This window comes from Amblyomma maculatum, chromosome 2 (assembly GCF_055883805.1).
Source record: "Amblyomma maculatum isolate TAMU_Amacu chromosome 2, ASM5588380v1, whole genome shotgun sequence".
Lineage (NCBI taxonomy): Eukaryota > Metazoa > Arthropoda > Arachnida > Ixodida > Ixodidae > Amblyomma > Amblyomma maculatum.
In genome coordinates this window covers 56,589,746-56,733,924 of record NC_139345.1, presented here as the reverse complement: position 1 = coordinate 56,733,924, position 144,179 = coordinate 56,589,746, and the positions used below count along the sequence as shown (strand labels likewise).

General features: G+C 44.3%; 1 protein-coding gene across 1 annotated transcript; it reads left to right on the top strand.

Moving 5' to 3' along the window:
* The first annotated feature begins 23,647 nt into the window (after window positions 1-23,647).
* On the top strand, window positions 23,648-90,001 carry LOC146198705 (oxytocin receptor-like). The gene is made up of 2 exons (XM_084592633.1): window positions 23,648-24,671; window positions 89,736-90,001. The coding sequence occupies exons 1-2, from the start codon at window positions 23,648-23,650 to the stop codon at window positions 89,999-90,001; spliced, it is 1,290 nt and encodes a 429-aa protein (XP_084448759.1).
* The last annotated feature ends 54,178 nt before the right edge of the window (window positions 90,002-144,179 follow it).

Genomic DNA, 144,179 nt, shown 5'->3' with positions numbered 1-144,179 from the left:
CCGTAGCTAGAGTATGCATCCACGATCTGGGACCCCGTTCAACTTAACCTAACCAACTCCAATGAACTTGTTCAAAACCATGCTGTTCGACTCATCTATTCAAATTATTTGTACTCTGTTAGTGTTATTTCGCTCGAAAATAAAGCATGCCTACCTAACCTTCAGAAACTCCGTACTGTTGAAAGACTATTTTTGTATAAATAATGTATCAACTTTGTTCTGCCCACACAAACCACCATATATAAGGCCGTTCACTTACATCCTGCTTTCACCGTTACACCTTTCACTCGTTCTTTGCAAAAACGGCTCCTGACTGGGACAGTCTTCTCATATTGCCATCCTTCACACAAACCAGGACCATTTCATGAAATCATCGAGTCAGTATTTTATTGACAGCCAACCCCTCATGTAAAGCCCTCATCCACAGGCCCTTGAAGTATCCCCTACGGCATCACGGCAGTGAAATTGTAAAGACGTGAAATGTGAAATGTGTAGTTTATTGAAAAGTTGGCTAATTATATTAGGTTTTATGATGCAAAAGCGACCAAGGCTATGCTGTGTCTGTATTGAAAAGATGCGCTGAGGGAGAATTAGCTTCGATGGGACCACTACACTTTAGCCTTTGCCTGCTTGTAGCTAGGCGGCGTTCTACTACTGCCTTTCTGAATTCGTATTCGTTATGTAGTTTACAGCGTCTTCTAGCTATTACATCCTAAGTATTATTGAATAGTAGTTTAGAAAGAAAATAAAATAAAAGAATGGAAATGTTATCTTTATTTGGTAACCCTAAACCTTTGCGATTTCAAGTTACGCTGGTGAAGTGTGGACCTTTACTTGAGGACCAATCCTCTCGCACGCCAGGGAGCTTAGTTAACTTACGTCGCTGTTTTTTATGGTAATAGCGGTAGCGTTACGACCGATTACCAAGTTTTCTTTGCAAAGTGGTGACACGTGTTTGCGCACGTGCATGCGTACAAGTATGCGAGCGCGCGTGCGTGCTTGTTGGAACCGCATGCTGAAGAAACACTTGAGGTTGTCGTCATTCTGGACCGTACCGCGTCTCTTCGTCACGTTCGCACTTATATTGTAGATGTGCTGACAAAAGGAAACGAAAATAATTAAAGGACTATATTGTACTTTGTTCATTTGTTTTCAATTCTGGACGCTATTAGAATATTTCGTCATTTGCTGTCTAGATTCGTCGTCTCGCCTTTTTATTTTATGTGGCACTGTAAGTTGATCGCATCAGGTTTGACCGCGCTGTGCGAAGAAAAAAATTTCACCCTCTTTTGACAGTGCGCAGCTGCATTTGTGCCAACCAATCTTGCTACACTGAAGTCGCGTATCTAATTTAAAATGGGAAATCACTCTTTTAAGTGACGAAGATATGCCGCAATAAGAAGGAGAGCAAAATATACGCTTCAACGCACGGCCACATACACGACGGGTTTCTCCGCTTACGTGGGACGACGGCCGTTTGACGACCGTTAAAAGACGTCCCTCTAATGAAGTCAACATTTAAATTCTATTAGGACGAAATAGTAACTCAGCCGAAAGTCGGGTAGCCGTAACTTATGAAAGCGCGAAAACTATTGCAGATGCGGGTGCGAAGACACCACCAGTCGAATTGATGGATAGTCAGCACAGCAGCGAGGATGGCGCCACCTTCACGATGAGCTCGTGAGGCAGAGAAATGGGGAAAGTAGCGGAGGAGGAAAAAATGAGATGTCACTGCTTTACAAAGTTTGAAGGGCTTGAATACTATGAGACGTTTGGCGTCTACACCGAGTACTCTGGCGCAACAGAATAACTGGCACAGGCCACGAGTCTTTTCGGCTGGGAATTGTCAAGCCCTCACTCTTGCTACTCTCCTGGCACGCCGCCAACTTTCGGTGATTGCGTACTGTCATGTATTTAGGCAGTATCATTTGTGAAGCACAAACCTCTACGCAGCGAGGCAGTCATGAAAAGCCACGTCGGCGAGCACAATCATGTCTTTCGACCTGACAGAGCAGATTGCTGCGCGAAGCAGTTCTCACTTATTCCCTGTCCTGTCCTTTGGCCTCAGCTCCCTCCTTAGATGTCACCTGAAAACGGCCATCCGTCGTACTACGTAACCCATGTATAGCCATCGTAGAAATATGCATCGATCATGCCACTTGTACAGAAACGGAGTCCATTAATTTTTGCACAGTACCTAGCTTTAAAACAAAAACCCTGTCTTTGCTTTTAATATGGTGCTCCACGTTGACAATTTACTTTCGAATAGTTTTACTCCATGGAAGGTAAAAAGAAAGAGTCAAACTGCTCACTGAAGAGCCTACAGTCGCCCACCGCTTCTGGGAAATGAACCCGACACCGCACGCGGAAAATATTGCTTCCCAACTGCAGTAAAAGCGCCGGCTTCTCTGCGTCATCTTCGTGATCCGGCGAATAGTAGTTTACAGCATTTTATTTCCATTCGCACAGCATGCGAGCACTATCAACAACCAGCGCGAATAGCAGAGCGTATTCGGCAGTTCAGCCATGAAGAAAAAAAAATCCGAATGATTCAAGGAGAGGTTATGAACTCAAAACAGATCCTAAGGTAAACTATACTGTCGGATGGACTAAACCCTAACTTCTGCAAAGCCACTGGTTTTAATTAGCGAGCTATCGGAGGGGCCTGTGCTCACCCACGTTCTTGCCCTCTTAGAATAAGCCGCCATAGTGACACCATATTTTATATATATGTTTTTATTTTACTGTGAAGATATTGTTTCACTTAGGCGCCACGAAGGACGTTTTTCTGTAAAGACAATGATATAATACGTTGGGAAAACAAAGGGAGGGGAGGGGGGAGCTATACAAAAAGCACTCTTCATGGTGAAAAGAGAGCGGCAGAGAGAAGAGAAATGTCGAGGGGATCCACGGTAAGTAGGTAAAACCGATACAGGACCCGCGACCCGGAAGTAAGGTCTTAGAATTGGCGCTAGAAACAAGTAAAGCGGACAAGAAATAAAGCTCAGGACTGGCGTAAAGCGAGGAGTCGTTCTTTCGATTTTGCTGCGTATTCATTCTCCGCCGAAGTCCACCATTTCAGCCGGACGGTATCAGCCACGCGCAGACACTCGTGCCGGTTATGAAACGGCAAGCGAAACGGGGTTGAAGCAGAAATCATGAATATATTTCGGATATTATTCAGGCCACGGGAGGAAAGGAGAGAAGGGAAGGTCCCTACTTCATGTCCACTTTGAAGAGCCGGATCCTTTTTGCTGAGCTTTAGACCGCAATTTAGAGTCCGCGAAAGCTCCACTCCATTAAACGGAGATGAAAGCTCGTTTAATGTGAGTCGATTGTAAGGAGAGCAAACGAATTTCGTATTTGAGCCCGATTCGCTATTGTAACATCTAAATTACTTAGCACGCGAGGGGAATTAAGAGTAGAAAATATCAACAGAGATAAATGAATAGGACATGCGTAAGAACAGAGCCTGTTCAAGTCGTTGGAAAAAGGAGAAAATGAACCAGTTTATTCGGCAAATTTCACAGTCATATTAGATACCATAAAATTAGTTGTAGCGCGCTTCTATACCTGTTAGTTCATCTCTTTCGCATCGAGAGAGCGTATGCTTGAAAGACCTCGTCCATTTGGAAGACTTCGTACCTGCTGAATTACTTGACTGCGGAGCAGGCATTAAAGAAGGCGCCATTTCCCCTGGCCATTTGAATTAAGGCCATTAAGACGTACGCGTTTATTATTGTTACGGCGACGCCACATTTGCAGATTCACCGGATAAGAAAAGACATCGACCCTGCTTGCATGAACAGGGGGTGTGCTTCATAGCGCATTCGATAAATCGTGTCGCCTACTAATCACAGATACTAATGCAGGATTCTTGCTTCGCAGCGATACGGACAAGAAGCGCGTCGGCCTAATGACGTATGTGAAATCTGGGAGGAGGGGGGTGGGGTGAAACGATTGAACTGTGAACGAAGCCATATTGGCGAGAGCAGGAGGCGGAAGGGGAGTGTAGAGGGAAACAACGCGTTAATGCGTTGTTTCCCACCCTAATCGACTGAAAGGTGGATAATAATGCACAGATAATAATGCATTGGAAGGTGCTTCAAACTTCACTCCTATCTATCTTACTGTAGCTCATCAAAATATCCCTTTAGGCTTCGGAGAAAAATAGCGTGCATTCCTGAAACTGCATTTTAAGGTGAAGGTGGGGGTCATTCATATGGTATGGTTAGAGCACGGACTTGTAAGTATCTATATCGGGTTCGTTTTTCACAAACCTGAATAGCTTACCACTGTATGTTCGTTATATTTGTAGAAGATAATAGAATGACAAATCAAAAGATCAGTAATAAAGCAGGTAGCAAAGTTCGTGCACGCGAGCGAAGATCCTCAAGAGGAGCCGCCTACAGGACTCAATAATTAAATTGCACCATCGGAGCCTGATTGTCCCACCAATTTCATTTTAAGGCATTAAATAAATGAGCTCCCATTTTCGGCAACTGCAGGCGAACATCACCAGAAGCGTTGGCGAACCTGAGGCCGAATGTGAATCCGAACCTTTCTGAAACATTTCTAACTTTTCTCCTTCTGAAATGTATCCTGCAGTTTAAAATTTCATATGCCACATTGCGCGAGACGCAGAACAGCGGAGCCATAGACAACTGAGCTCCACTTTGCCTTTTGAATGAGACGGATATCGTGGCCGTCTCTACATGTTTCATTTAGCACGCAGCATGTCACTTTACGTATTTTAAGTAGTCGGCTTCGTATTTTAAGTAGTCGGCTAGATACGAAGCGCGAAACGGAAAATGTTCTGGCCTGAGGAGATGTTAGGACACATTCGTCAGACGCCGCAATCAAGGGAGTAGAAAGAAAAACTGCGCCGCGAGCCTTCGTAGACTGAGGCTGTGAAGGTTATGTGAAGGCAGGGAGCACTACATGATGCGATTGTATAAACAGTACAGTGTTCCTTATTTTGTGTTCAGCTTAGAGAGTGTGCAAAACGATGCCCGTGTACTAACAATCCGTGATTCCATCCCCACATGTGAATTCTTCAATTGGACCTCATGGGATGTGAGACTTGTGTAATGGAGAGGCGTTTATACGGTTTTGGAAAACTCAATGCGATAGCCTTGTTTCTCCATCAACATGTTTATAAAAATGTGCGCAGTGATGTCGTGTCTTAAGGTCTCAGCGCTCCTTCACCGTAATCCAAAAATCGCGCAGTCAGAGATTATGGGCACTGGCTAGAAAAGGGCGAGACATATTATAGTAATCAATCTGAATTGGGCAGTTTCCAAACACTAGCTGAGATATTGAAAGAATTAGCAGGTAAGGAATGTTATGTCATGCGGCGAGGAGGCGGTAACCGGCGGGAAAGATCTCTCTATATCTCTCCGACGTTTCTCTCTTAGCAACGACGGAAATGCTGGAAGCGCATATCTCGCCATACACACCCAATAACACTGGCATCGTGATTACTGGCGGAAATGAAGCTCTGAATCGAGGACGCTTTCAAAAGTAGAGCATGATATGCATATAAGGGCGTCCAGCACTTAGGCATTTAAGCTCGCATTACCTAGTCTTTGCTCGTTGATGTTGCTCATTCGGAAGACAACTGAGTGCAAGGAGCTCTTGGACTACTTAGAATAATCGATGGAATAAACATTCCTTCATCTGGAGAGGGTCGATACCAAGAACTGCTTCATTAATAAGAGGCAATCTGAGTGCGTTGGAAGCACTAAGAAAGTCAACTATGTAATACTTCGCGTACATCTTCGAATTATTTCTTAGTGGTTCTTGTATGCATCCAGCCTTACAGCCTTAGAGGGGTGAAAGGAAAGCTGCCAGGTTTATTTATAACAAATACAGAAGATTAGATTCGCCCTCGACTCTAATGAAAGCCAACCATATCCCATTACTTGAACTAAGCAGAAAAATGTCCCGTTTATAGTATATGCATATCCTTTTGACACATAAATTAAACATATCTCGACCTACTTTTCTCAACGACCTGTCGCGCCGAACACATTATTCACGAAATTAATTACTAGAACCCATTTTTGCAAGGACTGACACTTTCAAGTACAGTTTTTTCCACGGACCGTTGCCTATTGGAAGCGTCTTCCTGAGGCCATTTTCCGGTCTCCCAATTTTAGTAAAGCTCTAGATAAGCATTTTTATGAGTAAACAAATGCTGTACTTTGTTGTTTTTGGTTACTGACTGGAAACGCCTGAACTACTTATTTATTATATCTTTTTTTCATCTGTGAAGCATTGAATGTCTTGCATTGCCCCTCCTGCATGGGCCAAAATATTGCCCGCAGTATTTTCAAATAAATAAATAAATAAATAACCGCAATGCTTCTAGGGGAAACGCGTCGCAGCTGCTTCCGAAAGACAGACAGAGAAAAAAAATTCTAGAAGGCACTTTGGACCACTTAAGTGCCATGAGGCGAAAGCCATTATAGCGCAGTGGATTGTAGCCCTCCACTACTGCACGTCTATCTCCCTATTTTCTTTCTCTCACACATTTCCCCCTTCCTTTACGGCGTAGAACATGTGTTCTCGGAGAACTGCTACAGATACTGCGCCTTTTAAATCAGTTTGAAATACCGCTGATGCGAGCTGTACTAACGCCTCCTAGACATCTCAGTCTGCTTCTGTTTGCGGTACACGGCGGTACATGGCGCACCTCTTGTCGAACACAGCCAGCATTCCATTGAATGCATCAAAGTTCACCGGCGTTGTATAATTAGTTTACGAGAAATGAAAGGCGCAGTATCTGTCACTCCCTGAACACCGCTAACCTCACGGTAGAAAAGGGAAATTATTTAGAGCATTTCACGATCAGGGGCGTGGCGGGGTTGTTAAAACACTGGGCAGGGGATCCAAGGGAGGGAGGTCCGATTCCCAGTTGAGAGAAGGCCTATTCATTTATTTTAACTATTTTCATCGATAGGGTGACATCTTCTGCCGACAGCTGCTGCTGACAATGATGAGGTATTAAGGCTTTCGCCTTAAAATCCTCTGCTGCTTTTCAACTGGAAAGTTGAACGCAATATGGACGGAGGTGACCATGTTCTTTAACAATAAAGTAGACAGGTAAAGACCGGAAAGAGTGGCGTGATATGGCCTATAGGGTCACGAAGAGTCGGACACGACTGAACGACTGAACTGAACTGAGACAGGTAAGGAAAGGCTTTGCCCTTACAAATATAAATATTAAAATTTCGATATAATTGCGATGCAATCATTGTCAATAATTAGATAATAATCACTAAAGAAGCACCTATTTTGTTATTACGTTACACTAAATCGATAAATATTTGATAAGTTTTGCGACCGGTTTTCGCATTTAATGACATCATGAAATTTAGTCAGTCTTATTATCTGTTTTGCATCAGTCACACATCGCTAAGTCTTGATTAGTTTTTGCGTGAAGTTTTCTGATGTAAAATGTCAGAAGAAATTGCAATGCATGAACATGTCCGAAAACCATCCATTTAAAGCATAGCCTGTACATTTTGATTTGATATTCCCGCGCATTAGTGATACACGTAAGCTAACAGACAGTTCCAGTTAGAAGTTACGATGTTTGTTTGCTATAGTCTCTGTGCGTGTCGACAGAAGTTTTACTTTTTTACAAAACTTGGTTTATTATTATATTCTCCCCAACACTTGTTCGAGGGATGGGAGAGGGGGCCGAGGGAGGGGGGGGGGGGCTTCTTTTGAGAATATATAAGCATTATGGGGAATATGAAGATTGGATATGGGAAGGGCATGGGAGTGGCATGCATTTCTACTAGTATGTACTGCACTATTCTCGATGCTGTAGCTACATACCCTTCTACAAGGATGCATAGAGGCTGCTTGCTAAATATCTCGTTTAGTCCTGTCTTGTTCGAAGTGTCAGAGATAAATAACAATATGGGTGTTTTCGCTTCTTTGAAGAGAACGTGACTGCAGCATTCGTGTGATTTTATATAGACAATGTGAGGATGTAAGTCGATACATTGTTTTTTCTAGGCGAGTCATTAGTTATATTTTAACATATATAAGCCACGTGGTGGAACAGTGTTTTTATGTATACATCACAATATAATCACAATACCAGCAAAAATACAATCACCAATCTTAATCAGAAAGGAGTTGGCCAGTTTACGTCAACAATGTGTCAGAGGCCACCAGAAAATACTAATGAATGCTAAGCCTAAAAACACCGAGTTTAAGTTAGAAAATCATTGTATATTTTCATAAGATTGGGCTTTTTTCCGTCTCAAAACTTCTCGTTTGTTCATCGGAATGTGTTAGTTCAGTGCAACCTCTGTAACAGCTTGTACTCGCGCAATGTTTAACAACAAAGCAACTGTTCTAAAGGACTCTGATGCCAAGATTGCAAAACATCGAACATGTACAAGGTTAATTCTTAAAAAGGCAATATAGTTAAAAAAACAATTCACAGCTGCTTTACGAGGCTCTACAGCATACACACAAGATATTTTATACAGCGCTCTGCACAATCGTTGCAGCATAAAGAAAGAAAAAAGAATACATTAGTGCTAATATCTGAATAAATATTTATATAATTAATTTCATTTCTTCATAACGAATACATTTTTTTTTTGGGGGGGGGGGACGTATGAAATGTAATTTCTTGTGGCAGGTGAACGTTACGAACTTAGCGGGAAGGAGAGAGATGTATATTTTAATGGCAGCAGGAGATGTCAGCCTGGTGGTGAGCCTAACATGCTACTCCTGATGAGGGTTGAGGGATGAGGGTGACAACGTGTGGGTGGGGAGAGGAAAATTAATGAAAAAAAAAACAAAATCGGTATCGCACACTTTCACACGCACATAATCAGGCACAGATGAGTTTTAAAGGGATCATTTTAAAGGGAGTTTTAAAGGGATCACAAGAAACTTAGCGGGATTATTTTACTTTTCTTATCAGAGAATTCATCAATGCTAGTTTTAATTTTTGTATAAGTAGTTAAACCACTATTATCTGTAACGGCCGCCTCAATGGCCCTGATAGTAACCAAATAAATTAATAAATAAATGTCATGCCACCTGCCAGAGGCATGCTTTGAATTTTCGAGGCTGCGAGGCTTCAAACAGGGGGTACAAGATTGTCATGTGCTCGCTTCCTGTCTCACCTCTCTATATTAAATGCAGCCGCCCGAGTTGACAGCTCCTACGTACTCCTCCATGCCATCTGGCCCAGTGGCATCCTGCGACTTCACATCCGGCGGCATCGCACGTGCGGACAGTTCCGTGACAGAAAGATAAATGAGCGCCGACGCGCCATCACACCTCCGACTTATCAGTGTTCGGTCCACGTGACCTGCAAATGCCATTTCCAGCTTTTCGAGGCTCTTATGCTTCAAAGTGTGGGCTACAGAAGGTGAAAGGGGCTCTTCCTTTGCCAGCTACCACCTACCAAGGGGATGCTAATACGTTTTCGGCGGTGCAATATTTCAAACGGTCGACGTCGATGTCATCGGACAATTTTTCCTGACATAGGAGTATTAAAGTTCTAGAGCTGAAGACCTGCCAGAAGCATGGTCGTGATTTTTAAAGTTTGTCCACTTTAAAGTAGTACCGCAAACAGAAATCTCGTTAGAGGGAAGCTGATGCCGTTGCGTGGCCTCCTTCATATAGAATTTGTCGAGGGATCAAATATATGAATCACTGCACTGTCATTGCCTACGTATTGCATGCTGCAACCAAATTCCTAAACGTTGCGTACTGTCAAGACAAGTATAATATCTATTTAGTTCATGCAAGAATATATTCGTATGTCCGAAAACTGTGGCAGAAATATCTGATGCCGATGCTGCTGTGGTTTTGCTATTTAATAGAGACCAGCAAAACAGCTCATGTCACTGATTTGAAAAAAACAACAACATAAGGGCAGTCAAACGAACAAGTTGAGGACAAATATTTTAAGGAACTTGATACCGCAAAGAGGCAGCTCGCCATCAAAACCAAATTTAAGCCTTTTTCTCACGTGGGGCTTTGTGTGTCATATGACTCCAACAGTCCAAGTCGATGGCATTTCAATGAAAGCCAGCCCGTGTTCGCTATATTCGCACCAAAATGTGTTTTCGAGCATGAAAAAGACATTGTAGGCAAACTACATAATAATTTCCGACACCTGTGGTTGTTTAGGTCGGTGGCACATTAGAGTGCGAAAAACTTTTGAGGGAGGCTAAAGGCTCATAAGCCTCCCCCCCCCCCCATCTCCCCCCACCCCGCCCCCTCTAGCCCTCCCCTGATGGACAAATTGTCCGGCGGGCAACTTTTTTCCCGACTTGGTGGTACTAACGCTCTCGCGTTAAGGCTTGAAATGTACGGAACAAAAAGAAACGAACTAAACAAGCCAAGCATACAAAAATCTACAGCAAACGTTCAGAGAAACATAGGGTGTTAGCTTTGGCTCCATTGTTCACTAAACTTCTTACAGATGCCATGATGGCGCTAAATGCTTAACTACTTGAATAAGCGTTCAAACGGCTCGCTGCAATATTAATATAACAGTGATAAAGACTTATTGTCGCAAAGCTTAAATTTTTCACAACATTCCAGGACAGCTTTTATATGCCACCAGAGGGTAGTTTAACTAGGGTCAAATAAGATGTTGCACGAAAATGGGTTTCAAATCTTTTGCACCTTCGGATGCATCTCCGCGAAGATTTGCATCCTGAAGGCGACTGCATAATTAATTGAGGTGCTTTCAGCAGTCGTTTCATTCATCTACGCACACTCTCGCTACACTCAAGGGAACCCTACACATGGAAGCATACAGCTGGAACTGCATGCGCCTACAGTCGGCTGCTGCACTCCTGAGAAAACGTAGCGTATATAGCTTTCAGAGACAGTCAATGAAGTGCTCCGAACAGACCATATGCGCCGCATGCGTACAATATTTATAGTGCAAGACTAGGGCCGAATGGCCTTTTTGAATGTTCGAACGTGTTTTCGTAGATGCCACTTTGCGTTGCAAACGTGTTTTACGAAGGCGCTCTCAGAAACCCGCGTGAAGCGTGTCAATGAGTTGGCTTCAACTCGACATCACCCAACGCCAAGTTCCCATCGCCAGTGAATGCATTTCGGATTCAAAGCAAGTAGCAGTTTATCAAGACGTCGGTCCAATTGGGACCAAGGGAGGAATACAAAAATAATACGATCTGTGTTGAACAATTTCCTGAAGCCAAAAAAAGCAATCTGCGCGTGCTTGGCAGGCGTGCTGAGGCTGTCGTCTTTTTGTGCGGCCAGACCACGATGGCATGCTACAATTTAATCATTTATTCATCCTTTATGAATATCATACCCTACTGATGCCTTGAGGCAATAAATATTGATTAAAAAAAATCCACCACTCTCTGAATGTAGGTGGATTGAACGTCCAATCGGTTGCTGTGCCTGCTTCAGCAAACGATGTTCAGGGCGAAGTTTGGAAACACCGGGACGACCAAATATCTCGCCGGAGCAGGTTTTATAGGCCCCGAGAGGTAATGCAGGCCTGATGATTGCGGATCCAGGGGTTGGCAACGTCACCAAGGTAGAGGTCATTGTTGAGTTTCATTGTATCGTCCCAGCAGTTATGGGTGCTGACCCGCCCGTAGGAAGCGAGCTAGTCTTTAACATCAGAGCCGCCAGTTCAGCTGAAGAACTCATTACGTACGTACGTACCATATTAGCAATGGATGTTGAAAAGGCGGATGACAACATCAGCCATGCTGCAATCCTGAATGCCATTGACATGCTTCATCTCCCTCCGAGAGTACGCTCTTTTGTCGCATCATTTTTGGACGGAAGAAAATTCGGAATACGCCTCAGCGGAGACACTGTTGGTTCATTCGTTTCACTACTTGGCGTGCCCCAGGGATCAGTATTGTCTCCGACGTTGTTCAATATTACTTTCATCCCATTGGCGTGGCGCTTACATGATATCCCTGAAATCAGGTTTTTGCAGTACGCAGATGATATCACGGTGTGGAGCACTCACCATGATCTTCTCACTCAAGAGGCCGCCCTTCAGTCAGCATTAGACGTAACCTCTGATTACGCGTCCTCCATTGGCCTTCAACTTTCTGTGTGTAAAACTTCATACACGTCAGTCGCCAACTGCTGGGGACGCCGTAAACTTGCCTCAAATCCAATTCGTCTCTCTCTATCAGGCACCCCAATACAAGAAAGTTCGAGCCTGAAAATTCTGGGCGTAACAATTCACCAATCAGGATCTGCGACTGCTTGGCTCTCTCAGGCAAAAAAGCAAGCACTTCAAACTATAAGTTTAATAAGAAGAATTGCACCTAAAACGGGTGGCGCTGGCTTGTCTGTTGCACGCCAGTTAGTGAGGGTGGTTCTGCAGCCCCGTATTTTTTATCAGGCCCAGTTCCAGCATCTTACAAGGGCACAATGGGATCGCCTTGAAACCGTAAATCGAGAAGCTATGAGGACCATAACATGCCTCCCACGAATCACACCGGTCGTAGCGTTACAGGAGAATGAGCAGCTCAACACCATCGATGAACTGGTGCAGCAGCGTCGTGATGCTCGCAGACTCAAGGCCACTTTGTCACATTCCACGCAAGCACTGAGGGCGTATGCAACGTCACACATTATTCTTCGGCCACCTGCGCGAGTTCTCCCTCCCTGGAAATTTATACAGTTAGGAGACAACAAGCCAACTGACATCCGCAGACCGACGTCTGCCAACTCTGCATCGTTGCTACGCCAGAGATTTGAAGAGCAAGATACTAACCTGCCTCAAGATTCCATAGTAGTGTACGTAGATGGAAGCCTGCAAGGCTGTGAAGCCAAAACGGCAATCTACTGTCCACGGAGACCTAGCCTGAATCAGACAACTACGTTTCAGCTTTCGGAACCACTTACATTTTTCTGCGCTGAGCTTGTGGCAGTTCAGGAGGCACTCTGCTCCGTGACTTCTATAACCATGCTCCCTACAGCCCACGTTGTCATCCGCACTGACGCACTTCAAGCAGTACGCCTGCTCCGACGTGTCAGCCGCTGCCCTAAAATTTGCCAGGACATCCACCAGCTTGCGGCGCGCATCCCACAATCAATACGCATTGAGTGGGTCCTACGGGATCTGCTGCCTTCCCAAAGTCAAGCTGATTTTGCAACCCGCCTCGTGAACCAAGACGCATCAATCCCACGGCTTCTCGAAGTCGACGATGCTACCCTCCTTTTGTCAAGAAAGGAGCACCTCCGGCGCCGCACACGTGCACTTATCCCTCCGTGTGCGATATCCCTTCCCCGCGGTCTCACCCGTGCAGAGGAGGTTGCGCTTAGGAGGATCCGGGTCGGTGTTGCCCTTACACCAGCTGTAACTAGGACGTGGTCATACTTCCAACACTTATATCCTCGCCCAGGATGCCCGATCTGTAACAACGAAGATGTCGAGGCCGACATCCACCACTTGCTGTGGGACTGCCCAGCACTCAAGCCAACACGCATCCGGCACCTGAGCATAGCTGGCCTTTAAGCAACCAATCCTGCCTCAGTCACTTGGACGCAGAGACCTCATCATCGCTCACTTCTGGACTTCATAAAATCAGCCAACCTTTTTCCATTCATTTAGTCATTTATTCATCCTTCATCTCATAACCTACTGATGCCCTGAGGCAATAAATATCGACTAAAAAAAAAACTCATTAACAAAAAATACTCACTCAAGAAGAAGTTCTCACTAGAGAAGAGTCCAAGCACAGACTACCTCAATTCTTTTCCGATCCTCCTGTGTGGGTATGTGCCACCAAATTAGAGAACAACAACAACAGACTACCGACACAGGCGGCGGCAGTGCCACCATGGAGTGGTCTGGTAGCATTCTGGACGTGAAGGTGCCGCTGCGAAGTTTTAGGACGGGATCAGGATTCACCTCCAACACTTGAAATGAAGGTTTATTGACACAATATGACTTGGAACTGGACGACTTAAATAGCAGAAAGCGACGGTTGTTCCAGAGCAAACCGCATCTCACGCTGCTGCTTATGCGCATAGTTTTTGTTACAGAATACGTAAGTGCAAAAAGGCTTCAAAATCGTGATGCTTAGTGCTTCTTAGCTATTCAGCTAAGCGCCTATAATAGGCACCAGCATTCGAGGCGCTGCACTGCAAACTGTTTGGCTACTTTTTGTGCCAAATTTTGTGGTCACCGAGGAAATTTTTCTTCGACTTCCCAATTAATACCAATAGCGTGGGGTTCACGATTGTACGGATTGTTTGCTGTCACAATGCTTTCGACAACGTAACAGTGCCCGGAGTATGTTATAGTCCTGAGTGCTGTTTTGACCTTAGAAAATGTTCCCAGAAAACCCGGACCGAAAGCATGTTTTGTGCTACGGCAGAGATAAGCGCAGCAATTGTTTCAATTGAAAATTAAAAATTTTGAGGACACTGAAGTTCTGCTTTTCAAGTTATGACGCGATAGCTAGAATGGCTTCCAGCTGCGACTTCCTTTCGGATCAACGTTCCTCTACGTGCAATTTTCTGAGTTTGATCACTAGTAACTCAACTGATGCCCGTTTATCGCACGCACTCTCATTGGTTCACAAGTGCAAATTGTCACATTATGCGCAAGGCCATCTTTAGGAGATATAAAGTGAGTGTAATGACATCACACAGCCCGCGGACCAATCATACCCGCTCCTGGTACCTGTTAACTACACCGTTCCCGAAGCATCACCATACTTTTCGCTCACAACGCCGACGCCGGATATTCTAGACCAGGGGCTCCTAGTCCTGCAAGTTATACACACTTTATGTGTTTACGGTCGTCACATGGAGTTTATTTAAGGGTATAGAGTAAGGAGGGTAACAACTGTAAACTGATGCAGATTAGAATTAAACATAAAAATGGGCACCGACTAAACACATAGGAAGTAAGTTGAATCAGCTGCATTAAAACAATCTAAAAATAACATCAAAATTTAATGTGCGAAAATAGAGCCTATAGGAAAAGAACGAAACCACCAAACGCTAGTCAAGAAATGTGCGATAGGATTCATCGAATGAATGCAACTGAAAAAGGAAAATGGTATAAGGAAAGAAATCAGCGTAACCAATTTCAAATGAAGGCTACTAATTAGCCTTAACTAATTAACCCTTCATTAGAAGTAGCGGTGCTTTTTATATCTATTAACTGACACTAGTGCTAATTTGCACTATAATTAGCGATCGATAATTATCGAGTGGTTCATACCACAACATAGCACGATCTATTATATCTACACGCAAAATGTAAAGGGTCAAATCTTAATGCTAATTTAGGGCTACCTAAGATTCACATCTGCCAAACCCCTACCGGCGCTGTGTGTAAATTGTGAAAGTTCATATGCAGTGCTGTTTATTACTGAGTAGCAATGTACGCGTACAACGCTTCTCCGCACCATGCCCGCACGAGGAAAAGAATGAATGATAAAACGTAACTGGAAAAATAGCCGGGGATCGCCAAAATTCAAAAGAACGAGCTGTGCGGGACCGCCCAAGGATTAAACATAGAACCACACGCGAAAATAGGATTGCACGGAGGAATTTATTTCAATAACAAAAAAAAAAAAAACAGCTAGCAAGCAACGCAGGCTTGTAAGAAAACTCAGTCCCCCGACATCTTCACAAATGACTCGGAAATGGATCAGCCATGTTCGTCCTGGCAGAACATTACTGCCTTGACGGAAGACACATGGTAGGCGTCACGTTTTCTGCCTATACGAAAGGGTGCGTAGCCTTTTCCCTTACCCCTCTGCAGCGCTGTTCGCCGACTTCAAGTATCAGCCCAGTACTAATGGCCGGAAGTAGCAGAGGAAAGAAGAAAACTCTGCATTTCAATAAGGTAGTTCTCGTTAAGGTGGAAGAAAAAAAAATGTTTCAGAACTTTCTTTCTCAGACTGATGTTACGTTAGAAGTTCTAGCTCCGAATCTGGATTCTGTATCCAAAGGCTGACTTCATCTCGGCACAAAGTTTCATCAATAAATTTACAGTCGGACGTGGCATGCACCATCACATCAGCGTGTAGCAACAACAAAACATTCTATATTTCTTATATTAGGCGAGAAGAAATATTTCCTTTGTAGAGAAAATCAAGGTTTTTTTACTATGTACTTACCTCTATTGCACTGTAAAAAGATGAAGCAGTTAATTATATAACTCGTGCACATTGCAGTGCGCCATATTTCATTACTGTGCAATGATTGTACAAAATTACGCGTAGGAGTTCTCAAAAGTTTTACAATTTCGCAGTGCTTTGGAAATAAAAGCTGGAGGAAAATTACTGGCTATATAGTGCTTTACAAAGAACGATCCGAACACTGATTGCTTTTTGCCTGCAGCTTCCGCCGTTTCTGTCACGGTCAATGTAATATTCATTCTATGTATTCTATTCTGTTATCTATAAACATGTTATAAAAGTTAGGGCAAGGGATCCAACAGAGGTCTCTATAAGTTTAATATGCTCATTCCTTCCGATCGACTCGTGTCCTTTTCGGTTAGCAGTAGACAAGGTTGGAAGATTTTATTAAAAAGAGAAACCTTAAAATAAACAAAAAAAAACGACACCCAGCCTCTTAATTGTGCTTGCTCTTCTCGCTTTTGTCCTTAAAGCTATAAATTGCTCTTTCTTCCAAAAGTTATACTGAAGTTTGCGCAGTGCTCACGATTCGTATTAAGACAACGCGGAGCCAAATCCGTGAAAAGTTATCCTCGTACTTTTGCCCCAGAATGCTTTTTAGACCCAATCTTTTCATCGCAACCGAAGAGGTGTTCTGAGTTCAGAGCGGAGTACCCCGAATAACGTTCCTTCTGTTAAAATGCGACCACATTTTCAGTAACTCAGCCCAATTTTCGCTATCTGTCCACGTAGACGTGATGACACCATGACCGAGAGACAGCGTCTCTTACACAATCAGAGCGCGCCAATTTCGTAGGTGCTTTTACAGGTAGGGTTACTGACACCGAATATAAAAAAGACAGTTCCATGATGCGGCTTGCTTGTAGATGGGCACTAAGTTTCATTGTTTTCGCAAAGCTTCCATTAAAAGAAAAAAAAAAGAGAGAAAGTGGCTCCAATAAATGTATGAAGCGTCCAGGCCTTACTGCACACTATTGGGAGAAGGACAAGCGTTCCCGGGATTTTCCTGCCTCCTGTAATTTTTTTTTTTTTTTTTGTAATCACATGTCGAAACTTGGAGCGAATCGAATCAGTTTCTATTTTACGCACTCGCTGCCCAAGGTACAGCGCGACCCCATGACAGAGATGGGCAACGGTGTGACGTGCTTGATATGTTTCGAAGTCTCTCTTTTGGTTCAGTACTCAAGGACGTTGTTGGAAATCCTTCTTGCGTAATATCTGCACTGCGACAAAATATACGGTTAGCTGCACATCGAGATTGCTAGCCTTCAGCCGGAGCGTACGAACCGTATAGCATCAGCGCGAAATGAAAACACAACCTATAATCGCGATGAACGCGGTTCAGTGAGCAATTACGTTTGTTTCAAGACAGTAAGATCAACAGCGGGGAAAAAAAACTGGTTCTCTAGATAAACGAGCGAAAGAAAATGAAAACTAGGTACTTTGTTAAGTTAGTGCCACAAAAAGTAGATACACTGTATCTCTGTGCAAAGGTTTCTTTGAAGAACGGTTCCAGAACCATGATAACAAATTCCATGCTTTAACAATGATGGGGTGCGTCTTCTCATTTTATTGCGAAAGCAATGCTACTCTAGGTTTTGAGCCATCAGCGTGGCGCGGCAGGTAGCCACGTCTTACCCACGTGACGCTGTGGCGTCACACACGTGAGCTGGCAGGAGCTGCCAATTTGGGTCTCTCGCTTTAAGTGGGACGGTTATATCAGAATCAACCTGCTAGGACCCTGGCATTGACGTTACTCCTATAGGCCACTAAGACACGTTCATACGGCTTGGTTAAAGCGAGGCTTTATATGTGGGCTGAGGAAGAAAAATAATGCTCGGTTCGGTTCGAAGCGCATTTAGGCATTTGGAATCAAGTCTTTCGTTGTGTTGCGTCGTCATCTCGTGTCGCACTGGAAAGCGCTGCTTCTCCCACGTCTTTCTCAGGCACGCATCGGTGTGTACCCGCCTACACCATCTGTATCTTTCTACATTTAAATACCGCCATCATCGGAGCTTCTTAAACTGATCAACGGAACCGTCCTCCCCACATTTGAGTTAAAGGTTCTGCTTATGCTGGTAGTATGCTGGCCCAAGACAGCTGCTGAAACTGATACCAACGGAGTCATCAATGAGGAAACCGCCAGTCACCGTCAGTACACTAGGTAAATGTGTTCAGCCTTTCGAGCGATCGCTCGATCGCTCCGTCCATCAAATGCCGCACTGCAGCAGACGTCAGGCTTGAAACTAAGTACGGGGAACATAACCCGTTGTAAATGAAATGTATGCCTTCTTAGAGAGCACTTGGAGTTTCGGGACCATTAAGCATTGAATGACTCTAGTAGTGCCCAAACCTGTTTAACTTCATTTAATGATGGAGATGAGGCTGAACTGCACTCTATTGCACACTTAGGTTTTTGTGGTAACTTTTATCATACTGATATGCGTAACTTTAAGAAAGTAAAGCAATCCGCCGTAATCTAAAACGCAGATATACAAACTCTATTCCTTGTCTCTCTCCTAGGTTTTTCATTGGCCTTTAACATTAACAATCATATGACCAGCTAATCACTTCCCTAACCGAATGAGACATCAGAATTTGATCTATGATTCGGATGCGTCGACTTCTACTTCCGTCCGCTTATTTTCTGGAAGTCACCAAATGAGGAGAATGATGTACTTCCAGTGGCAACATCATTTGCTATGTGAACCCCATTCATTTCTTAAACCTTACTGAGGTCTTAACAGAGTTGAGGTGTAAACTTGCCCATCCTTCATCCAGTATAGTAGATAGAACTCAGGCGAAAATCGGCATATGCTCCTCGAAGAATTCCCTAAGCGGCAGGCGTCGACCGATTTTGATTACGCGGCGGTTCATTCAATAAAGGTGTGAGGAACTACATTTCATCAGTCGCAGGCTTCATTGTTCACGCTAGTAGGTCCATGAGGACTATCCATGACGCCACGAGAATTGGTCAATGCCGTTGGTTACATAGTGGTCCTTTAAGGCGAAGCCGACTTTGCCTTGAATGCTATCCAACTATCGCACATATCTATAAAACAACAAGCACCCCCCCCCCCCCCCCCCTCCTCACCGACTCCTGCCGCTACGAAGCAAAAACCAGCAGCGTACAAGAAAGTACCGAATGGCAACACATGATGAATCAGTACTTATCGCACTTGAGTAAAATTTTTCGTGGGCTCTTTTGGAAGTTTTTCAGGTGTATCGGTCCCGGCGTAAACCTCCTCTTGGAGGTGAGGCAACAATAGAATTTACGTGTAAGCCCTCTGTCTCACCCTCCAAAGAAAGTCTCCGACTCGCGCATAAACAAAACAGAAAAACAGGGAAACCCTACAAAAAAAAAAAAAAACAAGGTCGTACAAAACTGTAAACTGCGCAAAACGAACAAGAAGAGGTTATACGGCTTCGCGCGGAGTGGGCTAAAACAAAACAAAAAAACAACCGGTAATGATTCCCCGAGAAGCGATTTCAACAGCTCCATTCACCTGCCTTGTCCAGCAGTCGGCACAAGCAGTCCTTATCAGCAGACAGCCCTTCCCTCAACTGCCGCAAGGTTCGCTTCTTTTTCAGCATTGTTATGTTTTTCGCACTCGTTCCGCAGACTTCTTTGTTAAAACGGAATTTAGTTAGGACGACTTTATATTTCTGCTCACATGTGAATAAAGCAAGCTTAACGGCGTTGTTTTATTTATGCCAGATTTCACAGCTGTAAAAGGGCTCACGCCGTATTGCGACTATTTTTCAAGAATACTACAGTGTTTTATAAAAAGAAAAAAAATTTAAGCAGCATGGAACCGTCATAAAAACAAATCCAGAGTATTTTGGCTAAATTTTTAATTCTGTTCAAAATCAGCGTTGCACAAGTTGAATCGGCACCGTTACACTCGGCGTCTAGGCTAGCGGAGGAGGTTCCGTCAAGATTAAGGTCAAATTTAAAGTATCACTGACCCTGGTCATAACTATGGAAAGGCATAGTGTCATAAACATGCCTGACAAACTGTTATAGAAATTTTCACTGGTTGCTATGCGGTGTCACAGCTCTAACACGGACATGACTTCACAAGCACGATAAGATTTTGCACGGGATAGTAGCCTCCCACAGTATAAGATATGTTCTTGGCTAATCGTTAGAGCTTTGTTGTCCCGCTGTTGCTATACCGGCATAACTCCACAAGCAAGCTAAGGTTTTTGCTGAGTAAGATATGCCTCCCAAAAGTGTCATGACTCCGCTTGACTAGTTTTTATACCACCGCTATACAGCTGTCGCTTGCAAGGGCATGACTTTACAACCAAGACAATATTTTGCGCGGCGTAATAGTCTCATTATAAGTGCATGGAATTTACCTCATAAGAAAAAGAAGACGTTCCTTGAAATTTACCACAGAAAAAAGACGAAGCAAGAAGGAAGAAGGAAGAATGTAGTCTATTGACAATGTGTCGCACGCACAGATGGAATGATGGAAGAGGTTGGGCGCACGGATAAATGGACTGACGCACAGACAAGAGTATTAAGACAGAAAGGGACTCATTGATAACTCATTAAAAATCGCATGTTCATGCTTAGAAGTAGGGGTAGAACTTCTCGATTCATTTTTTTTTTCACCTCGTCGAAGAGCGTTCACTACGGAGCATTGTTTTTATTTTTGTTTTCGAATACTATAATTACCTTGGCGGAATTAGCAATTTTTTTTTCTATGATTATGTGGCCTTTCTGTTTGCAGGAAATCACGTATAGCGAATGCTCACTGCGAAGAGGAGCTAATTTAGAACTAAAAATCAGACAATCCCGTTTATACTGGCTGTTTAAAAATTCAGTACAATTGCCTTAAAAAAAGGTTCAGCTACCGGACCATGAAACAAAAACGTGGCTTGTAGACTTTATTGTGAAAGCTCTAGTTTACGAGGTATAACCGGCTCACCATGTCGGCCGACTTAATCCTCTCTAATAAGATGGAAGGGAGAGATAAAATTAATACGCCAGAATCCTGGGACCCTCAAATGACGCACTATTGAACTGTATGGCTAAAAGGATTATCTATGTTATTTATGGTAATTAATTTGGGAATCATGGTCTTTCTAACGAACATGACTATTGCAGTTGGTGGCGAGAAGACGGCGACAGTGTAAGTACATCTACCATCTATCAAGACTAAGCCAAACTCGTTTTTTCATGCATTTTAACTTGTCTAGCCACGTTGATCCTCTGCAATGTTTTTATAAACAGCTAATCTTGCACAGACATTCCAATAAATGAGATATAAATAGCGATAATAGTTAAGAAAACTGAACACATTACATCCCGTCTCGCAAGTCAGTGGAACGAGGTTTTGCAGTCCACAGTACACTTATTTGTACTATACAATCAAGAAGTTGTTACAACCTTGATTTGATTTACGAGATTTAACGTCCCTAAGCAACTCTGGCTAGGAGACACGCTGCAGTGGAGGGCTCCGGAAATTTCACCCACCTGGGGTTGTTTAACGTAATCTTACATAGCACAGCACACGGGCGCCTAGCTTTTCGCCTCCATCGAAAAGCGGCCGCCGCGGCCGAGATTCGATCCCGCTTCCTTCAGCACAGTAGTCGAGCGCCTTGTCCACTGCACCACCACGGCAGTTTTTTTTTTTTTTTTTTTTTGTGGCCTTCTCAGACAACAATTCAAACATTACAGACACTTCTAAAACACGCCAGTACAAGCAGGCTTGGAACGGTTAATTTTTTTTTTAATCTAACCAAATATTCAAATACACTATAGCGCAGCAAAAGACGAGGACACAAGAGCGAGAGACGAACACCACGAGCGCTATGTGTGTCCTCGTATTTTGCTGCGCTATAGTGTATTGGAATCATGTACCAACAAGCCCAAAAAACCACGCTACTGATCAAATATTCAAGAACAGCCATTCATTGCAGCTGCTCTGTTTGTGCGCGATACACCTCTGCAACATACGTGCCACACTCAATAAACTTTTCATGGGCACAACGAACAATGATGTCGGCATCTATCACTGCCATCCCTGTCCTCCAAAAACTGTGGAGGCCCAGGAGCATGAACACGTCATACGGTGTTTCCTCTTCGCTCTCTGCAGTTTAAAAAAACCCTCATTCCTGAAGGGTAATTGGTAGTCCCTTTTTCAGAGTTCGCTGTAAAATAATATGAAGCAGTTGTGTCCTAAAGCAATATTGATTGACAATGCGAGCAGCAGTAGACAAAAAAATGTCCTTCCGATAGGGCTTATTCATGCAACTCAAGCAGCTCGATAGTTTGTGGCAAGATAAATGCTGCATCGCCGACCGCAGTGACCGCAGTTCCGCGGTGCCAACGCTGGTAGTAATACATCGATGCTATATTCCAACTAGTGGTTGCCGATAATCACGCTACTTTTCTAAATTACCTCGTCTAGAGCGGATTGCTTTGATCAATCACGGTCGGCGCTTCTATTTGCATAAATCCGCTCTCTCTTTTTCCCCTCCTTAGTTTGCCACGATCACGGAGGATGGCGCCACAAGTCGCCGTTCGATAAAGGCGCCCCAAGCAGCGCCACGGAAAGAAGTTTGGCGCGGGAGTGCACGCGAGTTCATTCCTTCAACGCAGCGGCCCTTGGCAGTCGGCGCAGAGTCGCGGTCCGGCAAAGCGCGGCTTCTTGTGTAGCGTGCGTGCAGCGCCTGACATGTGACGATTTCTTCGCTGAGTACCTCCGCGCAGGTCACCGGATTTGTTTGTCGACCGTGTAAAGTGTCCGGAGGACAGGGTCGGAAATATGGCGACAGTGAAAGACTGCTTACACGTGTTTTCGAGTTTTTGCAATATTTGGTTCTCGCGCGTGTTCGTTTTGTAGGCTGCGTTTCGGGCCATTGATTGTCAGTGTGCGCGCGACAAATGACGCTGAGTGCTAATTTTTCTTAATTCTCCCTCAGAAGGCAGCAAGATGATTGCAAAAGCTAAATAGTTTGCCTACTCTAGAGTGATGTCATTGAATCCAAACTGCAACTTCCCTCTCACTCTACGCAGACGCCCCAGAAGAACTTAGTAGTTCGCCTTCAGTTTCGCTCAATCAAAACTTGAAAATTATTTCATTTCGTGTCTTCAAAAACTGCCTTGTCTCCTCTGCCGCATATCCTGACACGGGGTGTGTTGTAGTGCGAAAACAGAAAGTATGTGGAGGAAGTTAGGGGGGAGAGCGTTCTGCGCTCTCTCTTGCCGTTGGCAATAATATTATGCCGTATGATAATCTCTCCTCACAGTATTACTCGTGTTTCGCGACTGCTACCACCACCTCTCAACTGCGGAGTCTTGCAAGCATTGCGGCCTTGTTGACAGTTGACATTTCGAGCAACCCGGCAGAATAAGCCGGGAAGAAGAATCTACCCTACTACTGTGCCGGAGAAACCAAGTACGCGCTTACCAGAAGCCCAGGAAGCATAGCTACGGCCTACTCAAAAATCGAAGCAAACAACGGTTCATGGAGCTCCATACGGTCGAGCAGACCAGTGACGCTTACTCCAAGGACGTCTCCTCGACGCCGTCGTTTCTGGACGACGAGGTTTCCGTGAACGCGACGACGTGGGCCGGATCTCGCGACGAGGCGCTTGCCCAAATAGAAATCGCCGTGCTCACTCTCATTTTCGCCTTCACCATCCTAGGCAACGGCTGCGTCCTCGCCGCTTTAGCGGCGCGTCGTTCCAAGCTGACGCGCATGTATTACTTTCTGCTTCACTTGTGCATCTCCGACTTGACCACTGCCTTCTTGACGGTGCTCCCGCAGCTGGGCTGGGACGCCACGTACCGATTCCGTGGCGGCGACCTCGCCTGCAGATCGGTCAAGTACGGACAGTTACTGGGTCCCTACCTCTCGTCTTATGTTCTGGTGGTGACGGCCTTAGACAGATACCAGGCCATCTGCTTCCCAATGTCCAGCTGCTCGTGGACGCCGGCCAAGTCCAAGTTCCTAGTCTCAGTCGCGTGGGCCGTGTCACTGCTGTGTTGCGTGCCCCAGCTGTTCATATTCAGCTATCAAGAGGTGTCGCCCGGAGTATACGACTGTTGGGGCACTTTTGTAGAACCTTGGGGCCTACGGGCCTACGTTACGTGGTACAGTGTGTCGGTCTTCTTTGTGCCCTTGCTGGTGCTGTGCTTCACCTACATCTGCATCTGCCGCTCCATCTGGCAGAACTTGCGCCAGAAGAGGGAGAGTTCGAGAGCTGCTGCGAACGGTGTAGTGACGTCCGGAACGGTGAACGGTTCCTGCCGGGCCGTCCGCCGCGCCTTCCGTCTCAAAGGCGCGGCGGCTCACAGGGGTGAAGCCGTCGCGGCGTTCATGGCACCTCGTAGCCATTCTGTGCGTGGACTGTCACGCGCCAAGATCAAGACGGTAAAGATCACTGTCGTGGTCATCGTCCTATACATTGTCTGTTCGTCGCCTTTCATCTGCGTTCAGATGTGGATGTATTGGAGCCCGTACGCCAACATCGCCGATCCTTGGACGAGTAAGTGAACGCTTTTCTTTTTCATTGCCGGTCTTTATACAGTGAATGTTGAAGTTGCAGTTTATTTGCTTCGTTTTAAAGGTACAGTCGGGTCAAAAACTGTGGCAACAGCTTGACGAAATGGTCAAGGCTTCTTTTGATAAATGCTAGCGGAGTAGAAATAAGAGCGTCACATAAAGTTACACAGATTACAGAAGGAGGAAAAAAATGTTTGTACAGCATTTCTTAACCTTAGAAGCAAAGAGCACCTTGGCCTAATTTTATCGCTGCCAAAATAGCTCAGAAACAGAATACAAAAGTCACGCCTGAAAATGCGAATAAACGAACAATTGTTAGGACTTATGCACGTCACAACACAATAATAAAGTATTACACAATACAAGCAAGAAAGTCACACACTTGCAACACAATGAAAGTGGCGCAACATACTACAAACAAAATAACAAATAAAGTTCTCAAGTACAAAACTTGTCACGACAGTATTCCTTAATTGCGAGTTTTGATGCATAGGCTGTACCAAAATTCTCCTTGTTTAGCATAGTGGGAAGGGTATAGGATAGCGATTGATTCATATGAAATGTCGGTTGCTTTCTTCCGCTCGTTGTTTTGATAGATGGCCACTGGTTTTGAATCAGTCGTCGGTGAAAGTATTTAACCGCGCACGAATACAAATCTGCAGCCAACATGGTGGACCACTTTCGCGTGGAATCTAAGCGCAATTTAAAGCGCAATATAAACCTTTGCTGCCATTCTAAATTATCCCTAATTAAACACAGGTAAACGCGAATCAGTTCAGGTGCACGCGGGAAATGGAACAGGCAGCCACTGAACGTGCGCAGTATTGTGCACGTTGCTTCGAACACGTTCGTTTTGGGTCAGCTCATTTTCCCAAAATTTTAAAACCAACAAACCCAAACAGTTTCGTAGCGCTGCGAAGTTATGAGGTGTGACAAGCGTAAAGCGGCAGCTGCTTTGATTGCTGCAAGATTTTCAAGTAACACGCACAGTCTTTTGCTGACTTGCCGCGTAGTAAAACAGAAACAGCGAAGAGAATCATGTTTAAAAGGCGAGAAAAGAAATCCGCTTTTCATACTATATATCAATGCATTCATACGCTCATTCCTCATTGATAACCTCTCCCATATAAATGAAAACCACAGCACCGATATTTCGCAAGCGTTGGGCTGTTGGCAGCTTCCTCCCCTCTTGCTACTCTTTGAATCAAGGAAGCTATCGACTTTATATTAGCTCCATAGTGGCGTTTTTGCAGTGAAAGATGACTCTCTCTTCAATTCGCGAGTTTCAAAGGAACGGTCTACTTTTCATCTAAGTGGGAATATTTCAGCCGGCAATGCCTCTGATTGAAGCACAGAGCTATTCTCTGAAAACGCCCCATTTTCAGCGTCGTCAATTCGTGTTCATGTTGTTTAGCTATTTGGTTTTATAAATGTAGTGATATAAAAAATTTTATTGCCCAGCAGGAACCAAACCCGTCTATGTTTACACCGATATTGAATAATTTAGCCAAATCTACAAGAGAAGAAGAAAAAAACATACAGCTCAATACATAAGCGCTTCTTATTTTCATGAAAGAACATGCGGAAATTTTTTCACTTGCAAAATTGAGCTCAGCCTTGCCGTTGCTGGTGCCAGTCATTATGTAGTGCTTAGTATTTCGTGTTAGGAGGAGAATGGGGGTTTGGAGATGGATGGTGTTAAGCAGGCTGAGTGCTCAAATGCAGATAAGAAATGCATGCCGATGGATTGACGCGCTAACATTCCTCACTAATTTTATTGTTGGTTTTTTTACTCGCCTTATGAAATGAGAGAAATCAAACGTGGGCCATAAGTGGCCTAATTTAAAAAGAATTACAGGTTTCTGGGCGAGTTTTGACAGGGATCCTGATATGACAATGTGAATTTCGGTACTGACATAAGAATTTTGAGCAGGTACAAAGTAATGTGCTACAGAACTACAGAATGGTACAATAAAGTACTACAGCTCCGGCGCGGTGGTGCAGGGATTAAGATGCCTGACTACTGTACCGGAGTACCCGGTCTCGATTCCGACCGCCGGCGGCTGCGTTTCGATGGAAGCGAAACGGAGTGGCGTCTGTGTGGTGTGCGACATAAGCGCACGGTAAAAAATCCCAGGTAGTCGAAATATCTCGAGTCCTCCACTACGGCATCCCTCATAGCCTGAGTCTCTTTGGGACGTTAAACCCGACAAACCAAGTAAACCAAACCAATGAAGTACTTCAGAAAAAATACAGAACGAGAATAAAGTACCATACAGCTGCAGAAAAGTCTGTTGTTACGAAAAAACTACAAATATTTTGTCGTATTTTTACACTGTTCTATACCGTTTTCATTAGTAGACTGTTTCGAGCCAAGTAATGTACAAAAATGCAAAAGGAAATTGGGCGAAATTAGCATTTTCACTACGTACAAAACTGTAATATTGCCTTCCACGGAATGAGCTGTTGTGCAAAAACCATACGAATATAACGCAAGAAAATATAAAGATCCAATAGTCAAGGAATTGGCACTGGGGAGGGCAAAAGGCTGCACCAGCCGCGGTTCGTCAGAGGCTTTGGGATTCGGCCTGTCATTCCAAAGACGCATTCCGATGGAGGCATGAACCAAAATCTCTCATGTACGCTTCAATGTCAGCGGGCTTTGAAGCACCACAGGTGTAAGTTTATATCAGGGACGATCTACTACGCCAGATCTAATTTTCTACATGTCCCTTTGGAAAGTTAAGCCCCACACCTATCGCATGCAAAATACTCGAAGAGAATCAGCGTGGGCACGTGCTCATACGCACATAGGAAAGGTGTTCACTAAGCGTGGAGTCTCGACAATAGTATTCGACATTAGGCGAAGAACTAAGAAGAATTACATGCAATCCATTGATGCAAATAAACTTTGCAATAACTTTTTTTTAAAAAGGGCTCCCGCTTTCACCGTCTTTACTAGCGAGGTGCGCTTCTGCTAACGGTCAGTCCAATGACCTCTGTATATCGTCGCAAAGTTATGAGCCCCGCCGCGGTTGTGAAGTTAGGGTCAGGGAACCCGATTGCTGGGTCCAAGGATACGGGGATAGAATACCGGCAGCAGCGGCCGTTTGTGAAGGCGGTCATGTGCTATGCGATGACAGTCCACGTTAAAGAGACCCAGGTAGTCGAAATATCCGGAGCGCTCCACCGGTGTCTCATGACGTGAGTCGCTTTGGTACGTTAAACTTCATAAAGCAACTAAACCAACAAAATTATGAGAATTGTTCATGGCCTCGCGCACAATGACACCCCTACCACTCTCCATCGCACTTTTGCTTTTTTCTCACGATGAAAAACAGAAGGGGCGGCACTTTCAACACGGCAAAGAGATCCTCCTCATCCTTTGACAACGGCTCCCGGACACTACGAAGGCAATAGAAAGGAAATCACCTCATCCCGGCAGGGATAACAATGAAATTTGATGCGCTTTTCATAAAGGGGCCACCCCGTACTTCCACTTCAGTGCATTATCTTTCAATAAATGTTTTTTCATGATAGGCGAAAAGATTAACTTTTTAGGCAATGGAAGTCCCTTGCAAAGCAAGAAATGGGAACATACATGCCGAAAGCAGCTAGCAGTGTCGAATTTCATGCGTCAAAATTGCTTCCTCTCTGACGGCAGTGCGGAAGCCTGCGATGCGCAAAATTTTGATAGGCTTGTACTCGTGAGGCCTGGCGCATCCAAGACCCTGAAGAGGCGTGTACGGAAAGCGCCGAGATCGAGAGCAGATTGGGTTAGTTTGTTTTTTTTTTTTCAGAAAAATAATGGTGAGAGTGTTGAATTACGATGTATGGAGCGGCACGAGAGGGTTCCCGGTACCGGTGAAGCAGCTAGCGGGTTTCAAGTTACAAGCGCGTGAGGTGTGCAGGCACGCGTTGTTGAAGGGCAGTCGCTCGAAATTCGGGCTCATGAAATGATCTATATGAATCGACGTTAGAATGGCTGTTTTGCCGAAAGTTACGGAAATGACATGATCTTCATCATCAGCTTCGCGACAATTGAGGGCACTTTTACAATTATTATTCTAATGCAGCCCTGATAAAGGGAATGCTATTCCCGAAGCTGTCGGCAAGATAAACTTTGAAAATAAACAGTCGCGTATGCAAGGTGACCCAGCTAACAGCCATTTCTTAAAAAAAAAAAAAAAAAAAAAAAAAAAAAATCTCGAGGACATTTTGGCGACTGAAATGATGAAAAGCGAAAGGCTGAGTGCTGCATTCTGCTACGCGACTGTTGCGCATGTAGTGATGAATGATGCTACGTGTTTCACATTCCGCTAGGGCATTTATTGAGAGAATTCTGCTTGGCAGAGACAAGATCGCTCTCCTTGTATCTTCGCAGTTCTACGTTTACTGCTGTGTGGTTGATTTTACTGGGTGCGCGGTATTAATTAGTATTCAGTTAACTGATTAGACAGCTGGTACTAATTGGTAATTAAAATTATTATAACTACAAATTAACAATTATTTAGTTTTTAATTATTATTTACCAAGTATAATCAATTAGTCATTAGCAATTTGTAATTATTTATTTGTCATTAATTAGTAATTCATCATTGATTGGCATATGGCCATATAAAGCACGCATTCGTGCATACTGTGGTGGTGCTCTGTAATTGTTCAGACCTCCATGACGTCATCCCGTCTCAATCAATCAGAGCCGCCGCAAAAGCGTGACACTTTTGCTGACGACAACGCTGAGGTAATAAAGGCTTTCGACAATACAGGTATTCCAGGGAACCCTCTTGCAAACAGCTGGCCGCTGTATTGTGCACCACAGGCAATTTTGGTTTTGAATTTTATTAGTGAAGTGGCTTACTTTTTCTAAATTACTAAATGTTGCTCTTCGACAGTAAATTGAATTTCTAAAGTTGAAGAGCACTTTCAGAGGCACTCATTGATGTATTTGCGATAAGGAAAGCCTCACGCCTGTCGTTTTTTTTTTTTTGTTATTTTTGTTAGGGGGGAGGGGGGTGCACCAAAAAAAGAACGTGAGCGAAAAAAAAAAAAAAATCACGGGAATACCGCATTCGTGCGCCTCGATTGTGGTGCTCCCAATAGTAGTTTGAGTGGATGAAATCAGCTGCGATCGTGTGTTCACAGCCTGATTGCAGCGTCGGGACGATATGTCTGTTATAGTTTCTTTGCTCACGCCAACCAGTCGGCGTACGCGACGGTGCAAGTTACAGTGAGAGCAGCGAGTTCAAAACTGGTACTAGAAAGCGAATAAATGACTTACGGATCACGGCAGGCTGATACAGTAACACCTCATATGATATTTCAATCTTGTCATTGTAGCCATTCCAGGACCTAGTGAACACAAAAAAATGCCGCATCAAGATCTACCCGGGTCAAGCACGATTTATATGCCCATATATGTACAAATGAATACAAATCTTATATTAAGAAATAGAGTGCCTCTTGATGCGTAGTTCAGCCAAGCGAAAGTAAGTTTGTATTGAAGCTGCAGGAAAATGTCTATGCTCTAGTGCGGTTCTGACAAAGCTAAAAACGAAACAAATTTCTTGCCGGAACCTTCAGACTACTGGCTCCATGCGCGTCTATTTCTAAGCAGAGCCGTCTCGACATCTGCAAGAACGCCTTCGTGAAGTAGAGGGCTTAAACCGGGCGTTAGCTCCACCCTAGTCTTGACAAGATCTTTTCCCTTCCTTGTGCCCACGTGCGCGACATCACATTAGTTGCGAGCTCCACAGCGCGTTCTGGTACAATCGGCAAGTATCCTAACGGCGGCGAGTAAATCACGGAGGCGTGCATCAGGGTATGGCTGTTGAGCTCACATCGCAACTCTGTTATTCGACGTTTAGTTGTGGTCAGGTGCCGTCAGGTGACAATCCCTAATATTGCATTGCAGGTTGGGCGTACCATGCATAGATAGATCCCGGCAGCTGGAGCTTTCAGCGAACGATTCGTAAAAATAAGCGCCGGGTATAGGATTGGTCGTTAGCCCGATTTCCGATCAAGTTGATAAAGGGTATGGTGTGCTGGAATGGGTGGGTATGGGAATGAAAAAGAAAATGTAAATGGTGCCAATTCCGCTTACCTGATTCCTGTTGAGAATGCTAGTTTTTCCGCATTTAGAGGAGTCACGCACGTGGAAAAAAGGAATAGGGAAAATAAAAATGACAGCGCCTCTTGCGTCGACGTACTTCAATGTGTCCTCGCTCGCACTTTGGTACTTGCAGCAAAAGGAAGTTCATAAGAAATAAAGTGTGATGCTGTTCTGTATACAATCAAAATAAATATATGTCCATAATGTTCTTGATTTCGAACAAAGTGGCTCTGGTGCTCTGGTTAAACCAGGTTGATTTACGTTAGCGATGCCTCTATGGCTGCGCTTATGGTTCAGCATGCATATAGTGTGCCTCATGGTGTAGCTTGGGATGTTTAGCTATGAGTAAAGACATGACACACAAATGAACGACTAGTCTTCGTTAACTTTATTAATGCTAATTAACACACTACGGTTGCCCGTCAAGTAGTGAGACTTGGTCCAAATTTAGTTCATGTTATTACGGCTTGGTTCAAGCGGGGCTTTATATTCGGGCTGGCAGGAGCTGCCAACTTGGGTCTCTCGTTTCACATGGGACGGTTATGTCAGAATCAGCCTGCCAGGACCCTGGCATTCACGTTATTCCTATAGGCCACTTAGGCACGTTCATACGGCTTGGTGAAAGCCGTATTCGGCACGGCTGTGGCTCAAGATCAAACGTGGCCCTTCCCGGGACTACGCGACGGTCTGAAACCTGGCGCAGTATTGCTAACGCAATAAATGGCTCGGGTCTCATGTGTCAACGATACGAGCTGGAGAAACAGCAACTTCCGTGTTTTCTGTTTGTAAAGTGTTGAGTTCTTACGCAGTCAGTGGCTTTCCTGCTAACATGACACGAATTTCGGCTCTCCTGTCCTAGTAGGATTTGGGAATTTTTTGGACTGACTTATCCTTTTATTGGTGTCTTGCTCACACCTTTGAAACTATGAGCACGGTTTGCAATTTCGAAAGAGAGCACTGCACTTATAAATTAATTTCTTTTGTTGACGCATACATCAAGTTCTCATTCGGCATGTATCTTCGTTTCAGTATCAACCGGTTAGGTGCGTGATATCTGGAAGGTAATAAGATGTTAAAATTCTAATCCTCAGGTCATGCAGTATCAGTGCATTTATCATTCATGGCTGGCAAGTTTGAAATATGTCACTCTTTTTTTTAATTATCGCTCGTTTATTACAAAGTTTTATAGTGTTGGGTCACAAAAAAATAAATGTGCTTTATTTGTGACAAAGATGCTGCTCCTATGTAAAGATGCTTTATATATTTCCTTGAATGATCGTATTTATTGTTGAAGCCATCTTACAGGTTCGAAACATGATAGCTTTACAATCTTGCGCATTGACGCATCTGCACATTTACTTTGCAGTAATGCTTTCCTCCCTTGTAATTTATTTATTTGTTTTAGCAATACCTGGGTAAAGATTTACGTTTTATTGATATTTTAAAGTTGCTCATTTTTGTTATTTTCTCTTTACGAGCGTGACGTTTATGTGAAGACCTTCTGATGTTCCTGCACGTCTAATTTAAATCTGTCTAGCCACTATGTGTACAAGTTTTTATTTCTCTTTGGCGCCAGGGAAAATGCTGTGTATATAGAAATTCACATGATTTTTTGTCGTGTCCTATTTTTATTCGTTTCCGCCGTTAAATTATCGTAAACTAATATTTTAAAAGTTTAGTGCTTCAATACGGCCAGTACATCAAACTACTAGCCTTTCCATCCCTTCATAGACTTCCCCTGTTTCACTCATGGCCTGTTGTCTTCATGGTCGTCTTCACTACTGCGAACTCGGCCTCGGCTGCGGTTCTGAATGTTGCACCAGCATCATATCGCCCTTGCGGATGGAAGACCCCTTCTTTTGCATGCCTTCACTTTCATGCCATCAGTTCGGAGATGTTGAGCTCTTCTAACAAGGGCCTAAACCTACCTCAGCGTCTCTCGACTAGCGTATGTTCATCCAGGCTCTCTGCGTGCGAAGTCACGATGGCATTGATACCGACAACTTTGGCATAGCATCCGGTTCGGCGCTCTCGGTGAGTGGTTTGTTTATCTTTTGGAGAGGCTGCCTTGTTGGTTGACATAGCGGATCACTTAGCGTTTCCACTTGCATGCCGGGCGCCCGTTTGCCGCCGAGATCCTTCAGGACCATCAAGCGGTAGACCCGGAGTGTGCGCATGGAAGAGTGAGGCTCTCGGGAATGTCTGTTGTTGTTTTTTGTTTTTTGATGTTGCACACAGAATCGTCACTGGGCCGTTCCGCCAAGGCCTTTTGAAAGTCATGTTTGTATAGCTTTCTCCAAAGCTTGTTACTTCTCGTTGGCTTGCCTTCCTTTCCAGGTATTTGATTTTTCTCAGCTTATCTGGAAATGTTCCAGTGCGGCATTCGCATCAAACGCAGAAATAGAAGCTCCACCGTAGTTCTGGCTGCTGTTGACATGGCTCAAGCCAGCAGCACTCTGGCTTGCATGATTTCGATGCGAGGGTCGGTAGGTATCGACCCGTTGCTTTTCGACGACGTAGCGTCTTTGCTACGCTAATTATGTCGAGCAGAGTAATGTTGGACGTCCTGCGACATTTTTGTTCTTCAATGTCTTCGAACTCTACAATGACTTCTAGCTTTCTGCCCTTTCTGGATGCGGTGGATTTCACTAGGTCTCAAACACATCATCGCGACGCGGTATACAAAAATGTCCTCACCAGTGTCGGCTCGGTCAAGGAGCCCATAGACGCCGACCACGTCACACCACTTTCAATCTTCCCCGCGCACGCTCCAGGGAAACAGAGGCTTTGGTGCTGAACCGCTTCTTGTTGGAGTTGGGTGCGCACAGTTTAGGAAGGCGTTATGCCCTATTTTTTCTCTCGATGTCGTAAAACATGGAGTACAGGTGCTCGAAAGCGTGGACAGAGCTATGTGCCGGGAGGCCAGGGTAGCCTCATGAATGTAATCGGGGAGGCCATAAACAACGTACTGCCTGGCGGCAGGCTCAGACAAGGGCCAGTTGCAGGCCTCGAAGAGTCTGAGTTCCTCATAAATGTACGTGGAGACGTTAACACCTCGAGCTTGGCGCCACGACCGCTTGCGCGTATGCTTCTTGTCGTGCGCACTGGGGAGGGGACCGAAAGCGGCCATGACAGTTGCTGTCCAAGCCGGTTAGGTGGTGCACTGTCGACCTTGATGCTGGTGCCATGCCGGGCAGCCGTTTCGTATATATGATGATGGCCAGATCCTGGCTGAAATGCTAGAATATATATATATATATATATATATATATATATATATATATATATATATATATATATATATATATATATATATATATATATATATATATATATATATGAAGGAAAGAAGCCAACAGTCAGCGAGGCCAAGGAAAGCGTTGGGGATGGTACTTTATGTATTTTTTTTAATGTTTACTTGGATAATCACAGACATTAGTAATTGAATCTGTTTAGGAGTAAGATAATTAAACACAAAGTAGAAGAAAAAACAACGTGCCGATGGTGGGAACCGAACCCACGACCTCCGAATATCGCGCCCGGTGCTCTTACAACTGAGCTACATCGGCCGCTGTCCGCCCTGCTACTTGCTTGGGTATTTATGTTGTCTGTATACGAACCTTGAGAGTGTTCACCAGCGCCACCCTCAACCATAGTGGCGGACGTGGAACGTCCTTTGTTACCGCCAGCGTCACGTAGAACGTGATCAAGAGCGAGGGCGAAAGCTGTGCTAGAACCCTCTTACGCTGCCTATGGCTTCAAGACTGCCAGAACCGAGACCCCCGTAAGCTACAAGCAGATAAATTAAGGGGAAATGAGGGTGCTCGTTATAATACATGAAGGAAAGAAGCCAACAGTCGGCGAGGCCAAGGAAAGCGTTGGGGATGGTACTTTATGTATTTTTTTTAATGTTGACTTGGATAATCACAGAAATTAGTAATTGAATCTGTTTAGGGGACAGATAATTAAACGCAATGTAGAAGAAAAAACAACGTGCCGATGTTGGGAACCGAACCCACAACATATATATATATATATATGGAAGCGCGGACACCCTGCACACACACGCGCGCACAGACACACACACACGTGTGTGTGTGTGTGCGTGTGCGTGTGCGCGCGTGTGTGTGTGTGTGTGTGTGTGTGTGTGTGTGTGTGTGTGTGTGTGTGTGTGTGTGTGTGTGTGTGTGTGTGTGTGTGTGTGTGTGTGTGTGTGTGTGTGTGTGTGTGTGTGTGTGTGTGTGTGTGTGTGTGTGTGTGTGTGTGTGTGTGTGCGTGCGTGTGTGTGTGTGTGTGTGTGTGTGTGTGTGTGTGTGTGTGTGTGTGTGTGTGTGTGTGTGTGTGTGTGTGTGTGTGTGTGTGTGTGTGTGTGTGTGTGTGTGTGTGTGTGTGTGTGTGTGTGTGCACGGTGTCCCCGCTAACTTTGAACAAGGTTTTTGAAAAGTATGGTTAGCCCTACCACAGTGAAACCAATTCAGAGCAGTTCAGAATCCCCTATGCTAACCTATAGTATTCCTGTCATTTACTAAAATTATTGAATTAGTAGAAAACTACTCATCTAATTTTGTAGGTATTGGCTTGAGAGAAAACATTTCAATGAAAAAGTTGCAGATCGGCTCGAAAAACAGGTAGTTACGTTGTTTCCATCAAAGTAGCGTTTACGCAAAGTCATATTTTTAACAGCCGAAAACGACACCTGGAACAAAAGAGAAACTTCCTCGTGACTGTCGTCCGACCACCATGATCCCAAAACAATCGCTCCAGACAAAGGATATAGCATTCATCCGGTGCTGATGAAAAAGTTCAGGAAAAACAGTACACCTAGCACTGCTAATGCGTGATATCAATCTTTCGTAATCATTCACTAGTAACAATGCAGACGCATGTCTCGTCAAATGACACAAACACATCACTTACGTTCAATACGAAAACTGCATGTTTGGTACGAGGCAAAGAAAAATTTCAAGGATAAAAATTGTGCACATATCAAGAAAGCTGCTGTGAAAAGTGATATTATGTTTATCATGTGATTACCATTACTTAGAAATCGTCACTGCAGCAACGCGCTGCAAGCTCTCAGCCTGCCGGCACAGGCACGACTGCCGAAAGGATAAATAAATCGGAGGCAGATGAGGACTAGAGTTAGTGAAAAGGTGGCGTTGGCGTAGTTCACCTCTCACTGCACACTGAAAAATGCGAAGTGGGTCTGAAACATGAGCCCTAGTCATGCCTGGTGCACGTGCGCTGATTGCACCAATTTCCCAACAATGCCGTCAGGAATGCACAACGCTGCAAAATATTTCGAAAGCATTTCTTGCCTCTCGAGCGGCATGAACAGAAACTGTGGACTTAGCGCGTCTCCAAAGACCGTCTTCACGAGCTCTCAACCATTATTAAGAAAACATTCATGTGCACGTCAGGACTCGGACCACCATGCTTCCGTGCCCCAGCAGAGCTTAGTTAGCGCTATACGCAAAATGTTTTGTTCGACATGGCATTTGGTACAATGAAACAGTTTTGTACAAACTACGAGGGCAACCATACCACATTAACATGTGGCAGGGCACGAAGAAATAAGAAACAGTTAACACTCTACAAAGTACGCAGTGCAGACTAAGAAGGAGTGCCATTGCGGTTCGAACTCAGCTTTGGCATGTATACAATTCTCCTAAATGGATAATCTCGTACTGAAGCGGTCTTTGCTTCATTCCTGCGATCGCGTCCATAATTCTCTTGTCTATAGCATAAGGATGCTGGAGTGCGTTATTGGGAATAAAAATAAGTATAGATAGCAAAATGAAAACAAAAGATGGAATTGAACAATAAAAACAAAAGTAAAAAAAAATGAAGACGCATTTGGTGTCACAGCAGCAACAAGGACACTCAGCCTTTCATGTTTCTTATTTGTAAGTTCTGCAGCGCGCTCAAAGCTGTTTTTCAAATGTCTCTTCTGAAAATTGTACCGGGATGTCAGAATTCAGCGCGATGTGTACACTACTCGACTCTCGGCATGGTTTTCTAATTATGCCTGTTTTTTATTATTGACAAATTAAATGAACTTTTATTTGTAATATGAAAGCATGTAGCAAATCAAACATTGCGCAGTTCTAGTGGCTGCTGGTACAATCGTCAGTTAAGTTGCGAGGCTTGTCAAAACAGCTTTCCAAAAAAAGCATATGTTTGGCAAAGCTCGCTTAAAAATCCGGTTTTGCGGCCAGATCAAAAGAGTTGTCACATCATTCCACAAACTGAAGGTGCATTTTTTGATCAACACTTGTAATCGATAAGTACTCTTTTTTTTTACACTTGGTGCATGCACTGACATAAGGCTCGCCTTTGCCGTCTCCGTGAGCCAGTGTCAGCACTACCTGGCCAAGCTTCCGGATGCTGGCCTCTAATACATCAGTACTTCGCGACTGTCGAGCCGCCATCAGCTCGTCCTTTCTGCCCCGATCGTTCAGCCTTTTTCAGCCGCCGTTCTACGTTGCGGAGCCTCTCCATCTCTCGATGCTACATCGCTTTAATGCTTAAGAGGGAAACTAAGTGCTGCAGTTCTTGAGAGAGAACTGCATCTCCGTTGAACTCTGAAACACGCCATCGATCACCTGGCTACCTTACTGAAGTTTCGGTCGAGGACATTTTTCGTATGGCTGTTATCGACTCTGGTTCGGCGATTTCGGTAATGGACTCGAAGCTTTGTCACTCTTTAAAGAAATTTAAAACGTTAAAAGCAGGAATCTCGTTGGGCATGGCCAGCGCTCAGTATATCAAACCAGTGACAGCGTACACCCCTCGAGTCATGATCGTGGACTAACTTGTGTATACAATAGAGTTCGTCGTGCTGCCTTCTTGCACACATGCTGTATATTTTAGCCTGAGACTTCCTGACGCGTCAAGCCGCTATAATAGATTGTGTTTGCGCGGAAGTCCTTTCCCCCTATCTCTTGCCTGCCGGTGCTTGTGTCTGAGGGAGAGACGAAGAAGAGAGAGAGAGTGATTTCCGCGCATCTAATTCGTTCAATTTTTTTTTTATGTTGTTGTTGTTGAAAAGAAATAGAAGGATTTTCTCACATTGCGGTGCTGTAAAAAACGAGCTTTCATTTATTTTGATGATTGATATGATGTCGCCTTGTCTACTGTCTTGGACTCCCTATTGGCACTTCCTGTCATACTGAATTAACTCAACATTTAGCGAGTTTTAGTTTATTATTATTACCATTTCAAAAATTAGCACAGCTATATACCTGTCACGCAAACAATTTGTTTTAAAATACGTATTCCCAATGCCCAAACCCTAAACTTTATATATCTCTGAAGAATGCTTGCGGTACATACAGCTACATCCGGTGATTGCGTTAACATTTGCAGATTTCCACTCATAAATGCTCAGTGCCCAAGGCGCACTTCATATGCCTGATCGAGCGTGAAGATTAGATGATTATATCACATTAAAATAACTGATTGAGGGGTTTATTACTATTTCAAACGAAAGATTATTCCTTTTTTAAAATTGTATTGATTCGTAATGTGGTTCAAGATAAATAGACCGCCAAAAATTCGCATCGGAAAATTCAACGAAGTGTATAGCATTACATATTTCTAAAGTATCTTATTTAGCATTTTTTTTATGGACAGATACAGACATCGTAAGTGTAGCTAGTGGCCTAGCTAGAAGAATTCACCTTGGTTCTGGTGACAAATGGGCTGGCGTGCGAGGACGCCATTTTGTAAATATGCAATGTGGGAAAGCAGCTTGATGCCATCGGATAGAAGATACAATATGGTAAAGGGAACGTTTGGTTTAGTTTGGTGCCTATAAATAAGCGTCCCAAAGCGAGTCAGGCTACTAAGACGCCGTAGTGGAGGGCTCCTGGGATTTCGACCTCCTGAGGTTCTTTAACGTGCGCTCATATCGCACCGCACAGGGGCGACTTTCTTTACGCCTCTGTTGAAAAACGGCTGCCGCTGCCGGGTTTAGACCACGCATACTTTGGTTCAGCAACAGGGCGACCAAACCCCTGATTTACCGCGGCGAGTAATCAGAAGAAAACATGCAAGTGTGTTCGGTGCTTACTTGCTGCATCAGTGGAGCCTTGGAATAGAGGCCCACCCTTGCTGACGAGAAGCCTCAAGTCGCCAGCGCCAGAGAAGACGACGGAGACTTCACAACCGCGAAACCCTTGAAATATCCAATAAAGTTTTCACTCACTCACTCACTCACTCACTCACTCACTCACTCACTCACTCACTCACTCACTCACTCACTCACTCACTCACTCACTCACTCACTCACTCACTCACTCACTCACTCACTCACTCACTCACTCACTCACTCACTCACTCGGTGCTTACTTAGTTAATCTTCCTTTTTCAATTGCTGATGAGGTAACACATTTTACTGGAAACAGTGGTGCTCAACCACTATTTATGAGCTGTGTAAGCAGCACAAATATAATAATGAAATAAATAATAGTACTTGTGGTTTTTGGTACTATATTTAGCCAGTGAAATTTGTAGCGGATATCATTTCTAGTCACTTTTAAAAAATACCGACGTCTTTCCTCGTGAGCAACAGAGTAAATATAATTATAGGAAGGGAAGCAGCAAAGACTTAAGAGAACTACAAGATTGCATCAATACCACCTGGCTTCACAAACGTCATCAAAAGTTTTAGCCTCTCGTGCGTTACGTCACACACAAGTTAACGTAACGCAATTAATAATAGTAATATTAATTGGTTCACAGGAAAGAGAAGACGCAGTATTTGTCACACTTGTCTTTGTGGAAACCTGAACCGCGCCGTAAGAGAAGGGAAGAAGGTAGCAGTGAAAGTGCAAAAAGGGAATTAGGAGCCGTAGTGAAGGGCTACGAAGTGATTTCGACCATCTGGGGATCTTTAACGTGCACTGACATCGCACAGCTCACGGACGCCTCTTCGTATCGCCTCCATCGAAGCGCAGCCACCGCGGTAGGGTTCGAACCCGGGTACTCCGGCGCAGTAGTCGAGCGTCTTACCACGGCACCTGCCCGCTAATTTCAAATTTATCTTCAGGAAAAATCACTCAAAATAGCTTGCTTTATTCACTCCAAAAATATACATAAAGGAGAATTCTGGAAAGAAGAAACAAGTCACGCCATAGGAATATTTGCGAAAAATACTAAGTTGTTTGGTAAAAAAAGGCAAAATTGCATGCGTGGTGTTGCACCTAATTATAATAATGATAACTGGTTCACAGGAAAAGACAGGCACAGTATCTGTCACACTTGTTCTGTGAGCACCTGAAGCGCCCAATAAAGGGAGGAAGGAAGGTGGGAGTGGAAGTGGAAAGAGATTAAGGGGTGCCGTAGTGGAGAGCTCCGGAGTAATTTCGATCGACCACCTGGGGATTTTTTAACGTGCAGTGACGACATCACTTAGGTAAGCAGGAGTGCCTGCTACTGGCCCAACGGGGCTGGGACTAGCAGGCCACTGTAGCTTGCGGCGGGGGCTACCTTGCCATCATAATTTTATCTGTTGTAGGCCGTCATTGCACCCGCTACTGTTTCGGTGGTGGACAATGGCTGTTGCGACGAGCGTCTTTCTCTCCCTCTTCTTTTTCTTTGATCTCTATTTTCTCTTCTGTCCGCACAGGCAGCGGAGGTGGCTCAGCTACTAGAGCCAGTAGCAGGCCCGTGCATTTTCTTTTCTTTCTTCCTTCATTCTCAACAACACTGACATTGCACAGCACATGGATGCCTCTTCGTTTCACCTCCAACGAAACGCAGCCGTCGGTGGTCGGGATCGAACCCGGTTTCAACGGAACAGTAGTCTGGCATCTAAAACCACGGCACCAGCGCTGTGGGGCAAAATGTGAAGAATGTATAATCTGGTGATTGTCAGCAATACGTAATTTTAAGCAACTTACCACCTTTGAAAGGGTGTCAGCTTGTGGGCTATAAAGCAGCATTCTCGGGTGCTACCTCTGTAATGTGTTTAGAGGTTACAATGAAGAAAAAAATGCTTTCCTAAAATATACAACATATGCTAACAAAGCCTTGATTATTGCAAACAGCTTTCTTGCAATAAAATTTAAGTTTTGAAGGATGAGTGAACGAGTTGATATTTAACAAGAAAAAAGAGGTTTAGCTCTACGGCTGGAGGGAAACATATCGAACCAAGACACTATCTCGTTAAAAATGTTACCAGCGTGGTTACCGCAGATAACGTCTAAAACGTATAAATAATAGTCTCCATCACAGCCTGATTTCCTTTGGTGTACGTTCAGTTCAGTTCAGTCGTTCAGTCGTGTCCGACTCTTCGTGACCCTATGGACCATATGTCTCTCACTATCTTCCTAACATCACATAACTTCATCTGCAGCGCATCGAGGATGACATCTAGTTCGCTGCCTACCCCTTCTCCGGTGACCCTCCACATTTTCCAACATCAAATCTTTCTCCAGCGACTCCTCGCTTCTCATCAGATGACCAAAGTAGCTGAGCTTTAACTTTAGAATTTGACCCTCCAATGAGCAGTCAGGGTTTATGGTCGACAATATCGACTGATTTGATCTCCTGGCTGTCCAAGGAACTCTCAAGACTCTCCGCCAGCACCACAATTCAAACACGTCAATTCTTGCTTCCTTATCTGAAGGATTCCGGGAAGTTTTGCGTCTGTCTAAATTTTGAGAAAAACAATTTTCTGAAGCCACTTGTTTCCTGATATGAATTATTCCAGGAAGTTTTGCGTAAAGGGTGGCAATATTTCAGCAAGTTTCCGTCTCTTCTATAGCGCTGGACTGTGAACTGTACGACAATGAGACGAAGTAAGCCCTTTTGGGTATACAGCCGAAAACCACGTTGTTGGCGCGCTGCACGCAGGGAGTCTGTCTACGATGACTTGCCCTAAAGAAATATCTTATAAATTGTAGGCGCTTCGGGAGTGAATGATCGCTTGGTCCGATGTGAAAACTATGCTACTGTGCCCATACGAGAATATTATTCATTACGTCTCCTCGTCCTGGCATACACTGTGATAACCAACTGCATAAGGGCCGCCGATACAAATAAAGGTACGTGCATAGCGTGATGTTTTAGTTAAATACCCTCTCTTAATGAAGGCGTACTAGAAAAAAATTCTGCCTTTAACGCTACCGTGTTCAAATACCATCTGCCTGGGTATATGTCTGCTTTCAACGGAAAGTGGCTACTATGTGGCTACTGACAAAGCGCCCGCGACTGTTACTGAGTTTGGATGCCAATTGTCCGGCGGATATAGGTCATGTTTCGTAATAACGCGTAATCCTTTCGCTAACTAGCCTTCTACGATGTTATCATTTTTAAATGTCTGGTCACGATAATGCTGCTTTCCGCCACGAAATTGTGCCTCAGGATTAGCGTAGAGGTATCGAGGACTGTCACTGCGCTATCGTCAGAGCAAGAAACTCGAGACTAAGAGGGCATAAATTTGGAATACTTGGCTCTTGTGGATACCTATAGTGTATTGCCCTCATGTACATTTATTTATCTGTTAACTTTCAGTTCAGTTCAGTCGTGTCCGACTCTTCGTGACCCTATTGACCATGTCACGCCACGCTTTCCGGTCTCTCACTATCTTCCTAACATCACATAACTTCATCTACAGTGCCTCGAGGATGCCATCTAACCATCGCGTTCGCTGCCTACCCCTTCTCCGGCGACCCTCAACCTTTCCCAACATCAAATCTTTCTCCAGCGACTCCTCTCTTCTCATCAGATGACCCAAGGAGCTGAGCTTTAACTTTAGAAGTTGACCCTCCAATGAGCAGTCAGGGTTTATGGTCGACAATATTGACTGATTTGATCTTCTGGCAGTCCAAGGAACTCTCAAGAGTCTTCGCCAGCACCACAATTTAAACGCGTCAATTCTTCGGCGGTCAGCCTTTTTCACAGTCCAACTCTCGCATCCATACATCACAACTGGAAAGACCATAGCACGAGTTATACGGAACTTTGTTGGCAGACTAATGTCTCTGCTCTTGACTAGGCAGTCAAGGCTAACCATTGCTCTCTTTCCCAGAAGCAGGCGTCTCCTAATTTCATCGCTGCAGTCTCCTTCCGAGGTAATCTTGGAGCCCAGGAAGAGGAAATCTGTCACAGGTTCCACTTCTTGTTTCTTGATGCTCCAGGACTTGATAGGGCAAGAAGCCATGATCTTTGTCTTTTTAATGTTCAGTTTAAGCCCAAACTTCTCACTCTCTTCTTGTACGCGCATCAGAAGTCTCTTGAGTTCCGCTTCACTTTCTGCCATTAAAGTGGTATCATCCGCATATCTAAGGTTGTTGATACGTTTTCCAGCAATCTTCACTCCAGCTGAAGACTCGTCCAGACCGGCCTTCCTCATGATGCACTCTGCATATAGGTTAAATAGGCAGGGCGACAGTATGCAGCCTTGCCTCATTCCTTTCTCAATCGGAAACCAATCAGTAAGACCATGCCCAGTTCTGACTGTGGCCTCTTGCCCTTCATACAGGTTCCTGAGGAGACAGATGAGGTGAATTGGAACTCCCATCTCTTGGAGAGCTTGCCACAATCTGCTGTGATCTACGCAGTCAAACGCTTTCGCATAATCAATAAAGCAGAAGTAGATGGGTTTCTGGAACTCTCTTGCTTTTTCCATGATCCAGCGAAGGTTGGCAACTTGGTCTCTAGTTCCTCTGCCCTTGCGAAACCCAGCTTGCACGTCCGGAAGCTCCTGATCCACATACTGCTGCAGCCTACCTTGGAGGATTTTCAACATCACCTTGCTAGCATGCGAAATAAGCGCGACCGTGCGGTAGTTGGAACAATCTTTGGCACTGCCTTTCTTTGGAATGGGGATGTAAACTGACCTCCTCCAATCCTGTGGCCACTGCAGGGTTGTCCAAATCTTCTGACATAATGTATTCAGAATGTTAACAGCGTCATGGTTGAGGTTTTGAAGCAACTCAGCTGGAATGCTATCAATTCCGCTAGCTTTGTTCTTAGCAAGGCTGGCTAAGGCCCATTCAACTTCACTCTTCAGGATGTCCGGCTCGAGATCAGTTATCACAACCGTCTGATGTTGGGTTTGCACATTCGAGTCCTTCTTGTACAGTTCTTCTGTGTATTCCTGCCACCTCTTCTTTATCTCTGCGGCTTCAGTGAGGTCCTTGCCTCGTTTGTCCTTTATCACGCCCATCTTAGCACAGAAGCTTCCTTTGATATCTTTGATTGTCTTATACAGAGCTCCTGTGTTCCTTAATTGGCTGTTGTCCTCAACTGCTTGGCACTGTATGTTCAGGAAGGCATTCATATCTCTCCTTGCTATTTTCTGGAAATCCGCATTGAGAACCTTGTATATTTCTCTGTCCCCCATAACTTTTGCCATCCTCCTTTCCTCAGCTATTGCAAAGCCTCTTCAGGTAACCAGTTTGCTTTCTTGCATTTCTTTTGCTTTGGAACTACCTTAGCAGCAACTTCTTGTATTATATCACGAACATCAGTCCACATCTCTTCGGGCTCTTTGTCTTCTAGATCTAATTCTTGAAATCGATTCCTCACTTCCACAGCATATTCATCTGTTAACTTTACACCTTGGCAAATGAGAAATTATATTTCACTGGCACGATTAACGAAAAATGCGCTCAGTGTCGTCTAAGCACGTTTTCCTCCCTTTGTGTAGCCTCGTTCGCGCTTATGATCATCGCCGATCGCTAATTCACTACTCCTAAATAGTCGCTCTATTATCTCATGCACCTCATTGAGATGCAGACATAAGCTATCATGTTGTGGTAAAGACCAACCAACATAGATATAAACCCATCTCACTCTAACCAAGGTGGGCTCGATTCTCATTTGAAAAGAACTCTGCAAGGTGGCAGCTTCTGCCTTATTGTGTATTATCGTTACGTCACACAGCCGGCTGACCACTCAGAGCTCGGCCATGACACCTGTCGACATGACCTGCGTAATCATACTCGTGTGTTTTCGCTTATAACGCGGAAGCTGACAACGCCGGATTTCACTAGAACGGTGCCTCTAACGCCACGACCTTAAAATAATATCTCAACGACCCAGCGCTGAGATTTATACATGATCATTTTATTAACCACTGTAGTGCCAGTATGACTTGATTCGGTCCATCGTGACAGCCTATAGGAAAGGGTGCGCTTAGTCACGTGCCTCACGTAGGCGAATTGGGTGGACGGAATGAATGCATTAAGTGGTGTTTGTGCCATTTTAAGGCGGCATTGTTATGGAGCTTGTACCGCAGAAAAGGCGATGTCGGTCTAGCTGTGGAGCGAAAATCCTTAGTGGTTGACACCTCATGACGTCGCAGCCACATGACATCGTGCGGCAATGTCAAGTAACCCCCTTAAACGTTACGTCGTCAGCGGAATGAAGGTGATTGAACATGATATCTAATGGGAATTAAAGGCCACCGAATGTCTCATGATTTAACTGGTATAGCACAACTGATTTCGCTACAAGAATAAATTTCATGTTTTAGCTGGAATCCGAACCCACGACCATAGCTTTGCCATTAGACACACACCGACTAGGCTGCAAAAGGCACGCGATTTCGACTTGGGAACCAGCGCGGTGTTAAAAGCGTGTTATATTAGGGCTGCATTATAAACAGAATCTGTAGATTAGAGAGGGCCAGATGCCACTATTGCGTCATACTCATGAGATGCAACTTATATGTCCACTGTTATTTTTTTTAATGTGAATGCATTTTCTGCGCTATAAGTGGCGTCACCGAAATGTGTCGGCAGCGCTCATCTTCAGAGCGTGTCCGCGCGAATTGAAACTTAGGAAATAATGTTGTACACGCCAGAAATCGAGTCACCATTCTTCTGTGTCCCAGCTGAGAGGGCTAACCATTACACTACATCGGCTTCCGGGGAATGCATCCATAGTTGCCCTCAGTTGTCCTCCAGCGTAACGACGTTGGAGATTGTTGAAAGAACTGAGCAAAAACATTAAAAACAACAAATAATAAATGAATGAAAGATACATTTCAATTTTGAATGATATCTATTATATATTCAAAAATAAAAAAGTGACGATCCGAAAATTCTTTTGCCATTATTCAATCTAAGTGGCGCATTTGGTTGAGGGGACGAGAGCAGAGGCGCCGAGCAGTACAGAGTAGTACAGGAGCACGCCGAGCGAGGGTGTAACTGTCCTCTCATGGGAGCGCTCTCTGCGTGTCGAGAGCAGAGCACCACGACCATGTGACCATCATGTGACCGCACTTGTCTCCCCAGCATTCTCCGCCTTCCCGCAGTGGCGGCAGTTGCAACCCGAGGAGAGGCCAATGCTCCGTGTAGAACCGCTTGTTTTGTATGCCTTTATTCTCACTGCGCGGCGATCTGCCTCCTTTGGCCCTTTCGACGCCAGCAGCAACTATCAAAGATGGATAAAGCGCCTTGGCAATGCTTTTCGCTCGCCGAGCCCTCACGATTTGCAGTCGCCACTTTGAGCGTCGCGGACTCAAGAGAAAAAAAAATAGATGGCGCGGATATGACGATTGATGCCGTGTGGCTTCCTCTACACTCGCTTTAGACGAGGGAACAGACGGTAGTGCACTCTGGGGCTCTATGCGGAGGAAAAGTCCTCCTTCTCTGATATTGGAAGACATTGATTCTGCCCCTGCTCTCCCTCTGGAGGGCGCCCGCTTGTCTGAGAGCACTTTCGAAGTGCTCTCGAGTGCACGTGTTCTCTCACTCCAGTTCGCCAATAATGCCTGCCTGCAATTCCTTTAAGCCATTCAGACCCGGCGTCCACATTGGCGGACGCGACTTGAACACGGAGGTAATTGGTTAGTTTACAGGTTTTATGTCCAAAAACGGTTGGGGCTATGAGGGATACCGTGTTGAAGGGCTGGGAAAATTTTCTGCTTCGGGGTTTTGTTAACTTTCACTCAATTTGGATGGGTGCTTTCGGACGGTATAGATACTCAGTGGCGGCGGCGGCGGCGGACAGGATAGAGCTCGTGCCGCTGTCGTGTAATTAATTCCGTCTCCTCAACGGTAGGGTCCCGCAACTTCTTTGTGCTCACTGGTTGCCTCTCAACGCATTAAACGGCGATTGTTACCGAGAAGTGTCTGTGAACGCAACCTTAAGGTAACATACATTCACTGAAGGTAAAAAATTATAACCGGGAAGGTAATTAATTATCGTTGTCATGCATTTAAGTCGTGGTTCTGTTCACGGCTGGTTTTGCGGCTATTAGGAATTAAAAACATCACGTAGTGCAACCTAAAGGTTAACATTCCCCAGGAAAGATGTTGGTACATTATTTTAACGTTGCAATTAAAAACAAATCTGAAAAATGTTGCACTCACAAGATTCGAAAAGATGTTTTATTCGCTCAGTGCGAAGGTAAGTAGTGTCAATCCGTTGCACCACTGAAGCAACGAGTACGGCATGTTTTAAAGGCGCTCTTATTCAATTTTACAATATTTCCGCTATCTGTCGCCAGGTAACGCTGCTCAGAGGACCCTACCGTTGAGAGAACGGAATCAAGCGTCCCCGTCCTATAAGTCGAGGGCTCTAACCACTGAGCACGTAAGCAGGGCGATTCAGCACTGTCAACTGTCACATTTTCAATAAGAAATCTCTACAAATACGTATGCTGTCTGCGCGGACGTATGAGTATACAAATAAAAAATATGTATTCGAATTTACGAAATGAAAACGAGAATACGTTTAGTTTAATAATTGCATCCGAATTTTACGACACATTTGACATGGTTTTAGTCAATGAGAATTTTTTATTGCTTTTTAAACCCTAAACACTTGAACGCAGAAAATGCGCTGCTTTGTTAACATAATGAAAATCAGTGGAAGAAATGATAAAAATAATTATATTTGAGACATTTGAAAACAGTTCGGAGCTATGGGATGAATACTGATGCATTAATCTGAGATAACTATAATAATGATTTCATGTGTGGGATAAGGTCATTCCTGCGCAATTTAGCAGGCTCCTTACAAATATTTGTAGTTTAGAAAAATCCCGAACTATATTTTAATGCACACATTAAAGGTATAGAACAGTGATGAAGTGTCATCACACTAGTGATATATGAAACAGTTGACGGAAGCCTCACATCGTAATCTACCCGATGCATAAAATATGGGCCCTTAGGGCGGTTGTTAGGTAGGCGTAACCATTCTCCTAATATAATCAATGTAACGCTATAGAAAGCCAAGCTTACAAGGATACGCCTATTTAACAACTATACTTTGCCGCACCCCACTGCGAGCACTACGCTTTGAAATGGCGCACTGCACCACCCGTTCGGGCTAGTGTCTTGAGAACCAAAACAGTTTCTGTAATGGGTGCTTCGTCCACCCGGAGTCAATATATGGGACGCCTTAACTTTAACTTGACCCTGCAATTGCTCCGGGAAGAGTCTGCGCACTTCGTATTCCCACTCGTACCACTTGTGTTTTCTAACGCGATTTTCTTTGTGGATAGGACAAGTCGGCTTCGAGCTTCCGTGCTGGGATTGCGTGTCGCATTGCATTTATCAAGCGCATCTAGCCTACGCTGTTGTTTCTTCTCACAGCGCACACTCACTTGTCTGGTCTTTGTAACTCGTTCGTATCTGTCACAAAATGTTAGCCTATAGATGCACCCACAGTTCGGCCATGACTGTCCTGCCGCCTAGCGACTTTCAGCCATGCTTCACGCCGAATGCAGTTTCGTGAGGCACTCAGAAATTGAAAAAAAAAAAGAAGAAAACTCATGGGTGCTTCGCTCAATAATTTAGAATAATAACTTCACGCTTCACAAATAAGTGATTATGATGGCCTATTCAACCGCGTATAGCACAGAGACTGCGATTGCAGTGGTAGTGCATGCTGCCGATTTGTTTGCATTTCTTTTGGGTTGTGATACTCTTCAGCCAGGGCTTGGCGCATGCGCAATCGAATTATACTACGGTGGATCTTTTTGAATATGTAATTTTTACAAGTCTCTAACATCTGAAAAGGGAGGAAAGAAAAAAAGGCATTATTTGTTCTTTCTGGCTACCTGAGTATTAAATGAGTGCAACAAAAATATTATACTCATTCCTCACTTTAGCAAGGATTTCTGAAGTAGCATGGCAGCGTTCTGACTTTCAGTTCTGCAAGGTCATCAGATTTATTGGTTAGGAAATAAGAACAACTTTTTGGGCAACAAAACACGTTGTTAAATGTGCAAACACCTCCTGAGTCGCAGTGTGTGATTCATTATGCATCTCCAGCATTCCAAAGTTTATAAATTAGATCCTGACCTCTTCAGTGTCTAGGACATTTGAGACTGCTGCAGGGGGCCTGCCTAAACGGAATCGAAGAAAATCCGCGGGCAATAAACTTTTGACAAAAAAACTGTGCATAAATTGTGCATTTTAGGTAAGGAATAGAAAACTTAGCAGAAGCGCAAATCGCTTCAAGTATGAATATCCGCGCATAATACACGTGACTAGAAAACCAAAAAGGCTTTTTGCAAAAAAAAAAAAAAAAGGAAAAAAGCGCGAACGCCCCTACCAGTTTTTAAGGTACATATACGATGGAAGACGTATACTTGAGCAAGGCAAAAAAGACGCTCTCTCTCTGCCGTGGGAAATAATTGGAGGAAATGGAGTTGCCAGCACTTTCATGGCAACTTTTGACTATCTCACAAATAACAATAAAATGCAATACAATTGTTCAAAACTCTTCAGGCGTTCACTAAGGCAGAAATCGATGTATGCTTAGCGCTGATGCATTGGTGCCTGGTACTAGGAAGCTACAAGCAAATAACTATTGCATTGACAAAATGCTGTTTTATGTAAAACATGAATAATGATGAGTATAACTTAAAGGCGTCAGGCCTAACAGCACGCAGCTTTTATCAGTACGGGAAATTTTCTTATTTGCGCTTCACACACAATTTTTCAACTTCAATAAAAACGCGGTCTGTATTGTAACTAGTGCATTGTAGTTAGTTCTTGAGCTAGGCCGCATTATATTAGCGCTTCGCTTTAGGAAGAATCCTGGAACTACGAATGCCAGACGAGAAAGAACGTACTCGCACTGTGCTGTTTGAGGTTGAATTTGCCAAGCAATACCGAAGAAGGCCTGCACAGGCCTGCGTTTTTTTTCGGAGGGTGGATGACAAATACCCATATGTCGGATTGATAATTTTGGAAGAGTAGCGCGCTGCACCAATTCCAAACTGATGAGCTTGATGATGTGCCTCTTCTCTCTCAAATTATAGCTTTGAGCTGGAAAAAAACGCTCATCAGCAAACAAGCTCATTGAAATCGATTCCGCTTTGAAAAACTGGCTGATTTTACACCCTTAGTGTCATAGAATATTCGCTGGCATGTACTTTCAAAAAACCTTGGAAATTCTAAAACCCCTAAAATTTACCTAAGAGAAACTAAGTTGGCGGGGATAGATTCAGTAACTTCTCTATAAAAAACAGCAATGATTCGTCTTAGTACATTTTTGAGTTGGTCTGATGCTAGGAATGAGGCTTTCATCCTCAAGCTCCGCTTCCTTTGCAGCACTCACAATAAATATGAAGTTTTGAAAGTGCGCAAGGGCTTTTTGGGGGCTGTCCAGAGAGCGTGCAGCCTGATCCCTCTAACCATAACCGTTTTCGCATAGTTTCTGAAGCGCAGCGCCATTTGGCTGATTACGATTTTACCAGAGAATGCTGCAAGCTCCAGTGTACGGTTTCGGCAGACGTCATTTGAGCCACTGTTTACACAGCCGTCGTTGATAAAGCCTATGTCCGAGATATTCGACGCCGCCATCTTACGTCGTCACGTGTGGCTTTGACTGAAAGTTGAGATGCATCTGAAGGTTAAGGGCACTTTATAGATTGCTCATTTTGGCAAAACAGACCATTTCGGTGCACCAACTTTCCATGTAGGCCAAACGAAGACGCCTTCGAAGACGAAAACGAACCAAAAGAAGACGTTTATAGACATTATAAACGCCATTTTAATTGTACTATCAACGCCCCATTTATGCGGATGCAATATGTATGACATGACTGTGACCCACAAAAAAAAAGTAAAAAGAGACACCAGCGTAAATTTTGGTTTTAGAGCCATGAATTTCTTAGCGAATATGTTTGACATGAAGGATAGGAAAAGATCTGGCCCGTGAGTAGTAATTGCTAAATTGTATTCAGAACGAATTCCCCACCTGACGCTCACCACACTATACAATCGATACGTAGACTACCTTAGTGACTACTAATACAATGTTTGCAATTAGAGTGTCTACGTTGAGCCCGCGTTGTTTCTTGGCTGCCCCTGCAAACATGACGTTAATACCTTCTGTGTTGTAAGCAACCTGCATGGTTTTTGTTCGGGGATAGCAAGGCTGAGCTAAATTGTTTTGTAGGCTTTTGGCCATTTGTACCTAACCAGCGGAGTCGTTTGCAAAAATTTTAAGTCTCCATCATCATTTTTGTTTGATGATGACAGCCTTTTTTTATTTTGTTGCTTTTGTTTAAGTTTCAGATTTTTAAAGATTTTTCATTTACGTGCAAAATAAGCAGAGTAAACATTACAGTGGAACACATTTGGAATCGCGGGACGGATTTTAACAGTGGCCTCATCATGACTAAGAATTGTTTTCTGATAACCCCTTGCGGCGATGTTCCAGGGAAACCTGCATACAGTTTGACTGTCCACAAAATGGGCCTAGCTGAGTGGATTTCGAATCGCGTGGCCCGGAAGTACGAAACTGAAATTTTGTCGTTGCATACACGGCAAGATACAACGGTTGCAATGACGGTACTGTGGTCACTCAGTGAGTTTCTGCGTACACTGAAAATTAAGATAACTTTGTTTACTTTTAAATTTTGACTTTAGTTGGAAGAGTACCTTTCTGTGAAGGAAATGACCAGAGCATAATGCTAAATAAGGCAATTAATTCAGTGAGTTAGTTCTGGTTGTCAGTACATATCACTAATATATCGTTCAGGAATTGTCGGTTAAAAGCCGATTTTGTAGCAGATGAGTGAAACAAACTTGACCGATATAGTTTCATACCATCGTATGGTTGGTACCATTGTTGAAAAACAACGTCAGTTTGCTCTTCTCTCGCACCTCCCTCCATCGTCACGCCGGTGGTTTGGGGTCTACAGCAAAATCTTAACAGGGTTCTGAATGGGATTTTGCACGAGGCTATGTTGATTATCGAAGGCAAACAGTTCCTCATTTTTATTCATGTAGTCAATTCTGTGTTCTTCGTACCAGTGTTTATGCCTCGTTAATCTAAAGTGTCGCAGTTATTCACGGAATAGTTTTAGCAGATAGCAGCAGCAGCAGCCTCTTGAGGATGCTTCAGATGTTTTCATTCTACGATGGATATTCAGTTTTCTTTTATGTGTACACTACAGTGCTTTGAACTTTCTTTTTCGGTTCATTTTAATTCAGCGTTCACAACCTGGCTTACTGCACAACTGATTAAGCGCTGTTGCTAACAAAATTATGTGAAGTCCTGCTCACTAATGTAGGTATCGCAAACAAGACATACACTCGACGAAAGGTGCTCTTTTGGCCATTTCGAGAGGAAGGTTTACTTTGGTCAGCATGATTTCGCAATATTTTGTGATCGTCAAGACTCAATGAGTGATGTAAGCGTTCGTGTAGGTGCTGTGGCTATGGTATCTCTTTTTTATATATTTCTGTTTTGCGTAATTCTTGCCTCTTGCCCCCTCATTAGCCTTTTCTATTTACCTTTATCATTTTCGCCTTTTCCCCCCCACTGAAGCGCAACCGATAGGGTAAAAAAGACAGAAACGTTAGAAAGCAAAACTAAAGGCGAATGATGGGGCAGGAAGCAAAACTTCAGCAAAACACATGATATATAAACGCGATAACATCATCACAGCACGTACACAATGGCTTACTTCCCTCATTAAGCGGTGATGATAAAAAATAATGTGAAATCACTCTCATTAACGTAGGTATCGCAAACAAGACATATACCCGACAGGAAGTTGCTCCTCTGGCCATTTTGAGCGGACTATCATCGCAGCAGCCCAAACATATTACTATTTTAGCTTGCTACAATAATTAGCCTGTTGATACAGATCTGGGATGTTCTTTTTCCGGCCGCAATCAATTACTGCTGCTGCGAATGACAGCGCTATGGACGGATCCAAAGGCAGCACTCTTTGGGAGGTTCGGGAAGGGCTTTGTAACTCCTCCAAGCTTACACCAGCCGCACGCAGATGCATCGCCGCTGCCACTCACTGGTCCAGAAACAACCATAAAACAGTGCAAACCACTAGAAGGAAGACGTAATGCCATCGCGTGCGTATCCTGACGGTGGCACCTCACCCACTAATTGACGTCCCTGCCAGTCCGATTGGGCCATCGATCACCGCAGCTCCGCACTTGGGCGCAGTCAGTGGCATCCATGGACATATACAACACAGCAATCCCGTGCACAAAAAAACACAGTTGCAGCGTTTTGATAACTGCCAGGTTTCGTCAGCTGTCGACGCCGTCACGGCGTAAGAACGCGAGCTTCATTGGATTGACGGGTGCACTCATAATAAGGTCTGCCGAGCTGCGGATTTTCCACTGAGTTGCTCTAGATTCATCTGTTTACTGTCTTCCCGAGATGCAGAGTAGTCGGTTTGCAAGCATAGAGAAGGCCTGTCTCGGCTAGTATTCTCTGGAGTGTGGTTGACGATGCCCAGTTACGTTGCTTCTAACGCGCTACTCTCAGTGCAAATTTAATTCGACTGGAAGTTCTTGCAATGGCGACTACGTGATATACAATAAATAAAAACCTGTATTTCAGTCCTAAAAGAGGCGATCCTTTCCACGCTTCCTGATCCAGGAATAAAGGCCACCTTTTGTTCGTGAGGCAACTGGCGTAGTTGTTAAGATTATATTGTGCACATGTTAGTGGCAATGTTCTTAGCTTTGGAAGGGTGGAAAAATTTATGCCTAAAGTCTTACCTGCAGTCGCAGCGATCAGCCAAATGTGGCATAGAAACAAATGGGTTGCCTTTTTCGAAGTAACTACAAGGCAGCTGAGGGATATTGTAAGATTGTTTATCAATATATTGATCGAAAGTGCTTCCGACGCATAGAAAAATTTGCTTATTAATTCTTTGCTGTGTTCACGAAAATAAGTCAGGCCGCCATAGGAAAGCTATGGGCCGCATTCACGAAAATTTAGTTGGAACAGTCAAGAAGCGAATATAATAATTGTTATCGTGATGTCAAATAATGTTACAAAATTACACCGTTAACCTATTCCCCACTAAATGTCTTACATTTTTTGGTAAGTGTTCAAATCAATAGTGGTAATTGTGCAGATGAACGCGTCTGCAGATTGCCATTTAGTCTCGGGGGCCACCATGGGGCTCCCGGAGCTTAGGCAGCAAGGAGCGTCGTCACTCGGTTCGGATGATTAGAAGGCTGCTTCCCTTGAACTTGCACGTACACGGACACTTGAACGGACACGTACCAAACATTAGCCGCATGTTTTGTGAATTGTCCTTTAAGTGCACTTGTAATAAACGTATTGTGCTGCAAGCAGTCGTTGTTGGAAAATCGAGAGATTTTCATCATGTTTTACTAACGTGATATCGGCAATCTGTTTCTTGGTCGAGTAGTCCTCTCCTTACGTTTATCAAGCTCCGATTAGAAAAGAATTAAAAACATCAAAGTAGCACCAGGACAGCAGGACAGCTATAAACGAAATATCGATTCGGTCGCGCGTTGATTAAGGCTATATATACCGGCAATTCTCTGCGCACTTTTTCTGCGCACAGATACCTTATACTTCCACTGACGCCTTCCGGCGCCCAAGACGACGGACGGAAAAGATGGGACCACAGCCTTGCTTCTGCTGTTTACTGGTTTCGCAGCAGCAAGAGGAATAGAACGTTTTTTCAAAATGTTGCTGAAGAATTTGCGCGAACGGCTTTATGAGCTTGCAGAAGACCCCATAGGATACTTGGGCTTCAAAAAAAGACAGACGAAGAGAGAAAGGTGTGGAGGAAGGTGGGCGAAAAAAAAGAAAATGAAAATCTCATGAAGAATAATTTTTTCCTAGACAATAGGCGCACCTTAGACAGCCACAATAATGTTACCCATGTTTATAATTCAGCGACCAGAGGTGCACGTGGATCGGAGCATTATTGCACGCACTCGCCGTGTATCTTCTAAGGAACAATGCGTGCTGTCAGCAAAACAGCGTTTGAATGGCTGGGCGGCGGCTTCAACTTGGTAAAACCTGGTTGCAGTTTACTGCAGGTATTTTCGCCATGAGGTAAGTTTTATTTAGTTAATGATGAATGTAATGACACATGTGGAGCCGGCGTGCATGCAGCTGCCGACATTGATAGAAAATAAGGTTTCTTTGCCGTAAAGTCCCGATAAAGGCTCTCTGTCTATGTTCTGCCGCTTTATATATTTGTTACAGGCAACGACAACGAGAACAGTGGCCTCGTAAGTGCCACGTGAAAAGCAAAAGTGTGTAGGCAGAGTGCGTCTTGTCTTATGGCATGCATGCTCTTTTTCTGCCAGTTAAATATTCTCGTGGGGCTGATGTCTGATCTTCAGTACCCATGTGGATAAGCTGAAACGCACTTCTCCATCGGCCGCAAAAAGGGCAGCACTATCACTCTTGGCGTCACGTATAACTTGTTTTCTATCCCTTGTTTGCGTTTATTGTTAAGCAAGAGAAATAGGGAAAGAGGATGGGGAGAACTTCCTTGAAATTTATTGCAAGCATTCGAAAATAATGAAAAGTCCTTGCAAGAGTAGCTTTGTTGATTACGTTGGTCAGGGGTAGATAAAAAGTGCGGAATTATCCGCTCATTGTTTGCCATGCCTAGCGTGTATGTTTTATTGCTTTCGAATGTTTATTTTCTGTCGTGAAAAGAAACAGCCCGATTCTCCGCAAGTATTGAAGGGACAGCAATGAACGGTTGTAGCGCGCAGTTCATCATTATCTGCACAGAACATAAAAAGAAAAAAAAACACATACCAACCCGAGGCGCGCGTGAATGGGTAACTGATGCTAGAACTGCGAAGTCGTTTACTTTCTGGGTGTTCAAGGTTCTCTCCGCGCATCCAGTTCGCATGCTCAAGCTGAAAGGGGAACTTCTAGATTGCAGATGGGAAGGAAATAAACACATCAGTCATCTCCCGCCAGTGACAGGTGCCAATTTTCTCCATTTGCGTTTTATCCCGTTTTTACTCCTTCCGTTCAGCGAGAAAGCCGTGAATTTGCGTGGCTTGTGTGCGCTGCCAATTTCCTCTTCAGAGCTTGGAGCTCGTCGTTGTTCTGCATCTTGACGCTGATCCGTTTACAAGGCGAACCTTGACGGGTGGTGCCACTGTGGATCTGAACACAGTTTGCTCTTTTCCTTTGAGAGGGCCGTGCGATTATCTAAATTTGTAGAGCCTTTTCATAGAAGTTATCACTGCTAACCGCCTTCCTGACGGAACGGATTAAAAACAATATAAGGAATTTACTTCTTACAAGATTTTTAAGAGTATGGAAACAATCTCGTGTAATCAATCATTTATTCTCATAGGGAAAGCGAGAGGTGAGGAGAGAGGTAGAGGGACACATTTAGAGGTGATATGAATAGCACAAGGCTGAATGAAACAAACAGAGTAAGCAAAACAGTAAAAATGGTAAAGCATGGCACCATATCAATGCACTGTAAAATACGAATTGCTAATTTCGAGCTTAGATTCGGAGCTCAAATGAAAAAAAAAAACACTAACTTTTTTTTTTTTTTTTTTTTTTTTTTTTTTTTTTGCAGCGCCAAGTCCTCGAGAGACGCATATGTTTGAGTGCATTGTTGGGTTTGGTCGATCACTATGGCAAATAAAAGGGGCTTATGCGTGCAAAGAGACAAGGACAAGAAGAGAACAGAGCACACGTAGGCTCGCGACTAATTTCATTCGGAAACCGACGCACTTTTTATAACTTCAAACCGTCATATACGACTTCAAACATGACTGCGCAGTGTGTGACCTGACGGCTTGAGAGTATAAAAGTTGCGTTTTTTCGAAATAAATAAATAAATAAATTTTTCAAATATTTTATATAACATAAAATAAAATAACGCGAGCCGTCGCTTGTTCCGTTCCGTACTCATCCTTGTCTCTTCGTGCGCAGTGCCCTTCCCCCTGTACATGGAGTACATGGAGTACCCCCGTAGGTTCGAGGTTAGCGGGAGCCGATCTAGCGGCCGCCGCTTAGCCATCGTCACATACGAGCAAAAGATGAAAGTGTAGCCCTTCAGTACACTGCAAGACATCACAGTTAGCACGGAAATAGCTATGAGAAAAATTTGCAATTCAACGCTGCTGCCCAGCGACGTTCTCCAAGCAGTATAAAATCGAAAGACAAGCTGTGTTTCAGTCCGATACATAGCAGCAGAAGAAGTGACAGCGTATTGCTGACACACTCGAACTATGCGCGCATCGGACACCATCTCCCCACTCCGGTAAATTTGTAGACACGGGAAAACAGTGGATAAAAATAGCCAACGCGCGGCTCAGACTTACTAAAATTGTGGGAACTTCGATTTGCCTTGTTACGAATAGTGGAGCGAAACACACCGCAGCATCCGTCATGCCGAGCCTATGCGAAAGTCTCGTGTGATAAGCCGAATACGTCGAACATTGAAAATCGAGGTACCTGATAAAAAAAAAACAAAAAAACAACGTACCATTAAAAGCCGATGTACCAGACCAAAACAAAAAAAAAAAAAAAACGTACCAGACCCACCCGACGTACATTTAGCCACGCCTTCACAATTATGAGTGTTTTCATTTAAGTAATCCCACAATACCTTTTGAGTCCCCTGATGGGGCTGAGACAGGTAGGTCAACGCCACTTCCGGCGGAAGCTAGCCTGCCACCGAAGTTTTATCACAACACAACAACTGCACAACAACAACAACAAAAGCTGTCAGCGTCGCAACAGCAGGTGTCACCGCTTGTCGGAAATAACAGGCGGCTGGGTAAATTTAATTGTATCACAATAATTTATACTTCTACTGATCGATTATTGATGTGTATGATAGGCGATGACGAGGAAAAAAAATTATTGTGTATAATTAATGAAATAAACAGTTGAAAATATTTAAATGTTACTAAATTAAGGGGTAAAAGGGTGTCAGAGCGTTCAGAATAAAAAGCCGATTCTTGAAAATGGTAATTAAGAAAATATAAGAAATTGTTGAAATAAATATTTGAAATAATAGAAAAACCAAAAGATTAGAAAAGGGAAGATTGAAAGGTGTCAAAATGCTCCGAATGGAAATCCAACAATGTTTGATGCAAAAAATATCGGCGAGAAACAATATGTGCAAAAAAGACTGAGTGAATGAAAAAGTAAACATTTACGATAAGGCAAGTGAAGAAACCTCATCTTTGTGTGAAGCGCTACCGAGTTATATGTTACCTCGGGCCTCTCCTTTCATACGGGAGGGCCATATCAGAAACAACCTGCCAGGACCCTCGCATTCACGCTGCTGTCTTTAGGCCCTTCAGGCCAGTTCATCGGCTTGGTCAAAGCGGGTCTTATATGTGGGTTGGTAAGGGCGGAGCTTGTGTCCCGTCGACGTCGCATCGAACGCAAACAGCGCGTTCCGCTAAACGCGCATTTGGGCGCCAACAACATTCAGGAGGCGGCGTCCGAGCTTACTGTTGACGTCATTGCCCGGCATGCTCGTAGAAAAAATGTTAAACGGTGAAAAATTAAAAAAAAAACATTGTCCGTGTGTGTGTGTGTGTGTGTGTGCGTGTGTGTGTGTGTGTGTGTGTGTGTGTGTGTGTGTGTGTGTGTGTGTGCGTGTGTGTGTGTGTGTGCGTGTGCGTGTGCGTGTGCGTGTGCGTGCGTGCGTGCGTGCGTGCGTGCGTGTGTGTGTGTGTGTGTGTGTGTGTGTGTGTGCGTGTGTGTGTGCGTGTGTGTGTGCGCGCGCGCGCGCGCGCGTGGGCGTGTGTGCTTGAAAGACTATCGCGTCACAGCCTTTATGACGCAGCCTAAATATCCACCTAGTTTTAAATCTGCAAAATTACAATTCCGTCTTGAGGGTCGTGATGGCATCGTGATTAGGTGAATTCAAAATTGTTTGAAATAAAATCATGACAATAACGAATATTGCCTTATACCTATTACTGCAATTTAGGGAGGAAAGATACTTAAGCCGAAAACACACTTTATTAGGATAGAAGGCCTTTGTGCCCCTTTTTTTTTGCAAGGCTTCTACGCATTCTGTTTGGCAGTAATCGCAATATAAGATGCATAGGCCGCATAGGAGCAAAAATAGAATAGAAGCAAGAGCGGGTCACCTGCTTGCCATGGCGCCGTTCGTTGACCTAATCCACAGAGCTTCCCGTCCATTTTCTTTCCCTTCGTTTTTTCGTTTTTCCCTTGCGTCCTTTATAACCCCCCCCCCCCCCCCTCCCCTTTTTGTTTTGCAGCATTCCCATATCCTATATCCAAAATAGGCAGTTGCGTTACAGGGAACGTGACAATCTTTTAGGGTTTCTCACGATCGTCTTTCTTCTACCCTGACACCATTATGCTCGGTCACGCTTGAATTTCATGCCGCCAGACAATAAATTACCCAGCGACAGGCGAAGATGACCGGAATGATTGCATAACCCCCACACATACAACTCTTATCTTTGTTGTTTTTCTGCATCCTAAATAATTGACCTAATTCTTGCGGCGACGCTGCTATTTTTCTTTTTTTCGTGCCGACGACCTGAGCGGCGAGCGTGGGTCGGCGAGCGTGACTGTAATCAGGGCGAATGTTTCACCTCGTGCTTGTCCGGAGTACAGCAAGCAAACACGCCATGCACGACATAGCGACATCGCGCGAACGTGTCACATGTTTAGCATCTACGCAAGCATAGCGGGCACACAATGCTCGGAAAATGTATTCCAAGAAAAGCAGCCACGCAACTGCATAGGGGTCGCACTAGCGTCCTGTAATTATTCAATAATAAAACGGGATAATGCGATGCTAACGCAGAATGCCGCGCTAAATGATATTGAGGGGGGGGGGGGGGGCAAGTTTACGTCATATGTAGGCATTATTAACGGCGTCTCCGGTTAGTTAATTGTTTATCAGTGCTGCGCTGCTGGCTGAGCTGGCTGTAGTAAAGCGAAACGCAGATGGTGCGATAGAGGACAATGGAGGGGACAGTGTTTATTGGACGTGGTTTTTTGTGCCTCATGTAGCACTGAAGGGACACACAAATAGAAATATCGAGGACCGTAAGTTGTGGAACCCTCTTTAAGGATGGTGTCAACAGTTGGCGCGCACATGCGCGTAAGACATAGGGTGTGCATTTCAAATTGCACAAGAAACCGCCTCGAGGAGACTGTGGACAAAGAAAAATTTCGCGTGCAATGCTTACCATCGATTGAAATTTTCTGATCAGTAAAAACAAAAGTTGCGGGTTCGCCTGAATTGGAAGAAGCGAATCAAAACGAAGGAAGAGAATCCCACTTCACGACAGTCAACAGGTAACCAATAAAAGCTAATAAGGAGGAAATGGGGTCATAGCAGGTCGAATTCCAGATATAGTGCTTGGGAGAAATTGACCGTCTATGACAAAAGAATGAAATTGACGGCAAACTAGCGCGGCAATATTGCTCGCATTTTTTATTTTCTGTAATGCTGGGCTTCTGCAGCAGCCCTTATTATTTATGCGTCATCAAAAATCTTCCCTGAAAGCAGCGGAACTCGATGCTTGTTCATCAATTCACTGCTTCAATTAATGCAAACTTCTACTTTCCACCGAAATGAGGCCCTCCGTTTCCCGTCTCCGGCACGCAGGCCAGGGGGAGGGGGAGGGGAGGGGGGGGGGGGGGGGGGGCGGGAGAACTCCGCAAACTAAGGACTAGTGAAGGTACAGGAGTTCTTCACGGCCTTAGCCGCCAGGCGGATGGTCTGCAGCTGAACGGCGGGGTCTCCGCTCCGCAGCCAAACCTCCCAGGCTACTACTATCAATGTTCATGCCGGTGCCTAGGGAGTAAGCGATGCTGCTCGTCCCAGCCCCGCAAATGCGTAGCACAGCTCACGTGTTAGGGCCCCCTTAGCGTTTTTTTTTTTTTTTTTTTTGTGTGTGTGGTAATATTTGCTTAGCCACCTCTTGAACCACGGGACAGTCGATTTCATGTCAGGGAGCAAGGCTGTTCCATAATATAAATTAAATATGTTCGATCAAGCACTTAGTGCTTTCTTTCTAAGTGCAGTGCCACCTGTTTTGTTACAGGCATTTTTTAGGACAGACCAGCAGATGTCTTGCAACCGCTTGATGCATGCACGCGCCTAAAAATATATAAAAGAAAGGCTGCCTGATAAAAGTACTTCCCTAATACGGCACGCGAAGGAAACGGCTTTTTTGGAAGGGAGAAGGTGACGCTTTAGGTCATAGTGGAGGGCTCAGGAGTAATTTCGAACCACCTCGGAATATTGAGCGTGCACTGACATCGCACAGCACGCGGATGCGCCTCCGTTTCTCGCCCATCAAAACGCAGCCGCCGGGGATCGATTTTGAATGCAGGTACGGTGGCGGACGACGGTCGTTGTGACGCGAGTGTCTATATCTTTCTCTTTCTTTCTTCCTTTCTTTCCTTCTTTCTTTCTTTCTTTCTTTCTTTCTTTCTTTCTTTCTTTCTTTCTTTCTTTCTTTCTTTCTTTCTTTCTTTCTTTCTTTCTTTCTTTCTTTCTTTCTTTCTTTCTTTTTTTCTTTCTTTAAATTATCCTCTATCCGCACGAGGCAGTACAGGTAGCTCATTTCTTGGTGCCAGTTGGCAAGAGTGGCAGTGGGAGACTGGCGTTGAATTAATACGCAATACATGGACTGTTTCTTGAGGCTTAGAATTACAGCTTGTACTTATGGGTCGGCTAGATATCGCGCAGGGTGACCGGCAGCTTGTGGCTCTAAGCTACACTTAGATCCCCGCCCATCAGCTGCTTTCGTCTCTTATCACTCTATATCAGTTAGTTGCCATTTGGAGACTGGCTGGAGTTCAAAGCAAAAGTAGAGGATATGATGAATTTCTGCATTGGGTACCTCGCAGATACAAACGCCGCAACAGAGGAGAGAAAAGGTCTGTGTGGATACAGGCCAAGCGACGGTGCGCTGCATATACAAAACACTTGCTATGTTGTAAAATTCCGGTTCAAGACTGCCCGCATTTTGTGTGTGGCCGTGAGAATGAGGACGCAGCTCATCTGTTTGGAGTGTATAGAATGTGGCAATTATTGGACATTATTGAAGAGGGGTTTGAATGCCCATGGAGAAAGGTATCTGGAGAAAGGTATCATGGAGAAAGGTATTGGGGCAGGTATTATTCGATTCAAAAGGAATAATACTCGCAAATCACATTTTTTTTTTTTTGCTTTCTTACAAATGCATTTCAGCTGTCGTTAATCTGGTGTTTCTTTAGAAGGATTACGTTTTTCGTATTCGATACTTCATCCACTACTTTTTATGCTAAACCAACAAGTGAATCATGTACCGGTGGGCCCGGCGGACAGCGCTTAGAAAACAAAACGTCGTCAAATATTGTTCATACACCTCATCTAGATTAGTGTAACTTTTTAATTCCAGAGAGAAAGGAAATGCTCTCTTTCTAGATCCGCTCGTGCTTTGCGCCTCCACTGTGGCCTGCAACGTTCGAACGTTAAAACGCAGTTTTGCATAGTACAAAGTGAATGCACACTACCACGCCTCTGATGCACCAATGGGAAAGTACGAATGCAACAAGAACAGCGCGTTGTTCACGCGTCTAGCAGCAGCGCCGGCGTTACGCGTGCGCACACTCGCTAATCAAATGGGCCATTGCTCGCTAACCTGCACCGTGCGACTTGCCACCACGTCGACGATAGTGCACTGAATAATTAAGGCCACTGGGAAAGCAATCGCAGCTCCCCGCTATCTTCCAGGCCACTTCACAAATTGGTAGCACGCGTTCAACTTCAGCGTCTCGACAAAATATATATTAAAAGGAGCTCCATTCTCTGTTATTCACCAAACGGCGATGAGCGTTCCACTTGGTAAAGGCACAGCGCTAGAAAAAAACAGATAATTAAAATTAAAAACACAACGAATCCGAACGAGAAACTGGAGCTTCGAAATCTGAAATCCTTAGGTTGCGTAACTAGAATGAAAACACGTTGTTTTGTTTTTTTTTTTAACGACTTTGCGTGCACGTGCGCGTTATCTTACAGGGCTGTGTTTTCGGTTCTATGAAAATTGGCTGCGCAACTGCGATTACGTAATTTTATCAAGGAAAGTGGAGCCCGCAAGCTTTGAGTTAACATTGGGGAAGCTTTCCATTCATACTGTCTTCTTACTAATTTCGGCAAAGGAATTGGCGAGGCGCGGGAATGATTTGTTAAATTGGATTTGCGGGAAAACGAATCTAACATATTGAACTTTGCGCGTAGGCTGGCCTTGTGCATAGTGTCGCGGTATCCTGGAGCATTTTGGTTTCACAACCTTACACGTTCCTTTTGCAGTGGCTGGCTATATAAATGCACACGACGATTGAAATCGCGCGCGGAGGTTTTCCCATTCTGCGAAATTAGGTATATGGCATGCTGTTGCGCACGATATCGTTCTCGAGACTGCTCAACGCGGCGAAAAGCACCGTCAGAAACGAATCAACACCCACGCCAACAAAACTCTGCCGACAGCGCCATTCATCGACGAGATGGGAAGGCTCTCAGATGAGAAAAGCGCACCGCCAACCCCGCGACACCGTTGCTTGATTCACGGCGAGATGTTTGTGACTCGACTGAAACGCTTTTCGGCGACGCTCTCTAAGGTGTTCTCGTTTCTGGTGTATTCTTCCCCATTCACATATATGACCCATCTTGCAACTTCGGAGCCCCTAGAAAACGGCTTTGGCGCGCCAGTGTGCCCCCCAGAATACCGACATGAAGCAAACTTAACGGAAGAACGGCTAACTCAGGTTCACGTGTTGGCGTACGCTTGTTCTTCGGCTCAATATAGTGACGCCATTTTTTGTCGACCTCGTCGATTTATCCAGGAGTAGAGCGCGGCTTAAGTAAAATATATTCAGGCGAATTGACGCAAAATAACCGGTTCCTTTTTTAATTTCCATATGTACATTCCAGCTGCGTATCACCAGCTGGTATTCGTCAGGGAATATAAGAATATGTGCCAATGCTGTCGTCCATGAAATGGCGTGTTCGGCCATTGAACGCCTAGGTATAAGAACCAACAATGCTGATTTTCGAAAAGCTGATAGTTTATATCGGAGCTTAATTGAATGGCCTAATGGCCTCTTTTCTGAGGCGAAGTGTTTTGCAGTTTCACTGTTTGCCTGCTTCTGCGGATACATATATATATTTGCTTCCTTGTCATCGCTACTTAGTACAACTTTCTTCCCTCCTGCCAACCAGCATCGCAATAGAGCTCATATACATTACTCGAAACAAAGCATACTAACACGCGAAATGCACCTATATGTCCTTTTGATTCCTGCTGGAGAACAACGTGCTTGCCTTTTCGGAAAGAATCGCTGCACATACTTCACAGAAACACCGATGCGAGACTTCCCCAAAAAAAAAAAAACATATATTAGAGCAATCTCTGACGTTGCTGAGGGATGTTATAGATATCTCGCATCCACCATCTGCATTTAAATGCGCATAGTTTATAGAACCTAATGTCACAATACTGCGTTAAAATACCGGATGATGGGGGGGGGCAGGGGGGGGGGCGTGATGCAAAGTGCTGTAAAGTCGGCATTGCTAAACACATAATCTGACTTTGTCGTTTTGTTCCTCGCCTTTAAGCTGACGATAAGGGATAAACAAATCAAAACACGCAAAGCGATAAAGCGGCAAAGGTAGAATATATACTGGAATACGGGAAGCCTTTGTTCTAGGAAAAACCACCTTGCTCTCTGATACTTATGGTGGTGTATAGAAACCCCTTCGGAAAAGAAATTCGAGGTTGACGGTGTAGCGGGGTCGCAGAAAATTATGATTGGTTAATGCGGTACGTGACGTCATATAGCCTACCACCTGCCAGCTGCGCATTACAGCTGGCAGCCGTGTGGAGAACACGCAGCATTTCTATTGTGGTGTAGCGGGGCGTGGCGTACGTACGCCACATACAACGTGAACCGATGAAGTGCTAATGCTTTGGGCCACACAGTCGCCTACTTCTGCTCTTCCCTTCGGTTGCTCTGGCCCTGCACAAAATTCTTCACCCACTTTTATACATTTTGCTCTAGTTACACAGTTTATAACCCAATTTATGTGACAGCCACTCCTGTAAAGGTTGCTCCTCTGGCTATCATGGCAGCTGGTAGTGTTGTAATAGCATCCCGAATAATCCGCGAAACAACGCAATGTATAGCACCTTCAAATAAAAATTTATTTTTAGCCTGCCCGTCTGAAGGCAGCTATATCAATGAATGTATTTGATTTTCTGTTTATTTTTCTAAAGGCCCAGCAGGGAATTATTGAAATTGGCCTTGAACATTATAATCCGTCAAAAAAGCGGATAAAAACAGGCGAACATGCCTATGAAACCTTAATCGACTTCATGCTCTGAAAAAAACAAAATGCTACACACGTTTGCAAAAAAAAAAAAATAAGGTGCTCTGAAATGGACGAAGGAGAATGAAACGTTAGTGTGGAGAAAGAACAAATGATGTAGACTTGAATACCTTATGTGCTTATTAGAAAGAAGCCTTGTTCCGCAATAAGTTCGTTGTCCGTCTCTCGAAGACACGCTTACAAAGCTCAGTTTCAGTACTCTGTCAGTCCAACATTTTCGACATATAGGAATGCGGGAGGTAGCAAATTGAAATGAAAAGCGAATAGCTGCGAGGCCAGTTTCACATAAGGAAAATGAAACCCAGGGAGAAAATTCTATGCCACTTACATCAAGCAGCTTTCAGGCGAAGTTAAAGATAAGGACATCGTTAATTTCTGGGCTTTCTAGAGGAGTGTTGTCTACCCTAACTGTGTGACTTTCTACTTGATATTTATTTTTGTATGCGTACAGTTTTCATTTCTTAGCAGGGTAGATGTGTAGGCCAGTTGGTGAGACATAAGGAAAATAAAACCGCAGCAGACACAGGACGGAGGCTGGAGACAACACAGGGCGGTTTTCATTGTTGCCTCAATTTGATAAAGAGCAGAATAATCAAATTTTTACATGTTTGATCTTAACATGTTGCTCAATGCGATTCGGCACGTTTATTTTGCTTAATGATATTCTTATGACTCTGCTTTCGTATAGTTCAAGTTAAAGAAATCAAATGGTCTGTCAAAAAGAAAAACCCTTTTCATTAAACGTTTGTCATGATTGTAGCTTGTCATATTTCTGTCAGATTTGCAAAAAGAATGCTCACTTTTTATCTCTTTCTTTCATTTCTTAAATATCAAAAGGTAATTTTGTTTAGATATACTCTTCCATTGTGAGAGAGGCTTGCGCTTTAGTTGGTTTAAGACTGCTATCGAAGTCGTGATGTATTATTCTCTTTCCAGAGCATGAAGCTTGAAACCACCTTTTATAATTACCTCGGGGATGGCACGCTGTGCAAACAGTAATATGTCGTCCACAAAGAACGAAGCGTAATACTCGCATTTACACTCCCAGCAAAACACGAAAGAGGTGCCTTTTTGTCGGAGCAACAAGAAACCTGACCTGCTAGGGAATTTTCGCAGAAGCTAAACTTTTTGAACAGCGATCTCACTTCTTACGAAACCACATAGAAGCACGGTGCTTAGCGATTCTCCTCAAGCAGTCTTTCAACAATCATCAAGAAGCCAGAGGAATTCGTCAACGACCTCACCGATGAGTTCCACTAATAACGTGTCAGCGAACATTATGACGTCTCCATTCACGTATTGCCTCTACAATCGAACCTTCTATCCAAACAAATAAAGCTTCTCTTTCACGAACAATTTTGATGTGTGCATGCATGTTTGTGTTCGCGTGTATATGCCAACTTGAGTGTGTGTGTGCACTACTGGGCGTATGACGGGCGTATGACGTACGGTTCCTCCAAGTTTCTCTTGGGCTCCCACGCCGGCACAAAGAAAGGCAAGAAACTTCGTCGAGTATGTGGGTCGAGGAATCGGCTTTCCTCTTTACTCAGCCCAGGTAATTACGCCACCCACGGTCACATAAGTTTGCAGACAACGCCAGTTCGCGGAGCTTTTCTTTCTTTTTTCTCTCCTTAGCAGCACTGAGAGGTCGCAACTGCTGACACGACATTGACCGCTTTGCTTGATCAATTATGTTTGCCAACCACCTTTTGTTAGCGTAGTGATGAGGCTCTGCCGGGCCATGGAGCCATTGTTGCGTTATGCATAAGCTATCGATTTTTCTTGATGTGTGCATGATCTCTAGAAACAGAGTATATTTATTTCGTTATGCTGTATTTCTTTATGTGTTTAAGGCTTCTACATCGCCACGAGAGGTATTAGTATAGGGAGTTGGTAAATAAAATTCGCAGATAAAAGGCAACACAACAAAAGACAACATAATAGGAAAAAAGACAATAACAGCTCTGGTAGCAAATACTAAGTTAGGGGCTACATTGTTGGTACGCACAACCAACTACGAGGAGAGTAAATAATAAAGCACACGACATTTTCTAAGCAAGCTTGGCAGTTCAGATCTGTAAATGTTTGATTCTGCAACATATTGCAAAAATTATTTGCATTGGGAAACAATGAGCCCTTCAGAATATCAACTTGGCTGTAATAACTTGTAATGCTCATATTATTGTCCATCATACGTTCAAAAATCAGAAGATTCCTTTATTAGATAGCGTTATCTCTTCTGATTTTATTGCAGGTATCATTTAAGAAATTTTTTCTCAGACTGCTTTACTGGGATAAGCGTTTCCATTACAACAATTCTTGAATATCGGAGTGCCTGACATGGAAAATATATTTTTCGGTTAGGAAGCTCGCGGCACGCTTATCCCAAGCTATATGCAAGAATATATATATATATATATATATATATATATATATATATATATATATATATATATATATATATATATATATATATATATATATATATATATATATATATATATATATATATATATATATATATATATTGTGGAAGAAGGCTAGATCGAGACGGCAGGGTCGTGACGGCAAGGCCAGCGAACCCTAGACTAGACTGCCCTTCGTAAACTCAGTCGCATTGGGACGTTAAGATATGCAGTCAGTAAGCTAACCATGGAATATATATCGCCACATGCATGGTGCGGGTTGCGTTAGTGACATCGGTGTTGCCCTTTGTTGAAAAACGAACAGGCTACCGAACCGCTGTTGCTGGTCATAATTTCATCCCTGACAAATGATGGAGGTGCCAGGTGCATCTGTGCCCTTTGCCCCGGAAGAAAGTTAGCAGACTGAAGACAGAACGTCGCGTACTGCCCCTCGGACAAGCCGCTGCCTTAAACGTGTTCTACCGAATTTACTCTGCAACTGAGCCCTTCCCTCTCCCTCGGCTAACGAAACCTTACCGCGTCGCCGCCCGTAACGAGTGGAAGTACCACTGTACGTTTTTGCTTACTTGAGTGGGGACGCTTCGAATTTGAAGAATCCGCCCAGATATGGCTTGAGAACTTGCCACCTCAGACCAGCTATCACGTAGTCCGGGGGCTTCTGTACCGCATTGTTGGGGAGTGATTTCAACACATTCCCGCAGTGCGCCCTGGGAACTTCCCGCTTTTATTTGCAACATTATCTGTGACGACCTAAGGCAAGTAATGCAGCCATGTCCTACCGCAGCCTCCCAGCCATCCTGTCATTTCTTACACTGAAGTACTACGCTCTCTTGTGCCTATCGTGACCGGAATTCCTCTAGAGCCTGAGCCTCCCCAGCATCGCTTCTGGACCTCTACATCCCGCGACCAGACCTGGCAGCACACACGAATTTGGCGAACCTCTAACAATCGCTGCCCTGTTTGTGATCATTGCGGAGATTCGGGTCATCTATATCGCAACTGCTCTTACCATTGGCTGAGTCTGCAGGGTTTTATGACTGACGCTCCTCGCCCTCTTTATGGCAAACGCCCGCAAGAAATCCAGGAGTTTACATTACTGGTTGTTCCTCTTAACCGCCCCCTCTCCCCTCATCTAGGCGCCAGTCCTATTCACCTTTTCGGCATTTTTCCCCGAACCATCCTATACCTTGCGAGCTGGTCCGGCCCAAGTCTCCTAGTACCCATCGTGGACTAAGAACAACGACCTCCGGGGATATAGCCGGAATTGACTGCACTTTTGAACATCGTCCACCGACGCCGTGTACTGAAGCAGCTAACTATACCCCCGTTCGTCGACGATACCGAAATCTTTTCTGCCGACTTGGCAGTGTGTACTGGCGGTCAAGCGGTTGACTTGGGCGCTGATTACTCACTCTAAAAAGTGGTGACGCTATCGCACGGACCTCAGCGTTGAACGGCAGGTGGTCATTTAGTCACGCTTACTTTAAGATGTTGCACTAGATGCAATCCGCGAGGTTACTTTTCAGATGTGCTTCGCTGTTTTGGGTGAGAGCTCTCGGGAACTGATCATTCGGATAGACGTTCTTCGTAAATATCGATGAGTTATTCACCTTTTCGAGCTTGCAGTTATACTTTCTATTACTCAAGAAAAACTGGCCGACGAAAATGAACGATGAGTCCTGTCTTTACTTATTTACGCTGACAACGTTCATATACCGTCTTGATCAAGTAAGCAGTCATAGTTACCTGTGCTCAGGGCATCGCTGAAGAAAACTTATTTTTCTCCTTTGGATGCAAATGTGGGGCTTCACGATAGGACTACTCATGTCCTCATTACCATATAGCACCATAGACTACCTCGGCACCGTGCGATTCCTTATTCCGAAACGATGAACGCTGCCACCGAGTATCCGTCTGTGAGATTTAGGCTGACGTTCCAAATCGTATACCTCCGCTAACTAGCAAGCTCAACTCTTACGAAAATTTGTCAACATCAGAGAAGTGGCTTTTCAGCGTTCTTTGTCAGACTGTCTCGCTCTGTCGGATACGGCTTAGACGACAGTCAGCAACAATCGCATTATAACAAAAGACACTAAAAGACTTGTGCGGCAACACCGCTACTGAGAGTTTTCAACGGAGATTGGTTTCGCCATCAGGTTCAGCAAAGCTTTGAAGATGTTACGATACAACTCTCAAGACGTCCTTAGGTATCTCCCGTAGTGCTAGTAGAGAAAAAAATAGATGGACCTTTACGTGTACGCGTCGACTACAGGAAAATAAACAAATCGACAAAAAAAGACGTTGCATTCTACTAGTAAACATGGTGCCCACAGCCGCAACATTGGCGAGCAGCAGCGCCGTTATAACGCGAAACCATTAACTTTCATTCTCTCAACTATAAGGTTTCCGTGCCAAGGTCCCTACGGTCGTCAGAGTTCTGGGTGGGGCCCGTCGTCGACGGAAATGCTGCGCCACGAGGGCGAGTCACTCTCAAGTGCCAGACGTGACCGGGTTATTCTCCTTAATAGCGGCCGCCCAAAATAATTGTTAGCCTGATTTTTCTTTTGTTTTTGTTGGGTTTCTGTGTACTGAGCCGAAGAATGAAACTCGTGGCGCTGAGGTGCCCATAGCAGAACGAGGTTGGGATAATATGTACGCTTACGACCTCAGTGGAAACTAATGCCTTATGCGTACTTATGTCTGCTGTGAGAGATCGAAGGCGTTGTTTACGCAGAAAGTAAGGATTTCTGCTTACTCCGTCTGGGGCCTTAGTGTTAAAAACTTAAATTTCAAGCTCTAGACCTGTTCTTAATCCGTAGTTGTCCGCAGATACCGAGACAGGCACAAAGGAAAGAGCGCCTTCCTTGCTCAGACAGACCGATCGAGAGGCATTACATAATCTGACTCAAGTGCGAAAAGTCGGCCATAATTCAGGCACGAACGAGCCAGGACTATTCGCTGAATTCGACGCGTCTGACACCGACACACAGCCTGAATGCTCGATGATGGTGCCAATTCGGTTAATAAAGGTAATAATACAACGCCGCACATTCCGAGTTCCCTCCACGGTCTGGGAAAGCAACGCCCGGATATAGGCTCATTATTAAGGGCCACGAATCTAATAAAAAATTCATATCTTTAACAAACAGCGCACCCTAAAAAAAAAAACTGACTCAGAAGGTTTGAACGACAAAAAGTGGTGTTATCCTATCTTTCAGTGTCCATGTCTTGAGGGTGCGCTGGATTTTTCCGAATACGAATTACCAACTAGCCCATTCTACCACTCTTGCAACACACAAAGTAGACACTTAAAGACAAGACTGAAACCAGTGAGAAAAAAAGGAAAAAAATGGTTTCGGATTGCTTCGTTCTGTATATATTGGCAGCCAAGATTGTTGAGCAAACTCGAAAAACCTCGCCGCGCACTCAGGTAACTGCCCTGGAATTCAATAGACCACACGACGTGCCCAGCCTCCCAAGTTCATTGCCTGAACTACTTTCAAATTCGCCGAATAGCGCCGACCACGTATCGCAAGTTCGGCATTGCGGTACCGTGTCGAACGTTTTATGTTTCATCACACAAAAGCGAACGGTCTGCTCTTCTATAGCTTCTGCTATCTGAAAGACTGCTGTATATACGAGAACCAAACGACTCCACTATTTCAGATTTTTTTTTTTGTCTAGAAAAGAAAATACCGCACAATCCCAGTTCTTTTATCGCTAAGAAGTCAATGCATAAAGTTCTCATGAGCCCGTGTCTTGAAAGATGATAAGGACAGGTTATGTTGGTCAGCAAAATAAGAAAGGAAAAAAAAAAGGCGATTAGTATTCTGTGCGGGCATCGCTGTGGGCCATTAGAATGCAGCAAGGAAGGACCTATACGCTACGTTAATTTAGAAGGGTTCTTTAACGTGCAGTATTTTTGCACAGCTCATTAGCAAGCTTGCAGTCGTTTACAGCCCCGGTGTGCGCGCTACCACTTGGTACCAACATGCCTACCCCTGGAAGCAAACAGTTTGGACCCTGTCTCCATGACCTCCATCTCCCCATCTCCTAGACATCTCACAAAACGGAAAATATATTGCTGAATTTGCTCTTTTACAGACTAAATTACAGACAACTAATACATTTTTTTACACAACCTAATGCTACACAGACACTTTACAGATATGAATCCTGGCTGCTGACTCTGTCCTAAGCAGAGATGGTTCACTAATAAACACATGGGCTCTTTTTTCCACCTACTTCAGAGCCTCGGGGCAGTGACGTCAACATCCGGGTCAATACTGCAGCGAAGAGGGGTGGATGAAACTTAGACATTCTAGTGAACCGCGACAGCGCGGCTCATCGTTAAAAGTCGCCGTGCTGCATTGAATATATGCGTGTTCGCTGGTAATAAAACGACCTTGATTATGCATAGCGCCTTATTGAATGAAAAAAAAAAATCATTTCTTTAAAAACTGCAAAGCATAGCGCAAGATTTTGTAATGAGCCTTTCAGTTTGAAACTACAGAATTTTATGAAGCGTTGCCATAGCGGTTTTTCAATGAAGTAATTATGGTTGTGCGCGGCAATTACTGGTAGTATTCAATTATATTATTGCTAATTTCGAACTCACCAGAAACAATTTCAGAACTTCGTCTCGAAGTAAGCAGTCATGATATTATTGAAAAGAATAAATGAAGTCTTCGGGTAGCTCATTTGTTCAGCAGTGTCACAGCCTCAATGGAGTCCAGAGTACAAAGCTCTTCAACTACTTTAAGCATTTCTGCAAGCATGGATGTGATTACCGCCACAACTTACATCCCGCATTCAATCCCCCTCCCCTTCCCTTCCCACACCCCAGGAGTGTATCCATATATGTGTAGCTCATTCAGAGGCAGTATCGCTTACTGCCGAAATATATCATGCGGTGAATGGGGGTGTGTTTCCATTCGATTCCTCTGTGACCAGTTGCTGCTTTGAACGTTTTTAAGACCGACGAGGGAAATGAAAGCGAAAGGATGGTTTTAATAAGTCAGCCTGCGCGCTTTCAGTCAATGTCCGTGTATCTCGGCAGATTGCATATCTGTAAAAAGAAATGTTGAAATTATCGTTTCACTGGATAACAGGACGTGACGGACGAGGATACACGGAAAAATCTGCATTTGACTTTGTGCGGATGCGCAATGTGTCGGCAAACGCAGTCGGCCATAATGGACGGAAGCAAGGCTTCCTTGTAGGTGCCGAAAAGGCTCTTTTCGGATAGAGATAATGTTGGTGTCTATACACTGCACACGTGGCGCGCATGCACCAGCCGACTCGTGATGCAATGGCATTTGGGAGGTTAGCACGAAGAGGGAAAAAAAGGTTCCCTGGGCACACAAGAGCTTTTCCAACAAAAGAGTAAAACTTTGAAATATGTGTCCAGAAGACCTTGCACTCGCCCCATGAGCTACTTGTTTTTATCAGCATAAGGAAACAAAATTGAAAAGGCAAATATTTTTCTTTTTTAGGTTTTTTTTTTATATAGCCAATAAGCAGCCTTTCAATCATTTGCATCGCAAACGAGGCGATCTTAAGGCCCTTGCGAAGCGGCTGTTGTGTCGGCCGCACGCAACGGTGGCGGCAATGTTTGGGAGCGCCGGTTCTCTTGCTGCATCGCAAATCCACTAGGGCGCTTCTGATGCCAAGTGAGGACGCGGTGATGCTCCATGCATCGGAATTTTTACACTCTAATGAATGTGCCGGCGAAATATAAAAAGAAACCTACAAAAGAGGAAACCATCCACATAGCTTGCTCGAAGCGATAAACTCACCACCTCCGAGACTGCTTAAGGTACTCGCAGACATTCCTCTGGGCCGTGCATTCGATATCTTACCTCGTAAGCAGCATGCGGTCCAAGACTGTTGACAGCCGTTGTTGAGCGTTCGCAGATATTTGCATTGAATTTGATTCAGGCCTTTCAAAAGTGTTTTCTCCGCATTTAAAAAAAGGGGACAGGTAAGACCAACCCTCTTTAAGATATACTTTTCGAAAGGTGACGTTATTTCCACATGTATGACCTTTTCTGTCGTTCTATGACAACGTTTCTGTGAGCTGCTAGAGCTGCACAGTTGATCACATGCACAATACAGAATCTCTGCCCTAGCTAGCCCACACATAAGGTTTTATGAGTATTTGAACAACGTCATGTCATTAACACGTCGCGACAACCAATTCCTGTGGGGTGCTTTAGTTTGCAGCGCTTCGAAAATGTTCTTCCTGTGGGCCAACTGGAGCATTCTAAATGATCAGTCGTTGTGTGCAGTCTTGTGCATTTTGATTTAGGATTCTGTAAAAACATTTGTCGAAGACTCTGCCACTGAGTAAACAAAATAAAACATAGAAGCCATAGCCTTTATTTTCGCCAGCAGTGGCCTCGTTCCACTCGATGGCGTTTAATTTAAAAGCTGGAGCTTCATCGATGAACTCTTGCGGCCAGAAAAAAAACTGGCCAGGTGCCACGTTCACTCAGGGCTCATAAATTTAGCAAAGACAGAATGGTCGGCTTCCGGTCTGCCTCTTTGAATCCTTACGCGCGCTAATATATTCGAATAATCTGGTAGTAATGTTTGTTCCGTGAGGCACTGCGCGCTGCCGGGTATTACAAAGTGCTCAGAGTTCCTGTTTCAGAGTAGGTCACATGCCTCTAGGTTTACATGTAAATACACATGCTCAAGAGAGCCAGACATACTCATGAAAGTGGTACTACTTCCTATTATACCTTAATGTGTACTGTGCGTCGAAATGATGGTCTATTCGCTAATCCCAAGCATTTGGTACTGATTCCTTCATTTAGGTTAAAAAAGTTAAAGAGGAAAGTTTAAATGAAATTTTTACTTATGATGACCTCCTCCCCGTTTTCAAGAATAAAACGTAATATATACCTTTTTCTTATGCGGCCAAATACTTTCGATCGCATGAACGAAATGCGCTGTACAACTCGCCCTTATGCATCGTCGAAGCTTCCCGTGTGTTTTTCTTATCGAAACTTGAAGAGCGAGTCAGCGATTTGCTCACTCATAGTATGAGCACGCTGCGCGTTATGTGCCTTTCACTGCAATTCTTCTGACTCTTTGCTCCATTGACTAACTGAGCAAGAAGAGAAAAAATAAAAATAAAAGGTTTGAAGCGTGCTCTGAAAGGCGCGGCTAAACTTGGCTGCTGCATTGTTTTATTAGTAAATAACTAGTTCGATCCTTCCGCTGTTGTCAAAGAAGCAGTGGAGACGTTTTGCGCATGAAATGACAATGATTTGTGCAGCATCCCATATTTCATGTCACTGAAATTCTTCGTTCTTCTCCGAATCGCGAAAGGCCATATTGTAAAGCTGTATTCAAAACGTGATTACCTTTCCTGCTTACTAAAAGCGCACAAAATGCCACTTGCCGCATTGGTTGGGCTGAAATTTCACTACTAATATTGACGTAAACGTCCCCTGAAAAGGAGATGAAACGAGGTGGTATGAAAATATTGCCTAACAAGTTGTTCGCCGCGGTATTGATGTTTTCGTATTGGTTCATGACAAGAGACAGATTTGCAATGTGCGAAAAAATAATTTGCTGCTGGGAGTCGCGTGGTTATACTTTGACAAACTGCTGCACATGGTGGTTTACACAGCTGCAAGTGCGGATGAAGATGAAAAAAAAATCATAACGATATAATCAAGTATAGGGATGGGATGGAAATGATGGCGGGGCTTGAATGCATTTTCTAAACGCTGGAATGGAAATTTCTTCTAGTCGGAGGCTTTACCAGCCGTCCACATGCGCATATATGTTTGTGCAAGCTAGCTCGCACACTCAAGAAATTCCTGGTTGCCTCGTTTAAGCCGTCCGTGACAGCTCAACTCAACTTTCTGACAATAGCTGACGACAGACCGAAGTCACACCTGGTCTGACATTATGCTGCCTGGTATGAGGAGATAAACCGAACCGCCTCTGATGCTTTTCCTCCGAGAGCAAGAAACTTGAAATTGCTGTATCATTTTTGTCCAAGGGTTTCGGTGTACCATACGTTGTAATCAGCGATGAAAACTGGAATAAATATGAGATGTCGAACAGTAGCACCCGACATAGCATTGTATAACTTTATTTTCTGATGTGGACTATTCAGATGTGGCTCCTTCTTCCACGGCACATCATAGCTGATAATTGAGTCATCAAAGAAAATGTTATTTCTGTCTCTGATGCTTTGTGATGCTTTGTATCCAGTATTTTTCGTGCCAGTTTCGATTCACTGCGCTTTCCGCGGCTGAACACGTTTTCCTGACAGACATACAGCCCTCAGATGCCTCATGTTGGGAAAGACTCGGAGAAGAAGCTTAAGTTGCACAAGCAGGCACAAACTAAAAGATGAATCTAATGAAAAACAAGGCGAAATATATAAAAGGAGAGGAGTCACAAAAAGGGGAATACAGAGAAAAAGCCTTCCCAACATTTCCAGCTGGAAAGACTTGTTCGCTGACAAGCAGCGTTCACTGCGAACAAGCCGCTGACACTAACAGTAAAAAAAAAGAGCTCAGAAAGCGAATGGACTGCCAACATCAAGGCATGGTTCGGGCAAATTAAGGCTATACCACAACCAAACAGGGAGGGTGAGCAGTGCGGTGTCAAGTCGAGAGTAAATTAATTAGAGGCTGGTGCAGTGCAGCGGATTGTGTAATGAAACTGGAAAATGAGGGAAAGGGGATTATCGGGGAGATACTAGCGTTTTCTGTATATTACAATGAGAATTAAGAAAAGCAGGGGTGCCCGACTGAGTGCATTAATTTGCATTTTGTATAGCGGAGAAATAAAAAAGGTTCTTTAAGTTCCTGTGACGCGCTTGTTGTTCCCAATTTGCATAGGCACGCAAAGCCACGTCGATGCCTTCACCAGCGCCGCCTACTACTATGCAAGAATTCACAACATCTGCTTGCAGTGACGTTATGCAGCTCAGGCCAAACAGGACTTTAACATCTTAATTTGCACAAAATGAAAAACAAATTACACGCACCCGAGAAAGAACAATAATGATTGAATAATCAGTTTATATAACTGTGAACAACCTCAAGTTCCGATAGAGTGTCCCACCGCTGAAAGAGACCCTCGTCACTTAAGTGCTAATTTCCCCTTTCCGCGTAGTGACGGCAAATCTCCCATCTCCTCCGCCCAATGCATGAGTGACAATAAAACACAGTCCAGCTTATTAGCTATATTTGGGTAGATCAGTGGTTGTTAGAGGTCTGCACCCTGGCAGTCTTGACCGACAGTAGCATGCTGGCTGTCACTGCATACGCTGGGCACGAGCTCTCAATAACGTCACAGACAGGAGGGCACCTTGTCGTCCTCGACATGCCCAAATGCACGCATGCCCAAAGGCTGACGTAGGGTGTCGGATGACCACCGCGAGACGGACATCCGATGAGTGATAGAATATAAATTACCGCTATCTAGGCAGGAGCTGGCGTAGACATTAAGTAGACAGACGGTAACATGTTAAAATGATGTTAAAATGATGTTGCGAGAGAAAACGACGGCGGCGGCCGCGTGACGATCAGTTTGATCGGTGCGGCGACGTACCGAGAGTACTCGGAGGCTGCGTGCCGACGTCTCGGCGCACACCTTTAAAGGGTATTGGTTCAAATTTTAGGTGAATATACTGTTTTATTTTAATGACCACTAGAGTTTCTAGGTGTACTAAAATCACATCGTTTCTTGTTGAAAATAAGAGACAAGCGCATGTTTTCTTCTTGTTTTTCCTTGAACTCGGGTACCTGGCGGCGGAGCCTCAAGGTACTGCTCCTCGGACGCTCTGACGTCCCCTATTTCTTTGCTTCCACACCGAAGTTCGACCACTCACTCGCCCCTTAACCTGCTACAACCGGCGCCTACTGCACTGCTTGCGCGCTACACGCTACGTAGAGGGCACGGTCGGAGTGCTGTGGCTTTCTGTAGTTGCTTGCGCTCACAGTATTTTGAACTCGAATGAGGCTCAAGCATTTGCAGAGCCAGAATAAGGGAGGAGGGGTGCGGAGCACAAATGTACTGTTTTGCTTAAAGTTATAACATTAGTACGGCGTGAGCAGAAGACTGCTCGCTTCTGCCTAGAACGTGCCGGAAACTGAGCAGACGCAATGGATGAGTGTTATTTAAGATCCAGTCAGATTAAACAAACATTTATTCGCGCCAGACCTACCTGTACTGTTGTGCTTTAGCAGTCTTTATCTAGTTTGAAGTGTTTTCTGAGAAGGCAATATATTTAAAAAAGACATGCCCGTACCAATTTCATGCTTACATGTACTCTCGACTACGGGAGCTGTAGATTTTTTGCTCCTACTTCGTATTTTCCCGTATTTTTGTGATCGGTTTCTAGGGGGGCAAATACCGTGCCATGCTAAGAGATGCTTTAAGAATGATTGGTCATATAGAACGTCTTTGATCAGATGCAGGAGTCAGGAGCGTATGCCTTGGAAGACGACGCAAGACACTGGTGAAAAGCGCAGCAACTTTCACGGTACTTTCCCTTTGTGCGAATGCACGGACGGCAGTGACGACGAACTGCTATTTGTCATCGACATGTATCGCATGCAAGGGCACATGGGGATGTAGTACATATTTTACGCTGGAGGCACCGCTCATAGGCTTGGAGTACTAGCAGAGTGCCAGAATTACATATTTTGAATGCGTAAGTTGTACGCATCATTTGACTCTCCGAAAAAAAAGCAGGAAGGTCCGACTCGTGTTCTACAGTATCCAACTCTGTTGGTGGTGGATATAAACGGCCATCAAAGATGCGCTGAAATGTCCCTTTCGGTGGTGCTTCACCTAAACATGCTGGCATCAACAGACAGACCGCATGAGGAACTAACGATTCCGGAGTCTTTCTTCGTTGCCGGAAGTGAATAAGACCGCGTTGACAGAACTGCCTGCGGAGTGCTCCGAACTGCTTCCGTTAAGTTATGACCATGAAACCAGCATACCATACCATACCATACCATACCATACCATACCATACCATACCATACCATACCATACCATACCATACCATACCATACCATACCATACCATACCATACCATACCATACCATACCATACAATGTCATACTGTACCGTACGGATATTTCATTATCGCTTTCCTTGCGCAACTTCCCCATCTCGCTCCACCAGGAGCGCCCAACTGAATCTTCCTACCCTTCACTGCCGTCGTATCAGACTTGATATCATATTTCTGTACAAACTCCTTCATGGCCACATTATGTGCCCTCAGCTCTTAGAGTACATCCTGCTGCGCGTTCCGCGAAAGAGCATGAGGGAATTCAGACCATTTCAGGTTTCTCCTCTTCATTCCCACTCCCCTCTGGACAGGATGCAGTGGTTATTTAACTCTTTTTGTCCTCACCTTGACATCTTCCAAAACTCGCTCTGTTCATTTACATTGGATGTTCGTAGCGTTGTATTCTAAATAGTACTTTATCACTTAAAACTCCCACTTTCTAGCCTTAAATTGTATTTACTTCACTTTTTGCTTTTTCTCCTGTTCAATGCTGTCTGTATCGTGAACTACTTTTTATCCGTTTCTTACTTATATTTCAACTTTAAACTTTATATTCGAATCTTACTGCCCCTTGTTCAATTTAACTTCTTTATTGTATTATTCTGTATTTCTAGCCTGTGTTTTAAGTACCATGCACTTGTTGCGCCTGGAAGGGTTGTTTATTTTATGTATATTTCTATATTACTATAATCAATGTCAGTTATTTGTTGTTGTTTTTTTTTTTGTCTTCTATCTTTTGTCTTTTTTTTTCTTTATTTCCTGGTGTGCTAAAAAATTCTCTCACTGTGTATATAAGTGATGCTACTCATTGTTTAATTACTTTCCGTGATACTTTTCGTCTGTTTCATTTCATGTATTATTTATTTCTTTTTTTGTGTTCTCTTTGTGTGTGTAAACATGTTTGTGCTTTTTCATTTTTGTTTCTTTTTTTTTTATTTGTGCTGCAGCACAAAGACCACATGGTTGTTCCTGCGCACATTAAATAAAGATTGATTGATTGATTGATTGATTTATTTATTGATTGATTATTACTATTATTATTATTATTATTATTATTATTATTATTATTATTATTATTATTATTATTATTATTATTATTATTATTATTATTATTATTATTATTATTATTATTATTATTATTATTATTATTATTAAAAAGGAATTCTGAGTCAGCTTTTCGGGCGCGCTTTGAGTCGCTCGTTAAAGAGAGGTGAGGAATTATCTCTAACGTGATTGAGACCAAGCGTATTCGCCTTTTGTCTGACACTTACAATAGCTATATGTATATAATTACACGAAATATGTCACCAAAGCCCGAAAAGCTGACTCAGAATTCCTTTTTCCGATACGGCGGCCTGCACATAACGTGACACGAGGGACGTTAAACGAAGTATATATCCCTTTCACGCTGCTTGTGGTTGCACGCAGACAGCCATTATATATGTTGCGACCAGCAGTGCCCCACTTCGGCCTTATTGAGGAAAAAGTGTTTCGAAAAGCGCAAGCTCCCTGGCGCGACCCAGATGTGCAGCCCTCCTCTGTGTCCAGGTTGTGATGCTATGATTCGCTTCGATTCTCTTTCTGCTCTTTTCATGCCTATTTAATTTCTTCTATAACACTTGGACATACACTAAAATACGTGTGAGGCAATATCGTCTTCGACAGTACTGCCACACAGCTTTGTCCTTAGTAAATTTCGCGGTGATATTGGTTTTCTCCTTTTCTTGTTCGTCGATGTCCCTCAGTGAGCGTTCTGGTTATCTCATTACATGCGTGCCATATTGCACTTTGTTTTTCGTGCTATGCTGGTTTCTGAGTGCCGCCAGTTTTTTCCTGTAGGAAATTACGAACACCTGCACTTTGTATTTGTCTCATGATGACCGTGCAAGGGAGCCCAGCTATATAGTTTATATATGGGCGTCGAAGTATAGCGCTACATGCAAACTGCAGCTTATTATCATGTCGTCCAGGCAGGCTTTAGAGTAGGTGGGAGGGGCAGGAGAAACTTGAGTAGGATGAAAACAGAAGATAAACCATTTTTGTCGTCGTGGACGGACTTCTTATTATAAAAGCCCAGCTCCTCGTTTCCTTACCTGCGTGCGGCGGACTAGCTGAATACCGTGGCAGAGAAGGGGACGAAGTAAGAGTGTTTAATGATAGCCTTAAGGAGATGCAGGTTAGTGGTTGTGGAATATTTCAAGAATATTAGGTGCAGTCTTCAGGAGCCTGTGCAACAGCTGGATGTTGAAGGAGGAAAGGTGAGGTGATGGCGCTATTGGTGGATAGGAGCAGGTGCTTAAACTCTGTAGCTGCTGTTATTAGACAGCTACCTCTCAACATGGTGTGTGGTGAGGCAGGGGTTCAGCGTACATGGACGCTACGCAAGGATAAATGCACTGTCAGAATCTGCCCCGCTATCCGGGAAGAGCGCCTGTCTCCAAAGACAACACGGTTTCGTCAGTGGCAGGTTATTGCATCTGCCCGCCAGTTTCAAAAGAGAGCAAAATTTCCGGGTACCCAGAGGCTACTTTAAGAGCCGGTAGAAGTGACAAGTGCGTACCTCCTGCGGAGATTAGGATGACCAGAACCTGTTAGGAGCATCTAAACGCTTGCTCCCGCTCTGTTCAATATATACCGCCTGGCGCCCTTAAATGGTGCGTATGTAGAGGCTGCATGGCTGATGGCGCCTGCTGTTGCTGTGGTGACACCTCAATGTTCGGGATGGCGCTAGCTCGCCTTGTAGTACTGACGAGTACTGGAGGAGTGCTGCGAATTTTAAACCTCAGAGGTAACTGTCTAGTACACTAGCATGTGGTAGTGCGCCTGGGCATCGCACATATATTAGCGTTGTTTGGTAGTGACCGCCATAATGGGATATCGGTACAACGGTGTCCACCTCACAGTATCATTCCTTTGCATTAGAGCGCCATGGAGGAGCTCTAAAAATTGAGTAGCACGTCCGGTTTCTAACTGATGTTTTGCCAGTTGCGCCAATGGGTATAAACACGTTCACAATATTCCTAGCTTAAAAGAGAAACAGTAGAAAAATTGGACTAGAGCACTCAGGGCCTGGCGTAGGACAGATGTTGCGTCTCTGTAAATTGTTTGAAAAGATAATGAGCGAATGTTGGCTGCTGTGGAACATCGAATATCAGTGGTATGAGGGAAGAAGCTGTACTTGAAGAAGGAAATGCGAGCATAAAAGGAATAGTTTATATTGTTACAACAGCAATAACATAACCTTGTGATACTTTGCACATACTTGGTTTTAAAATTCGTCGGGGGATTGTGCCATGTACCGCAAAAAAATTAAGGTGCTTCCTTTTTAGCATCTTTTAATGGCAGAAAACTGAAAGCGTCCCGACGGAAGGTATGCGGATATGTTGATGTCGCCGCAAAGTAGTGCGATATCAAAATAATTTCGTTCATAAATAAAATTATGGTTCTTAAAATAGAGGCTTCTCCAGAATTTTCGGGTATGCTTATAGTTTGAGGACACAGCCCGACAATTTCTCACTGAATCGTGTAGCTCTGATTCCATTTTTGCGCTTTGAAAGAGAAAGAACATCTGTTTTTTTTTTTTCTCTATATATTCTAAACTATTATATTCTGTACGTCTTCCTGGCTTCAGAAGGAACATATTGCTGTTCAGCGCATTTTGTCTTCCTTCTGCTTTACTCAATTTTGAATTCTTGTGCTCCAAATAATGTGAGGATGACGTCCGATGGTAGTGATAACTAAAATAAAGATTCAAGCTATTTTTTAGGAAGCTTACCTTTTCCTTGGCAATGTTTTATTTTCCACGCTTCGAAACGTTATGCAGAGTCCGCTCATTACTATGATATTCATTTCTCATTTATTTTTAATCCTTTACCAAAATGTTTTGACAGCACGGGGACTCGAACGAATATCGAATCCGCGAAAGTTTGGGAGTCAGTCGCTCCCGTTTCCGCAAAACCGACATCCTCGTTCCCTCTGCTCATATCACTCTCTGTTTTTTTCTATATCAATTTTGCATTGGAGCAAAAATATTTGATGAGACGCAAGCAATAGCGACGGCTGCAGGATGCTTCGTCGAATTTCCGGCATTTCCGGACCCCGGCGCTTTCGTAGTTCTTCCCCCGTTCTCTGTTCTTACCTCCGCTGGTATGTACGCACCTTACCGCGAATAACATCCGCGCCCGATCTCGCCGGCTTGCTTGGTGGTCCCGGCGCAGCCTCGCTCTGTCTCTGCTCGCCTCGTTCGGTAGTCGGAGGTGACGGCAATTCCGCTATTGCAATCAATGATCGATTCCATGTGGTTCCTCCTGCCCGGCAACAAGAGAGCGCTCTAGCAAGATGTCCTCTGGGCCAATGAGGTAGCTGTACCTTCTGGAAAATTCGGTTGTTGTTTTCATGTATTTTAAAAAGAATCCAGTCGGTGCGAAAGTTGCGATATCTTCGGGAATGAATTGATCGCTGTTGTTGAGGAGATATTCGATATTGATGTTGGAGCCGGGCGCATGTCATCACTTTCTTGGGAATTTAAAATTGAGGATAACAAAAGACGATGCAGGAAGTTGACCAGTATTTGTTCCGGATGGCTTCCTTCGCGTATGGATGCCTAAGGTGAGAAGTAAAAATCAAGAAATGATTGGAGAAGGCGAGAGTAAACGCACTTATAGACACTACCTGTCGTTGAGGCCAGTCGACGCCAAATTAAGAAGAAGTTCGCCTGAGAAGCCCTAAGAGAGCTGCGGCTACTGGTTAGAATCTTGCAATTTGTTGACAAGCAATTTTATGAGTGGTAAATCCTGGAACAAAACGTTTGAATTTCCACAGAGCACTGAAGCTGCAAAGAGGAGAGAATGGGTAAAAATTGGCCCTTCTCATTTAACACTGTCGCAACACGACATTTATTGCCTTCACAATGAAGTCGGTATGTTAGTAATGTTTTTGTTGCTTTAAATATTAAGACTATTCAGAATTTTATTTTTATGCAACAAATTCACGTGTTATTTACAGAGGTAATATAAGTTTTTTTGCACTTCAGCAGGGATCAAACCATGGTATTTGTCACGTTAAATTATAAACAAATTACTTAGGGTGATTTGGTCATGCGTCAGAGACCTCCTTGACGAAATCGCTGTGTCGACACTGTTGTTTGATGCTTGTTAGGTCAATCTTTTTTGTACATGTAACAAGAATCTGCAGCTTCTACAGGATATTGAGAATAGAAAAAAGGTGTTCCTCTCCGAATACTTTGTTTATCGCCATGCATCAACGAATTCCTGAAGCAAGTACACATATTTTGGGTATATATAATCAAACGAAAGATGCGCAAATAACTGAAATGAAAACCAAAACCTCATACTACAATGCACCGCCTTCACGTGCTTACTGTACACTTAGCCTGAAACTTGCAACATCAGGCCCGTTGGCGTTATTTGGGCTCTGAGTGGTGACTCCTATTGTGTAACACATGGTGTTTCCATTTTCGTTCCAGCATTGAAAACGTGCTTCTGCAATACACATAAACATATACAATGTGATGGTTGATTCAAATTGTCGCATATTATATTTTTCGACCTTCAACACAGGCTCGATTCCTGCAGCCACTCTGTCATTGCGCATCTTGCCACCTACGACGACAGTCATCTTCAAGAATGTTAAGAAGGACTGGAAAATCTTGCCGCAGTAATTTTCTCCTCAGGCAAAGGTGGACAAAAATTATAAAAATTTTAGTTTGACGAGAACACAAATAAACAAGGTACCCCTAGTGTCGGATAAGAAACTGCCGTAACAAAGAGCCGTCTAATTTTTATGGATGAGCAATTTGTGTCGACCGACGAAGTATAGCCCCCTCATCCGAGCTAATCCTGCTCTTAGGCGGGGTCCAATATACAAATAGTAATAGAAGGCATCAACGGCGGAGAAGGAAAACCGGTATGAGGGAGAGTTCACGTAACTTTACGCTGGTAATTAGCAATATATATGACGAGACTGTGAGAACGTTTTGCTTGAGGTTTTACGCTGATTGATAGTGCCAAGAGGTAAACTAAAATTATGGAAGGATAACGTCCAGCCGATTTCAGATGTGCGCCGAAAGAGAAATCAATTTTTCTCCTTCATAAAACCATACGAGAAAATTAAAAAAAAAATCTTCGGCTGCTTGTGCTCATCGCATGTCTTGCAGCTACTCCGAGCCCCGCCATGACGTTGTTTTGTTAGCAAGTTTGGCAGGGGCACCAATTGGTAGAAAAGCGCGTGAACACTGTAGGACACTATTACATAAAAAAGGTTGAGCAATGCTTTCAGATATTATACTTTTTTGTAATTTATTGCATGAAAAAGAATATTTAAGTGTACTGAATTTTGCCGCTAGGGGCCTAATGCCCAGTGTGTTATTGCTCTGCTAGAACACTGGAAGAGTGGTTTCAGCTATTCATCTCTATTTGTGTTATACAGTTGTAGTAAAGAAGAAATAGGAATTTTTTGTACAATGGTTGGCCTGTTTTCAAGGGTTGGCATGCGTATTTGGCTGTGAAGAGCAGTTACACTGTCAGGGCGTGAATACTAGGAATGTAGGAATTGGAGTTGCAGATTTCAGAAATCTTTCTAGTTTATTAGTTGGACATGTTTAGTAAGGATTGCACACTATGCAGCTGTGTTCGCGTACTGGGCGAATGAGGGTTTTTGATGTTGATAACCATGCTAGCAAGGTGATGTTGAAAATCCTCCAAGGTAGGCTGCAGCAGTATGTGGATCGGGAGCTTCCGGACGTGCAAGCTGGGTTTCGCAAGGGCAGAGGAACTAGAGACCAAATTGCCAACCTTCGCTGGATCATGGAAAAAATAAGAGAGTTCCAGAAACCCATCTACTTCTGCTTTATTGACTATGCGAAAGCGTTTGACTGCGTAGATCACAGCAGATTGTGGCAAGCTCTCCAAGAGATGGGAGTTCCAATTCACCTCATCTGTCTCCTCAGGAACCTTCATGAAGGGCAAGAGGCCACAGTCAGAACTGGGCATGGTCTTACTGATTGGTTTCCGATCGAGAAAGAAGTGAGGCAAGGCTGCATACTGTCGCCCTGCCTATTTAACCTATTTGCAGAGTGAATCATGAGGAAGGCCGGTCTGGACGAGTCTTCAGCTGGAGGGAAGATTGCTGGAAGACATATCAACAACCTTAGATATGCGGATGATACCACTTTAATGGCAGAAAGTGAAGTGGAACTCAAAAGACTTCTGATGCGCGTACAAGAAGAGAGTGAGAAGTTTGGGCTTAAACTGAACATTAAAAAGACAAAGATCATGGCGTCTTGCCTTGTCAAGTCCTGGATCATCAATGGACAAGAAGTGGAAGCTGTGACAGATTTTTTGTTCTTGGGCTCCAAGATTACCTCGGAAGGAGACTGCAGCCATGAAATTAGGAGACGCCTGCTTCTGGGAAAGAGAGCAATGGTTAGCCTTGACCGCCTAGTAAAGAGCAGAGACATTAGTCTGCCAACCAAGATCCGTATAACTCGTGCTATGGTCTTTCCAGTTGTGATGTATGGATGCGAGAGTTGGACTGTGAAAAAGGCTGACCGCCAAAGAATTGACGCGTTTGAATTGTGGTGCTGGCGAAGACTCTTGAGAGTTCCTTGGACTGCCAGAAGATCAAATCAGTCGATATTGTCAACCATAAACCCTGACTGCTCATTGGAGAGTAAAATTCTAAAGTTAAATCTCAGCTACTTTGGTCATCTGATGAGAAGATAGGAGTCGCTGGAGAAAGATTTGATGTTGGGAAAAGTTGAGGGTCGCAGGAGAAGGGGTAGGCAGCGAACGCGGTGGTTAGATGGCATCCTCGAGGCACTGCAGATGAAGTTATGTGATATTAGTAAGATAGTGAGAGACCGGAAAGCGTGGCGTGACATGGTCCATAGGGTCACGAAGAGTCGGACACGACTGAACGACTGAACTGAACTGAACTTTACCTCACGGGGTGCTGCGGCAAGTTTCCTGCGTAAGAACCATAATTTTCTCCCCGCTTTCCCACAACTGCTGTTTCTGTGTATATCCCATTTTAATGTGCTAGTAAATTTTAATCCTAAATATTTCACTGCGATTATGTCAATGCAGTACCACTAATACCTTTCCATGTCATAGTATAACACGTCATGCCTTGTGATACCACCATACCATACCTTCCCACACTACTACTATGCTATTCCTTAATATGCCTTGCATGCTGCGCATTTTCATATTACACAGCCGATTTCATACCAAGTGCGGCCATATGAATTCATACTCGACATTGAACAGTAAAAATAACATATAGCATGTAATTAGAGTAGCACAATTGAAAAGAAAGGAAAAGAACAAAAGAAATTTTTAATCAGAGTCCTAAAACTGAGGAAGGAAGGGGCCTGTAAAGAAAGTCCATGACACAGTTGACTGTGTCCTTTTGATAAGGCATACTTCTTGTTCACGGTGCCTGAGATAGTGCCTAGGATAGTGGGGTCGTAAACGTCACCTCTCCATTATGAAGAGATGTGAAAAAATTGGCAGGGATTATCATTTCTTTTCGTTTTGATTTAATGCGGTGTAATCACTGTTTTTCGTGCAATATTTACCTGACACAAATTTTATGTGGCCATGAACCTAGTGCTCTGCATTGTACATGTCGCACCGTCTGGAACTCCCGCCTCAAATGGCGGAGGGTTGCGCGCTGCCTCCGCGGTCAAGAGGGATGCAACGGTGCGCTTGGTTCGGAGGACACGGGTTTGTTTCTACTTTTGACACTATCTGAGAGCTGTTCTGAAAAACGGCAGAACTCCTACCTAAACCTCTTAATAAACGAGCCAATTGCACCCGCCGTGGTGACTTAGTGATTGAAACGCTTGGCTACTGAGCCCTAGTGCCTGAATTCAAAACTGACTGGTTTTAATGCGCTCCAGCGGTTTTCCATTTTTTTTTCAGCGCCACTCTTATGCGTCCGTTCATCGGAAAAACCGCGTCATCGTTGCTGCCGCTGCCAATGCAAGAGAGATAAGAGTTATTAAACGTGAGAGTGTCACGATCCAAAAGGGAACTAAGCAGATGACATGCATACATACATACATACATACATACATACATACATACATACATACATACATACATACATACATACATACATACATACATACATACATACATACATACATACATACATACATACATACATACATACATACATACATACATACATACATACATATGCGTCTCTCATAGCCTAAGTCGCTTTGGGACGTTAAACCCTACAAACCAACCAACCGTACATACATACATACACACATACATACATACATACATACATACATACATACATACATACATACATACATACATACATACATACATACATACATACATACATACATACATACATACATACATACATACATACATACATACATACATACATACATACATACATACATACATACATACATACATACATACATACATACATACATACATACATACATACATACATACATACATACATACATACATACATGCATACATACATACATACATACATACATACATACATACATACATACATTCGTATAAGTATCTCAAATTCTTGGCCTCAATATATCGTAAAACGTTTAATAGCTGCGCACACATTTCGCAATATTTATCACCATAATCGTCCTCAGTGCGTTTAGTAGGAAAACACTGCAAAGGTCATGGTCAGTCATTCATCGCCCTCTCTATTGGCTGGCAAACTTCTAAGACTTGTCAGAGAGACTCGCTCGTTGAGGCCGCTATACCAGACTTACTTTGAACTATCCACGCAAGACCTCGTTGTCATGACCTCACGAAACAACTTAGCCAATCAAAGCAAAGGCACAACAAAGATCGGCCAAGAGTCTCAGTTGCCGGTGGTCAGCGATGGGCGCTTTAGCACTAAACGAAAACAGAAATCCCAAGCTGCAAGTTCGCGTACCAGCTAACCGCTCTACTCCTCAAGGTTCGTTCGCAGCTGACTGAATAATTTTTATGCGTATAAAAATGACAGAATAACTGCGATATAAAGGTCCATATTTGGTCGGAGATGGCGTATTCATGTAAAATGAGGCTCCCAATCGGCTACTGTAGGTACGCTGGCATGGCTGCACCTCTTGAAATATTAATGAATACATGTCCAAATGAGGATCCGAATCGGCTACTGATGGTACGCTGGCATGGCTGCACCTCTTGAAATATTAATGAAATGTCACATTGAAAAACATGCTGAAGAAAATGAAACCCGTACACCTGAGATGGACTGGGGATTTGTCACTAGTCACTACTAGTGTCAGTAGTCTCGCATGCGGGGAATGCAAATATTCATTGACGTTGTGCAGTATTTAACACCTGCTATTTATTTTAGTTCAACATACGCTACTGCTGACATGGCTAATAATAATCACAGTTAGATTATGCAACCTTATTTCTACAATGTGAACCGTTTTTGTCATCTTCTGGCATAGTATAAAACGTAAATAAAAGCAAAAGAACGTCAACAATTCATAATAATTGTAGACAAGATAAAGCTAAGCGTTAGCCCCATGTTTGTTGTCTAGGCAGGGAATCAAGTCAAACTAATAGCTTCGACCAGATGCTAAAGTGCCTGCGCTATACTAGCAAAATATCGAACAGAGCTCGAGCCGAAGCTATATCTCGATCTGAGATAGCGTTTGTTATATCCGCCGCACGAAGAATGTCACTTATTAGCGTAGCAGTCTTTTCTTTTTATTATGCCAACGCATACGCCGTAACAGAACTGTATATTGTCGCCACCCAAGTTCAAGTATCTTTCCTCATTTTCTTCCCCCTTCCCATTTATCTCTGCAGATGCCACAGTCACAATCCTGATGCTGCTCAACAGTCTCAACAGCTGCGTGAACCCATGGATCTACCTTTTCTTCAACCGTAACCTGCTACAGGCGCTGCGGTTGCGCCTCTGCCACCGCTGCTCTCACAAGGCGGACGTGGGAAGCGCCGCTTCCAGCCTAGTCTCCGCGCCCAGCTCTCGTAACGTCGCGGCCACGAAGAACTCAGTCAGAAATATCTCCTTTTCGCGATCACACACCGCTGAGAGGTTCGGAAGAAGAGTGTGAAAAGAAACTCTCGCAGTGCGTTGCTTCTGGCTGTAAATAAAAGAAAATACTCTTGGTTGATAGCTTTTAGGTTGAAATAAGAAAGAAGCCCCGTTTCGTATGAGATTCGCGCTAAAAAACGAAAATTGCAGCTCTCGAGACACATGAGTGGAGCGGGAGTGAAAAACTGGCCTGGGGTGTGAGGACGTCACTTTCTGCGCGCAAGTGGTGATGGCGCCCATTGTGCACGCGCATACTCGCTCATCAGTTCAACGAAGGTAGCTCCGGGGCTGATTACCAACATGTGTACGACGCTGCATTAAGGGACAACCGGACAAATATGGTTCGTGTGCGTGGCGTTCAACAGCCTGAAGAAGGCAAAAAGACAATATAATAACGCAAACATCATGCGTGCGTGTCTTCATTTCAGGACCATTGGGCTCATCGACGTGACCCTCACCAGCTCAGCATAATGTATTGCCAGAGTCTTCGTCTTCTGACTGCTTTAATGCTTGCTTTATGATGCTAATCGTTGAAGTTCTTAAGTTTTGAAGCTTTAATAAGAATAATGACAACTGCGAGAAGAAACGGACTTATGCTTTCCAACGAAAGTGTGCGCCCGAACAAAGAAGCCGTTTTGTATCACTTCTTCAATAACGGTTTACTGCCACTAAGCAACTCAACAGTTGTTCATCGGCTATGCTAACATGTAATCGTGTTTACATGTTACCTTTGTCATCATTGTGCGTAACGTGTGCGTGTGCTATGTAAGTCAACCAAAATATTGTTTTTGAATTACGTGGAGTTATATACTGGAGATTTTATTACGAGGGAAAATACGCATAACTCAGGGCTGACAGCTGTCTTTTTTTTTCCTCGAGAAAGCGTGGTGCCCATGACACCATTTCACACAGATCGGATAATGTTCTACATCCATGGTAAGTAGCATAACTAGCCCAATGTGCAGTCCGCTTGATTTCGCTGCGAGTGTCCTAACCGGCAAATCATTATCTCTACATATTTGTGCTTTTGTGTATAATGTTATTTACTTTTAAAGTCTTAAAAAAGAAGAATAGAGTTCAGGCGTTCGGGGATGACAAATTAAATGGAGTTATCAGAAGTGTAATACAAAGATGGAAAGACGCCAATCTTACGTCCTCGGTAGGTTTGCGGGCGTCTCTGCGCCACTGTGGTACTGATTTGAACAGTTTAAACTTTCAACGGGAATATCACATTTCGTCATACCACATCTGTGCGGAATGTGAGAGATTTCTATTTTCAATCCGGGTGATGTATAAATGGGTATAAACACTTGTTTGTTGCTTCTGGATAAATAAAGCGCACATTTTGTGCCTCTCTGCGCAACATTATGACCAACATCATACATTATACATAAGAAGTTAAGACGTCGGAGTAGTACCGGAGTGTTTTCAAACGCGAGAGACTACGAGGTGTCCTTATAACGTTTTCTTGGCATTTTTAATGTAAATGTATTTTCGAAATAGCATTGTTGAGTGTTATAATATAATAAATAAGTTTCTTCTGAACATGGATGGTGAAAGAATATATTGAAGAATCCTTAGCCTTTGTCATAAATCACGTAACCAGGCAATACCGCTTCAAAAGAAGTTTCATTAATCTGGATGTAGCTTTGGGGCATTCACACCGCTTATTACTTAAGCCATCAGAACTCAGGGGTGCGCGATTTCAGCTAAATTCGAACCTCGGTCAGGTACTTGCATGAAGCAGTTAAAACAAAACACTCATGAATCTAAAAGCACGTCTCTAATTGTATGCGGCACAATGGCAGAAAAATATTTTTGTTAAATGCTTGGTGTTCGAAACGGTGCTAAAACAGAAAATACAATTTAAGGTCACAAGAAGCTAAAGAAAACATTGTACTTACTGTTTTACTCGCATCAGCAAAAGCACATGGATATTTTGGGACATACTTGTCCGAGGCAAAGTTAACAATTGTGTATTCCAAGTGAATCCTTATTTAAGCAATGCAATAAATTGTGTTGTTTGATTTTATGCCTGTCTATTTTGAGCCAGAAGGTATCTTGTAATGTATAGAACAGGTGTCACTAGAGAGGCATGTGGCAAGAGCCATAAATATAATTTTTCTAGTCGAGAGCTGTCGGAAAGAGGGAATTTGCATTTTGTCCAACCAAACTGATTGGCACATTGAGCGACATTCATGTGGTGATTGCAAAGGGCACGTGAACATTGTCGTCAACCATTATTATATAATTTATAAACGATGCACACCTACTTGTGCGTTCACTCCCAGACACCCTTTGACTATGTGACGGTAGCTGTTCCGATGTCAAAGGAGATGCTCGCGGCTTGCGTGGCAAGCTCAATCGGAAGTCAGCTACCTGCAGTGACAGAAGGGTGTGGCGGTATGGTGCCCAACTTTCACCTGCTCAAGCCAGAGAAAGGGTCGAAGTCAGCGTTAAAAGACAAAACAAACTTTATACAGCAAGAGACGATACAGAGGAATTCACATAACAAGAATACACAGACGAGAGGATCACAAAAAGGCAATGCAAAGCGTGCAACTAAAGAAGCTCTAATACAACACAGATGCTTCATATTAATGACACTGCATGAGATAGCCAGAACAAATAAGCACCAAACTGTTCACCGGCCACTGTCGCAGACCGACGTCTGAAGAGTCACGAAGTGGCCGCCCAGTAGTCGAGTGCCGCTCCATCGCAGACATGTGGGCTTGCTGAGCAGCTGGTTGACCCCGGGAGCTGAGCAGTAGCTCTGCAACACTCATTTCAACACTAGCTGTTACACTGACTGCATTACTGACTAGGTTGCACAGGTGATGCGACCTCAATTAATTGAAGCACCGCATGTACAGGTGATGCGACCTCAATTAATTGAAGCACCGCATGTATCTGTTGCAATGCGCCAACTCAGACGTACACATACACATTCACCCTACAAGCGTAGCATCTTCCTCCGCCGAGACGCGCGTCGTCATTGGTTAGGTTCGACCGAACTTTCAAGAAAACATCCAGTTGCTTCTCCGGCAGAGTGAGTAATCGCCGCCACCGAGTGATTAGGAGGGGTGATGTCGAGGCGCGCAGAGCTACGAGCTCTTTTTGTGCCGAAAAGGAGACTTTCATAACGTTCTCGGACCATCTGCGCAAAGCCACGCGCACCTCCTTCGGGCTGCGTTTACTCCATGAAAACGTGCGCCAATGCCCTGACAGCTTGTTGACCCATTCTTGAATAAAGTAATATGAAGTTGAGGTCTGGAAGAAGAGAGGGTGCGCGGGCACTGAGCTGCACCACTAAGTTTCTGAGCACTCATCTGGTGGCCCTAATCGAACTCGCATTGGACCATGTATGGTATGTATTCCTAAGCTGTTCCCTTTCTCTTCCTCCTTTTTAAAATGATGAATTTCTTCTCTCCGGGCATCCTTCAGGGATACACCCATAGTGCCAAAGTTACGGCCGCTTCCACCTCGGTTAGCCGTCCGCCTCTTACAGTTGCCCCTTCATGCGTCTAACACCACGTGTTAAACAAAATTTCTTGCACGCTATTTTAGGGCGAGTTGGAAGTAGTTCGTATTGTAGAACAGCGCAAGAGACAGAGGACCAAGGAAAGAGAAGATGACACGGCCGGTGTCTGACAACTGAAGAATTATTAGAAAACACAGGAACTATATACGGAGGAGTTATATTTTCTGGATCCCACTCCGATCTCATGGAGACCGCTGAGAATCACCTCATGCCTGATATTGTCAAAGGCTTTCGTTAAGTTTAGTCCCAAGATTACTTTCGTGTCCCTAGATCGTGAGTCTATTATGACCTGCTTTAGACGGAGTATCACGTCCTGTTTCTCAAGCCTGGTCGGAAACCGACCATCTTGTGCTGCTACAGGTCGTATTGCTCAGTGAAACGAGTTAGTCTCGTCTGCACGACGTGCTCCATTAATTTCCCTACGCACGAGGTTAAGGAAATGGGTCTTAGGTTTTCTATTTTTGGGGTTTGCCCGGTTTTGGCATTAGGATTACGTTTACTGTTTTCCATTGCTGGGGTAGCTCTCCTTTGGTCCAGATGTCCTGCATGTACTCCGTTAGGGCACTTTTGGAGTCTTTATCTAGGTTCCCCAGGCTTTCTTCTGGTGAGGTAATGAGCTGCCGTAACGGTACATCGCGCGCCACTTGTCGAACACAACCCCATTACATCGAACGCATCAAAGTTTACCGGAGTTCTATCATTCGCTTACAGGAAGGGAAAGGCGCTGTATCGGTCTCTCGCGGAATCCCGCTATCCTCCACACGGTAGACAAGGGGAATTATGAAGAGCCGTTTTACGATCAGGGGCGTGACGCTGTTGGTAAAGCGCTGGGCTGAGGATCCAAGGTATGGAGGTTCGATTCCGGGTGGAGACACGGTCTATTATATTATTTTTAACTCTCGCTCTCGAAAGCGTGACACCTTTGCTGACAACCAGCTGTCAACAACGATGAGGCATTAAAGGCTCTAGCCCTAATAAATGGTTCACAGGAAGAGAAAGCGCAGTTTCACTTTTATCTTTGGACACCTGAACAGCGTCGCAAGGCAAGGAAGGAAGGGAAGATTGAAAGCTGAAAGACAGAAGAGGAGCCGTAGGGGAGGGCTACAAAGTAGGATCTTTAACGTGCGCTGACACAGCACGGATGTCTCTCCATCGTCTCCATCGAAATGCAGCCGCCGGCGATCGGGATCGAACTCCGGTACTCCGGCACAGTAGTGGGGCACCTTATCCACAGCACCAGCATGGCGGGACATGTTTCTCCGTTTAAGGTAAGTTTTGGGGAAATGATGGTGGAGTATACATTTGGCTGAACAACACGAAATATTGGACACCTACACTTAATTAGGTCCAGGTAATTTGGGGCAAATCTAGCATCACACCTAAACATGCTATACCTAGCGTAGTGAACGTTTCGCTTTCATTGTAAATGGGCCTATAAGAAAGGAAAGGCTGTGTATCTCTCAAGGTCTCTTGAAGGCATAAACCCTGCATAGCTGACGGCTCGAAATACCTGGCGTAGTGAAGCTGTCGCTACAAAACTTCCCTTCACACCTCGTGCAGCGCTGCCGTGAATGCAATCATCTTAAGTAATGAACCTTGCCTGACTGACTTGCGTAACACAATGGCTCATTACTACAGCAACAGCCAGATATGCAGAGAAATATTTGAAACTTACTACATTGCAGAACCCGGACACGGGTGTGGCGAATCCGTCTATTGCGTTACAAGGATATGAGATAGATAGCCTTCATTGATAAGTGCCCTTCATTGCAGCGTAATCGTTGACCTCTTGTTTTTTTGTAGTTTCGCGCGTTTTCTCCGTATAAAGTTTTGGGCTTTTTAATGAACTTTCGCGGTTTACCTAACTGAATAGTTATGTCGTCTAACTGCTCAACGCGAGATTGTAGGGCCGGATACATGTCGTGAAAGCCGCATTTTGATGGCAGCAAAATCGCCCGTTATTTTGCATGACGTCAGTGCGCTTTATAAAACACTACATGCACGTAATATGTTGACGCGGAGATGTAGGCGACGGCCGCACATTATCTCAGCCTTGTCCACTGCCTCCTTCACCGTTCCCTCGCAGCGCTCTTTAGAAGTCAACTGAAAGGGTGGGGGAGAGACGACATACCTTTGATTTTTCTAAACTCCAGCCGCCTATATTCAAGCTCTCAGCTTACCCACACTTTAAAAACAGCGACAATCCATCAAAACGATTAAGCCTGCTTGTTTCCCGCCACTACAGCACCATGAATTCGGCAAGTGAGAGCCTTGCCGATTTAGTATTTGTTTTTTAAGGCTCGTCTCCTGATGAGAAGGTTGGGCCATAGTATAGGATCAAATTTCCCGGAAAAAGACTGCGAAGACGCGATGAAGTGAGGCATGCTTGAGTGACCCAGGAAGAGCTTCTATAGGTGGCTTCACTCGCAGCACACCAAAGTCCGTCAAATGTGGGATGAGCGCAAGGGTGCGGTCGGCGCCTCTGGCTACGGGGTGATGCGTGCCGCCTTTTAAAGGTACAAGGAGCTTGAAAGGCACCTTGATCAAAGTTGACCAGTTCATTTTGCCAAAAAAGAGAGCTTTACCACGGGTAACCATTAGTAATGAAGCTTCCGCCTAAACGCTAGGGTAAATCAAGCAAAACTATCAGCAAGTTCTTGCTTTCCCGAAGTGTGACCCCAGTGATGAAAGCAAGCGGATGACGGCGCAAGTGAAAAACAAATCCGGTGCGTCGCTCAAAATAGCCCCAGAACAAGGGTCTCGTTGGGAGATAAACACCGAAAAGGCGACTGGAGCGGCGGAAAACGGCTCCGAACCAACATAAATATTAATAATAAGGAGATGTGTTGAAGCTTATTCAAAACTGTCTCGGGCCCTCCCAATGCAATGGGGCCAAAGGAATGCAAACAATAGCAATCGATCCAGCGTCATCCGCCTCGAACTTGCGTCCTATATATACGCCTTTGCGCCTACTTCAATCACACGACTACTGGCTCGTGTCTTCAAGAAATACTGGCGTGAATTCTTCTGAAAGAAATATTGCTGCCTTTCTATTCAGCAAGACATATTTTTTGCTACCGGATAGTAGCTTTGGCTTACAGAGAGAAGAGGTGAGATGCGTTTGTCTGTATGTCTGTTTTCTACAGGCAAAGCACATTTTCTTCTAAGACGGAAAAGCTAATTAGAGAAAATTGTTTGGGGAAGTAGACAATTTTAGTCGGAATGTTAAAGTTTTCATACCCTGGGTCGCAGTAGAGTGAAGTAAACGAAATACGTCTCAGATGAGTGGCCCTCTTTTAGTGAAGGTGGAAGCTATAACTCTCACTCAATTAAATACTGTAATATTTTAACTTTGCTACATTGCACTTTTCACTCTGTTAATTACATGAAGTGATTTTCGCTTATACACAATATGGATAGAGCCACGTGTTTTCTACACGCGCACGCACACTTTCTTTTTTTTTTGGCGAAGGTGCAGTACATTTGTCAGATACATTTGTCGAATAGACTAACGCGTCTGTGCAAGCCGCAACTATGCACCGAGCAGACGTAGTGAGCGGAACAGTTTCAAACGTGAAAATAAATATAGTTGAACCAGGAGCACTGTTATGCCTGAATGCGCATTCATTGTTTCATACAAATACCTCGCAAGGAAACACTGTTTACTCGAAAGTAAGATGATATATCTACAAAATTGAGAACAAACTTATTTATGCATAGGGCTATAACGAAAAGTTTCGGTTCTGCGTTTAGCTTCTATCTTGAGCATATATTCTGTGTAACGGGCCAGAAATCCCGCACTTTATTGCCGAAACTATTAGAAGCAGCACACTGCTTTCCCCTTCCCCCGCACTCTTAACTGAAGCGCCTTCCTTGCCTTCGAACCTGCACAGATTCCTCTTGTGACGACTACAGAGTGAAGTTAGTTATTCTACGCAAAAGAATTTCAAGTAATGAAACAGACCCATGACTCAATTCAATGGAAAATAGACTCTGTACATAGGGTCTCTCGTTACACTTTTTGTTCTATCAATTAGCTTTCTAGATATGTTTCGCCTCGTATGCATGCAATAGATCCTTGCTGATATGCATGCAATAGATCATCTCTCTTCTGACCTAAATGGCCTTCTATTGTGGGGCATGCCCCACAATAGCCTTTTAAACGGTGCTCGCTCGTTTCCCTCCTTTCTAGTGAACGTGAAGACAGGGCTACTGCACATGGGCCAAGTTTACCGCGGAGCCTAATATGTGATCGATGCGCCAGTCTTTATAAAGGCGCCGGAATCAGCAAAACCTGGAATTCCGGTGTAAACGCTCACAGGCCGCACAAATCTTGGTCCCAGCATTGGTACTTCCTCGGCAAGGTACGGCCCTACGTGGGACCGGACTTTGCCATGGCATACCAACATTGGGCCCAAGGTTTATGCTGCCTGGGTCGAGAGCACGCTGTCAGCGAGCGGCCTGGGGTGTCCTGATGAAGACGGACGGCCGAGCGTAGCGAGGGTAAAGACGGAAGAGGTGTTTTCTGACCTGCATTTTTACCGTGAGTTGTGGCCACGTAGAATGCAATGGTTAGGATTCTCGACTGCCATGTCCAAAGATAAAGGATCGAATCCTGGCCGCGGCGGCCGCTTTTCGATGGAAGCGAAATGCATGATTCCCGCGTAGTATGCGATATCATTGCACGTTAAAGAAGCTAGGTCATTCAAATTTCTGGAGCTCTCCCCAACGGCGTCTACCATAGCATGAGTTTCTTTCGAGCGTTAAATCCTATAAACCAGACCGAACTTATTCACATCTTTATGTTTTGGTTTGCCGTGCAAAAGTATCGACCCCCTTTCTTTTGTAATTTTTAAGCGTTTGTAAGCATGCGCTGTCACGAGCCTCGACCGTATGCTTGGCGGCGGCGTCTAATATTGTATAGTTGGAAAATGCTTTTTTTTTTCGCCCACTTATGAATCTATTTTCTAGAAGGCCGGCCTTCAGTATGCAGTGTGTACTATGCATGATCATATAGGAATATCTATGTTTCTAAATAGGTAGGCACTATTTAATGGCACCTTGGCCTTTGCATCCTTATAATGGGAAAGAGAGGCACCCGTTCCCTACGTAATGCCTGCCGGTTTTATAGAACCCTGGCCAGACGGCAAAAAAAAAAAGTAATTTCAGCCATCTTCAGCAACTCCTCTTTTCTGTTCACTCTTTAGCTTGATGCCTTCTCTTTTCCTCTACAGAGTAGTTGAGGTATCCATAAAGAGGGCTACTATTACCTCGCTTTTTATTTTTCATTTTCTTAATATAATTATTTCAATTCTTGATTAGCAACGAGGTGAATAGGTTGAATAAACGCCTGCGTTATTCACAAATGCACACTTAATCACCCCTCTCTACATTTCCCGCGAACCTTATATGAGCCCCTCCGAGAGTCGATGGACGAAGTGGGACAGGCGGTTGAGTGAGGAATGAAGTGCGCGGATTCCGCGCATCGCGAAGCATGGGGTGTTTATCGCATCAGGCGAACATCGGACCAAAGGCCGAGCTCCTCGTTCATTCTCACATTTGTTTTTTTCAAGCAAGGAAAAACACATTCGATGAAGACGCCCTGGTGCACCCCTAATGCTAACGTTCTATTAACGCTTCTAGGAAAGTGAGGGTTTCGAAGGAAACGAGGCACAAAAAAGAACACAAGAAAGTAAGAGTGCTAGAAGCAGTGTGCGCAGCACGTGGTATCAAAGCAGACCAAGAATTTTGATGCCTTAGTAGTCAGGGCGAGGTTCTGTGGGCGTAAAAAGGAAACCGAAATACAGAAAACGGTAACGAAAGAAGAGGGAGGAAAAAGAAAGAAGCAAGATCAGAAAGCTTCCTCGTGACATGCAAAAGAGAAAAACGGTATTAAACTGCTTAGCAAGAAATACTGTGGCACGCCGTCTCCAAGGCCTAGGGGTGTTTTTATCAATGTATTTTAACTATGGAGATAATGAGCAAGCAAGGGTGCGATTCCCTTGTCATCACTGTCACACGGGCTCGACGTCTCCAAGGAATGTGAGGTATTAACGCAAGTATCCGATTGAACAGATCGTCTCAGCCTACGTCGTAGATTAGATCCTACCAAAAATGATGCAAAACAGAAAGAACTATCGAGCCATTCTTTTTTCATTTTATTTTTGCCTCATCATACCTTTTAGGGGCGACCAACTACCGCAGAGCACGAGCGCTTTGCTTTCGTGTTATTGTCCCTTCAAGATGCACGTGCTGTTTTCGCTGCAGTCTCTAACATCTTCGCCGCATGGGTGCACGCTTTCTACTGCATAGAAAAAAACTAACGATCTCTGCAAATAATCCAATTTGTCATGAAGATGTACAAATGGCTACTCATATTTGCACTGCAAATGAAGGGCGGATACCAAAACTCGAGACGTGCAAGGGCACTGCATTTTTATGGCCTCTCCCAAGATGACTCTCAAGTGAGAACAAGTTCCTAGAATTCGCGCCTAGTCGCGCTTCTTGTGGAAATGAGTATTTTTATGAACCGGCTGAAAAAGCTAATGGCCTATAGGCCATTAGCTTATTTTCTTTTTCTTCTTTTCTGGGGGAGGGGTGCGGGGTCCACGACCAACAGTACTTAGCGGTAGGCTACATCAAACCTCACGCAATGGCGCGAACGGCCGGAGCATGCATTCATTTTGCCATAGACTCGGTTCGTGCTCGCGTGCGAGAACTTTTTGCATGAAGGACTCACAATGTCCACATAAAGTAAAGCCTCCCTGCCCGAGCCTACACCATCCAGGTAAACGCAGCTTTTTTCTTATCTGCCCTGCTATTTTGCCGTCCTTTTTCCGCCAACGACTTTCCAGCCACCATCATCTATACCACGCCATAACAGCACAGATTCACTCGAGTAGCAACGTAAGCTGTCGTGCAGCACGTGCTCTTTTTCACGCTTGGAACTAATAAAGATCGGTGGTGGTGACAAACCTTTATTTATTCCTTTATACAAGGAGGTGTATAATAAAGGTCGGGCCATTGCTGATGCGCGTTCACAGTCAAAAATGTTTGCATCCTAGCCTCTCGGGTCGAACACGGGCACTATCTTTACTATAGCGGCCCCGCGCTGACCACATTCGCTTGGGCTCCGATCTCACCAATGCAGCGCCGGCACCAACACCAATCAAAGTAATGCCTGCCCGTAGCCTTACGCGCGCAGGATTATTAGCGTTATGGCCCATTCCCGGACCCGGAGTCGACAGCCTTATGTTTGGATTGGGATCGCCTATTGTCATTCCTGGCAGCTCGTTAGTTCTGCCCGCGGCCGTATCCTAGCGCACGAAGATTTCTACCTTCTTCTGCGGTAGTGGGTCTTACCACCTATCGGCGGCACCTCTTGCAGCAAGGAAATAGACGACACACTCCTCGCGGTTCCGTAAACTCCGTGCAATCTGTTTGTTTTCCCTGGCGCTCGCAAAGGCTGCTCAACTTCTTTGTTTGGCATCCCGCCTGCTGCGGTCAAAATACCGATCTCACGTCCGTCGCTTTTCTCGCGGAGGCTCTCATTCCGTACCATCCCGGGGCCTGGTTCAGGGCTAACCTGCTCTGATACCGCTACAACCGGCAGGCAGGCTTTGTGTCTGCAGGCCCTCCTCAATAAGTGCATTTACCTCTACGATGCCTGAAGGGCGCTCATAGCTTGCTGTCAGCGGATTCCCCACAGTCGTCATAACTGCGCTGTTCTCTCCCTCGTAGCTATCTTTGAGCTGGCTACGTTTGAGGCGCTCTCTTGTCCAATAAAAGCTCCTGCCGCATCTGTCGTAGCTCGTCAAGCTCTTTCTGCATTTCGTTCAGTCTCATTGCCCGGTATTCTGCACCGCAGACCTCCCCGAGCTCCCGCAGCCACATGCCGAACTCCATAGGTTATTCAACTAGGCTTCTGGCTCGAGCACGGCAGAGACAAGCAAGCAAGAATAGGGAAAATCACTCACAGGTGCTGCCGCAGTACTAGTTTCAATGATGGAGCGTCCTTTGCGACATCTATGTGACGCCCTGCGTCACCGGTGCACAACCACTAGCAGTTTGCAGCTGGCGTCTCCCCGGTCTTCAGAGGTCGTCGACAGCTGACCTCGCTCTGGCCAGGTTGGTCCGGCTGATTGTCTTCCACGTCTCAGCGACCTATACATGCACTTATTTGCTACTGCGTTTTTTTTTTTTTTCGCCTGGACTCCCGATGCTTCACGCACCCTCTTCTATTTCGGCGTCTCGCCGCCTGAAGCTCACGCATCTTTTTGTAGTTGCGTCTTCGGCGTCTTCACGCCCGATACAGCACGCACCCTCTTGTACTCGAGTCTTCGGTGTCGCGGCGCAAGATGCTTCACGCACCTCCGTTCTCTCTGTACCGCTTCAGCACACCAATCCTGTCGAGGCTACGTCAGTAAAGGTTTTCTGGCTTGCCGGTGGTGCAACAATGAGATGCAATTGACACTTGGAGGAACAGCTTGATAAACAACCGGGGAAGCTTATGCAGACTAAACACAAGAGGTGGTACAAGAGTCAGGACGAATAACAACTAGCCGCGCAGCGACAAGGGACTCCGCGTCCCCGCATTCGCGCTGGTGCCTCATACCCCAGCTGTAAAGCAACCGCTACTCTCAGTTCTCGGCCAGCCCGAGCGCCCTATCGCAAGAAGTAGCGCCAAGGTCAATTGTAGCGCCTGCAAAAAGGAACTCGGGCACCGCCCCGCACTCCAGAGAAGAGCTGAGAGCACGCCCCCTTCGAATAGCATCACTTTAACCATCTGTCAGAGCATTCACTGCTTATCGAAAGTGTCATAATAGCTATCGTAAGGAGGCGGGGCGCAGTTTATCTGCCCAATTCGCGAAACCAGTCACAGTGTAATTCTCTTCGCGCCTCATCACTCCATGAATTCCTCACCCTGAATAATCGGCAGGACTACTCCTGAGGCGTAAATGTACTTTAACTCCGAACTAAACTCTAACCCGGCAGGTTTGCATGTGTACAGTAAGTATAGATTCGAAGATTCGGATCGAAGTCCACACACTCGCCCCTCGGAACGGGTTTAAATTTCGAGGCATGTCCTCCACCAGTGTCGATGTACACAAGAGCCACTTGCCGTGTTTGGCAGGTGACGGAGTGGAAGAGGAAACTTCGTTTTAGATTTTTAGAGCAGAAGGACACACTGGAAGAACGCTGTTACAACAGCGGTGGCGTAGCGGTAGAACATCCGCCTCGCATGCAAGAGGACCGGGGCTCAAATCCAGGTGCCGCGCAATTCTCCACCGGACTTAAAAAAAAAAAAAAAAAATCCGCGTGTCTATGGAATTGCATAAACTGGTTTGGGGTGCGACCTGATGCGAGTGAACACCTCGGGCAACGCACTCCCTCACGAGAACACGAGTTGGCCACCCTGGTGCAATAATTTGCCGCAACCTCTCATGATAAGATCCATAAAACTCCTGCCCTCAGTCACCCGCGGCTGCGAACAACTGACCACGGCGGCAGTCAGACCTGTGAAGCAGCAGGGGTGCTAAGAATTCCTGGCTCGATCGCTGGACAGGCCGCCATTGGAAACTGACCCTGGCAACGTTTAACGCTAGAACCCTAGCTAGTGAAGCTAGTTTAGCAGTGCTGTTAGAGGAGCTAGAGGGTATGAAATGGGATGTCATAGGGCTTAGTGAGGTTCGGAGGTCGAATGAGGCATATACTGCACTGAAGGATAGGCATGTACTGTGTTATCGTGCTTTACCAGAGAGGCGACAACTAGGAGTAGGTTTCCTTGTCAATAGCGGGCAATATAGATGAATTCTATAATATTAATGAGAGGGTGGCAGGCACTGTAATTAGGCTTAATAAGCGGTATAAACTGAAGGCTGTACAGGCCTATGCACCTACATGTACTTATGATGACCAGGCAGTTGAAAGCTTCTACGAAGATGTAGAATCGGCAATGCGAAAAGTAAAGACGCAGTATACTGTACTAATGGGGGACTTCAATGCCAAGGTAAGGAAAAAGCAGGCAGGAGACCAGGCAATAGATGACTATGGCGTTGATTCTAGGATCAGCAGGGGGGAGTTCATAGTTGAGTTTGCGGAGCGCAATAACTTACCAATCATGAATACCTTATTCAGCAAACGGAAGAACCGGAAATGGACATGGAAAAGTCCTAACGGGGAAACTAAAAATGAAATTGACTTCAGAATGTATTCAACTCCCGCCATTATGCAAGATGTAGAGGTAATCGGGAAAGTGCGATGCAGTGACCACAAGATGGTGAGATCCCGAATTAGCCTAAATCTGAAGAATGAACGCAACAGATCAGTAAGAAAGAAACCCATCATCGAATTAGCATTAAGGGGGAGGGCAGAATAGTTAAGGATCTCGCTACAGAATACAAATTACGCTCTAACCGAGGATGGCGACATTACCCTAGAAGCAATGAACAATAATTTCAGAGATACCATTACTGAGTGTGCGATAGAAGTAGGCGGTAGGATAGTTAGAGAGGATACCAGTAAGCTGTCTAAGGAAAGGAAAAATTTGATTAAGAAACGCCAGAGCGTGAAAGCTTCCAATCCAATAGTCCAGGTAGAGTTGGCAGAGATATCAAAGCTAATCAATAAGTGCTAAGTAGCCGATATAAGGAAGTATAACATGCAGAAAATTGATCATTTTGTAAAGAACGGGGGAAGCCTAAAAGCGGTCAAAAAGAAATTGGGCATAGGCAAAAATCAGATGTATACGCTAAGGGACAAGGTGGGTGACGTCATCACGAATATGGACAAGATAGTCAAAGTAGCCGAGGAGTTCTATACAGATCTCTACAGTAACCAAAGTAGTCAGGACCGTAAGGAGATTGGCGGTAGGGAAGTACAGTCAGACGTTTCACCAGTGACAAGGACGAGGTCAAGAAAGCATTTGAAACTACGAAAAAGGGGAAATCAGCTGGAGAGGATCAGATAACTACAGATTTGCTCAGGGACGGGGGGGATATCATGCTAGAAAAACTCGCCACCCTGTATACGCAGTGCCTGGTGTCATCTACAGCGCATCTTTATCAGGCACAGTTCCAGCACTTAACAAGGACTCAGTGGATCGTCTGGAAGCCTTCAATCGAGAGCTATGAGAAATGTCACTTGTCTTCCCGCATCACACCAATCATGGCGCTTCAAACGAATGCCTAGCTCAACTGGTGTGTTGAGCAAGGCATTGTCTTTAGCTGCGAGCGTGAAGCCTTAAAGCAAGCCTGTCTCTCACCACACGCACTACGGGCTTATACATTATTACACACCATACAATCGCCGCCTCCAACAGTGCTCCCGCTAATGCGTTTAGTCGGGCTCAGCTACAACAGACTGATCTTCGTCGACATGTATTTCTAATTTGGCGTAGTCCGTTCGCTAGAGAGAGAAGTGTAGAAAAAGGCACCCACCTACTCCATAGTTTGATCATTGCATATGAAGAAAGCAGCATCCACAACTACGAAACGGCAACTGCTGTCTGCTTCTCAGCAAGCTTGCCCTTAATGCGATTTCCAGGTTTTAATTCGCCGAACAATTCTGCTTTATTTTGTGCAGAGTTCGTTGCTATTGAAGGAGCGGGCGCTTCGTTCTGTAGCCGCCATTAGCTTGTTTCCTACGGCCCATATTTTCATCCGCACTGATGCCCTTCGAGCACTACGCCTACTCTGAAACGTGTGTCGCAGCCCAAAAATATGCCAGAAAATGCAAAATCTGGCGGCTTCCATCCTGCAGCCTACTTTAATTGACTGGTACATTGCCCCGTGACCTGCTGAGTTCAGAAAGTTCTGCAGATTCTACAACCCGGCTCAAAATCCTACCCTTCCCAATTCCTTTGTTCTTCAGCATGGACAATGCTACTCTGCTTCTAATGAGAGAAGAACACCTCCGGCGCAGCACACGTTGTTGGTTTTTCCCGCACTGAAGCTGTCAGCGGGTTCACCACAAAGCCAACAAGAAATCGGTACCTGCCAGCAGCAGGTCTGCCGCCAAACAGCCCATCCTACTAAATTGCCTTGAAGCAGGGGCACCATCACCGCTCCCTCCTCCGCTATATTTGATTGACAACCCTCTTCTCATTTAATTATAACTCCCGTTTTTTTCTTAACTCCATTTATGCCTTGAGGCAATTAACAACGTTACTAAAATAATAATACAATGCTAGGAATAAGATGTTCAAAGGAAAGTGTGCCTACCCTTCTCAATAAACGCTTTTATAACAGAGTCTCTAGAGCGGAAGATACTGTAGATACGGGAGAGACGCCCAGTACCAGAGTCAAAAAAAAGAAAGAAGGAGAGAACACTTAAGCTCAGGTTTAAGGGTATGACGCGACAGTGTTACCTGCTCCCATCCGGAGCTCCGCTTACAGATTCTAACTTGCGTGCATGCATTTTGCCGCTCTGGTATTCACTCATCACTTAATTTCCGTCTTTATTATCTGAGAAATACCCCTAAGCACACAATCGTAAGATACTGCATTATTTGAAAGAGCGTCCGGCATAGATATATGTGCCTGCAGGGCCTACGTTAGCATTGTGCCTGATTGGGAATGTTGGAGTCCTAGAAGGCTCGATTTTCCTGACGCTCCCGTTTGAATTCAGGATAACCCAGGCTCGCGTGACGTCACACAACCCTACGACCAATCAGGGCCAGCCATGTCAGCTGGCAGCTAAAATGCGGATAAAGTTAAAGCGAACAACGCACACAAAGGATTTCTGAGGAACAGTTTTTAAATGCTATCGCTTTAGGAATGACATATCTTCACAGCTGACACTGTGATCAATATATAAAAACGCGTGGAAGTTATTTTACCACTTGTATTGCCTTGCAAAGTAAGGCGCTGATATTGACTTATTCTTAAGAGCCATCTATCTCCTAAAAGTCATATTTAGAAATAACAGTGCGCACTTACAACACAGGCTCAGAAAGGTAGGACTCACAGCGCAGTGTTGTCCTATCTTTCGGCGTCCATGTCATGAGGGTGTGCTATTATTTCCGAATATGAACGATGATCTAGCCCGTTTTATGCAACTCATAAATAGGACACTGAAAAAAGCATGCAGAATCCACTAAGAAGAAGAAAAAAACATCTAGTATTGCGTAGTTCCGTATATGCTGGCGGCCGAGATCCGTCAGCAACCGCGATCAAAACTGCTGCGCACTCAGGTGACCGTCCCTAAATTCAGGAGAGAATAAGGTGTGCCCGGCCCCCCAAGTTCCTTGCTTGAACTACATCCGAATTTGTCGACCACCGCCAACCACGTATCACAGGTTTGACATTACAGTATCGTGTCGAACGTTTTATGTTTCATCACAAAAAATGGATGGTCTGCACTCCGATAATTTGTGCTATCTGAAACACTGCTGTATACTACGAGAACCGAGCGGCTCTATTACTTGAGTTCCTTTTTTATTTAGCCTTGAAAATAAAAAGACCGTGCAGTCCCCGTTTTTCTATGGCTATAGAGAATATATAACGATACGATAGCCTCGTGCATTGAAAGATGATAGAGGCGATCAATGGTGGCGTGCACAGTACGAGATAAATATAAAAGCTGTTAGTACTATCTGCGGGGATTGCAGTGGGTCATTAGGGACAGAGCAGAAAAGTACGCTGCATTTATTCAAGAACCTTGGGTTCTTTAACGTAAATTACACTATTATTGCAATGCTAATAAGCAAGCTTGCAGTGTTTACAGTCAAGCGCTGTGCGTTCTACCACTCGGTACCAACATGCCTGCCCCTCAAAGCAGATAGTTCGGTCCCTGTCTCACCCCCTCTTTCCCGTCTCCCTATCTCCCCCTCTCCTTGCCACCTCACGAAACGAAAAAAAACAAAACGTCTTTAATTTGCTTTTTTTGCAATCCGTAGTATCTATAATTATTTTTACGCCCCCTAATGCTCCGCAGACTGTTTGCAGATGTGGATCCTGGTTGCTGATTCGGTGCGAAGGAGAGATGGTTCATTAATTAACGCGTTGACACTTCTGCCATCTGTTTCGGAGACTCGGGGCAACGAGTTTAGCAGATGGGTAAATGCTGCGGCAGACAGGAGTGGGTGAAAGGTCCACATTGTTGACCATCGCGACAGCGCGACAGTTCGTTAAAAGGCGCCGTTCCGGGTTCATTAGTATAATAAGGCGCCCTTTATTGTGAATAACGCCTAATTGGATGACCAAAATTGATTCTTTCTTTTAAGACGTTATGAGAAGGCTCTCACATTTAAACTGCATAACTTTATGAACCGTAGCTCAGGGCGTGTTTCCAATAAAAGATATTTTCTTCGCAAATTACCGATAATAGTAGTAATCAATGATATCGCTATCGATTGTGAAGTCCCTGGAAAGGACGTGAGAACCTCGTATTGAAGCAAACAGCCGGGATAGTACTGAAAACGCTGAATAAAGACTTTCTGTAGCGCAGTTGTTCCGCAACGTCGCCAGCCTCAAAAGAGTCCAGACTACAGAGCTCAACAGTTTTAATCTTTTCTGCTAACGAGCCTACTTGCATCCCGAATTCTATCCCAGTGTATCCAATGTGTATAGCTCATTTTGTGGCCTTTGTGCCCGTATCTACTACTGGTGACATATATCGGGCGGCGAAAGGCCGTAACTTTTCATTCGATCCCTGTGTGACCGAGTGCTTTGAATCTGTTTAAGCCAGTCGAGAGGAATGAACACGAAAGGATAGTTTTAAAGTTATCGCCTCCGCGCTTTTAATCAGCGCCCGTACAGCTTGGTAGAGTGCTTGTTGACGAAAAACAGTCTTGAAACCATAGTTTCACTTGATAGTCGCACGTGAGTAATTGGGATACACGCGGGAAGCTGTGCTAGTGCATTTCACTCTGTGTGGGTGCACCATGTGTCGGCAAACGCAGTCGGTCATAAAGGGTGGAAGTAATGCTTTCTGGGATGTGCCGAAAAGGCTCTTTTCGGATAGGAATATCACGGTGTCTATAAATGGCAAGTAGTGTAGGCAGAAGTGCATGCTGCATACGTGGTGCCCAGGAACGAGCGAACACGTGACGGAACGGCGTTTGTGAGGTTATCACGAAGAGCAGAGGGAGAACCGTTCCCCGGACACACGAGAGCTTTTACAAGAAAAGAGTACAATTTGGAAATAGTTGTCTGGAAATCTTGCACTACTTACTGATCTTCTTCTCTTTATCAACATAATAAACACAATTGAAAAAGCAACTTTGTTCTTTTTTAATTTGTTATACAGCCAATATAGCAGCCTTTCGATCCATTGCATCACAAATGAGGCGATCTTAAGGACCTTGCGAGGCGGCTGTTCTCTCAGCCGCACGCAACGGTGGCGGCTATATTTGCGAGCGCCAGATCTCTTGCCGCATAGCAAATGCACGAGCGCGCTTGCGATGCGCTAAAGAGGACATTGTGATTATGCTAGCATGAGCGTGCCAACCGCTTCTACCTTTGCACTCTAATCAATGCGCCAATGAAATAGAAAAAAAAAAAGAAACCTAGAAAAGAGGTGAACTCCCGCATCGCTTGCTTGAAGCGATAAACGCACAACTTCCGAGACTGCTTCAGGTTCCCGCAGACACCCCTATGTGCCCTGCATTCGTTATCTTCCCTCGTGCGCAGCATGCGATCCAAGACTGATCACAATCGCTGTTGTGTGTTCGGAGATATTTGCATCAAATTTGAATGAGGCCTTTCAGGGTGTTTTCTTCTCAACTAAAACAAGTGAACAGGTAAGTTAAACCCTCTTTATTAATATACTTTTCAAAAGGTGACGTTATTTTCCCATGTATGATCTTTTCTGTCGTGCTAGGTCCACTTCTTTGAATTGTTGGAGCTGCATAGTTTATCATGGGCACAATAGAGATTCATGCCACCAACACGCCCACATGCGAGTTTGTATGAGTATTTGGGCCACGTGATGTCGTTAATAGGTCGTGAGAACCAACTCTTGCAAGGTGATTCAATTTGCAGCGCTTCGAAGTAGTTCTTCCTGTGCGCTCAGTGCAGCGTTCTCAATGGCCAGTCATTGCATGCTATCTTGTGCATTTCGATTTAGGATTCTGTTGAAAAGTTTGTCGGGTACTCTACCGCTGAGAAATGAACACAGAACAAAAAAGCCACCGCCTTTATTTTCGTGAATCATGCATGATTAGTTCTGCTCGGCATAGTTCCGCTGGATGACGTTTAATTAAAAGCTGGAGCGTTCATCGCTGAACTCTTGCGACCAGAAAAAACCGGCCAGGCACTTCTTCCTGCAAGCTCTGTGACAAACCTGGAGACGTTCTACACATATTACTCACCTGCCCCTCATTCCCTCATCCTCCTTCACCAGAGGTGGCCCTAGATTACTGGGAGAAGCTACTCACCAGTACCTCCAATAAGGACCAACGCTAGATCATTACAAGCGCTCTCGCTCTTCGGATAGCCCTCCAAGGGCTTTCTTTTTTTTTTGTAAGAGGGCCCTCCGTGCATGAAGGGAGCTCTCAAATGCCATGTAGGGAGCAACGCCCCTACTCTCTGTACTATTGGTAGTAAATGTTTCTGCCACCACCACCACGCTCAGTCAGGGCTCATGAATTTACCAAAGACAGAATGGCCAGCTTCTACTCAGCTGCTTTGAAGCCTTACCCGCGCGAATTGCTTCAACTGACCTGCCGCTTATGTTTTCTTGCGTGAAGCACTGTGCGCTACCGGGTAATCCAACGTCTGCAGTGTTCCTGTTGTAGAGTAGGCCACATGCCTTTTGATCTACATGTAAATAGGCATCTTCGAGACAGCCGGATGTGCTCATGAAAGAAGCAATTTCTAATATAGCTTCATGTGTACAGTACATGAAAACGATGGTATTTGTTTTGTCTAATTCCAGCCGTTTAGTAACCACTCTCTCATTTATGTAAAGAAGCTCAAAAAGAACGTGTAAATAAATTTTTTGGTGTGGTGACCTCCTCCCAGTTTTAAAAAATGACACATATTATATGTCTAATTTTTTATACGGTCGAATACTTCCAATCTTATGAAAGAAATTCGCTGTATACCTTACCCTTACCTGTATACCGTACCCTTATCCATCGTCGAAGGAGGAGCTTTACGTGTGCTTCACCTGATGAAAACTGAGAGCGAGTCAGCGATTTATTTTTTGAAAATATGAGCACGCCCTTTGTTATGTACCTTGCACTGTCATCCTTCTGAATGCTTGCTCCGTTGTCTAACTGAGCACTAAAAAGCCACAAGAGAAAACTATAAAACGTTTTGAAGCGTGCTCTGAAAGGCATGGCTACAGTCGCCTCCTGGTTTGTTTAAAACCCAAATATGTCATTTGATCCTTCCACTTTCGTCAGGGTTAAGCAGTGGGAAAGAATCGTGGATGGAATGATATTGATTTGTGCAGCGTCTCTCATTTCTCATGGCTGAAATATTTTGTTCTTCTCCCAGTCTCGACAGGCCACTGTCAAGCTGTATGTTCAAAACTTGTTTACCTTTCCTGCTTGCTTAAAGTACAAAAAATGCCTCTCTTTAGGTTGGTTGGGTTTAAATTTCCCCACAAATATTTGCGTAAACGTCGCCTTAAAACGGGGTGGAACGAGGTGGTATGAAAATGTTGCTCAATAATGTTTTCACCGAATATTACAGCTTCACTGCGGTGCTCGTATTTTCTTATTGTTTCATGACCAAAGATAGTCTTCAACGTGCGAAAAAATATTACCACCTGAAATCATGTACTTATACTTTCGCAAACTGCTTCATATCACAGTTTTCTTGAGCTGGGCGTACAAATGAAGAGAAACAAATTGTAATGCTATAATCAAATATAGGGTAGGTGTAGTGCTTAAATGCATTTTCTATAAGATGAAATAAAAATGCCTTATAATCAGGAGCTTTATCAGCCGACCAAAGGCGTACTATATATTTGTGTAAGCTATCTCGCGCGCGCGAGAAAGATAGTCCTGGTTCCCTGATATAAGCCGTCCGTGACAGCTCAGCTCAATTTTCTTTCTCTCAATGGCTGACGACAAACTTTTGTTATACCTGGTCTGACATGGCGCTACCTGGTATGGAGAGATAAACAACAGTGCTTCTGGTGCTTTTCCTCCGAGAGCAGGAAACTTGAAGTTGCTGTATCGTTTTTGTAAAAGGGTTCCGGTGTCCCATACGTTGTGATCAGCGACGAACACTAGAACGAACAAAAGATAATGAACCGTAGCATCCGAAAGAGCATTGTTTAACTTTATTTTTGGATGTAGGCCATTGGAATATGGCCCGCTCTTCCGCTGCATGTCAGAAATGAAGATTTAGCCGTCAAACAAAATCTTAATTCTTTTTCTAACGCTTTCTATTCGGGCTTCTTCGTACCAGATTCGATTCACTGCACTTTCCATGTCTGACGTTTTTCTGACAGAAATCGATCCCCCAGGTGCCTCATGTTGGGAAAGACCCAGAGAAGAGTTTTGGAAGAGGCTTGAGTTGCGCAATAAGCACAAGCTAAAAGCTGATATTTATGTTGAACAAGCCCAAATATTAAAGCCGAGGAGCAAAAAAAAAGCGAATACAAAAGGAAAAATGAGGTGCATGCAGACCATATATATAACATATACCACGGAAGAACGAAATGTGCTTACGACCTCTCCAGCGGGAAAGACTTGCTCGGTGACGAGCAACGCTGACTGCAACAGGCCGCCGACGCGAACAGCAAAAAGGAGCTCAGAAAGCGGATGGACTCTCAACATTTAAGTGATGGTTCAGGTAAATTAAGGCTTCACCACAAGGAACTACGGAGCCTGCGCAGCGCGACCTAAGTCGAGAAAAAATTCTTATTAAAGACAGGCTGATACGGTGCAGCGGAGGGTGTAATGAATCTGGAAAAGGAAGGAAAGAGATTATTCGGAAATACTTGCTTTTATGAATGTTGCAATGAGAATTAAGAAAAACCGGAGTTGGCCGACCGAGTACGTTATTTTACATTTTGCATAGCGGAGAAAAAGAAGGTTCTTCAAGTTCATGTGAGATGTTTTTTGTTTTCATTTTCATGGACATGCAAAGACACGTTGATGCCTCTCATCAGCGCCGGCTAGTACACAGCAGAAATTCAAAGCCTGCGCTTGCACTAACGTTATGATGCTCAGGCAAAACAGAACTACAACATCATAATACACAAAATAGAAAACAAACTACAAGCGTCACGAGAAAGAACAGTAGTGATCGAGTAATCAGTTAACATAACTGTGAACTACCGCAAGTCCCGAGCAAGCGTCCCACCACTGCAAGAGGTCCTCCTAACTTAAGTACTAATTTCACATTTCCGCGCAGAGCCGGCAAATGCCCCCTCCCCTCCGCCCAATGCATGAATACAATACAGCTTAACCTGTCTTAACATAACTGTGAACTACCGCAAGTCCCGAGCAAGCGTCCCACCACTGCAAGAGGTCCTCCTAACTTGAGTACTAATTTCACATTTCCGCGCAGAGCCGGCAAATGCCCCCTCCCCTCCGCCCAATGCATGAATACAATACAGCTTAACCTGTCTTAGCGGCTCTATTACAGGTAAGTTAGAGGTCATTAGAGGACTGCGCTCTGCCACTTTTGACCGACAACGGCATGGTGGCTGTCAGCTCATACGCTGCGCACGAACTCTCAATAACATCACAGACAGAAAGGTACCTTGTCCAACGACTTACCTGAATGCACGCATGCCCAAAGGCTGACGTAGGCTGTCGGATCGCCACTGCGAGAGAAACATCATATGCGCCCACCCTATGCGCCTACCCTAGAAAGCAGGTGACCGCTGTATAGGCGGGAGCTTGCGCCGACATTAAAGAGTAAATCGCTAAAATATTACAATGACCCGCCGAGAGAAAACGATGTCGACGGCTTCGTGTCGATCCGTTTGCATCGGTGGCGGCGGCGTAGCGAGAACACTCAGAGGTGACATGTTGACGTCTCGGCACACACCTTTAAAGGGTATTGCATAACATTTTAGGGCGCTACTATGTTACTTTATCGACAGCTTAAGGTCTTAGGTCGTCTAACTCGCATCGCTTCTTGTTAAAAAGTCCCAGACAAGCTAAAGTTTTCCTCCTGTTTTTTCTTGAACTCGGGTACCTGGCGGCAGAGCCGCAAGGTACTGCTCCTCAGAAGCTGTGACGTCCCCTATTTCCTTGTCTCCACGCCAAACATGACCGCTCAACCGTTTACCTGCTGCAGCTGGCGCATGCTGCAGTTTGCGTGCTACACGTAGGGGCGCACTCGGAGTGCTGAGGCTTTCTATAGTTGCTTGTGCCCGCAGCCTTCTTGACTCGAATGCGACCTATGCATATGCAGAACCAGCGAAAGGGAGGAGGGGGGGAGGGGGATGCAAATGTATTGTTTTGCTCAAGGTTACAAGATTAGTGCGGCGTGAGTAGAAGACTGCTCGCTCCTGCCTTGAACGTCCTATGCCCGTGCCATTTTCACGCTTACATGTACTCTCGACTACGGGAGCTGTAGATTTTTTCTTCTACTTTGTGTTTACCCGTATTTTCGCGATTCTATGAACGCCCTCCTCCTACCTCCTCTTTACTTCGCAAGAAACACTTGGAAAGAAAGCTTTCATGTGAATCTAAGAACCTCTTTTTTTGCGAGGAAGACCGTGTAGACTAGGCTTCCAGCATACTTGCTCACTCAGTCATCGAGGCGGAGCCACCATACACCCAAGATGGGGCAGCGTAGTGCGGCTTTGTGGTCGCCTTCCTTTATATCTATCCTTTAGTCCTACTCTGCATGCCTGCTTTTGTTTATTTTTTGCGGTCCCATTGATGATACAGCTCGATTCTTTCTCTTTTCTGTTCTTTCATTTCTTACTTCTCGCGAAAACGCTATCCAGCAACCTTTGGCTGGCTAGTATATATCTTCACCATATGTGAACGGGATCGCATTGACGCAGCTTCAATAAACTGGCAACTCGACATAGCGCCTTACATTGTACGATTCGCGCTAGAACAAGTAGATGAAATCCATTGTACTTGTAAATACATGCGGTCGCACACTAATGCAACATACATACGGGGAACGCTTACATCATTGCAGGTTTTATAGAATTTGTTTTGTTTGTAGACTGCAAATTATTAATAGAGGTTAGAATTCAGAACGGCAATTCACATTGAACACAGCTAGAGTACACATTAAAAACGATCAGGCATAGAAATATTAGTATGCTTCGGCCTATTTTCAACAGACCAAACCATAGAAAATCGAACTAAATTTGGTGAATCCCAGAAAGGAGCCCTTCGAACGGGAGGACAGCCTGTCGACGGAAGTTGAACTGGGCAGAACTTTATATTTGCCGCACGTACCGTTACACTACCGCTAGAGAAGACATACTGAGTGTGAGTTGATTAACAAACGGTGCTGTCACAGTCATCGGGGTCATGGTAGATAGGTCGGATTTAAGACTGCGCGCTTAAATGGCTCTCGACATTTTGTTCTTTCTTTATTGAGTGCAGAATTAAAGATGATGGTGTAGCCACCCGCGTAAAACACGCACTTAGACAGACAGCTTAACATGACCAAGGCAGTAAACTTGATATACACTATCCATGAATATCCATTTCAGTGAATGGTATAATGTCAGTAACCATTAAAAATGGTTGCTTATTGAATGCAACCCTTTATGGTAGTCTTCCAACTAAAGGGCCTGAAAGAAAGCCTTATTTCAAACTAACGTTAGAAAAACAGTATCTATTTTATCGAGGCAGTTTTTCATTTTGCCTTTTGATGCACATTGACTATTTTAAGGGCCGAATAGACACCGATATTTTATACAATTCGTAGCCTTCTCCGTTTCGTGAAACACTTGCTGACTGGAGAATAGTAAATGGTAGCTCTCTCCCCATGGAAAGGATGTCGCACACAGCGCTCAAATATACAGCCGCTTTTTTTTCTTCTGGAAGCCTCATACTTGTCACTGACAGCAGTACGCGCGTCCAAAGCGACACTGTAATAAATTCTATACACTGCCCACCTTCGGCGTTGTCTTCCAAGTCAACCAATATTCGTGCCAAATGGCACGTCGCTAACTATATCAAAGAATAAATCAGCGCTGCTATGGAAACAGTCCGATAGCTCTAGTGTGAAGGCGTCCGCAACCAAAAAAAAAATTAAAAACATCATCATGAAAGTGCTAAGCGTTCTCATAATTGAGATATTTTCTCATGTTACAGCTGCTGATTTTACCGCACACTCTCTGAACCTATAATGACTTTCTTACTCTTTGCGCAATGTGCGAAGTGCAGAAGAAGGCAAAAGATACCAGATATTAGAAGAAAACCAACGTGATACTGGTCACATGGAAGAAAAGGCAGTAAACAAGTATGGTGAAAGTGCAACCTTCATCCTGAAGTTTCATAGTAAAGAAACAAGGAGTAGTATTTCTCTGTGGCCTGAAAACGTTTACAAAAATAAAAGAGGTGTCACAGGAAACTGCTGCTAGAGAAAGCAAGCGTTAAACTCAACACCCGTAGTCCAAAAGCTCTAAATTCTTCCAGGATCAGGAATCGAACAGCGCTCTTCAGTTCTTGAAAATACATGCTTTCCCCGGAAATAGCCTACAGATCCAACAGCTGCTTTAAGAAATATAGGTCGTATTGACCAGATGCTGGAGTGAAGAGCGCATGCCTTGAAGATGACGCAAGAGGTTGGTAAAAAAAGCGCAGCATGTTTCACGGTACTCTCCTTTTGCCTTTTGTGCAGATGCACGGAGGGCGATTAAGACGAACTGCTGTTTATCATCAACATGCATCACATGCAAGGGCGCATATTTGGGATTTATCTACATATTTTGCATCACCGGCTCAACTCAGAGGCTAGGGACACTAGCGGAGGTTTTTTTTTTTTTTTTTTTTTTTTTTTTTTTTTTTTTTCTACGGTGCCAAAATTGAATAAATGTAATGCATGTGTTACACGAGCAGTTTGAAATGCCGAAAAAAAGTATAAGGACCGATGCGTGGTCCACAGACGTGGGCGCAGCATGGGCAGCCCAACCGATTGTGTTAATGGGGGATATGAACGGGCATCAATAATGCGCTTTCTGTAGTGCTTCACCAAACCATACTGACATCGACCGACAGGACGCATGGGGACATCTTGGTTCTGGAGTCTCTGGCAATGAACACATTGCCGGAGAAATGAATTAGGCCTCGTTGACGAAACTGGCTGCCGAGTGTACCAAAAACTGCTTCCGTTAAGTAGAGACCATGGAACCTGGACACCGTACAATAGCATACAATACCATACCATACCATACACGCCATACCATAGCGTAACATGCATATTTTACCAGAACGTGCCAAAATTTTTAATGAACAGCATGATGATGACAGGCATGAAAGTTAAACTTTTCATGAGTTAGATGATCGATCACAGGATGAATTGAAATAGTTTAAACGCATTGCCAAATCAAAAGGTGTGCTTGATTTTACTGCACATATTTCTATAGACGCATCACTGTAGGGGATTGCGGTCCATATATGGTAATAAACATTATTGCCGAAAATATACTGCGTTAAATCGACGTGGTTATAATTAATGTCAATGTTAACGTGGCGTTATTCCTGTTTCTTATTTTGACATGTATACATTGAGCTAGCTATGCTATGTTATTTATAATTAGTTGTGAAAATAGCTTTTGTTATGGGAAAATGCGTGGTTTTGTGAAGTGACTATTTCTGCTTGGTTTATTAGTTTGTAGGTAAACCAGTTCGTTTTACATGTTATGTATAAATCTTGCCGCTGATGCATAACTAGTGCACTACATTCCGACAAGTGCTGTATTTCTCAGCAAGCTGATAAAGATGTGAATCAGTATAAACAGTTACCACTGTATACAATTTCAAACCATAGCAAGAGTGCGACCTCTTCGATATCAGAATATATTGTGCTCTTCTGATATTAGAACTAGGCAGGAAAACCTTGTCAAATCCACACGACTTGTAAGGAATAACTAGTTTTTTTTTTTATTTATTAGGGAGGTTCTCTAATGAACTGCTCTCTACCGATACACATGGCTATACTGCTTATATGAGCTATAAAAGTAGAATGATAGTTGCCTATCCACGCGTGGTAAGTGCACATGATATGTATGTTAGGTGCTTCCTTCTGATGGTTGTGTGCACAGAAACGACCTTAGTGTACACATACTTTATGTAGACACCTGTTTAAAATTTACGACGATGTTCCACATGGAGAACATAACTGCCAGTCAGAGTTTCAGTTCGATATATTTCAAAATGCTGACTGCATATTTGCTGTCGATGAACAAATATGCTACTAGCGTTGCTATTAGCTTTGTAGCTATGGACAAACCTGCGAAGTTACTGAATTATTAACGCATGGCACTCTTTACAGAGAGTGGAAGTGTGATGACAAAGAAAGTGTTTTTACTACCAGTTTTGCAAGTTTCGGAAAATGTTGCAAAAGAAACGCTAGCAATTCAATCTATTGGATCGATCGCTATGTATACGTAGCCGTCATGCGAGTGGGGAAAGCGATGGGCACTTGTCTTGTAAGTCTTGTGGAAGGCAAGAAATCGAGGAATTCTAGCAGGTCGTTACAAAGAAGGTGGATGACCCTTTATATGTTGAGCTATTCTAATCGCAGTAATCATGTTTCTGGTGGTTTGGAAAGGAAGTTAGAGCGGTGTGCTGAGTTTCTGCGGGCACTTTTATCAAGACAAAATGCATCTACTGTTTCCATGAATGTAATCTCTTTCTGCATTCGTATTTGCGTTGCTGTGACACTCAAAGAAACTTAAGCTATTGACATCATTGATTTGTTGATTTTCCCTCTACAGCACGAGTGGGTGCAGGTGCTCTAGATTTCTACGCATCAATCCGCTTTGATTAACTAGAGGTACTTTAGAATGCGTTCACAAGACAGTGCGGTAACATTGACGGCACATTAAATTGATAATGATAATGATTACAGCAACGTAGTGGTGATGACGACACAGTTAGCGAAATTAATAAAGACGATAGCAGCAATGATAATTATGATGCATTTAGTTGGTGCTAATAATGATGATGGTAGCAATGGTAATGATGGAAACGATGGGGAAGATGGTGATAGTAGCAGTGACAGCGATGACGCAATTATTAAACACTGTCCAGTAAAGTGGCTCGAAATGTTTACAAAGATAAAAGCAGCGAAGAAAGACACATGACAAGAAGATGAGTTTTCTCGTTACTACTCTCCATTCAACTGCGGCAACGGCCTGCTGGTAATAAAACAGCGACCGAAACAGTCTCCGAAAGGAAGTACGTATGGCATGTTGGCAGTTACAGCAATGCTACGAAAGTTGTGATCACTTGATATCCTAAAATCGATTAAAATTCTTTTCCAAGTTCCGCCCAAAGCGTCACATCTCGTTAAGTCCAACGTTTTATGCGTTAGAGAGTGACGGCAGTAATCAAGCGCTGCCATCAGTGCCGCAGCTCGGAAGTTGCACGCAGTGACCGAGCTCAAGTGTGGCCGACTTATACGAACGACAAATAGTACAAAAAAGACTGGAGATTAGCTATACCGAGTGAAGTAAAATGTGGTCGTCCGCATAATGGGACACAAAGAGCAAGAGAAAAGGTAAAGTGCACACAAGATGTTTAGCACTCGATATCTGAAGGGTCACTTTGACGATGCAGACTGTTTGGTTCCTTACGGCTATCGTAAATAGGCGACATAAAAAGGACACGAATTACTCGAGAAAGAAAGCACAAGGTGTAGAAAAAAAAACATTCTTTTGTATGCGACTAACATTCTATTGTATGCGACTGCAAATATTAGACACGCAAGCATGCTCATTTATTTCAGTCTAAAGCCACGTACGTCATGCTAAATTAATAAACAAATTTTTCTCAACCTTTGTGCCTTGAATAGGTGTTCGATCCGCTTCTGTCTCGTAAAGTGTTCAATTCTCTGAAACATGGGGAGATGGAAGCCGCTGAAAATATTGCATATAAACCGTCATCTATAATTTCACCGACAGCTGTCAAAAGAAGCGGCGCGTTTTCTCCTACTGCAGACAAAGCGGACATTAGCAGTCGTTTAGAACAAGTATCTGATTCTGTTTAACCTACGTAGCACAAAAGCGGGATGTACTTTTTGTTTTTCGTCAATAGAAGTTTGAACGCTTGCAGTTTCGAAAAGAAAGCGTGAAATCGGCTCACTTGCACAAAACATATGCAGCACTGGCAATTTCGCGTGCATGTGAAATACTTAATGACCGAGCAGGTTAAGCGGAGTGAAGTGCCAAAAACGCACGAAAAGTTACGCTCCTGTGTGGTGCAGCATTAAACGTCCAGAAGAAAGCTGCAGAGTTTGGTTCCTATTTGCGGTTGCGAAAATAAAGACTCGTCAGAGTGGCTCTCAAACTGCACGTGTGCAAAATTTAATGCATGAGCAAGATTTTTAATCATAGCAATCACGCGAGAGAAAGCGAGGGAGAGAGGAAATGAGAGTTACAATTCCTTGTACAAAATTCTTAGAGCGATATTATAGACCTTTCCAATCGAGGCCTACAGAGAATATTGCTACGAAGATGACGAAGCGGGCAGTGGCACGGGGCGGAGTGCTCGCGCTAGGCCCGCTGGCCATTAAAAGCGTATTTCATTGCCATGTCATCACGTCGTTCTGTTCCTGTTCTGTCGTCGTGTTCCATCGCTTGTCATGCCGCCACGTAACAATATTTTTGAATGCTCAGCCGTTGACGCAATAGACATGTAGTTTTGAAACTTGCTTCCACTCAACTTCCGCTCGTGGTTGTACCAAATTAAGGTTGCGTTATGTGTGTGACGAAAAGCACTGCGGTTCTCCATAAGCTTGATTTTTCTTAGTTTCATAGCATAAAGAGGGAAGGAAGTTTGTGATCAATGATTGCAAGAGATCGGCGGTGTGTTCTGGATGAGTCGGTTGACGAGCCGCGTTCACGACTGGTCATAGCGCTGTACAGAGCTACGCATGGTAGGTGGTTGTTAAACAGAATTCGCGGATCAATGCATCTTATAACCACCTCGAGCATTCAACAGAATTCCGATAAACAATCAAAGATGGCCCTTGGGAATATTAGAACAAAAATCTCTCGGGACAGCACCCACAACCGCTATATACCAAGGCTAGTTTAGTATTTCCAATCACCTGTCTAGTTGACTTACCCTGCAATGCATAGAATCGGGAAAAACATTGTGGTTTGGTTTAATTTTGTGGGGTTCATTGTCCCAAAGCGACTCAGGCTATGAGAGACGCCGTAGTGGAGGACTCAGTTTCGGCCACCTGGGGTTCTTTCACGTGCACTGACATCGCAGAGCAAACGGGCGCCTAGCTTTTCGCCTTCATCGAAAAGCGGCCGCCAAGACCAGGATTTGATCCCGCATCCTTGGGAACAGAAGAGCCCTAACCGCTACGCCACCCCGGCGGGGAAAACATTATGGTCTAAGTCGTGCTACGTCTAGAATATCCCACTGCATGAACGCATATTCATCGTGAATAATGCCCTGTGCACACACAAAGGCTATCGGCAGTAATATTCGTGGCAGATGCGGCCGGTGAGGACGCCAATGTGTGAGGTCATAGCGAGTGAGATAATTGAAACGAATATTTTCTTTCTAGTACGAGCGCCGGGTTTAATGAGTACAGAATTCGGGCCAGCCAGTGCACACGCGCTCCCTGGTCCTAACTATCGGATTTTTAGCCACGATGGTGGGTAGTGTTCGCTAAACACTTTGCAGCGGGTGGACATCGGCTTGGTGTTTCACCTAAGCACGAAGGCATGACAAAATTAGGCAGGACATAGAAAGTGCGACAAGAAATTGATCCACCTGTGCATGTCCACACGCGCTCACATGTGTATATAAAAACGCACACGGCCGGTCACAACTGTATTACAGCTCTTCACAACTTGGCGAGCCTCCTCGTCATCGCCGCAGCATTACTTTGTCGCCGGCCATTCGCAGCGCCGCAGTCGTATGTTTCAGTCGTGGTTGAGGGGAAGCCAAGCGTTTGTATGGAGCTTTACGCCTTGTATGGTGGGCATGTAGAGTTGAAGGGCAGGCCGAAGCAATGTTGGCAAGAGCGCCATGTGGAGCAGCGGTGGCAATCCTTGGCGCTAGTGTACACGCGCTAAAGGCTGTCCCATATTACCAATCGTCCGCCTTCGCATTGTTGTTATTGAAGGTAGTAAGTAGAAAACTTTGTTCGCAGCTGGTGACGCTTCATTTGAAGATATTTTGAAGCAATAGTTTCAACAACACACTAGAACTTTCGAAATTCATCTGACAGTTCCTAGCGCACCTATGGAGGTCCTCTGACCTTGGGGGACGGAAGCGTGACGGACAATGGGAGTTGTAAATGTAGCCATTAAATGCGTCCCTGTAGTAATGGACGTTTAAGCTGAGCCGTTAAGTGCATGGCATGACAGCATTAATGGGTACCGTTTGCGGCTTCGTGTAAGGATCTCGTTCATGTGGACGAAAGTTGCGACTCGCTTTGTCACTAATTGCCTCATCTTTGTCTGTGAAATATTAAGCTCACGATCGTGATATGCATGTGCCATGTATGTAACGCGGCCTTATAAATGTGTCTGCGGGGCCTAGGGTTAGTATGGGCGTAAACGAATCCACCACACCATACGACCTCATTGGAGCAACTCGAATTGGCAACTCTTGCCATCTTTGCTATGTATTGTGTCCTCGTGTCTTCACAAATCCGCCGACCGGCCAGTGTCCTACCACGTCAGCCGCCAACAGCAATGTTCAAGACGAATGCTCGTGATGTGTCACTAACAGAAGTACCGACAGGTATTCTGGACAATGGGACCTTTAACGATATCGCATTGAAATAAGCACTTGGTCCAAAACGTCGAAAACTAACGAGGAATTTAAGTGAGCATGCCGCATACACGCAACATTCCCGGCGCTGTCACGTGGTGCTTACAAGTGACATAAAAGCCTGAAAGGTGCTTTAGTGACACCCTTTTTCTTGTGGTTAAATGCAAAACGAACATATAAACACCCTTGAAAACATGGTCGTAAGCTATAATATTACACAGCCATTGGCAAGAGTATTATTTGAAAAACTACCAGTGGTAGATTTGAAGCAGCGATTAGCCAAGCAGTTATAACATGCCTACGTAGCGTGTGGGGCAGCATACCTGACTCTCGGAATTCAAGGGTAATGGAAGGTCCCACTTCCCAATGTTTTATTTGAAAAAAAAAACAATATACATGGACGAAAATGAGCTCACTATACACACACACACATATACACACATGCACGCACGCAACGCGCGTGAACAAAAACGACCGACCGACCGAACGAGCGAACGAACGAACGAACGCGCACGCCTCCCCCCCCCCCCTCCCCCCCCGCTCCTTTTGCGCTCACAACGGGCGCGCACAAAGTTTAATATTAAGCCATCACCTCCTCGTGCACTTACGCTAGATGGTATTTCACCATATTTAGCGAATGCTGAACCCCGAATCGGAACCCGAGAACGTATTGCGTGAGATTCTAAAAATTATCAGATAGATAGTGGTGCTACCTGTTTAGGAATTTGTGCTTTGTTCTGCTGTGTTTTGCGCTGTCGAGATGTTAACTGCCACCTGGTGTCATCCGAGAAACCTCAGCTGCAGTTTCGAACCAGTGGGACGGCCAAGTCTAGATCATGATGTATGAGCCGCATAAGGAGTTTCGCAAAGGGTGTGATCAGGAAATTGTGGTGTTTACAACTTTTCCGCCAGCTTAGAGCTAACTGTTCAGTTTTTGCGATCATAGGGAGCATTAATAGCAATAAAGCCTACCGAGTTCGAAACAATAAAACTAGTTGTTGGCCCTTATCGGCGTATAAGCTCCTTTTGTTTGGAGATCCGTTATTCTGCCTGAAAACGGGAGGTTTTATAATCTATGCAAAGACGACAGTTTTGTATTATATGACCGCCAGCATCAGACCTTTTTGCAAACAAACTTCGGCTTGTTAAGACATGCACTCAGAGCTGCAAGGATACAGCGCCCTTCCGATTGGAAGCGATTATCACGGAGTTATTTTCGTTCTTGATGTCTCAAGTTTTTATCGAGTGGGAGGAAAACAAAGTCAGATTATAAGCTTATCTTATTTTGACAGTGTTGTTTTCCTCACAAGGACAACACCTACGCCGATGCCGTCCCAGAATTTCCTGGAGAAAGGGTCTGTAGCTACAGCGATAAGTGAAAGTGTAGTCCCAATTCTGAACAAATGCTTTGTACAAAACATGGAGATTGACTGGAACAATCGTTTCTTTTGTGACCTGTCTCTGCTTTGGTGGCGAGTTTTATATAATCATATAGCTATTGTAAGCTCGAGAAAAGAGGCGAATACGCTTGAACTCAATCCCGTTATCGATAATCCCTCGCCTTTGGGATGTTTCTGTACCAAGTGACACGAAGTGCGCCCGAAAAGCTGTCTCAGAATTTATTTCCTGATACGACGGCCTGTACATAATGTGACACGAGGGACGTTAAACGAAGTAATTACACATTCCACGCGACTTGTGTTTGTACGTAGATAGCCAGTATAATATTGCGACCCTACGGCCTTATTTGGGAAAAGTTGGTTCAAAATGCCCGCGCTCCCTGGCGCGACCTAGGTGTGCAGCCTTCCTCCTCTGTTTCCAGATTGTTATAGTATACTTCGCTGCGCTTCTCTTTCTGCTCTTTTCATGCCTGTTTAATTTTTTTATGATCCTTGGACAAACACAAATGTACGCGTGAGGCAATGTCGTCTTCGATACACGCAGTACTACCGCATAGCTTTGTCCTTAGTGGCAAGCTTCGCGGCAATATTGGTGCTCTCTTTTGTTTTCTTGTTCTTCGATGTTCCTTAGTGAGCGTTCAGGTAATATTATTACATGCGTGCCATGTTGAACTTTGGTTTTCGTGGTATGCTGGTTTTCACGTGCCTCACGTTATTTCCTGTAAGAAATGACGAACATCTGCACTTTGTACCTGCCTTACGGTGACCGCGCTAACAGCAATAAGGAGCCCAGGGTTGTTTTATATATGGGCCTCGAAGTATAGCGCTACATGTAAAATGTAACTTGTAATCATGTCGTCCAGGCAGAACTAGGAGTAGGTGTAAGGATAAGGAGAAAATTTAGTAGGATGAAAACCGAAGCTAAACAATTTTTTGTTGCCGTTGTCGGACCTCTTATGCAAAGGGCCAGCTCCACCTTCATTTACCTGAGCACGGCAGACTAGCTGAATATGGTGGCAGAGAAGGAGAGGGAGAAAGAGCGTTGAATGATAACCTTGAGGAGATGCAGATGAGCAGTGCTGGAATATTAAGAGAACATATGGTGCAGTACTCGTGAGCCTGTGCAACAGCTCCATGTTAAAGGAGAGGAGGCAAGTTGACGGCGTCATTGGTGGACAAAAGATCATGTGCCTAGGCTCTTTAGCTGATGGTATTGGACAGCTACCACTCGACATGAGGTGTGGTGAGGAAGGGTTTCAGCCTAAATACATGCTATGTGAGAGTAAATGCCGGGTAATAATCTAATCCGCAATCCGGGCTAAGCCCCTGTCTCCAAAAATAACGTGGTTTTGTCACCGGCAGTGTAGTATGTGCACGCTAGGTTCAGAGGAGAGCAAAATTTCCCGGAGCCCAGACGATGCTTTAACAGCCGCTGGAAGTGACAAGTGCGTGACTCCTCCTGCAATTAGGGTAACCATAACCTGTTTGAAGCTGTTTGAAGCGTCTACACGCTTCGTCCCGCTCTGTGAAAATTTCACTGCCTGGTCCGCTTAGAGGGTGCGTACGTAGTTGGGCAGCATGGCCGATGGCGCTTGCTGTGGCGACTACTCGAGGTTCGTGATGGAGCTAGCTCGGCTTTCAATAGTGGCGAGTACTTGAGAAGCGCTCTAGATTTTAATACCCCAGTAGTAACTGTCCAGTGCACTAGCATGCTAGTATGCATCTGTGCATTAAACTTACTGGCGTTGCTTAGTAGTGACCGCGATAATGGGATAACCGGTAAGACGGGGTCCACTTCACGATATGATTCTTTTGTATTAGTGCACCATGGAGGATCTCTGAAAATTGAGTAACATCTACGACTTCTAATTGATGTTTTGTCAGTTGCACCAATGGGTATAAACACGTTCAAAATATTTCTAGCTTAAAAAAGAAACAGTAGAAGAGGTAGACAAAAGCACTCTAGGCATGGCACGGGATAGACGTTGCGTCTCTGTAAAATATTTTTTAAAGATTATGAGCGAATGTTGGCTGCTGTGGAGCCGCAATCATCAGTGGCCTGAGGAAAGAATCTGCATTTGAAGAAATTAATTCGAAAATTAAAGGAATACTTTATATTGTTTAAAAAGCAATTACGTAACCTTCCGATACTTTGCAGAAACTTTGTTTTAAAATTTGTCGGGGGCTCCTGCAATGTACCGCAAAAAAGTTAGGGCGATGCCTTTTCAGCCGTCTTTAATGGCAGGAAACTAAAAGCGTTCCGACGGAGAATGTGCCGATACGTTGATTGTTGCAGCGGAGTAGTATGATATACAAAAACAATTCGTTCATAAATAAAATTTTGGCTTCTAAAATAGAGGCTTCACCAGAATTTTCGAGTATGAATATATTATATTGTCACGGTGTGTGAAGTCGGCGGTTGCCGCTGTGGCGTCGTCGGAAAGTCGCGGGGTTCGGTCATGGCTGCGGTGTTGTAATAGCTGATCTCATGTCGTTGGAGAATTGGAGCGCCGAGGCAGCGGATCAATGTGGGGCGCGTCGTGTCGTCGTGAAACGGTGTGGCAATCCGGTTGCAGCGGTGGAGGAGCATGAGAATTTCGTCGATGAGCAACCTTACCCCCAAAGGTTGCAGCTTTTAGTTTTCCCAACGGTGGCTAGGGGAACGGACCCGTGTCAGGCCGGCATTTGTACCTGTCTGCAAGGAGTAATGGAGAGGTGAAGACGACCGGGAGGTCGCCTTCACCGCAGTTAGGCTAACAGTTAGAGTCGCAGTTAGGGTAACAAACTGGATTCCAAGGGAAGGAAAGAGTAGCAGGGGGAGTCCGAAAGCTAGGTTGGCGGATGAGGTTAAGAAGTTCGCAGGGGTCAAGTGGATGCAGCTAGCACAGAACCGGGTTAATTGGAGAAGTATGGGAGAGGCCTTCGCCCTGCAGTGGGTATAGTCAGGCTGATGATGATGATGAAGGCGACCGGGAGAAAGCATAGGGCATTTCGAATGTTTCAGACAAGTACGCGTCAATGGCAGGCGGCCGTTGACCACGCAGCGGCTTTCGCGCGTCGGCGCTAAACACCAGCAGACCCATTCGTCGGTAATAGCAATCGCAGTACAGGTGCCGAGCCTCGCCACAATGGTAGCACAGCGGGAGATGGTCTCGAGTGCGCCAGGCGTCGCTTTTGCGTGGACGCACCTGAGGAGGTCGAGGGGGAGGGGCTGGACGAGTGTAGGCAGGTGTTTATTGGTGTTGACTGGGAGGTGAACAGGCACGATGAGCAACTGCCGTGTAAGTCATGGCTTGTGTGGTATTATCGGAAGTGGCTCGATTGGATTGAGTGCCTGGTTGACCTCTTCCCGAACCATCTGAGAAAGGCAGGATACTTGTGTGGGTGCTGCCGTCAAAAATAGTTTTTGCAGCTCCTCCCGTACGACGGCCTGTATGGTCTCGCAGAGCACGTCAGTGCTACCATTGTCGGCGATGGTGGCAGCAATAGGGATGGACGGCCACTCGTAGTGCTTGGATCGCATCTCTAGCGCCTTCTCAATGATAGGTGCCTCATACACAACTTCCACGATGATCTTGGGGGGACATCGCACTAATCCAACGAAGATCTGGTCCTTAATTCCCCTCATGAGGTAGCGAAGTTTTTTTTCCTTCTGACATGTTTGGATCAGCGCGACGGAATAGCCTGGTCATGTCCTCGAAGTAAACGAGGACGCTCTCGTTAATGAGCTGAACTATCATCTGTAGGAGCAGGTCGGCGCGTTATTTGCGAAGAACGGGGGTGAAAGCTTGCAGGATCTGGTCCATGAAGGAAGTCCATGTTGGGTTAGTCGTCTCATGATTTTCAAACCATCTGCGAGCTGCACCATTCAGCAAAAAATAAAATACTTGCTGCAGTTTCTTGTCGCCCCAGCGATTTACCGGGCTACTCGCTCAAATTTATCGAACCGGTCTTTCGGGTCGTCGCCTGGAAAAGCTTGGGAGGTGGGTATCTGCCGCGGCTACTGCAACGCGAAGGAGGGCGCAATGGTATCGATCTGCATCATTGTGGATGGTTGTATTGTCGCCGAAGGTGGTGCTGGAAAAGATGGTGGTGACAATTCGGGCTTAAGACCTCGAAGCCGTCGGCTACACTAATGGGTAGACGTAATCTCGATTGTAGGAGATCCCTAAGGGCTGGAGTCTGAGCTGGTTGGAGGTTTTCGGAGCATAAGTTGCTTTACCAGCACCTCCACCAGATGTCACGGCGTGAAGTCTGGTCAGAAGTCACCGCGGGACATAGAAGTCACAGAGCACAGAGCGGCAGAAAACTAGCAGGGCCCGCTTCAACGGGAGAACTTCGGTTTCTTCGCCTCTAGGAGGCACACGCTCGCGATCAGCGCAGAGGGAAAGCAAACACTGCACTGTGTCAATAATATTGAGGACACATTCGGCCCGATAGTTCCCTCACTGAATCGGGCATCTGACTGCATTTCTGAGCCCGCAAAAGAATATTTGTCATTTGTACACTATATGTTCTATACTATTAAATTATCTGCGTCCTCCTGACTTCAGAATGAACATATTGCCTTTCAGAGCAATTTTTTGCTTTCTCCTGCTTTACTCGTTTTTCAATTCTCGTGCTCCAAATAACGTGGTAATTACGCCTGAATACAGCGATAATAACATTAAAGATTCAAGCCATTTTTTGAGAGCATACCTTTTTCTCGGCAATATATTAGTTTCCACGGTTCTAACCGTTATGCAGTGTAAGATCAATATTATCATTTAATTTCTCATTTATGTTTACTTTTTTTTTTATCGAAAGTTTTAACGGCGCGGGAGCTCGAACGAAGATGAAATCCGCGAAAGCATGAGTGAGCCAGTCTCTCCCGTTTCCGCAATCCCGACATCCTCGTTGCCTCTGCACATGTCACCCTTTCTGCGTTTTTTTCTAGACCCTGTTTGCATCGATGCAAAATATTTGTTGAGCCGCAAGCACTAGCGACCGCAGCGAGATGCTTCATCGCATTCCCGGCATTTCCAGACCGCGGCGCTTTCGCGGTTAAACCCCCGTTCCCTGTTCCTACCTCCGCTGGTGTTTACATACCTTACCGCGAATAACATCCGTGACACATTTCACCGGCTTGCTTGGTGGTCCCGGCGTCGCCTCGCTCTGTCTCTGCTCGCCCCTTTCTGTGGTTGGAGGCGACGGGAGTTCCGCTCTTCCGATCAATTATCGGTGCCATGCGGTTCCCCCTGCCCGGTAACAAGAGAGCTCTGTAGCAACAGGCTCCTCGGCGCCAGTGTGTAGCTTTGCCCTCTAAAAAAATCGGTTCCTCCTTTTTCCCGCTTTTTAAAAAAAGAAACGCAGTCGGTGCACAAATTCGAAATTTGTGGGAGTAAATTGATCGCTGGTGTTGAGGAGTATTTTACGTTCATGTTGGAGCCGGGCTCATGTCATCACCTTCTTGGTAATTTCAAATTGAGGATAACAATAGACGATGCAGGAAATTGACCCGTAGTTGTTCCGGAGGGTTTCCCTCACACATAGAGGCCCGAGGTGAGAAGTAAATACTGATAAATGATTAAAGAAGCCGAGAGTAAACACACTTATGGAAACTACCTGCCATTGAAACGAGACGATTTTTAATTAAAAAAAAAGTTCGCTTGAGAAGCCCTCAAACCACAGAGAGCTGCGGCTACTGTTTGAGAATCTTGCAGTTTGTCGGCGAACTATTTTGTGGTATTTCTACAGACCATTGAGGGTGCAGAGAAAAAATAATGGGTAAAGGTAGTCCAGCTCATTTAGGCAAGTCGCAATGCTTGGCATTTACTGTATTCACAAATAGGTCAGTACGTCACTGATGTCTTCGTTGCTTTAAATATGCAGATTGTATTGTGAGAATTGCATTTTTATGCAATAATATTTGAGTGTAACTTATAGAGGTAATATAAGTTTTTTTTTTTTTTTTTGCATTTCAGTAGGGATTGCAACCAGGGTATTTGTAGTGTCAAGTTATGGTCAACCACCTAAGGTGATTTGAACATGTGTCCAAGATCTCCTTGTCAAAATCGCTGCATAGACTCTATTGTTGGATGCTAGTTTATTTCTTTACTTATTTATTATACCCTCAAGGTGCATAGTACATAAAAGAGGGTAGGGGTAAAAAACAAGGCAAATTATACAAAAACTAGAATACAGATAAAAAGATACAAATATAAAAGATACAAAAAGACAAACAGAAAACTCAATGCTTACAAAAAAATATTATATTATTATTGTCCCGAGTTTCACATGGTAGCACGAGCAAAACAGCAGAAAATACAATGGAAGCTATAAGTAATCAATGGTACTACTCACAGTACATCATTTGTTACATCAGTTTACAAAATAAAACCTTGTACGGTAGTTTGAACGTTATGAGTGGTGGTAAACATTGTATAGTGTCGTAGGCAAGTTCCAATCTTTTCTAGTTTAGAGATGAAACAAATACTAATAGCTTACGGTGTTACTATGAGGAATATTCACTTTTTGGCGGTGGTTAAGGCGCAATGAAATAGATGGTGGCGGTTCAGCCCAAACAAGACATATGTATGAATTGTAATAGTATATTTTATGAAAAAGACATAGGTGAGGTATTGTTCTTCGGATGAATAACGGCGAGAGGTGTAGGAATAATTTCATATTAATAACACTGGAAGTACTCTAGTAATTGTTTAGGATGAATCAGGATGAGTGAGTTTGAATCGCGTCTAGAGATTGTATGGGGTTGGCATGCCCGGGGCCCCAAACTGATGACTCATATTCTAGTTGTGGACGAATGTAAGTTGTGTATAATAATAGTTTCAGTGATGATGGAGCTTCGACGTATATGTGCCAGTATTCGACTAGTCTTTGAGGTTATATGGTCAATATGTGTATTCCAAGATAGATTAGTCGCTATATGAAGCCCCCCTGTACCGGTAAGAAGTTACGCCTACTAGTAGATTGTTATTAAGCAAGTATGTTGGACATGTCATGTTAGTGCGAGCTATCCGCATACAATTACATTTTTTAAAGTTTAATTCCTAGCGCCATGTACGACACTACTCGTTAATGTTATTAAGGTCCTCCTGAATGGCCGTAATATCTGAGTGATTAGTTATTTTACGATGTAATACAGTCGTCAGTAAACAGACAAATTTTTGGTTAAACATTATAAGGGCAAGTGATTAATATAAATGAAGAACTATAAGGGATCAAGTACTGCATCTTGCGGAACACCGGAATCAACTGAGGCAAAAGGGGAGTTAGCATCATAAGTAGTAACAAAGTTCGGCAATCATTTATGGCAGGCTCTATGTTTAGAACGCTCAGTTTATCAAGGAGTGCGTGGTTAACTTTGTCAAATGCTTCTGAAAAATCGGAGAATATGCAGTCAGTCAGAAAACCAAAGTCCAAATTGGCATGGAAGTGATCGACTATACCAGTCGATCACTTCCATGTCAATTTGGACTTTGGTTTTCTGACTGACTGCATATGCATGCTTGGTATGCAAGTGAATGAAATGAGCTCAGTGTCACACGAGAAATATTTACGAGATGCATCATGCGGAACTGTGAAAAACTTGATTCGAGAAAATTAACTAGGTTTGTGAATATTACATGTTCTATAATTTTGCATGGTACTGATGTGAAGGAAGTTGGCCTGTAGCAAAATGGATCGTGTGTTGGTCCAGTTTTGTGAATGACTATTACTTTTCCAGTCTTCTAGTCATGTGGAATAGCGGAGTTATATGATTTTGAAAAAATACATTGTAAAATAATTTAACAGTATTCCACGGTATTCTGTGAGAAAATATTATTGATTTCGTCTACTCCACATGATGCTTTAGTGTGTTTAGTTAAGTTAATCTTTTTTACATGTAATAAGAATCAACAGTTTTTATAAAATATTGTAAATAGAAAACAGATGTTCCTCTCGCAATATTTTGTTCATGCCATTATTCAACGGCTGCCTGCAACAAGTACAAACAGAAAGAAGCTTAACCGCCGCAGACATTTGAGTGTATATGATCAAGAGAGAGATGCGCAAATAATTTAAAGAAAAGCGACAACTTCATACTGCATCACACCGCCTTCCAGAGGTTACTGGCATCATACAAGCCTGAGGCCTGTGTGATGCTGAGGCTAACGATGGGATGTGATGCTGAGGCTCTAACGGTGATTCCTATTGTGTAACACTTGGTGTGTCCATTTTCGTTTTAGCATTGAAAAGCGCTTCTGCAATACCCATAGACATGCAGTGTGATGGTTAATTCAATTTGCCGCGTATTATATTTTTCGGTAATAATTATAGGCTAGATTCCTGCATGCAGTCTCTAAATGCGCAGGTGCCACATATGACAATATTCATACTCAGGAACGTTCAGAAGGACGGCAGAAACTTGCCGCATTAATTTCAGGCAAAGGCGGACAAAAAAATACAGACATTTTACTTTGAAAAGATGAAAAATTAACAAGGTAGGATTAGAATCGCATAAGACACCGCCGTAACAAATAGCCGTCTAATTTTGATTGATGAGCTGTTTGTGTCGTCCGACGCCCTCTACCCTCTTCTCCGAGCTAATCCTGCTCTTAGTCGGGGTCCAATATACAAATAGTAATAGAAGGCATGAATAGCGCGCTCGCACCTATTTCTCGGCGCGATTCATGCAAGGGAATCGAGTTTCCTCCCGAGTAGAGTATGGAAGAGAACTTGTCGGCCCGAGGTAGAGGGCGGGGAATGAAACAGGCAGGAAGGAGAGTTCACGTAACCTTACGCCGGCAATTAGCGATACACCTGACGGGACTATAAAACGCTGTGCTTGAGATTTTATGCTGATTGATAGTGCTTAGGTAACCGAAAATTAGACAAGGATTAAGTCCAGCCCATTTCACATGTGCGCCAAAAAAAGAAATCAATCTTCCACTTGATACTACCATACGAGGAAATTAAAAGAAATGAATCTTGGACTGCTTGTGCTCATCGCATGCTTTTGCAAACTACTCCTACGAGCCCCGCTATGACGTGTTTTGTTACCAAGTTTGGCAGGGGTGAAAATCGGTAGAAAAGCGCATGGGCACTGTAGCACACTATTACGTAAAGAATCATGAGGAAAGCTGTCAGTTAGTATACTTTTTTGTAATATATTGCATGCAAAAATATTATTTAAGTGCGCTAAATTTTGCAGCAAGAGGCCTAGTGCACAATGTATTATTCTGCTGGCACATTGGAAGGGTGGTTCTCCTTATTCATCTCTATCTATGTTACGCGGTCGTAGTGAGAAAGAAATATGAATTTTTTGTGCAATAGGTCATCTTCTTTCAAGGGTTGGTATGAGTAATTGGCTGTGCAGAGCAGTTACACTGTCATGGCATGAATATCAGAAGTATGTAAATTGGAGTGCAGGTTCCAGAAATCGTTCTAGTTTATTAGTTCGACATGGTAAATAAAAAGCACACACTATGCAGCTGTATTCGAGTTCTGGGCGAATGAGGGTTTTTACGTTGATAACTGCACCTCACGGGTTGCTGCCGCAAGGTTTCTGCGTAAGAACTATAATTTTATCCCAGCTTTCCCACAACTGTTGGTTTCTTGTGTACGCATTTCAATTTGATGCAATAAAAAGCTGTGCTAACGAGACAAAGGCGAAGAAAAGGCTGGACGCAAACAGACGTAGACAACTTCCTTTCGTGATGAAAGTCCAGGCATATATGTGTCAGTAAATGTTAATCCCGAATATTTTCTATTGCATCACTTCATTTCATAATATATCATGCATGCTGTTCATACTCATGTCACACACCTGATATAACACCAAGAGATGCCACATGAATGCGCATTCGATATGCAATAGAAAAAATTACATATAGCGGGTAATTCGAGTACTAAAATTTACCAGCACAGCAAGAAACAAGACAAATTTTAAATGAGAATAGGAAAGCTGGAGAAGGAAGGCAGTTGCAAAGCTAGTCCATCGCACCGTTCAATGTATCCTTTTGATAAGGCATTCTTGTTCGTACCGCCTAAGGTGATATGGCCACAAATATCACCTCTCCCTAATGAAGAGAAGATATGAAAAAATTGGCAGGGGTTATCTTTTCCTCTCGGATTACTTGATTTAAAGCGGTGTAACGTAGGTTTTTCGCACAATATTTACCTGATACGAATTTTATGCCCGCAGTTTCAGCTGTATATGTCGTGCCTTTTGAAAACCGCCACATCAAATGGCGGAGGGTTAAACATGGCCTCCGCGATCAATAGGGGGCAACGGTGCGCTTGGTTCGGAGGCCAAAGGTTTATTTCTACTCGTGACACCATCTGGGAGCTGGCCCGTCAAACGGCAGATATCTACTCATACCTAAACCTCTTAATAACGAGCTAATAACCACTGCGCGGTGGCTCAGTGGTCAAGACGCTCTGCTGCTGAACCCTAGTACCTGATTTATAACCCGACAGGTTACGATCAGCTCAGTGGTTTTCCCCTTTTTTTAAGCGAAACTCTTTTGCTCCCGTTCACCGGATAAACCGCGTCATCATTGTTGCCGTTGCCAGTGCAACCCAGACAAAAAGAGTCATGAGCCGCGAGAGAGTCACGAGCCAAAGAGAAATATTCAGATGAAAAAGAAGCGCCAGAAGCTCTGTGCCACTCGCTACCGTTTTTCTTTTTAGTGTTTTATTTGGCTTGTGAGAAAACTAGAGTGTTTCGTAACTATGTACATACATACATACATACATACATACATACATACATACATACATACATACATACATACATACATACATACATACATACATGCGTACGTACGTACGTACGTACGTACGTACATACATACATACATACATACATACATACATACATACATACATACATACATACATACATACATACATACATACATACATACATACATACATACATACATACATACATACATACATACATACATACATGCATGCATGCATGCATGCATGCATGCATGCATGCATACATACATACATACATACATACATACATACATACATACATACATACATACATACATACATACATACATACATACATACATACATACATACATACATACATACATACATACATACATACATACATACATACATACATACATACACCGAAATTTCTCATTAGGGATTATCGTATTCGTCATCAGTATTTTTAGTAAGAAAACGCTGCAAAGGTCATGGTCAGTGATAAACGTAATCGCTCACGCTATTGGGTGGCGGCGAACTTCTACGACCTATGTGGGAGACTCGTGCGTTGAGACCGCTATATAAGTCTTACTTTGAATTATTCGCGCAAAGCCACGCTTTTTGACCGTACGAAACCGCTTAGCCAATCAGTGAAAAGGCACAACAAGGATCGGCCAATAGTCTCAATCGCTCGTGGTGAGCGTTTCACGCTTTAGCACTAAAAGAAAACAGATATCCCAAGCTGCAAGTTCGTGTATTAGGCAACCGCTCTACTCCTGGAACTTCATAGTACCCAGAAATGTGGTGCAACAAACACAATCTCATTCGAAGAAACACAACGAATGTGATTGTGTTTGTTGCGCCACATTTCAGGGTACTATGCAGCACCAACTTGCCCCTCAAGCTGTTATCCTGGAGCTTCGTTCGCAGCCCACCGAATAGTTTTACGTGTACAAAAATGACAGATTGACTCGATATACTTGTCCATCGTTGACCGGAGATGGCGTATTCATGTCCAAATGGGGCTCCTAATCGGCTACCGATGGTACGCTGGCGTGGCACATCTCCTACGAACTGTCACATCGAAAAACATGCTACCGAAAATGAAGCCAATACACCTTGGGCAGAATAGTGCTTTGTCACTACTTACAGCAGCGTAAGAAGTCTCGCAAGGGGTGAATGCAAGCAGTACTTGAAGTTACGCGGTATATAACACCTGCTAATTATTTTAGTTCAACACACGTTACTGCAGACATAGCTAATTATAATCGCAGTTTAATTATACAACCTTATTTCTAGAATGTGAACCGTGTTCGCCATTTTCTAGCAGTGTTTAAAAGGTAAATAAAAGTAAAACAACTAATAATAAATGACAAGATAAAACGAAGCGTAAGCACGATGTCTCTTTTCAAGGCAGTTAATCAGCCGAAAACTAATAGCTTCGAGTTAACACCAAAGACACATTTCGGATACGCTGAGTTTTTGTCTGACGAAAGGTGCTTGCACTAAACTAGCAAAATATCGAACGGAACTCGAGCCCAAGCTATATTCCGATCTGAGATAGCGTTTGTTGTATTCGTAGAGCGAAGCATTCTATTTATTAGCGTAGCTGTCTTTTCCTTTTATAATGCCTGCTTATACGGGGTAACATAACTGTCTGTTGTCGCCACCCAAGCTCAAGTGTCTTTCTTTATTTCCTTCCCCCTTCCCATTTATATCTGCAGATGCTACGGTCACAATCTTGATGTTGCTCAACAGTCTCAATAGCTGCGCGAACACGTGGATCTACCTTTTCTTCAACCGCATCCTGCTGCAGGCGCTGTGGTTGCGCCTCTGCCATCGCTACTCTCACAAGTTGGTCGTGGTGGTGGTGGTGAAAAACATTTAATTAGAAAATGAAAGTGCTCTCACAAGGCGGACATGGGACGCGCCACTTCCAGCTATAGTCTCCGCGCCCTGCTCTCGTAGCATCGCGGCCACCAAGAACTCGGCCAGAAATATCTACTTTTCGTGATGAAACACCGCTCAGGGCTTCGTAAGAAGGGTGGGAAAAGAAACTGTCCCAGTGCGTTGCTTCTGGCTGTAAATAAAAGAAAATACTCTTGGTTGATCGCTTTTAGGTATGAGCGCGCTGAGAAATGAAAACTAAAGCTCTCGAGACGCGTGAGTTAAGGTGCAACGAAAAATCCGGCCTGAGGTGTCAGGCTGTCACTTGGAGCGTACAAGTAGCCTGAAGGAGGCGAAAAGAATAAAGAAAACCTAAAACATTATGTGTGTGCGTGTGCGCGTGTGTGTGTGTGTGTGTGTGTGTGTGTGTGTGTGTGTGTGTGTGTGTGTGTGTGTGTGTGTGTGTGTGTGTGTGTGTGTGTGTGTGTGTGTGTGTGTGTGTGTGTGTGTGTGTGTGTGTGTGTGTGTGTGTGTGTGTGTGTGTGTGTGTGTGTGTGTGTGTGTGTGTGTGTGTGTGTGTGTGTGTGTGTGTGTGTGTGTGTGTGCGCGCGTGCGTGCGCGCGTGTGTGTGTGTGTGTGTGTGCGTGCGTGCGTGCGTGCGTGCGCGAATTCGCACTTGAAGTGGCATGACATCACCCGGTACGCTGAAAAATTAGCGGTGGTGTGACAATTTTTATACCATTGTCTGGAAAGGTAGCCCTATATGGAGATACAGCGACATGGTATGGGCCAACGGCAATAACTGCGTGGGCAAACAGCCTCGAATTCGGCTAGCTGATGAGCAACAAATGCTACATAGAACACTATGATACCGGCCGAAACTTTACAAGAAACGCTCGAGTCAAAGTTCTCATAAAAATGATGGGAAAATGACTGAACAAAGGACCCATCACGACGCAGTAGGAGAAACCTGCAATCACTGCATAGGTGTAGCCGCCGCGCTCAGCTCTTCCCGGTTACATTCGATTCAGCCGGCCTTCAACGTGATGATGACATCTTTTGTGGGTATCATGTAGTGGTGATAACGCCACCATAAACAGACGGACTTTAGGACGAAAGCCTTTCGACTCATTGGTGGTGTAGGCCGAATCTGTATATACACCGTGTTATCAAAACGTGCCCACATGAACTGTATATCATCCGTTGCACGCGAAAATGCTACATTTCATGTCCAACCTAACCAGAGCATGACCAATTCAGTGGTAACCTCCAAACTGGGACTTTGAAACCCTGGATTCCCACAATTAGAGTTCGCCAGGATTTGACCACATTTGGTCTCTAACCTAATTTTCGCATGGTCAACTAGAGGGTGACTTCCGAGTTTAGGTATTCCACCCCGAAATTTCGCCTGCAAAAGGTGCACTGCCGCAATCAAGCTTGTATTGAGAAAAAGCCCGCCCTTTACAAACAATGGTCAGATTCTTGTTTACTTGCAAGTAGTACGTACATTCTCAAATAAGCTGACCTGTTAACCTCAGTTTCCACCTGTAAAGGGTGCACTGCCACATTTCAGTTTGTATCGAGAACAAGCCCTTTCTTTACAAACACCAAACAAATCCTTGTTTACTTGCAAGTAGTACGTACAATCGTGCGCAAAAGTGAGAAGACTGCGGCTTCTGCGGCTGAAACGGCTGCAGGGACGAACCTCGTCGCTGCTATCTCGCGCGGCTCGCTCGCTGCAAGAGTAGCCGTGGCGACGCAAGAGATCCCCTCGCTCTCGGTCTGGCGCTTATCATGCCTGACAAATTTCTAGTGCGGAATGATAAGTGCCAGCCCGAGAGCAAAGGGAAGTCTTGCGTCATGCAGGGCACTCTCGAAGCGAGTGAGCCGCGCGAGATAGCAGCGACGCGGTGCGTCCCCGCAGCCTCTCCGGCCGCCGAAGTCGTGGTCTTTCCACTTTTGCTCACGACTGTACATTCCCAAATAAGCTGTCGTGTTAATCTCCGTTTCTACCTGTAATGGATGCACTGCCGCAATCGAGCTTGTATTCAGTAGAAGCCTGCTCTTTACAAACAACGGTCAGATCCTTTTTTACTTGCTAGAAGCACGTGCATTCTCAAATAAGCTGTCGTGTTAGCCTGTTCCCACCTTTAAAGGATGCCCTGCCGCTATCGAGCTTGTATTGAGAAGACAGCCTCCCTTCACATACATCAATCAGATCCTTGTTTACTTGAACGTAGTTTGTGCATTCTCAAAAAAGCTGACCTGTTAACCTCAGTTTCTACCTGTAAAGGGTGTACAGCCGCAATCAAGCTTGTATTGAGAAGAAGCCCTCCCTTTACAAACACAAATCACATCCTTGTTTACTTGCAAATAGTACATACATTATCAAAGCTGTCGTGTTAACCACAGTTTCTACCTGTAAAGGGTGCACTGCCGCAATCGAGCTTGTATTGAGAAGAAGCCCTCTCTTTACAAACACCAATCAGATCTTTGTTTACTTGCAAGTAGTACATTCGTGACAAAAGTAGTATACAACACTCAAAGAGTGGCGGTGCTCAAGAAACTTTATTCCAACTTTATCTAGCAACAGCTAAGATCGAGACAATTGTAGTGGTGCCCGATTTTGTCCTCATTAATGTGTCGATGTCAACGTACCTTACGCTATGGCTAGATTGAATTTTTTTGCAGTTTTCCCTAGATCTATCACTGGCTGAGTGTTGCATACCACTATTGCTCACGAGTGTACGTACATTCTCCAATAAGTTGTGATGTTAACATTGGTTTCTACCTGTAAAAGATGTTCTACCGCAATCGAGTTTGTATTGAGAAGCCATCCTTTTACTAACACCACCCAGATCCTTGTTTACTTCCAAGTAATATGTATATTCTCGAATAAGCATTCGCGTTAACCTCAGTGTCCACCTGTAATGACTGCACTGCCGCAATCGAGCTTGTATTGAGAAGAATCCCTCCGTATACAAACACCAAGCAAAGTCGAATCCTTGTTTACTTTCAAGTAGTAGGTATATTCTCAAATAATCTATTGTGTTAACTTTAGTTTCTACCTGTAAAGAGTGCACTACCGCAATCGAGCATGTATTGAGAAGAAGCCATCCCTTTACAAACACCAGCCAGATCCTCGTTTACTAGCAAGTAGTACATTTTTCAAATCAGCTGTCGTGTTGGCCTCAGTTTACACCTGCCGCAATCGAGCTTGTATTGAGAAGAAGCCCTTCCTTTAGAAGCACCAGTCAGATCTTTGTTTACATGCAAGAAGCACGTACATTCTCAAATTAGCTATCATGTTAATCTGAGTTTCTACTTTTAAAATGAGCAGTGCTACTATCGAGCTTGTATTCACTTGAAGTCCTCCCTTTACCAACACAAATCAGATCCTTGTTTTCTTGAAAGTGGTACGTACAATCTCAATTAAGCTGTCGTGTTAGCCTCAATTTCTACCTGTAAAGGGTGCACTGCCGAAATCACGCTTGTATTGAGAATTCCTCCCTTTGCAAACACCACCAAGATTCTTGTTTACTTGCAAGTAGTACGTAAGCTGTCGTGTTAACCTCCGTTTCTACCTGTAAAGGGTGCACGTCCGCAATCACGTTTGTATTGAGAAAAAGCCCTCCCTTTACAAACACCAATCAGACCCTTGTTTACTTGCAAGTAGTACACACATTATCAAATAAGCTATCGTTTTAACCTCAGTTTCTACCTGTAAAGGGTGCACTCTCACAATCGAGCTTGTATTGAGAAGAAGCCCTCCCTTCACAAACACCAGTCAGATCTTTGTTTACTTATAAGTAGTATGTACATTCTCACATAAGTGGTCGTGTTAACCTCAGTATATCCACCTGTAAAGGGCGCACTGCCGCCATTAAGTTTGTATTGAGAAGAAGCGCTCCTTTTACAAATACCGATCGCGTCCTTATTTACTTGCAAGTAGTACGTACATTCTGAAATTAGCTGCCGTATTAACCTCAATATTAAAGCAAACATTTGGGCGAGTTGGTGTTTAGATTCAACATACACAGTTCTAGCGCTTTTTTAGACAGGCACGAAGGGAGAACAAAGACAACACAATCGTCTGTGGTGTCTGTGTTCTCTCTTCCTCCCTGTCTAAAAAAGCGCTAGAACTATGTGTGTTAACCTCTGTTTCTACCTATAAACGATGCACCGCTGCACTCAGGTTGCATTCAGAATAATAAGCGCTCTTCACAAGAAACAGTGATATCTTCATTTACGTGCAAATAGTACATTTTTCATACCCGCTGTCATGTTAACCTGTCATCTTTATTACGGGGAGTATAGAGAACTTACGCCTCCGTATGCATCGTTTAGTACAGTTCATAATTTTAAAATAATTCAGTGTACTTTCTAAATAATGCGCGTGGCAACACTATTTGCGAATAACACTATTATTGGGCTAATATGTGGCGCTGCATAATTTAAATGAACTGCCAACGGCACCTCTTTACTTCCGTCTACTGTAGAGCGAACATTGCCTCAGAGCTGCTAACAGGAGCATCAGCAGTGTCAAGTTTCATATGCTTAGCTTCAGTTTAAACCAGCGCATGCCGGTAAGGGAGTGAAACTTGAAACACTATTTTTCAAGACGATTGGAAAGTCGCAACAAAAGGTGCCCCAATTGAATTTATTCAGGAATAGATTCAACTATCGTTGTTATTAAATCGCTGGATTTGCATCTTACATATAATCAGCTATCCTGCGTGTGATGTACTAAGTTCTCATCAGTAAAGCTATGACTTCTATTTCAACTTTAGGCCTGATCTGTGCTCAGAATATTGAAGGATTTGCATCAGAACGTTAATAGACTGAAATAGTATTCGCTACGGTACTAATATTCCAAATATTTTCAATTCCTTGGTAATCTACATAGATTCATATTTGCTTGCATGACACAAACAAAAAATAAATGCAAAGAGACTTTTACATGATGGCCAGCGGAGAGTTCCAAAGCGAGTACTGTATAATAAGGTGGTAAAAACAATGCTTTCACCCATGACTTAGAAACTGTAACAGGAGTTTGGTTTAAAAGTGCAGCGGAAATATTGACCCCAATACATGAACCAAGCATGCGGATGTGTCGGCGCAGGTGCTTCAACGCTTATCTGTGCGAATCCTCTGGTGCGATGATTCAGTGGTGGGTGTAGTGGTCAGCGGTCAGTTCATGCGGAACGCTGTCTAAAGTTGAGAAGAAGACAGAACAATTCCTTTTACGTCTCCTCCCATCTCCCTACCTAAAGCGTGGTCTACTCCCCGGTGAATTTTGCGCTTTCGTGTGCATGTACCGGCTGTCAGCCAAGCCAAACAAATATTCCTATAAATCCTTCTCTTACAGCCTCCAACACGTGCGACCGAACATTGCTAATTTGTGAGCTATTCAAGCATATACTTTGTTCTTCTGTGGCAGCAGAGAAAGTGATTGCGGAAGATGTTCGCCAAGCTCACATTTTACTCTTTGTGTGGTTGTTATACATTACATCCTAGTCCTTGTACTGGAAACGGCTTACCACGTGCCGAAGTTTCTGCTTCCGACTGATATTTTCCTTAGATTCCCCGTTTACATGCAATCATTATCTCAAGCGTGTGGGGAATCAAAACGGAGGGCAAATAAGGAGCAGAGTGAAGTGGAAACAATTGAGAAAAGAAGGACAGCATGATAGCAGCTCAGGCAAAGAAAACATGAGAAGGCACTGTTTTTCCCGGGAAAACAAAGGGAAGATTACACCGCTTTTCATGGTTAATACGGCTCACTTCTTCCACAACACGAGCTAAGGATGATGCTCGAGATTAGTAGCACCGATCGTTCCTCCTGCCTCGACTCTTTTTTTCTGCTAACAAAGCAGCGAATCGGTGTACATTCCAGCTTTCGGCAGTAAACACTTGTTCTTTGGATTGATTCTTCTTCTTTTTTCCAAAGTGCGACCTCAGTGGTAAACGCAAGCGGAAGACGATCGACCCAAGAGAAAAAAAGAATTCGGGGAAAGCCGGCGATGCGTGCAAAATAGCCTTAGAACGGGGGCCTTGTCGGACGATAAACACCGAAATGGCGATAGGAGCGCCGAAAAACACCTCCAAACCAAGGCAATATTAAGAATAAGAAAACGCATTGAAGTGCACGCGAAACGGCTCCGGGTTCTTCCGATGCAATGGTGCTAAGGGAACGTAAACAATACATTAATTCTAGACTCATCCGCCACGGCCTTGCGTCCAAGATCTACGCCTATGTGCGCCTACTGGCATTTTTTGCGTCTCAAACGAACGGAATGATCATCAAGTCACACTTACACACGCGAATGGGAACGTATACAGGACCACTTGCTTTTAGCTTTAAGAAACACGGATGTGGATTTCTCTGAAAAAAAAAAGACTACTGCGTTTCTAATTCAGCAAGAAATAATTTCGGCTATCTCATAACAACTTTGGTGCGCAGAGAGAAACGATGAGATGAATTTGTCTGTACTCTACAGGTACAGGGCAAGCATAGATGGTTTTATTCGTTGTGTCGAGCAAACGAATTGGCTAGCAGATGAGTCGTCCTCCATCAGTGAAGGCGGAGCAATTCATCTCACTCTATTAATTACATGAAGCGCTTTATTTGGTGTGCTGTAGACAGGTGACGCAGAAAAGCAATAGGAAATGAAACTACTCAGAAGTTGCTTATATGCAGTATGGGAACAGTCACGTGTATGCTGCATGCGAAAGCACGGAAGCACACACGCGCGCATGCGCAAGCACCCAACCACCCACTCACCCACCCATCAACTTGCGCAACCACCCACCAAGCCCTCCCCCCTTCACTCAAACACAAATGTGCGCACGCATATGGGCAGTGTTGTCCAATGTGTCCATACCAGCAGGATAATCATAAAGCAGAGAGGAGTACCAAATGGGGAGAGCTATTTGGCTAGACGTCCTAACATTTAATGCCTATTTGGGCCCAAAGAGAAGAAGAAAACTGTGTAGCTCCATTTTTAACCTGCATTATTGAAGTCTAGCGTCAAAGACCCAATCAGAATTTAATCCGAGAGACTTAGAGCCGCCCATATGTATAAACGCTAAAGCTGCCGCACGATGCGCTCCGCAACGCGCGATTCCTGCACTTTCAACTGTGGAGCGCGCCACCACTCCACTGTAGAGTCACTATACTCGACTGGTAGCGCGATACCCTTTCTACTCTTTCTGCTTGTCACTCCTCTTCGTCTGACAGCGCACTGCCACATGCATCTGTTGAGCATATGCCGCCATCCCACTCTCCACATCGGTGGTTCGGCACTAAAGAAACCTTCGAGACACGAGAGAGTTTTGTGCCGCTTACCATTGACGGTCCTCTTAGCGTCACCTATGAACCAAGCAAGGTTTTTGCCTAAAAATATTTACTAAAAATCCTGAATCTCTATTCGTAGCTTTATTTTCTGCGCATTTTTTTTTCTTTAAAAAGGCAATTCTTGCGTGCTGCAAGGTCAGAAAACGAAATTGTATTTTTGTGACAAGGAGGGCTTTTCCATTTTGTTCAGCACCCTCCAAGTGTCTGCCGCTGCCCCTACCCAGTCCAGAATATTTTCTGCAGCACAAAGTCGTCGTACATTTCTGATACACACTTGTCGAATAGACCACAGCATCGCTGCAAGCCGCGACTGTTCACCTAGCAGACCTAGGGAACGGAACCATTTGAAACGGGAGAATAAATCTAGTTCAATCAGGCGCACAACTATATATCTGAATGCGCATTCATAATTGGACATACATAAATCGCAAATCAACACCGCTT

Bases quoted from the DNA above. Each gene is read 5' to 3' on its own strand.
- LOC146198705 (XM_084592633.1), top strand. From the start codon at position 23,648: ATGGAGCTCCATACGGTCGAGCAGACCAGTGACGCTTACTCCAAGGAC. The intron at 24,672-89,735 runs GTAAGTGAACGC...TTATCTCTGCAG, and splicing joins CATCGCCGATCCTTGGACGA to ATGCCACAGTCACAATCCTG.